The 144,179-nt window shown below is 48.8% G+C and overlaps 2 protein-coding genes across 2 annotated transcripts; one reads left to right on the top strand and one right to left on the bottom strand.

The window, feature by feature from the left end:
* The first annotated feature begins 33,858 nt into the window (after positions 1 to 33,858).
* LOC140724172 (NACHT, LRR and PYD domains-containing protein 3-like) lies at positions 33,859 to 94,926 on the top strand. The gene is made up of 10 exons (XM_073038658.1): positions 33,859 to 34,159; positions 34,528 to 34,884; positions 35,450 to 35,616; positions 37,179 to 37,350; positions 37,452 to 37,517; positions 40,028 to 41,762; positions 93,911 to 93,997; positions 94,153 to 94,323; positions 94,479 to 94,646; positions 94,804 to 94,926. Exons 1-10 carry the CDS (start codon positions 33,859 to 33,861, stop codon positions 94,892 to 94,894), a joined length of 3,315 nt encoding a protein of 1,104 aa, XP_072894759.1. The 3' UTR covers positions 94,895 to 94,926.
* Positions 66,790 to 89,666, bottom strand: LOC140724169 (uncharacterized). Its single transcript, XM_073038654.1, has 6 exons — positions 89,652 to 89,666; positions 87,698 to 87,835; positions 80,889 to 81,026; positions 74,076 to 74,213; positions 69,641 to 69,778; positions 66,790 to 66,981 (listed from the first exon to the last, which is right to left on the bottom strand). Exons 1-6 carry the CDS (start codon positions 89,664 to 89,666, stop codon positions 66,790 to 66,792), a joined length of 759 nt encoding a protein of 252 aa, XP_072894755.1.
* Positions 94,927 to 144,179: the final 49,253 nt, after the last annotated feature.

The raw sequence follows: 144,179 nt of genomic DNA, 5'->3' as shown, positions 1-144,179 counted from the left end.
CACAGATTGGTGAGTGGCTGGAATGCGTGTCTGGGTCATCACAAACTCTGTCCGTCCCCCGAGAAGATGCCGAAAGGAGATGTGAGAGGCGAGTTCTTTCACACAGACTGGTGAGTGGCTGGAATGCGTGACTGGGGCATCACAAACTCTGTCCGTCCCACGAGCAGATGCCGAAAGGAGATGTGAGAGGCGAGTTCTTTCAGACAGATTGGTGAGTGACTGGAATGCGTGTCTGGGTCATCACAAACTCTGCCCGTCCCACGAGCAGATGCCGAAAGGAGATGTGAGAGGCGAGTTCTTTCACACAGATTGGTGAGTGGCTGGAATGCGCGCCTGGGGCATCACAAACTCTGTCCGTCCCACGAGCAGATGCCGAAAGGAGATGTGAGAGGCGAGTTCTTTCAGACAGATTGGTGAGTGGCTGGAATGCGTGTCTGGGGCATCACAAACTCTGTCCGTCCCCCGAGAAGTTGCCGAAAGGAGATGTGAGAGGCGAGTTCTTTCAGACAGATTGGTGAGTGGCTGGAATGCGTGTCTGGGGCATCACAAACTCTGTCCGTCCCACGAGCAGATGCCGAAAGGAGATGTGAGAGGCGAGTTCTTTCACACAGATTGGTGAGTGGCTGGAATGCGTGTCTGGGGCATCACAAACTCTGTCCGTCCCCCGAGCAGATGCCGAAAGGAGATGTGAGAGGCGAGTTCTTTCACACAGATTGGTGAGTGGCTGGAATGCGTGTCTGGGGCATCACAAACTCTGTCCGTCCCCCGAGCAGATGCCGAAAGGAGATGTGAGAGGCGAGTTCTTTCAGACAGATTGGTGAGTGACTGGAATGCGTGTCTGGGTCATCACAAACTCTGCCCGTCCCACGAGCAGATGCCGAAAGGAGATGTGAGAGGCGAGTTCTTTCACACAGATTGGTGAGTGGCTGGAATGCGTGTCTGGGGCATCACAAACTCTGTCCGTCCCCCGAGAAGTTGCCGAAAGGAGATGTGAGAGGCGAGTTCTTTCACACAGATTGGTGAGTGGCTGGAATGCGTGTCTGGGGCATCACAAACTCTGTCCGTCCCACGAGCAGATGCCGAAAGGAGATGTGAGAGGCGAGTTCTTTCACACAGATTGGTGAGTGGCTGGAATGCGTGTCTGGGGCATCACAAACTCTGTCCGTCCCACGAGCAGATGCCGAAAGGAGATGTGAGAGGCGAGTTCTTTCAGACAGATTGGTGAGTGACTGGAATGCGTGTCTGGGTCATCACAAACTCTGCCCGTCCCACGAGCAGATGCCGAAAGGAGATGTGAGAGGCGAGTTCTTTCAGACAGATTGGTGAGTGGCTGGAATGCGTGTCTGGGGCATCACAAACTCTGTCCGTCCCCCGAGAAGTTGCCGAAAGGAGATGTGAGAGGCGAGTTCTTTCACACAGATTGGTGAGTGGCTGGAATGCGTGTCTGGGGCATCACAAACTCTGTCCGTCCCCCGAGCAGATGCCGAAAGGAGATGTGAGAGGCGAGTTCTTTCACATAGATTGGTGAGTGGCTGGAATGCGTGTCTGGGGCATCACAAACTCTGTCCGTCCCCCGAGAAGTTGCCGAAAGGAGATGTGAGAGGCGAGTTCTTTCACACAGATTGGTGAGTGGCTGGAATGCGTGTCTGGGGTATCACAAACTCTGTCCGTCCCCCGAGCAGATGCCGAAAGGAGATGTGAGTGGCGAGTTCTTTCACACAGATTGGTGAGTGGCTGGAATGCGTGTCTGGGGTATCACAAACTCTGTCCGTCCCCCGAGCAGATGCCGAAAGGAGATGTGAGAGGCGAGTTCTTTCACACAGATTGGTGAGTGGCTGGAATGCGTGTCTGGGGCATCACAAACTCTGTCCGTCCCACGAGCAGATGCCGAAAGGAGATGTGAGAGGCGAGTTCTTTCACACAGATTGGTGAGTGGCTGGAATGCGTGCCTGGGGCATCACAAACTCTGTCCGTCCCCCGAGCAGATGCCGAAAGGAGATGTGAGAGGCGAGTTCTTTCACACAGATTGGTGGGTGGCTGGAATGCGTGTCTGGGTCATCACAAACTCTGTCCGTTCCCCGAGCAGATGTGAGAGGCGAGTTCTTTCACACAGATTGGTGAGTGGCTGGAATGCGTGACTGGGACATCACAAACTCTGTCCGTCCCCCGAGCAGATGTGAGAGGCGAGTTCTTTCACACAGATTGGTGAGTGGCTGGAATGCGTGTCTGGGTCATCACAAACTCTGTCCGTCCCCCGAGCAGATGTGAGAGGCGAGTTCTTTCACACAGATTGGTGAGTGGCTGGAATGCGTGTCTGGGGCATCACAAACTCTGTCCGTCCCCCGAGCAGATGTGAGAGGCGAGTTCTTTCACACAGATTGGTGAGTGGCTGGAATGCGTGTCTGGGGCATCACAAACTCTGTCCGTCCCACGAGCAGATGCCGAAAGGAGATGTGAGAGGCGAGTTCTTTCACACAGATTGGGGAGTGGCTGGAATCCGTGCCTGGGGCATCACAAACTCTGTCCGTCCCACGAGCAGATGCCGAAAGGAGATGTGAGAGGCGAGTTCTTTCACACAGATTGGTGAGTGGCTGGAATGCGTGTCTGGGGCATCACAAACTCTGTCCGTCCCACGAGCAGATGCCGAAAGGAGATGTGAGAGGCGAGTTCTTTCACACAGATTGGGGAGTGGCTGGAATCCGTGCCTGGGGCATCACAAACTCTGTCCGTCCCACGAGCAGATGCCGAAAGGAGATGTGAGAGGCGAGTTCTTTCACACAGATTGGTGAGTGGCTGGAATGCGTGTCTGGGGCATCACAAACTCTGTCCGTCCCACGAGCAGATGCCGAAAGGAGATGTGAGAGGCGAGTTCTTTCACACAGATTGGTGAGTGGCTGGAATGCGTGTCTGGGGCATCACAAACTCTGTCCGTCCCACGAGCAGATGCCGAAAGGAGATGTGAGAGGCGAGTTCTTTCACACAGATTGGGGAGTGGCTGGAATCCGTGCCTGGGGCATCACAAACTCTGTCCGTCCCACGAGCAGATGCCGAAAGGAGATGTGAGAGGCGAGTTCTTTCACACAGATTGGTGAGTGGCTGGAATGCGTGTCTGGGGCATCACAAACTCTGTCCGTCCCACGAGCAGATGCCGAAAGGACATGTGAGAGGCGAGTTCTTTCACACAGATTGGTGAGTGGCTGGAATGCGTGTCTGGGGCATCACAAACTCTGTCCGTCCCCCGAGCAGATGCCGAAAGGAGATGTGAGAGGCGAGTTCTTTCACACAGATTGGTGAGTGTCTGGAATGCGTGTCTGGGGCATCAGAAACTCTGTCCGTCCCACGAGCAGATGCCGAAAGGAGATGTGAGAGGCGAGTTCTTTCACACAGATTGGTGAGTGGCTGGAATGCGTGTCTGGGGCATCACAAACTCTGTCCGTCCCACGAGCAGATGCCGAAAGGAGATGTGAGAGGCGAGTTCTTTCACACAGATTGGTGAGTGGCTGGAATGCGTGACTGGGGCATCACAAACTCTGTCCGTCCCCCGAGCAGATGTGAGAGGCGAGTTCTTTCACACAGATTGGTGAGTGGCTGGAATGCGTGTCTGGGGCATCACAAACTCTGTCCGTCCCCCGAGCAGATGTGAGAGGCGAGTTCTTTCACACAGATTGGTGAGTGGCTGGAATGCGTGTCTGGTGCATCACAAACTCTGTCCGTCCCCCGAGCAGATGTGAGAGGCGAGTTCTTTCACACAGATTGGTGAGTGGCTGGAATGCGTGTCTGGGTCATCACAAACTCTGTCCGTCCCACGAGCAGATGCCGAAAGGAGATGTGAGAGGCGAGTTCTTTCACACAGATTGGTGAGTGGCTGGAATGCGTGTCTGGGGCATCACAAACTCTGTCCGTCCCCCGAGCAGATGCCGAAAGGAGATGTGAGAGGCGAGTTCTTTCACACAGTTTGGTGAGTGGCTGGAATGCGTGTCTGGGGCATCACAAACTCTGTCCGTCCCCCGAGCAGATGCCGAAAGGTGATGTGAGAGGCGAGTACTTTCACACAGATTGGTGAGTGGCTGGAATGCGTGTCTGGGGCATCACAAACTCTGTCCGTCCCCCGAGCAGATGCGGAAAGGAGATGTGAGAGGCGAGTTCTTTCACACAGATTGGTGAGTGGCTGGAATGCGTGTCTGGGGCATCACAAACTCTGTCCGTCCCACGAGCAGATGCCGAAAGGAGATGTGAGAGGCGAGTTCTTTCACACAGATTGGTGAGTGGCTGGAATGCGTGTCTGGGGCATCACAAACTCTGTCCGTCCCCCGAGCAGATGCGGAAAGGAGATGTGAGAGGCGAGTTCTTTCACACAGATTGGTGAGTGGCTGGAATGCGTGTCTGGGTCATCACAAACTCTGTCCGTCCCACGAGCAGATGCCGAAAGGAGATGTGAGAGGCGAGTTCTTTCACACAGATTGGTGAGTGGCTGGAATGCGTGCCTGGGGCATCACAAACTCTGTCCGTCCCACGAGCAGATGTGAGAGGCGAGTTCTTTCACACAGATTGGTGAGTGGCTGGAATGCGTGTCTGGGGCATCACAAACTCTGTCCGTCCCACGAGCAGATGCCGAAAGGAGATGTGAGAGGCGAGTTCTTTCACACAGATTGGTGAGTGGCTGGAATGCGTGTCTGGGGCATCACAAACTCTGTCCGTCCCACGAGCAGATGCCGAAAGGAGATGTGAGAGGCGAGTTCTTTCACACAGATTGGTGAGTGGCTGGAATGCGTGTCTGGGGCATCACAAACTCTGTCCGTCCCCCGAGCAGATGCCGAAAGGAGATGTGAGAGGCGAGTTCTTTCACACAGATTGGTGAGTGGCTGGAATGCGTGACTGGGTCATCACAAACTCTGCCCGTCCCCCGAGCAGATGCCGAAAGGAGATGTGAGAGGCGAGTTCTTTCACACAGATTGGTGAGTGGCTGGAATGCGTGTCTGGGTCATCACACACTCTGTCAGTCCCACGAGCAGATGCCGAAAGGAGATGTGAGAGGCGAGTTCTTTCACACAGATTGGTGAGTGGCTGGAATGCGCGCCTGGGCAATCACTAACTCTGTCCGTCCCCCGAGCAGATGCCGAAAGGAGATGTGAGAGGCGAGTTCTTTCACACAGATTGGTGAGTGGCTGGAATGCGTGTCTGGGTCATCACAAACTCTGTCCGTCCCACGAGCAGATGCCGAAAGGAGATGTGAGAGGCGAGTTCTTTCACACAGATTGGTGAGTGGCTGGAATGCGTGACTGGGGCATCACAAACTCTGTCCGTCCCCCGAGCAGATGCCGAAAGGAGATGTGAGAGGCGAGTTCTTTCACACAGATTGGTGAGTGGCTGGAATGCGTGTCTGGGTCATCACAAACTCTGTCCGTCCCCCGAGAAGATGCCGAAAGGAGATGTGAGAGGCGAGTTCTTTCACACAGATTGGTGAGTGGCTGGAATGCGTGTCTGGTCATCACAAACTCTGTCCGTCCCCCGAGAAGATGCCGAAAGGAGATGTGAGAGGCGAGTTCTTTCACACAGATTGGTGAGTGGCTGGAATGCGTGTCTGGGTCATCACAAACTCTGTCCGTCCCCCGAGAAGATGCCGAAAGGAGATGTGAGAGGCGAGTTCTTTCACACAGACTGGTGAGTGGCTGGAATGCGTGACTGGGGCATCACAAACTCTGTCCGTCCCACGAGCAGATGCCGAAAGGAGATGTGAGAGGCGAGTTCTTTCAGACAGATTGGTGAGTGACTGGAATGCGTGTCTGGGTCATCACAAACTCTGCCCGTCCCACGAGCAGATGCCGAAAGGAGATGTGAGAGGCGAGTTCTTTCACACAGATTGGTGAGTGGCTGGAATGCGCGCCTGGGGCATCACAAACTCTGTCCGTCCCACGAGCAGATGCCGAAAGGAGATGTGAGAGGCGAGTTCTTTCAGACAGATTGGTGAGTGGCTGGAATGCGTGTCTGGGGCATCACAAACTCTGTCCGTCCCCCGAGAAGTTGCCGAAAGGAGATGTGAGAGGCGAGTTCTTTCAGACAGATTGGTGAGTGGCTGGAATGCGTGTCTGGGGCATCACAAACTCTGTCCGTCCCACGAGCAGATGCCGAAAGGAGATGTGAGAGGCGAGTTCTTTCACACAGATTGGTGAGTGGCTGGAATGCGTGTCTGGGGCATCACAAACTCTGTCCGTCCCCCGAGCAGATGCCGAAAGGAGATGTGAGAGGCGAGTTCTTTCACACAGATTGGTGAGTGGCTGGAATGCGTGTCTGGGGCATCACAAACTCTGTCCGTCCCCCGAGCAGATGCCGAAAGGAGATGTGAGAGGCGAGTTCTTTCAGACAGATTGGTGAGTGACTGGAATGCGTGTCTGGGTCATCACAAACTCTGCCCGTCCCACGAGCAGATGCCGAAAGGAGATGTGAGAGGCGAGTTCTTTCACACAGATTGGTGAGTGGCTGGAATGCGTGTCTGGGGCATCACAAACTCTGTCCGTCCCCCGAGAAGTTGCCGAAAGGAGATGTGAGAGGCGAGTTCTTTCACACAGATTGGTGAGTGGCTGGAATGCGTGTCTGGGGCATCACAAACTCTGTCCGTCCCACGAGCAGATGCCGAAAGGAGATGTGAGAGGCGAGTTCTTTCACACAGATTGGTGAGTGGCTGGAATGCGTGTCTGGGGCATCACAAACTCTGTCCGTCCCACGAGCAGATGCCGAAAGGAGATGTGAGAGGCGAGTTCTTTCAGACAGATTGGTGAGTGACTGGAATGCGTGTCTGGGTCATCACAAACTCTGCCCGTCCCACGAGCAGATGCCGAAAGGAGATGTGAGAGGCGAGTTCTTTCAGACAGATTGGTGAGTGGCTGGAATGCGTGTCTGGGGCATCACAAACTCTGTCCGTCCCCCGAGAAGTTGCCGAAAGGAGATGTGAGAGGCGAGTTCTTTCACACAGATTGGTGAGTGGCTGGAATGCGTGTCTGGGGCATCACAAACTCTGTCCGTCCCACGAGCAGATGCCGAAAGGAGATGTGAGAGGCGAGTTCTTTCACACAGATTGGTGAGTGGCTGGAATGCGTGTCTGGGGCATCACAAACTCTGTCCGTCCCCCGAGCAGATGCCGAAAGGAGATGTGAGAGGCGAGTTCTTTCACATAGATTGGTGAGTGGCTGGAATGCGTGTCTGGGGCATCACAAACTCTGTCCGTCCCCCGAGAAGTTGCCGAAAGGAGATGTGAGAGGCGAGTTCTTTCACACAGATTGGTGAGTGGCTGGAATGCGTGTCTGGGGTATCACAAACTCTGTCCGTCCCCCGAGCAGATGCCGAAAGGAGATGTGAGAGGCGAGTTCTTTCACACAGATTGGTGAGTGGCTGGAATGCGTGTCTGGGGTATCACAAACTCTGTCCGTCCCCCGAGCAGATGCCGAAAGGAGATGTGAGAGGCGAGTTCTTTCACACAGATTGGTGAGTGGCTGGAATGCGTGTCTGGGGCATCACAAACTCTGTCCGTCCCACGAGCAGATGCCGAAAGGAGATGTGAGAGGCGAGTTCTTTCACACAGATTGGTGAGTGGCTGGAATGCGTGCCTGGGGCATCACAAACTCTGTCCGTCCCCCGAGCAGATGCCGAAAGGAGATGTGAGAGGCGAGTTCTTTCACACAGATTGGTGGGTGGCTGGAATGCGTGTCTGGGTCATCACAAACTCTGTCCGTTCCCCGAGCAGATGTGAGAGGCGAGTTCTTTCACACAGATTGGTGAGTGGCTGGAATGCGTGACTGGGGCATCACAAACTCTGTCCGTCCCCCGAGCAGATGTGAGAGGCGAGTTCTTTCACACAGATTGGTGAGTGGCTGGAATGCGTGTCTGGGTCATCACAAACTCTGTCCGTCCCCCGAGCAGATGTGAGAGGCGAGTTCTTTCACACAGATTGGTGAGTGGCTGGAATGCGTGTCTGGGGCATCACAAACTCTGTCCGTCCCCCGAGCAGATGTGAGAGGCGAGTTCTTTCACACAGATTGGTGAGTGGCTGGAATGCGTGTCTGGGGCATCACAAACTCTGTCCGTCCCACGAGCAGATGCCGAAAGGAGATGTGAGAGGCGAGTTCTTTCACACAGATTGGGGAGTGGCTGGAATCCGTGCCTGGGGCATCACAAACTCTGTCCGTCCCACGAGCAGATGCCGAAAGGAGATGTGAGAGGCGAGTTCTTTCACACAGATTGGTGAGTGGCTGGAATGCGTGTCTGGGGCATCACAAACTCTGTCCGTCCCACGAGCAGATGCCGAAAGGAGATGTGAGAGGCGAGTTCTTTCACACAGATTGGGGAGTGGCTGGAATCCGTGCCTGGGGCATCACAAACTCTGTCCGTCCCACGAGCAGATGCCGAAAGGAGATGTGAGAGGCGAGTTCTTTCACACAGATTGGTGAGTGGCTGGAATGCGTGTCTGGGGCATCACAAACTCTGTCCGTCCCACGAGCAGATGCCGAAAGGAGATGTGAGAGGCGAGTTCTTTCACACAGATTGGTGAGTGGCTGGAATGCGTGTCTGGGGCATCACAAACTCTGTCCGTCCCACGAGCAGATGCCGAAAGGAGATGTGAGAGGCGAGTTCTTTCACACAGATTGGGGAGTGGCTGGAATCCGTGCCTGGGGCATCACAAACTCTGTCCGTCCCACGAGCAGATGCCGAAAGGAGATGTGAGAGGCGAGTTCTTTCACACAGATTGGTGAGTGGCTGGAATGCGTGTCTGGGGCATCACAAACTCTGTCCGTCCCACGAGCAGATGCCGAAAGGACATGTGAGAGGCGAGTTCTTTCACACAGATTGGTGAGTGGCTGGAATGCGTGTCTGGGGCATCACAAACTCTGTCCGTCCCCCGAGCAGATGCCGAAAGGAGATGTGAGAGGCGAGTTCTTTCACACAGATTGGTGAGTGTCTGGAATGCGTGTCTGGGGCATCAGAAACTCTGTCCGTCCCACGAGCAGATGCCGAAAGGAGATGTGAGAGGCGAGTTCTTTCACACAGATTGGTGAGTGGCTGGAATGCGTGTCTGGGGCATCACAAACTCTGTCTGTCCCCCGAGCAGATGCCGAAAGGAGATGTGAGAGGCGAGTTCTTTCACACAGATTGGTGAGTGGCTGGAATGCGTGACTGGGGCATCACAAACTCTGTCCGTCCCCCGAGCAGATGTGAGAGGCGAGTTCTTTCACACAGATTGGTGAGTGGCTGGAATGCGTGTCTGGGGCATCACAAACTCTGTCCGTCCCCCGAGCAGATGTGAGAGGCGAGTTCTTTCACACAGATTGGTGAGTGGCTGGAATGCGTGTCTGGTGCATCACAAACTCTGTCCGTCCCCCGAGCAGATGTGAGAGGCGAGTTCTTTCACACAGATTGGTGAGTGGCTGGAATGCGTGTCTGGGTCATCACAAACTCTGTCCGTCCCACGAGCAGATGCCGAAAGGAGATGTGAGAGGCGAGTTCTTTCACACAGATTGGTGAGTGGCTGGAATGCGTGTCTGGGGCATCACAAACTCTGTCCGTCCCCCGAGCAGATGCCGAAAGGAGATGTGAGAGGCGAGTTCTTTCACACAGTTTGGTGAGTGGCTGGAATGCGTGTCTGGGGCATCACAAACTCTGTCCGTCCCCCGAGCAGATGCCGAAAGGTGATGTGAGAGGCGAGTACTTTCACACAGATTGGTGAGTGGCTGGAATGCGTGTCTGGGGCATCACAAACTCTGTCCGTCCCCCGAGCAGATGCGGAAAGGAGATGTGAGAGGCGAGTTCTTTCACACAGATTGGTGAGTGGCTGGAATGCGTGTCTGGGGCATCACAAACTCTGTCCGTCCCACGAGCAGATGCCGAAAGGAGATGTGAGAGGCGAGTTCTTTCACACAGATTGGTGAGTGGCTGGAATGCGTGTCTGGGGCATCACAAACTCTGTCCGTCCCCCGAGCAGATGCGGAAAGGAGATGTGAGAGGCGAGTTCTTTCACACAGATTGGTGAGTGGCTGGAATGCGTGTCTGGGGCATCACAAACTCTGTCCGTCCCACGAGCAGATGCCGAAAGGAGATGTGAGAGGCGAGTTCTTTCACACAGATTGGTGAGTGGCTGGAATGCGTGTCTGGGGCATCACAAACTCCGTCCGTCCCACGAGCAGATGCCGAAAGGAGTTGTGAGAGGCGAGTTCTTTCACACAGATTGGTGAGTGGCTGGAATGCGTGACTGGGTCATCACAAACTCTGCCCGTCCCCCGAGCAGATGCCGAAAGGAGATGTGAGAGGCGAGTTCTTTCACACAGATTGGTGAGTGGATGGAATGCGTGTCTGGGGCATCACAAACTCTGTCCGTCCCCCGAGCAGATGCCGAAAGGAGATGTGAGAGGCGAGTTCTTTCACACAGATTGGTGAGTGGCTGGAATGCGTGTCTGGGGCATCACAAACTCTGTCCGTCCCCCGAGCAGATGCCGAAAGGAGATGTGAGAGGCGAGTTCTTTCACACAGATTGGTGAGTGGCTGGAATGCGTGACTGGGTCATCACAAACTCTGCCCGTCCCCCGAGCAGATGCCGAAAGGAGATGTGAGAGGCGAGTTCTTTCACACAGATTGGTGAGTGGCTGGAATGCGTGTCTGGGTCATCACACACTCTGTCAGTCCCACGAGCAGATGCCGAAAGGAGATGTGAGAGGCGAGTTCTTTCACACAGATTGGTGAGTGGCTGGAATGCGCGCCTGGGCAATCACTAACTCTGTCCGTCCCCCGAGCAGATGCCGAAAGGAGATGTGAGAGGCGAGTTCTTTCACACAGATTGGTGAGTGGCTGGAATGCGTGTCTGGGGCATCATAAACTCTGTCCGTCCCACGAGCAGATGCCGAAAGGAGATGTGAGAGGCGAGTTCTTTCACACAGATTGGTGAGTGGCTGGAATGCGTGGCTGGGGCATCACAAACTCTATCCGTCCCACGAGCAGATGCCGAAAGGAGATGTGAGAGGCGAGTTCTTTCACACAGATTGGTGAGTGGCTGGAATGCGTGTCTGGGGCATCACAAACTCTGCCCGTCCCACGAGCAGATGTGAGAGGCGAGTTGTTTCACACAGATTGGTGAGTGGCTGGAATGCGTGTCTGGGGCATCACAAACTCTGTCCGTCCCACGAGCAGATGCCGAAAGGAGATGTGAGAGGCGAGTTCTTTCACACAGATTGGTGAGTGGCTGGTATGCGTGTCTGGGGCATCACAAACTCTGTCCATCCCCCGAGCAGATGCCGAAAGGAGATGTGAGAGGCGAGTTCTTTCACACAGATTGGTGAGTGGCTGGAATGCGTGTCTGGGTCATCACAAACTCTGTCCGTCCCACGAGCAGATGCCGAAAGGAGATGTGAGAGGCGAGTTCTTTCACACAGATTGGGGAGTGGCTGGAATCCGTGCCTGGGGCATCACAAACTCTGTCCGTCCCCCGAGCAGATGCCGAAAGGAGATGTGAGAGGCGAGTTCTTTCACACAGATTGGTGAGTGGCTGGAATGCGTGTCTGGGGCATCACAAACTCTGTCCGTCCAACGAGCAGATGCCGAAAGGAGATGTGAGAGGCGAGTTCTTTCACACCGATTGGTGAGAGGCTGGAATGCGTGTCTGGGGCATCACAAACTCTGTCCGTCCCCCGAGCAGATGCCGAAAGGAGATGTGAGAGGCGAGTTCTATCACACAGATTGGTGAGCGGCTGGAATGCGTGACTGGGTCATCACAAACTCTGTCCGTCCCACGAGCAGATGCCGAAAGGAGATGTGAGAGGCGAGTTCTTTCACACAGATTGGTGAGTGGCTGGAAATGCGCGCCTGGGGCATCACAAACTCTGTCCGTCCCACGAGCAGATGCCGAAAGGAGATGTGAGAGGCGAGTTCTTTCACACAGATTGGTGAGTGGCTGGAATGCGTGTCTGGGGCATCACAAACTCTGTCCGTCCCACGAGCAGATGCCGAAAGGAGATGTGAGAGGCGAGTTCTTTCACACAGATTGGTGAGTGGCTGGAATGCGTGTCTGGGGCATCACAAACTCTGCCCGTCCCACGAGCAGATGCCGAAAGGAGATGTGAGAGGCGAGTTCTTTCACACAGATTGGTGAGTGGCTGGAATGCGTGTCTGGGGCATCACAAACTCTGCCGGTCCCACGAGCAGATGCCGAAAGGAGATATGAGAGGCGAGTTCTTTCACACAGATTGGTGAGTGGCTGGAATGCGTGTCTGGGGCATCACAAACTCTGTCCGTCCCCCGAGCAGATGCCGAAAGGAGATGTGAGAGGCGAGTTCTTTCACACAGATTGGTGAGTGGCTGGAATGCGTGTCGGGGCATCACAAACTCTGTCCGTCCCCCGAGCAGATGCCGAAAGGAGATGTGAGAGGCGAGTTCTTTCACACAGATTGGTGAGAGGCTGGAATGCGTGTCTGGGGCATCACAAACTCTGTCTGTCCCCCGAGCAGATGCCGAAAGGAGATGTGAGAGGCGAGTTCTTTCACACAGATTGGTGAGTGGCTGGAATGCGTGTCTGGGGCATCACAAACTCTGTCCGTCCCCCGAGCAGATGCCGAAAGGAGATGTGAGAGGCGAGTTCTTTCACACAGATTGGTGAGAGGCTGGAATGCGTGTCTGGGGCATCACAAACTCTGTCCGTCCCCCGAGCAGATGCCGAAAGGAGATGTGAGAGGCGAGTTCTTTCACACAGATTGGTGAGAGGCTGGAATGCGTGTCTGGGGCATCACAAACTCTGTCTGTCCCCCGAGCAGATGCCGAAAGGAGATGTGAGAGGCGAGTTCTTTCACACAGATTGGTGAGTGGCTGGAATGCGTGTCTGGGGCATCACAAACTCTGCCCGTCCCCCGAGCAGATGCCGAAAGGAGATGTGAGAGGCGAGTTCTTTCACACAGATTGGTGAGAGGCTGGAATGCGTGTCTGGGGCATCACAAACTCTGTCCGTCCCCCGAGCAGATGCCGAAAGGAGATGTGAGAGGCGAGTTCTTTCACACAGATTGGTGAGTGGCTGGAATGCGTGTCTGGGGCATCACAAACTCTGTCCGTCCCACGAGCAGATGCCGAAAGGAGATGTGAGAGGCGAGTTCTTTCACATAGATTGGTGAGTGGCTGGAATGCGTGACTGGGGCATCACAAACTCTGCCCGTCCCCCGAGCAGATGCCGAAAGGAGATGTGAGAGGCGAGTTCTTTCATACAGATTGGTGAGTGGCTGGAATGCGTGTCTGGGGCATCACAAACTCTGTCCGTCCCCCGAGCAGATGCCGATAGGAGATGTGAGAGGCGAGTTCTTTCACACAGATTGGTGAGTGGCTGGAATGCGTGTCTGGGGCATCGCAAACTCTGTCCGTCCCCCGAGCAGATGCCGAAAGGAGATGTGAGAGGCGAGTTCTTTCACACAGATTGGTGAGTGGCTGGAATGCGTGTCTGGGGCATCACAAACTCTTCCCGTCCCACGAGCAGATGCCGAAAGGAGATGTGAGAGGCGAGTTCTTTCACACCGATTGGGGAGTGGCTGGAATGCGTGACTGGGTCATCACAAACTCTGTCCGTCCCCCGAGCAGATGCCGAAAGGAGATGTGAGAGGCGAGTTCTTTCACACAGATTGGTGAGTGGCTGGAATGCGTATCTGGGTCATCACAAACTCTGTCCGTCCCACGAGCAGATGTGAGAGGCGAGTTCTTTCACACAGATTGGTGAGTGGCTGGAATGCGTGTCTGGGTCATCACAAACTCTGTCCGTCCCCCGAGCAGATGCCGAAAGGAGATGTGAGAGGCGAGTTCTTTCACACAGATTGGTGAGTGGCTGGAATGCGTGCCTGGGGCATCACAAACTCTGTCCGTCCCACGAGCAGATGCCGACAGGAGATGTGAGAGGCGAGTTCTTTCACACCTATTGGTGAGTGGCTGGAATGCGTGTCTGGGGCATCACAAACTCTGTCCGTCCCCCGAGCAGATGCCGAAAGGAGGTGTGAGAGGCGAGTTCTTTCACACAGATTGGTGAGTGGCTGGAATGCGTGACTGGGGCATCACAAACTCTGTCCGTCCCCCGAGCAGATGCCGAAAGGAGATGTGAGAGGCGAGTTCTTTCACATAGATTGGTGGGTGGCTGGAATGCGTGTCTGGGGCATCACAAACTCTGCCCGTCCCACGAGCAGATGCCGAAAGGAGATGTGAGAGGCGAGTTCTTTCACACAGATTGGTGAGTGGCTGGAATGCGTGTCTGGGGCATCACAAACTCTGTCCGTCCCCCGAGCAGATGCCGAAAGGAGATGTGAGAGGCGAGTTCTTTCACATAGATTGGTGGGTGGCTGGAATGCGTGTCTGGGGCATCACAAACTCTGCCCGTCCCACGAGCAGATGCCGAAAGGAGATGTGAGAGGCGAGTTCTTTCACACAGATTGGTGAGTGGCTGGAATGCGTGTCTGGGGCATCACAAACTCTGTCCGTCCCACGAGCAGATGCCGAAAGGAGATGTGAGAGGCGAGTTCTTTCACATAGATTGGTGAGTGGCTGGAATGCGTGACTGGGGCATCACAAACTCTGTCCGTCCCCCGAGCAGATGCCGAAAGGAGATGTGAGAGGCGAGTTCTTTCACACAGATTGGCGAGAGGCTGGAATGCGTGTCTGGGGCATCACAAACTCTGTCTGTCCCCCGAGCAGATGCCGAAAGGAGATGTGAGAGGCGAGTTCTTTCACACAGATTGGTGAGTGGCTGGAATGCGTGTCTGGGGCATCACAAACTCTGTCCGTCCCCCGAGCAGATGCCGAAAGGAGATGTGAGAGGCGAGTTCTTTCACACAGATTGGTGAGAGGCTGGAATGCGTGTCTGGGGCATCACAAACTCTGTCCGTCCCCCGAGCAGATGCCGAAAGGAGATGTGAGAGGCGAGTTCTTTCACACAGATTGGTGAGAGGCTGGAATGCGTGTCTGGGGCATCACAAACTCTGTCCGTCCCCCGAGCAGATGCCGAAAGGAGATGTGAGAGGCGAGTTCTTTCACACAGATTGGTGAGAGGCTGGAATGCGTGTCTGGGGCATCACAAACTCTGTCTGTCCCCCGAGCAGATGCCGAAAGGAGATGTGAGAGGCGAGTTCTTTCACACAGATTGGTGAGTGGCTGGAATGCGTGTCTGGGGCATCACAAACTCTGTCCGTCCCCCGAGCAGATGCCGAAAGGAGATGTGAGAGGCGAGTTCTTTCACACAGATTGGTGAGAGGCTGGAATGCGTGTCTGGGGCATCACAAACTCTGTCCGTCCCCCGAGCAGATGCCGAAAGGAGATGTGAGAGGCGAGTTCTTTCACACAGATTGGTGAGTGGCTGGAATGCGTGTCTGGGGCATCACAAACTCTGTCCGTCCCACGAGCAGATGCCGAAAGGAGATGTGAGAGGCGAGTTCTTTCACACAGATTGGTGAGTGGCTGGAATGCGTGTCTGGGGCGTCACAAACTCTGTCCGTCCCCCGAGCAGATGCCGAAAGGAGATGTGAGAGGCGAGTTCTTTCACACAGATTGGTGAGTGGCTGGAATGCGTGACTGGGGCATCACAAACTCTGTCCGTCCCACGAGCAGATGCCGAAAGGAGATGTGAGAGGCGAGTTCTTTCACACAGATTGGTGAGTGGCTGGAATGCGTGACTGGGGCATCACAAACTCTGTCCGTCCCACGAGCAGATGCCGAAAGGAGATGTGAGAGGCGAGTTCTTTCACACAGATTGGTGAGTGGCTGGAATGCGTGTCTGGGGCATCACAAACTCTGTCCGTCCCCCGAGCAGATGCCGAAAGGAGATGTGAGAGGCGAGTTCTTTCACACAGATTGGTGAGTGGCTGGAATGCGTGTCTGGGGCATCACAAACTCTGTCCGTCCCCCGAGCAGATGCCGAAAGGAGATGTGAGAGGCGAGTTCTTTCACACAGATTGGTGAGTGGCTGGAATGCGTGTCTGGGGCATCACAAACTCTGTCCGTCCCACGAGCAGATGCCGAAAGGAGATGTGAGAGGCGAGTTCTTTCACACAGATTGGTGAGTGGCTGGAATGCGTGTCTGGGGCATCACAAACTCTGTCCGTCCCCCGAGCAGATGCCGAAAGGAGATGTGAGAGGCGAGTTCTTTCACACAGATTGGTGAGTGGCTGGAATGCGTGTCTGGGGCATCACAAACTCTGTCCGTCCCCCGAGCAGATGCCGAAAGGAGATGTGAGAGGCGAGTTCTTTCACACAGATTGGTGAGTGGCTGGAATGCGTGTCTGGGGCATCACAAACTCTGTCCGTCCCACGAGCAGATGTGAGAGGCGAGTTCTTTCACACAGATTGGTGAGTGGCTGGAATGCGTGTCTGGGGCATCACAAACTCTGTCCGTCCCACGAGCAGATGCCGAAAGGAGATGTGAGAGGCGAGTTCTTTCACACAGATTGGTGAGTGGCTGGAATGCGTGTCTGGGGCATCACAAACTCTGTCCGTCCCCCGAGCAGATGCCGAAAGGAGATGTGAGAGGCGAGTTCTTTCACACAGATTGGTGAGTGGCTGGAATGCGTGTCTGGGGCATCACAAACTCTGTCCGTCCCCCGAGCAGATGCCGAAAGGAGATGTGAGAGGCGAGTTCTTTCACACAGATTGGTGAGTGGCTGGAATGCGTGTCTGGGGCATCACAAACTCTGTCCGTCCCCCGAGCAGATGCCGAAAGGAGATGTGAGAGGCGAGTTATTTCACACAGATTGGTGAGTGGCTGGAATGCGTGTCTGGGGCATCACAAACTCTGTCCGTCCCACGAGCAGATGCCGAAAGGAGATGTGAGAGGCGAGTTCTTTCACACAGATTGGTGAGTGACTGGAATGCGTGACTGGGGCATCACAAACTCTGTCCGTCCCACGAGCAGATGCCGAAAGGAGATGTGAGAGGCGAGTTCTTTCACACAGATTAGTGAGTGGCTGGAATGCGTGACTGGGGCATCACAAACTCTGTCCGTCCCCCGAGCAGATGCCGAAAGGAGATGTGAGAGGCGAGTTCTTTCACACAGATTAGTGAGTGGCTGGAATGCGTGACTGGGTCATCACAAACTCTGTCCGTCCCACGAGCAGATGCCGAAAGGAGATGTGAGAGGCGAGTTCTTTCACACAGATTAGTGAGTGGCTGGAATGCGTGACTGGGTCATCACAAACTCTGTCCGTCCCACGAGCAGATGCCGAAAGGAGATGTGAGAGGCGAGTTCTTTCACACAGATTAGTGAGTGGCTGGAATGTGTGTCTGGGGCATCACAAACTCTGTCCGTCCCACGAGCAGATCCCGAAAGGAGATGTGAGAGGCGAGTTCTTTCACACAGATTGGTGAGTGGCTGGAATGCGTGTCTGGGCATCACAAACTCTGTCCGTCCCACGAGCAGATCCCGAAAGGAGATGTGAGAAGCGAGTTCTTTCACACAGATTGGTGAGTGGCTGGAATGCGTGCCTGGGGCGGCGCTAGAGGTAGAAACATCAGAGACTTTTAAGAAACTCAGAGAAAGTCACACGAATGTGAGCAAAATGGTCTGTTTATGGGCTGTGCTGTTCTATGTCCTGTCCATGTTCTATGACATTGTTAATTCTGTCCATGGAACCATAGAACTTTACAGCACAGAAACAGGCCTTTTGGCCCTTCTTGGCTGTGCCGAAACAATTTTTCTGCCTCGTCCCACTGACCTGCACCTGGGCCATATCCCTCCAAACCCATCTCATCCATGTACCTGTCCAAGTTTTTCTTAAATGTCAAAAGTGAGTCCGCATTCACTACTTCATCTGGCGGCTCATTCCACACTCCCACCACTCTCTGCTTGAAGAAGAGAGTTCCCTTTAAAGTTTTTCCTCTTCACCCTTAACCCATGACCTCTGTTTTTCCCTCCCATGGCCTCAGTGGGAAAAGCCTGCTTGCATTCACTCTATCTATACCCATCATAATTTTATACGCCTCTATCAAATCACCCCTCATTCTTCTCCGCTCCAGGGAATCAGATCCTAACCTATTCTACCTTTCTCTCGAACTCACTTTTCTGAAGTCCCGGCAGCATCCTTGTAAAACTTCTCTGCGCTCTGTTAACCTTATTAATATGCTTCCTGTAATTTGGTGACCAAAACTGCTCACAATACTCCAAATTTGGTGCCACCAATGTCTTATACAACCTCACCATTACATTCCAAATCTTATACTCAATATTTTGATTTATAATGTACCAAAAGCGCTCTTTACAACCCTACAACCCTATCTAACCCATTGTTCCAATGTGATTTTCGATCAGTGTGTTGTTTTGCCATACCAAGCTCAAGAACTTCTTCCAGCATTTTATCCAACTTTGCCAATCCTTTCTTTATTTTCAGAAAGGATTGCCATATCATATCCCGGGACTGGGGGCTTTTCCCCAATATCAAGTTGAGGAGGAGCAGGAATCCTCTGTCGGTATTTCCTTCTCTCCGAGTCCTGTAAACAATGAACTTGTCGAGTGACAGGATGAGTGAAAGAGAATGGAGAAGACAATATCAGCCCTGGGGAAGAGGCGCTGGCTGTCCACCATATCTATTCCTCTTAATATCTTGTAGACCTCTATCATGTCTCCTCTCATCCTCCTTCTCTCCCAAGAGTAAAGCCTTAGCTCCCTTAATCTCTGATCACAATTCCTTCTCTCTAAACCAGGCATCAAACTGGTAAGTCTCCTCTGTACCCTTTCCAATGCTTCCGCATCCTTCCTATAGTGAGGCGACCAGAACTGGACACAGTACTCCAAGTAAAAACAGAAAATGCTGGCAGAACTCAGCAGGCCAGACAGAGTCTATGGGAGGAGGTAGTAACGATTTTTCGGGCCGAAACCTTTCATCAGGAGTGAAGTAACATGGGATGGGCGAGGGGGGATAAGAAGTGGGGCGATGGATCATGTAGAGAACTGGGAAGTGATAGGCTGGAGGGAAATGGGCTAGGGGGAAGGTAGAGAATTATAGGAAATAAAAGAGAAAGAAAGGTAGGGCTGGGGGGAGATTATAGTGAGGGGGGAAAAGAAAGAGTAAGAGAACCAGACTAAAATAATAGATAGGGATGGGGGTAAGGGGAGGCAGGGGTATCGACGGAGGGCTGTGAGTTGGATTTTCATGCAGGCAGGTAGGAGGCTACCCAGGCGGGAGATAAGGTGTTGCTCCATCGACCTGCGTGTGGCCTCATCTTGACGGTAGAGGAGGCCATGGACAGACATGTCGGAGTGGGAGTGGTCTTTGGAATTGAAGTGTGTGGCCACAGGAAGATTCCGCCACCGCTGGAGGACTGAGCGCCGGTTGCGGCGGGTCTCCACAATGTATAAATGGCCACATCGGGAGCACCGCATACAGTATATCACCCCAGTTGACTCGCAGATGAAGTGGTGCCTCACCTGAAAGGACTGTCTGGGGCCTAGGATGGTGGTGAGGGAAGAAGTGTGGGGGCAGGTGTAGCACTTCTTCCGTTTGCAGGGATGAGTGCCCGGAGGGAGGTCGGTGGGGTGGTATGGGTGGGGATGAATGGACAAGGGAGTCGCGTCGGGAGCGAAACGGAGAGTCTGGGGTTTGAGACGACAACATCCAAATAATCAAGCTTCCCTTTAAAACTGAGATGAGAGAAACCTCTTCAGCAAAACAGTGTTCAATCTGTGGAGTTTGCAGCAACAGATGGTGATTGAGTTTCTCACTGCGTATATTTACGGCAGAGGTTTATATATTATTGATCGCCAACTATTGATCATTTTTGTTAGCCAGAGCTACTAGAGAATTAACTGAATACAGCACGTTAAAAGCAGACTTTACAGTTTTAGATTCTTCATTTCAAAATGGCTGCAGTGTCAACCTTTGTCACAATGAAACTCACAGCATACGATGTCGAGTTTGTCATTTCCCTTTTATGTTATTTTGTGGTGGGCCACTTCCTCCGTTTCCAGGGTAACGGCCCACCAGAGCAGCAAGAAGAGTTGCACATTTTTTTAACGCTCAGTGTTCACTGCCTCTCAGGGTAGAGACAGTGGCCTCAGGAGCAAATGAAACAGAATGATAGTGGGAGGAAAGGATGCTGTGAGCATTGACGGTATGGAATGAACTGCGAACATAGAAGCATAGAAACATAGCGAACCTATAAAATAATACATTGGCCCTTCGGCCAACAGTGCTGTACCAAACATGAACTTACTTTCCAGAATTCCTAGGGTTATCCATCAGCCCTCTATTCTTCCACATTCCATGTACTTGTCCAAAATTCCCCTAAAACACCCCACTCTATCGGCCTCCACCACCGTCGCCGGCAGCCCATTCTACGCACTCAACACTGTCTGCGTACAAAAACCTTACCCAGACATCGCCTCGGTACCTAGTTCCAAGCCTCTTAAAACTGTGTCCTCTCGCGTCAGCCATTTCAGCCCTGAGAAAAAGCCGCTGACTATCCACACGATCAATGCCTCTCATCATATACATCTCTATCAGGTCACATCTCATCCTCCATCTGTCGAAGGAGAAAAGTACGAGTTCACTGCACCTATTCTCATAAGGCTTGCTCCCCAATCCTGAGAAATTCTTGTAAATCTCTTCTGCAAACGTTGTATAGTTTCCACAACCTTTCAGTACTGAGGGGACCAGAACTGAGTCTACTACTCCATGCTGGGTCTGACCAGGATCCTATATAGCTGTAACTTTACCTCTTGACTCCTGAACTCATCCCATGGTTGATGAAGGCCAATTCACCGTACGCCTTCTTAACCACAGAGTCAACCTGCGCAGCTGCATTCAGTGTCCTGTGGACTCGAACCTCAAAATCCTTCTGATCCTCCACACTGCCAAGAGTCTTGCCATTAACACGATATTCTACCATGATATTTTGATCTACCAAAATGAACCACCTCACAATTATCTGGGTTGAACTCCCTCTGCCACTTCTCAGCACAGTTTTGTATCCTATCAATGTCGCGCTGTAACCTCGACAGCCCTCCACACTATCCACAACACACCAACCTTTGTGTCATCAGAAAACTTACTTCTTTTGCAATTTAATTTTTATTGAACTTCATAATCAAACAACCATTTCCACAAGATATACATCAGATATTGTACATACATATCATATAATCATATTTGCCACAAATATCACCTCTCATGATTTTGCCTTCTTATATTATACTTTGTGCTGTCCCCTTACACTCCTTCTTCACCTTTCCTGCCTAACCCCTCCTTGCTTCTCCTCCCCCACCCTTTGATCTTTCCCTTTACTGTTTGTTTTTGCACCTGGCACCTACCAGCCTTCTCCTTTCCTCCCTCCCCACAGTCTTTATAGTGTCCCCGCCCCCTCCCTCTTAGTCCTGCCGAAGGGTCTCGGCCCGAAACGTTGACTGCTCGTTTCCACGGAAGCTGCCCGAACTGCTGAGTTCCTCCAGCGTGTTGTGTGTGTTTCTTTGACCCCAGCATCTGCAGAATATTTGGTGTAAAATCCCTCTCCCCATACTAACACGGGTTATACAGACCAAAGAACAAACTGCCGGAGGAACGCAGTGGTTCGGGCAGCGGCTGTGGAGGGAAATGGACCGTCAACATTTCGGACCGAGATCCTCCCTCTGGACTGAGAGTGGACAGGAAATATTCAGAGAAAAGCGGTGAGGGGTGGGGATGGGGCAAGAGCTGGGGAGAGAGAGGTGGATCCAGGTGAGGGCAAGGTGAAAATAGTGACAGGGGTGGGAGGGGAGTTGTGGGGGCAACACGGGGCTGCAGAAATAGAATTTAATTCTATGGAGGATGATAAGAAGTTAGGAGTGTTTGATTTAGAGATTCACCAGACTGATTCCTGGAGGACGATGAAGTCTCAGTGATCGTCTTCACATAAATCAGAGGCCGGCAGATGTATGGAGACCGAAGGGATCGAGGAAATGAGGATCGGGGAGAAACATGTGGGCTGAGATGGGAGAGCAGCCGCCATCTTGTTTTTGGTTTGAGGAACTGAACAGACTCCTCCTGCTGTTTCTCACTTGATGTTACTGGGTTCCTGTCCAGTGAGGTTCCGGAGGATTGTGAATAGAAATTACTGTTTATAAACATACAAGTGATTTCAATGAAACCCGCGCAATTCCTGTTCGGGTGGGCATTGTGTATCGGACCGGGATGGAATCGAACCCGCAAAGCTCCAGGAACAGGGAGGCGGAGCAATGGGGACGGGAAAGATACAGAGGGGAAAATTAAAAATGTAGTTGGTGTAAGTATGAAATAAGGTTTAAAATGCGGCAGGTAGATTGGGAAGTGTGTGAGGGGCGAGGAGCAGAGTCCCCGGTTCAGGAGGGAGTCCCTCCTCCCGTCACGTGATCCAGCGTCTGGCTCCCATTTCAAACACAGATCTGCAGCATCTGAGGTTCTCGCTTCTGAGGTCCCGCCCCCGCTCTCACAGTCTCCGGATGGGCGGGGCTTTTCTTTCCGTCTTCTGTTGAAGCGGGTCGTCGGCGGGGAGCAGGTGGACCGATCGCTGTCTGCGGGACAAACTGATCAAGTTCTCATCGGTGAACATTGGGGTCATTAGGGGTGAACGCGACCAACAATTTCCCATCGGTGAGTACTGAAGCCGATTCGAGGGAGGGGGGTTGTTGTGGGTACCTGATGTCGGGCAGAGAGTCCCGTTAACTTCCTCGAACTGGCGGCTTCGTCCCGATTCCTGGATCCAACCTGTCGTAGTCGGTCCGCGTTATGGGACCTTCACGCCGGACGGCCTGAGATGAGCCGCCGCTCAGCCCCTGGTGTTCTGATCCCAGGAGCGGGATGAGGTGGTGATGCCGAGATTAAACACACGCATTAAGATGTACCTGGGGAACTTTAACTCCATCACCCGGCCCGGTAGCGGATCCAGACTTCACCTGGATCGACGCCTGGGGTCGGTAATTGTTTTACATGCTTCCATCACACCGGAAGCGGCCATTCGGCCCGTTGTGTGCTTGCAGACAGCGAGGGTTAAACAGAGTGATCTCACCCTCGGGTCACTGCTCCACGTGTATGAGTAGATGCATCTTTCCCCCGTTCAGACAGAGGCTTATTTGAACACAACACGCGGCGGGGTAAAAGCGGCCATTTCAATTTTAGTTTCACCGTTACAAAATGGCTGCAGTGTTCGTCTTTGTCAAAACGACAGTTGTATCACATGAGGAGTTTGTTATTTCCTTTTTCGGTTATTTGCAGTGAGCCACTTCCTCTGTTTCCATGGTAACAGCCTGTCAGAGCTGCAGCGAGTGTTTCACTGGTTCTGTGGTCACGGCCTCTCAGCGCAGAGACAGCGGCCTCAGGGGCAAATGCACAGAGCGATAGTGGGGGGAAAGGATGCTGTGAGCATTGACTGTATGGGCTGAGGTACACCAGGATCAGAATGAACTGAGAACTGACACATTGGTTGGGGTGGGGTGGCATTGACAGTCACGGGTGGCAATCAGTTACTATCTGTGCATTAAACTGAAGAGGGAGGAAATACTACAGTTGCAGGAAATTTAAAGTAAGGAGGGGAAAAATACTGGAGACGTTCAGTAGATCTCGGACAGTCTCAGTTCTGGAACTGGGTCTTCCACCATTTCACCTTTCAGAGATGTAGTCTGATGTACTGAATCCCCAGCATTTTCTACTTTGTAATTTTACATTTTGTTCCTGCTACACTGCGGGAAACATGGCAGCCAGCTGTGCTGGGCAAGATCCCTCACAGCAGGAAGATTGTGATCAAATGTGCTCGGTTATAGCTGCTGGGGTCAGGCTGAAGTGTATCCGCATCCTCTTCACAGACCGGGGAACCAGTCTGTGCCCCGGCCCCGGCAGAGGGTCATTAGGTTCCAGTTCCACCTTAGTCTGTGAATCAGACATGTCAGGAACACCACGGCAAATCGCCGGCGCCAAAGCGTCAGTGTATGGGTGATACTATTGGGCTGGCGACTCTGAGGATATGGAACTGGCAGTATGCGGGCTTCAGTCCAGGTTGGTAATTCCACAGCCGGGATCGGAATTTTCTCAGTCTGGAGTGAAGCTGAAGTCTCGGGAGTTTGGGCATTAGTCATGGGGAAATCACCCACTACACTGGCCAATAGGACATCGTATCTGTCAAGTATTTTGGAGATTATATAAGAGTTCACTCGGGAGTTGGGTGAAGTTGGGCAGTGATGTTGTTTATCTGAACTTTGGTAAAGTCCGTAACAAAATCCCGCGTGGCAGCTGATCGGGGAGGTTCGGTCACGTGGGATTCACGGGGAGCTGGCGAGGAGGATTCACTCCGGGCTCGAGAACAAGAAGCAGAGGGAGATGATTGAAGATGGTTTTAGCGAATGGAGGCATGTGACGAGTGGGGTGTGTGTGTCAGTGTTGAGACCTCTGTAATTCACTATTCATGCCATTGATTTGTGTATGAATCAACATGGCTACAGAGAGTATTATGTACAGTTGTGTTCACCCTACTGTAGTAAATATATTTGCAAGCTGGAGAGGGTGCGGAAGAGATTGCTGAAAATGTTGCCTGGACTATTGGGCCGCCAAGTCATAGGATGCGTTTGGCCGAGCTGGACCTTTATTCCAGAGGAGAATGAGGGTGACATTGTAGGAGCTGATGGAATCAACAGGGAGTTTAGATAATGTGGATGGTCGTGGTATTCTCCCCAGGGATCAAGACCCAAAATTGTTTTATGTCACTCCAGTACACAAGTGTGAAGGAGAACGAAATAATTGTTACTCTGGATCCAAAGCAAGACAGAAAAAAAAAAACGATGGAGACCACAATAATAGACAAAACACGATACATAAAGTATGATCGTTTAAATCTATTGATTGTCTGTCCATAAAGTGAGGTTAAGCACAGGAGTGTCTGGACATATGAGACTGACATTGATTGTCTGTCCATAAAGTGAGGTTAAGCACAGGAGTGTCTGGACATATGAGACTGACATTGATTGTCTGTCCATAACGTGAGGTTAAGCACAGGAGTGTCTGGACATATGAGACTGACATTGATTGTCTGTCCATAAAGTGAGGTTAAGCACAGGAGTGTCTGGACATATGAGACTGGCATTGATTGTCTGTCCATATAGTGAGGTTAAGCACAGGAGTGTCTGGACATATGGAGACTGACATTGATTGTCTATCCATAAAGTGAGGTTAAGCACAGGAGTGTCTGGACATATGGAGACTGACATTGATTGTCTGTCCATAAAGTGAGGTTATGCACAGGAGTGTCTGGACATATGAGACTGACATTGATTGTCTGTCCATAAAGTGAGGTTAAGCACAGGAGTGTCTGGACATATGAGACTGACATTGATTGTCTGTCCATAAAGTGAGGTTAAGCACAGGAGTGTCTGGACATATGGAGACTGACATTGATTGTCTGTCCATAAAGTGAGGTTAAGCACAGGAGTGTCTGGACATAAGAGACTGACATTGATTGTCTGTCCATAAAGTGAGGTTAAGCACAGGAGTGTCTGGACATATGGAGACTGACATTGATTGTCTGTCCATAAAGTGAGGTTAAGCACAGGAGTGTCTGGACATAAGAGACTGACATTGATTGTCTGTCCATAAAGTGAGGTTAAGCACAGGAGTGTCTGGACATCTGAGCCTGACATTGATTGTCTGTCCATAAAGTGAGGTTAAGCACAGGAGTGTCTGGACATATGAGACTGACATTGATTGTCTGTCCATAAAGTGAGGTTATGCACAGGAGTGTCTGGACATATGGAGACTGACATTGATTGTCTGTCCATAAAGTGACGTTAAGCACAGGAGTGTCTGGACATATGGAGACTGACATTGATTGCCTGTCCATAAAGTGAGGTTAAGCACAGGAGTGTCTGGACATAAGAGACTGACATTGATTGTCTGTCCATAAAGTGAGGTTAAGCACAGGAGTGTCTGGACATCTGAGCCTGACATTGATTGTCTGTCCATAAAGTGAGGTTATGCACAGGAGTGTCTGGACATATGGAGACTGACATTGATTGTCTGTCCATAAAGTGACGTTAAGCACAGGAGTGTCTGGACATATGAGACTGACATTGATTCTCTGTCCATACAGTGAGGTTAAGCACAGGAGTGTCTGGACATCTGAGACTGACATTGATTCTTCTTCTGCATGTGACTTGCGCCTTACATGCCTGGCCGATCATGACTCTCCACATCCAATGTTCCCTCACAGCGTCGATGATACCTCGCACACTTAGATCTGTTAATTCTTTCACAGTGTCCATATATTTTCTTCTTTGCCTTCCTCTGTCACGTTTCCCAGCCCTACGGCCTTGCAATGTAAGACATTCTATTTCTCCCTTTCTAATGACGTGGCCCGGGAATTTAAGTTTCCTCTCATGTAATATTCTCATTAAAGATCTTTTTGTCTGGGCATGTTGGAGTACTGTCTCATTAGTTACCCCATCTCTAGATGATATTTTCAGAATTCTTCTGAGAAACCACATTTCTGCTGCTTCTACGTTTCTTTGGAGTTCTGGTGTTATCGTCCATGTTTCGGAAGCATACGCCAAGATTGACCAGATGTAGCATTTTAGTAGCCTAAGCCTTGTTGTCACAGAAATGTGTCTGTTGGGAAAAATAGATTTTATTTTTTGGAAGTTGTTTTTGGCAATGGCAATTCTTCTTTTTATTTCTACTTTACTTCCAGCATCTTGTGATATAAAGCTACCATGGTAATTACAGCTGGTCTTTTGTTCAATCTCTTTTGTTACCGATGGACAATTGGCACTTGGGAGAATTCTGCTCTTCTGATGTGACGATATATTTGGATTTTTTTTTACAATTGATGGTCAGACTAAAATCTGCACTTGTTTGTGCTACTTTGTCTCGGAGGATTTGTAGGCCTTCTGCAGCACTTGCTGTTCGGGTGGTATCATCTGTATATCTCATATTGTTGATGTTAACACCTCCAATTTCCATCCCATTTAGGTCTTCTATTTCTTTGAAAATCATTTCAGTATAGATATTAAATAATTTCAGTGAGGCAACGCATCTCTAACTCCTGTTTGAATTTTAGTGCAAATGCTTATTAAATCATCAATTTTTACCTCCACCATTTGATTCCAATATACATTTTGAAGAGATTATTGGTCCCTTCCGTCAATGTTTAGTTTAGTGAGAATTTGAAACAATTTTTCACGCTGATTTTGTCGAATGCTTTAGTGAACTCAATAAATCATAAAAATACATCATTTTGATATTCAATTGCCCTTTCTGAAAGTATTCGTAGTATGACAATTGTGTTCCTAGCTGCTCTATCCTAAATAGACCCTTATTGCAGTTTAGAAATGTCTGGCCTTAACTTGTTTTTGATTCGACTCAGAACAATTCTCAACAAAATCCTTATTATGTAATTCACAAGACTGATTCTTCTATAATTTTCACAGTCAATAGTTCCAGGAATTTTAGGCAGAGTTATAAACACTGATTTTAAGAGATCGTCAGTGAATACACCAGACTCATATCCGCCATTAAACACTTCAGAAAGAATGTCTATGCCCAGATCTTCTTGGGCTTGTATCAGTTCCATTGATATTTCATCAGGTCCAGTGGCTTTACCATGATTCATGCTTTTCATTGCTTTAGTTATTTCTTCTTTGGCAATCGGTGGGCCAGAATTAGGGTGTTTAATATCTGGGGGTTCCCCTCTACTACCTTCAGAAAAAGCTGCTCTCTATACTGAATCCAGCTCTCACATACTTTATTGATCTGTTATGCATCCTGCAGAGGAGGTTTCTTTAATCCCAGTAATTTCCTTTTTTTGTGCATATCTTTGCTGTTGTTAATATAGCCTTCTACTCGATTGCATTTTTGATTCAGCGATTCTTCCTTTGCAATATTGCACAATTGTCTGCTCTGTGACATTGATTCTATGTTCATAAGTTGACGTTGGGAACAGGAATGTCTGGACATAAGGAAAGTGACATTGATTGTCTGTCCATAAAGTGACGTTAGCCACAGGAGTGTCTGGACATATGGAGACTGACATTGATTGTCTGTCCATAAAGTGACGTTAGGCACAGGAATGTCTGGAACTGTCATGAAATATTAAATTGGTAGTGGGTGGGGTGTGGGGGGTGAGTTGGTGAGTAGAGGTGTTGATCAGGCTTACTACTTGGGGAAAATAACTGTTTTGAGCCTGATTGTCCTGGTGTGGGTGTTACAGATCCACAATTCCTTTAAGGTAGCACCAGAGTCATAAAGAGAGTTTTGGGCAGATTGACCTTCACAACGCAGGCAATTACGAAGAGGGGTTGGGATATTAATGCTAAAGTTGAAAAGGGCACCGTGATTCTACAATAGGCAGAATTGTCTGCAGTTCTGGTCAGCTACTTGGAGGAAAGTTACCGATAAGCGTGAAAGAGTGCAGGGAAAATTACACGGACATTGCTGGTATTTCAGGAATTAATTATAGTGATAGTTTGAACAGGTGAAACTTTATTACATGGAATACAAGGGAATGACGGGGTACCCTAGCAGGGTTCCAACTTTTCTAAGCCATTTTGCCCTACAATTAAAGGAAGGGTCTATGGACCCCAAGTTGGGAACTCCTGCTAGAGATACAGAAATCTATGATGCTATAAGCAGGGTGAATGCAGGGAGACATTTTCCCCTCAGGCTGGGTAAGATCATGGATTTGGGGCAAAAACTGACACATTGAAGGGGAATCTGAGGGGGAACTACTTCAGTCACTGGGTGGTGCGAATGCGGAACCAGCTCCCAGCAGAAGTGAGAGATGAAGGTTCGATTGTGGTTTTTGAGCGATGTTTGGTTGGGTATCTAGATGAGAGAGGTATAGAGGGCTGTGGTCTGTGTACAGGGGGATGGGACCACACCGAACACGGCACGGAGTGGATGGGCTAACAGTCCTGTGTCTGTGCTCTAAGGACTCTGCGAATCTCAATTGAAACTTCTGCACATCATCGACATTTGTTGCAGAAGGGTCGTATCCAACAATTTGTTTTTACGTTGGACCAGCATCTGCGCTGCTGAGAGTTCTGTAGAGCGGGAACCACAATGAGATTTACCGAATGCACCTCGACAGGGTAAAAACAACCACCGGAATTTTAGTGTCACCATTACAAAACGGCTGAATGTTCAGTTCATCTTCGTCACAATGAAACTGAGAACATGTGACACTGAGTTTGTTGTTTCCCTGTTCGGTTATCTTTGCGAGCCACTCCCTCCGTCGCCAGGGCAACAGCTCACCAGAGCTGCAGAGAGTGTTGAACATGTTTCTCGCTCTCTGGTTGCTGACTCCCAGAGGAGAGAGAGTGGCCTCAGAGACGAGGATGCTTTGAGCATTTACTGTCCGGGATGGAATGAAGAAGATTGCAGGGATAGTATTTATGCAATTCTGTTCTGGGTGTCAAACGTCTTGCCGTCGGTGAATCGTTTCTACGTCAAAAGAACAAAAAAAAATCTGCTGTACTGAGTGCTATATTTTCAATTTTATATTTGTAACATTTTGTTCCTGTTACACGACGAGGAAAGGGGCTGCTAATTGACCTGGGCTACACCGCACTCAACAATAAAATAATGAACAACTGTGCTCAATGTAACTGCGGAGACAAGTACCAGCGCCCTCTTTGTGAACCAATGCCCACGTTTCCCGGCTGATCTCCGTCCAGACAAAGGATCATCAGGCTCCAGTTCTGCCATGGGTTGGTGTGGGAGTGTACGTTTTTGAACTGGGATTAGCTGAGACACTGCCGCATATTACCGGCAGCAAACAGCCCTGAGAGAGTTGTACTTGAGATACAATCTTGGGATGGGGGCTCCAGGAATATGGAACTGGCAGTGTCTGGGCTTCGGTCTGCATCGGTGCTTTTACAGACGCGGCTTGATGTTCCTCCTTCCGCAATGACGCAGACGTCTCCGGGGGCTGGATATTGGTAGCATGAATCTCTCATTGTGAGATGTGGGAACACCCAGTGTGAGGTGTGGGAAAGATGTGAGAGTCTCTCGGTGTGAGATGTGGGAACACCCAGTGTGAGGTGTGGGAAAGATGTGAGAGTCTCCCGGTGTGAGATGTGGGAACTCCCAGTGTGAGGTGTGGGAAGGATGAGAGAGTCTCTCGGTGTGGGCTGTGACCCTCTGAGTTTGGACCTGGGATACCACACCTGATCTGATCCAGATAAAATGAGTCAGGGGATCAAGCTGTCCGGATTTATGAGATGCGGAGCGAGTATTTCTGTTCTGTGCTCAGGTGTTTGGTTGTGAAGTTCCTTTGGAAGCAAAGCAGAGAACGAGTCCCCGTTCCGTCCCTCACAGGGAGAGGCTGTGGTTAAATACGCTGTTTTGTGTTTGCACCGGCAAAAGGAGACCGGGGTTTCAAAATTCAATTCGTATTTGGAAACTCCCCCTGACTGTCACCTGTCCATCTGCCAGTGGGAATCAAAGAGAAACTCCTGGTGCTGAAAATGGAACAGAACATGGAACAGTACATCGCAGGAACAGGCCTTCCCGCCACAATGGTGTGCCAAACCAGCTGAAAAGTAAATCAACACCCCTGAAATAAACTAATGACTCCCTCCTACACAATGTCCATATCCTCTCAGTCTTCCTCACACCCATGTGTTTATGTAAACGTCACTTAAAAGCCCCCATTGTATTTGCTTCCACCTCCATAACAGACAGGGCAATCCGGGGATCCACATCACTTTGAGTAGAACAACTTACCCTCAGTCTGAATCAGAGTTTCCATTGACTCACTCAGGAGGAAGATTGGTGAGTCTCATTCACTCAAACGCTAGTTCTTTAGACATTACATTTCTGTACCAAGGGAGGTAGAAAATAGCTGGAGTCAGACTGAGCAAGCCTAGAAATACCATTTATGCCTCTATCAGACTCAGTCGCAATCATTGCAGATGTCAGCATCAGCTCTGCGAAGCCACGCACATTCCCTCACATTGCTTGTCCATTTCCAACATCACCTCTGACCTTTCCTTGCTTCGTCTGTGTTACGTCACAATTATCTCAAAATGCGTGGAGAATTTCCTCCCGTTAGAAGACGCCGCTGTTGTTTCCTGCTGCAGGGATTGCAGAACTGTGGAATCACCATGAACTACAGCAACATGTCATTGACTCCTCTGTCTATTGCAAGCTGCAATGATATACTTGCCCTCGAGTATATCGTCGTGCGAGCCTCTGCTGAGAGCAAACCCCCTTGAAGCCAAATGTCCCAACACCACATTTCACTCAGTCCGAACTAGCAAATGCCAACCAATAATTTACATTTACAAACCCTGTCGTCATCAAGTGCTTTTCTACTAATAAATTGTCAGAACCTGCGAATCTGTGATTAAGCAGAATTAGGTTTTACAATGAAGTTATGTTCCTGTTTGACCCTGTACCAAAGGCCTGAAAATTAGGACCATCTCAGTGTACACTGTGGTCAGCATTGTCTCGATGGGCTGAAGGGTCAATATCCGTGCTCTGTTGCTCTGTGCCTCTATAGGAAGCATGCTCCAGATATCACTGGACAGACATACAGACATGGTTTGGGAGTTGATGCGAACTGCGGCTCTGATACAGAGAATGGCTGTACTGTCACATTTGCAAAGTAATCCAACTCTCTCTGACTCACTGTCTGCTTGTTGTGTGTAATTCAGGGCATCACCAGAAGGCGGCGCTGTCCTGCACCGGGATCAAAGTGTAAACAAGACGACGACAATCAACAACCGTCGGTCAGAATCAGAATGGCTACAGGTATGTTCACCTGGATCCTTATAACTAAACTTCTGCCCTGTTGGTGCACAATAGTTCAGATGAAGAAGCTTACACAGGCGCTAACAGGGCAGAGAAAAAGTTTCATCAAGCAGTGTTATTGATCCCGCTGGTAAAGTGCCTTTGTGTAATCGATCGGTCCAACAGTTCCAGCGCAGGGACCTGACACCAGTAATGGTCGAATGACTCCACTCACCAGGCAAAGCTTCACCTGAGTGAAAGGAGCCGGAGACCCTGAATCAGCAGGTTGAGAGTGAAACACAAACAGGAATGTGACAGCGGTGTTGTTTGTTACGTAAAAGTCTACAGACAGACGGACATACTTTATTGATCCCGAGGGAAATTGGATTTCGTTACAGGCGCACCAACCACGGATAGCGTAGAAATATAGCAATATAAAACCATAAATAATTAAATAATAATAAGTTAATCATGCCAAGTGGAAATAAGTCCAGGACCCGCCTATTGGCTCAGGGTGTCTGACACTCCGAGGGAGGAGTTGTAAGGTTTGATGGCCACAGGCAGGAATGACTTCCTATGACGCTCAGTGTTGCATCTCGGTGGAATGAGTCTCTGGCTGAATGTATTCCTGTGCCTAACCAGTACATTATGGAGTGGAGGGGAGCATTTTCCATGATGGCATGCAACTTGGACAGCATCCTCTTTTCAGACACCATCATCAGAGTCTAGTTCCACCCCTACAACATTATCTAGGTTAAGGGTTTGTTGCACATCAGGGCCTGTTTAGAGGTGAAAGACATCTTCAACTTCCATTTACAAAATTCAGAGACAGGTGACAAGAGCATTTCCGGGATTTCAAAGATTGTGCGATAATACAACACTTCAGGTTTTGTCCGGGCAGCTCTCAACTGCCCCCTCGCTGCGCAAAGTAGATGAGGGGAGTTTTCCGAACTCAGTTTTCTGTAGCCGAGCCGAGAACATTGCCAGCCTTGGAAATGGCTGAGCATCAGGAGACACTTCATTTGTGGTCTGCATTGGTCTGTCACTGTCTGGTATGTAGGGTCAACTGCACAGGACCGAGAGAAGTTGCCGGAAGTTGTAAATATTCAGGGAGCGGTGTCTCAGAAAGGCAGCGTCCATTATTAAGGACGTCCAGCACCCAGGGCATGCCCTTTTCTCACTGTTACCATCAGGGAGGAGGTACAGGAGCCTGAATGCACACACTCAGCGATTCAGGAACAGATTCGTCCTCTCTGCCATCCCATTCCTAAATGGACATTGAATCTTTGGACACTACCTAACTTTGTTCAAAATACACAGTCTTTCTGTTTTTGCACTTTAAAAAAAAATCTATTCAATATACGTAATTGGTTTACTTGTTTACTTTTTTTTAAAATTTTATTCATTACTATTTTTTCCCTGCTAGATTACCTATTGCATTGAACTGCTGCTGTTAAGTTAACAAATTTCACGTCACATGCCGGTGATAATAAACCTGATTCTGATTCTGTTTTACGTGTGCAAGTTTACCCTTCAAGCTCCCGTGTTCCGGGGCAAACTGTCCCAGCCGAACCGGATACATACATAGATAGATAGATAGATACTTTATTCATCCCCATGGGGAAATTCAACATTTTTTCCAATGTCCCATACACTTGTTGTAGCAAAAACTCATTACATACAATACTTAACTCAGTAATAATATGATATGCATCTAAATCACTAACTCAAAAAGCATTAATAATAGCTTTAAAAAAAAAGTTCTTAAGTCCTGGCAGTTGAATTGTAAAGCCTAATGGCATTGGGGAGTATTGACCTCTTCATCCTGTCTGAGGAGCATTGCATCGATAGTAACCTGTCGCTGAAACTGCTTCTCTGTCTCTGGATGGTGCTATGTAGAGGATGTTCAGGGTTTTCCATAATTGACCGTAGCCTACTCAGCGCCCTTCGCTCAGCTACCGATGTTAAACTCTCCAGTACTTTGCCCACGACAGAGCCCGCCTTCCTTACCAGCTTATTAAGACGTGAGGCGTCCTTCTTCTTAATGCTTCCTCCCCAACACGCCATCCGGTAACGTACTTGTGAATCTCCCCGACACTCTTCCCAGCTGAGTCACATACATCCTGTAGATTGTTAGCAACTGCATCCTTAGCAAATGCAGAGCTCTCTCAGCGAGACTTTGTTTAGCTACTGGAACTGCACGCAAGACTCTCCCTTTGCCAATGACTTGTACAGTTGCTACGTGACAATTATTATCAAGGAGACGGGATGGGACCCAGGGGAACAGGCATCATGGGCTTCAAGGTTATGTTCAATCTGTAACCCAGGGGGCTGGACGTTGTCCATCTCAAGGCAGAGGTCAGTCTTTGACCCAGGGGACAAGACAGTGTGTGACAAAGCAACCGGAGAACGTTTGATCTGGAGGATCGGACCACGAGTAATCCAGTGGCTTGTCTGTGAGTGATACAGGTGACTGGACAGTTCGTGATCCAGGGAGATTTATGTTTGTGGGAGATAATCCCAGTGATAATTCCCGGTATCACCTGATGCCGTCCATTAATAACCGCTGGTTATTGGTGTATTCAGCTAATGCGTAGTCGGTGATCAGTATTACTGTGTCTACCCAGTTCTTTCTCTGGGAGTGGATGTGTCCACTCACTGGCTTATCGGGATGGTCACCTAGCAGGAAGTGTGGTTCACATTCACCAGCACAGTCCCACTCCAAATCCGGTCAGCCAGAGTCCCGGCTCCATTGCAGACACCCATTGTGAATCCTTGTTCGAGCATAAATCACTCTAAACCTGCAATTCATCATTAACTGCAGGTGGGAAATTAAATCGGTTACAGAAAGTACTCAAGAGGCTTTTACCAGGCAGCTCATCCAGGGAAGATGATCGGGACGCGGGAAGCGAGGTTCCAAAGCAGGGTCAGATTGAGAGCAATGACCCAATGTGCGCTCCGGCCGCAGAGGAGGAGAAGCAAATTCAGCCCAGAGACAGTGACGTCAGAGACACTGAGCAGGACCCTGGAACCGGCACAAGTGAGGCGACTGCCTGTCAGCCCAGAGACAGTGACGTCAGAGACACTGAGCAGGACCCTGGAACCGGCACAAGTGAGGCGACTGCCTGTCAGCTCGGAAACTCATTAAACACGGAATTGTCAAGTGCCCAACAGGGAGTGGGTGAGTGAAACATGAGGGTGATGTGTTCGCAGAATGAGGTGGGAAGTGGGTAAATGTGATTCCTTGTTGGAGGGTTGGTCAGAGAGGGGAAAGTGTGGGCGTGGTGCATGCGGTGTAGTGTGGCACCGGTTACCGCACTACAGGAAATGTCCTACCTGTTCTGAGGATTTCCAGGATGTGTATCGGAGGAAATGCAGCTATCCGGATAAGAGAGAATTTCCAAGATATGAGTTATGGGAAATGTATTCGCCAAGATAGAGAGAGTATCTCTGGAAAGCGACAGTCCCAACATTTATTGCCCATTTTAAACTGAAATTGGTGAGTGGATGGGACGGTGGGAGAGAGAGGTTTCTGGTGAATGGGTTCCTTCTGGGAACGTCTAGCACAGCGCATTGATGGGACGGTTTTTTAAGGCAAGTGTTGGAGATTAGGGCAAAATGCTTGTTTCCAGCTGAAAGCAGGTAAACACTGAGGTTCAAGACATGACTGGTTTGTTGTGTTGGGTGAAGCAGTGGAGACAAGCGATATTTGAGTTTGTGACTACATTCTCATTTTATATTCACAGAGACAGAGTTTACAATCTCCGACCTCCTGGCAGAGGGGGGCGAGTATCGACTGTACCAACTGACCAAGTTCTACAGGGACAGACTCAAACATGCAATTGAAGAAAAGGTTGAAAGACTCGGTTGGATGTTGACAAAGGAGGGACATTTCAGTAGAGAAGAAAATGAGGTGAGTGCATTTAGTGTATTGTCACTGAACTGCTGGTATCAGAGGGAATAGTGATCGATATTAATCTCCTGCACGTTCTATGAGTTCTACATGGCAATGGAGACTTTGCTCTCTGACTTGTCTTCAGTAGATCTGTTTCAGCTGTTCAGGTGGGGAGCACTGGGAACTGCAGGTTCAGAGTCACCTTCTCCTCTCACACCTGCTGTATTTATCCGTGTTCCGGACCTCAGTAAGACCTTTGACAAGGTTCCGCATGGAAGGTGAGTTAGGAAGGCTCAATCGTTAGGTATTAATATTGAAGTAGTAAAATGGAATCAACAGTGGCTGGATGGGAGATGCCAGAGATTAGTGGTGGATAACTGTTTGTCAGGTTGGAGGCCGGTGACTAGTGGTGTGCCTCAGAGATCTGTACTGGGTCCAATGTTGTTTGTCATATACATTAATGATCTGGATGATGGGGTGTTCCATTGGATTACTAAATATGCAGAGGATTCTAAGATATGTGGCGTTGTGGATAATAATGTAGTTTTCAAATCTTACAGAGAGAATTAGGACAGTTAGAAGAGTGGGCTGAAAGATGGCAGATGGAGTTTAATGCTGATAAGTGTGAGGTGCTTTATTTTTGTAGGACTAATCAAAATAGGACATACATGGTAAATGGTAGGGTGTTGAAGAGTGCAGTATAACACAGTGAACTAGTAATAATGGTGCATAGTTCCCTGAAGGTGGAATCTCGTGTGGATAGGGTGGTGAAGAAAGCTTTTGGTATGCTGGCCTTTATAAATCAGAGCATTGAGTACAGGAGTTGGGAAGTAACGATAAATTGTACAAGGCATTGGTAAGCCCAAAATTGGAGTATTGTGTACAGCTCTGGCCACCAAATTATAGGAAAGATGTCAACAAAATATAGAGAGTACAGAGGAGATTTACCAGAATGTTACCTGGGTCTCAGCAGCTAAGTACATAGAAAGGTTGAACTAGTTAAGACTTTATTCTTTAGAGCGTTGAAGTTTGAAGGGGGGTAACTTGATAGAGGCATTTAAAATTATGAGGGGATAGGTAGAATTGACGTGGATAGGCTTTTTTTCCCATATAGAGTAGGGGACATTCAAACAAGAGGACATGAGTTGAGAGTTGGGGGCAAAAGTTTAGGTGTAACACGAGGGGGAACTTCTTTACTCAGAGTAACTGTGTGGAATGAGCTTACAGTAGAAGTGGCAAAAGCAGGTTCAATATTGTCATTTTAAAAACTGGATATGTATATGGACAGGAAGGGAATGGAGGGTTATGGGCTGAGTGCAGGTAGGTGGGACTAGCTGAGAGTAAGCGCTCGGCACGGACGGTGTTACTGTGCTGTAATAGTCATATCGTTGTATGACATAAGTGCAAGGGCTGCATATCTGGACTGTTGAACAGGCATTCAGTCTAAAATTAATTTTGCATCTTATCAGGACCGTCGGTCAAATTCACCTCAGCTCATTAATCCAGGATGAATATTAAACTGTGAGATTCTCCATGTCTGTCCATCTACTCCACAATAAATTAATTGTTTCCTTTTATAGAAAGTCACTGAACTGACAGAGAAGGGAAACCGGACAGAGAGCTCCAGACTCTTCCTCAGTTTGGTGAATGGCAAAGGCTCCCGGGCCCGGAGGGCGATGTGGGAATCCTTTGTGATGTGGAGGACTGAGTTACCGAAGCTGGACAGGATACTGAGGGAAATACAGGAGCTCGGTATGTTAAAAACACGCACTGAACACAAAGGCACATTGAACTAAATAGTTGTAATTATGTTAGTTCTGTTTTCATGAACTCTTTTTTTTTGATTTAAACAGGTCCTGACCCAGAGGAATACATAAACATCGCACAAGGGTTGTCTGAGTTACCCACTGAACTGACAGGTGAGTGATGAAATGCTCAGTTCAAACCACATCTCAAATGTTAGACTGTGACTTGGCAGAATCTGGGAACGAAAATCCACCATCAATCATTCGCCGATCTCTGGTTTCAGGTTACAATTCAGATCATCTCTCGTTGCAGCCTGAACATTGTAAAGCGTATTTTTCCAGCTGTTCCAGCTGTTGATGTATTAATCCAGTCCTTGTGTCTCTGAACCCTCCACTCCGGGTCCTAATGCTCTGGGAATCCCCACACAACCCAGACAGGCTCCTGACACACTGTATGACCCAGTCCAGGTGACCTTTCTCTCTTCAGACCTTTCAGATTCCGAAGCACCTTCTTCGTAATAGCAGCTGCACTCAATTCTGATTCTCATACCTCTACTTACCTCACATGCCACCGAATCCAAGCAACATCCTGGTGAACCTGTTCTGCACCCTCTCCAATCATTCCCAGTGCTGGACAATCAGAAGTGAACACAATACTCTAGATGCACCTTAAAACCATCATACTTAAGCAGACAGTTAAGCCATTCAGCTCAGTGAATTTGCTCCGCAATTCCTCTCAACCCCATTATCTTGCCTTCTGTAAATGTTGACGTTCTTCCGAATCAGGAACATAGACCTACATTTTAGTATACCCATTGACTTGTCTTCCTCTGCCAACTATGACAATAATTTCACAGATTCACCACCTGCCAGCGAAAGCAATTTCTCACAATATGGTTCCCCGCCAGCCAGGGCAATTCACCACAGTTCCCAGGCATGTTAACCTTGTGTATGAGCCTCCCATTGGGAACCTTGTCAAAGATTCTACCAATATCCAAGCAGACAACATCCATCTGTAACTTCATCCATCACCTTTGTCACCTCCTGGAGGAACTCAATTAAGTTAGCCAGACACAGACCCCACCCAAAGCCTTGCTGATGAACCCTCAAACATTCTCCCTTTCATACTCCCATGCGGCAGAAAATATAAAAAGCTGAAGGTACGTACCAGCAGCCTCAAGGATAGCTTTAATTCTGCATTTATGACTATTGAATGGTCACCTACTATGTTATTACTGGCTCCTAATAATAAGAGAATTTTATATATAAAATTGTAACATTATGTATCTCATAAACAATAACCACTTATTTAGATAACCATAATACGTACAGAAAAGCAGAGAGAATACCTTTAGCGTATGAACGAATTTAAGGAACAACTGATAATAAATTATGTAATTCTATATCAAACACTGAGGAAAGCAGACATCTTTCAATGTTATATTGTATCGAAAAACATTTGATTGTCTCCCTTGGTTGGTTAACAGAAGTTCCAAGTTCCATAAGATACATCCAGTACCCTAAGTCCTTTTCTCTTCCCTGGTAGGGTGTGTGTGTGTGTGTGTGTGTGTGTGTGTGTGTGCGTGTGCGTGTGCGTGTGCGTGTGCGTGTGCGTGTGCGTGTGCGTGTGCGTGTGCGTGTGCGTGTGCGTGTGCGTGCGTTGCTGAATGATGGCACGGTCGTTGGTGACTGTTGGGATCTGCAGACGTGGGAACAGCAGGAAAACGGGCAGCTGGTATGCTGGCATTTGGCTCAGCCACTAAGCCCGGTGGAAGCGTTTCTTCCGACAGGAGAAGGGGTAAAGGCGGGTTACTGGTTCCTTACAACCTGTCGCTTTGGGCAGATGGGTCTGGTCGGCCGTGATTGGCAGCTCACCCAGCAACAGGAAAGCTCTGATGTCAAACATCCACGGCTCTGTAACTGTACCCCTCATGGGGAAGAGTTTTGGAGTAAACCCAGTGGATCTAGAGCCCCTGAGGCAGTCTTAAATAATGTTCAACGCAGACTGGCATCTCCTGAAACATCTCTGGTGCCAGGCTGTGTCAGTCTCTGCCGTTCCTTTGTGTTCATCAGATGCAGGGAGAGACGGAGCTTGCTACATCGGCAAAAGCTTCCTCTCCATATCGGAATGCCCCGGTTGGACTGCAAACTAGCCATTTTCTTTCTTGTCATTCCGATGGGTTATCGATCCGCAAGTTCACTGCGATTCTCCCCCAGGCGCTGCCCGGCTTGAGTATTTCCCGCATATTCTGCTCCTGTTTTGATGCAAGAGCAGTGAACACCCGTGACACCCCAGTGTGCAGCTTTGACAAAATGCACGTTGTCCTGCTCTCCATATTCCCACACCAGGTCAACATTAACATCATCTGTTAACGATGCAACAATGCTTTAAATATAGTGAAATGTTGTAACGGGAGTGCAGTCAGGATTGCAATACGATATCAGGGAATGTTCACCTTCATCAGTAATTAGTGTCAGAATATGAGGATTGGATATTTTTCTGGGACAATCATCACTGTTAGTTCCAGTGTCTGTGTACAGAATTTTACTTTCTGTCCTAATATCCATGGAAGCATTGAATTAATTCATGTAACCTCAAACACTGAATATTGAACTATAGTTATAAAGTTCTTTGTCAGTTGAGCTGGTTAACATTTTGAATATGTTCTCTGTTCCCATGGAAGATGTTCAACAGAAACACAAGGAGACTCTGCGGGCACAAACTGAGACACTGAGAGTGAAAACGATCCTGATGACGGAGAAGGTGAAGGTTTTCCAGCTGATTGATCGATACGCTGAGCTCACGGTTATTTCTACTCTTCGAGATTGGACACTGGTGGAACATGAGCTGCTGGCAAGAGGCAGAGACCACGAGGAGTGGAGAGAGAAACATCTCCGCAGGGAGCTGGAAAAAATCCGGACTGATCAGTTGTTGCAGAGCAGCTTTTCCCGGAGTAAATCCAAATCTGGGAGTTCGGCAGCAGTGGCCGGAGTCCCAGGGATCGGGAAAACCACAATGGTACAGAAGATTGTTTATGACTGGGCCACGGGAAAAATTTACCAACAGTTCCAGTTCGTCTTCAGTTTCAAGTTCCGAGATTTAAACACGATCAATTGTACAATAAACCTCTCGAACCTGGTGCTGTGTTTCTATCCTTACCTCGGGAATGTCCTGAAATCACTGTGGAAGAATCCAGAGGGAATGCTATTTATATTCGATGGCTTGGATGAATTCAACGACACAATTGATTTTGCTGACAGCCGGAGAAACACGGACCCTCAGGACTCATGCACAGATCCTGAATTCCGGTGTAAGGTGTCTGACATTGTGTACTGTTTAATCCAGGGCAAGCTGCTCCCAGGGTGTTCAGTGTTGGTGACCACCCGCCCCACTGTGTTACATTTATTGGAAAAAGCGAATATCGGTGTCTGGGCTGAAATCCTGGGATTTGTTGGTGAGGAACGGAAGGAATATTTCATCAGGCATTTTGAAGATCAGACGGTGGCAGCAGCTGTTTTCAAACACGTGCAGGAGAACGAGATCCTGTACACCATGAGCTACAACCCCTCCTACTGCTGGATCCTCGCTCTGGCACTGGGCCCCTTCTTCACACAAAGAGTCAGGGACGCGCAGCGAGTTCCCAAGACCATCACTCAACTGTACTCCTATTATATTTACAATATCCTGAAAAATCACGGCCGTGAGATTGAGAGACCCCGTGATGTGTTACTCAGGGTCGGTCAGATGGCCTACAGAGGAGTGTCCGAGAAGAAGATTGTATTTGCAGACGGAGATTTGATCAAGTTCAATCTGCAGCCTTCCCAGTTCCTGTCCGGGTTCCTGATGGAGCTTTTGGAGAGAGAGGATTCTGCCCAGAGCGTGGTGTACACATTCCCACACCTCACCATCCAAGAGTTTGTAGCTGCAGTCGCAAAATTCCTGACTGTACATCCCGAGGATATCCTGAAATTCCTCACTGAAGCCCACAAGACGGAAGATGGACGATTTGAGGTATTTCTCCGTTTTGTTGCTGGTCTCTCCAACCCAATGACAGCTCGGGGCCTGGAGGAGTTTCTGGGTCCATTTCCTCATCAAACAACCTGCCGGGTGATTGAATGGTTGAAGAACAAGGTTAAACGCCAGAGTAGAAACACGGGTGACATTGGTAGAAGGAGACTCCTGAACACATTGCACTACCTGTTTGAGTCTCAGAATCGTGGACTGGCTCAGGCCGCACTGGGATCTGTGGAAACACTTTCATTCAGTGGAATAACACTGACCCCGGTTGACTGCGCGGTCCTGTCTCATGCCATCGGATTCTGTAATACAATAAAACACCTCGACCTGGAGGAATGCAACATTCAGTGTGAAGGAATCCAGCGGCTGGGACCCGGGCTGCACAAGTGCCAGAAGTTGAGGTAACTTGATTTATCTCTCACTCAGAAATGTGAAACTGTTCCATTGTGCTGTTTCAAAGTAAACGGATTTGGGTAAAACTGCAGTAAATCAGATTGAGATGAATTGTGACAAATGCCACCCCCTTCATCCTGTGCAATCACTCTCCCCCATCCCCCTTCATCCTGTGCGATCACTCTTCCCAATCCCCCTTTTTCCTGTTGGATTTCTCTTAGCCATTACCCTTCCTCTTGTCAGATTTCTCTTCCACACCCCCGTTCCTGCTCTGGGATCTCTCTTCCCTATCCACTTCCTCCTGTGGGATCTCTCTTCTGAACCCCTTCCTCCTGTGGGAACTCTCTTCCCAACCCCTTCCTCCTGTGTGATCTCTCTTCCAGATCCCCCTTCCTCCTGTGGCATCTCTCTTCCCCATCCCCCTTCCTCCTATGGGATCTCACTTCCCGATCCCTTTCCTCCTGTGGTATCTCTCTTCTACATCCCCTTCCTCCTGTCGGATCACTTTCCCCATCCCCCTTCCTCCTGTGGGATCTCTTTTCCCCATCACCCTGCCTTTTGTGTGATCTCTCTTCCCGATCCCTTTCCTCCTGTCGGATCACTTTCCCCATCCCCCTTACTGTGGGATCTCTCTTCCCCATTCCCATCCTCTTGTGGGATCTCTCATCCCCATCACTCTTCTTCCTGAGGGATCCTCTGGGATCTCGATAACCCATCCCCTTCCTCCTGTGGAATCTCCCTTCCCCATCCCCCTTAATCGTGTGGGATCTCCTTTACCCATCCCCCTTCTTCCTGTGGAATCTCTCTTCCCCATCCCCCTTCCTCGGTGGGATCTCCTTTACCCATCCCCCTACCTCCTGTGGGATATCTCTACCCCATCCCCTTCCTCGTGTGGGATCTCTCTTCCCCATCCCCCTTCCTCCCAAGCGATCATTTTCCCCATCCCCCTTCCTCCTATAGGATCTCTCTTCCCCATCCCCGTTTCTCCTGTGGGATCTCTCTTCCCCATCGCCTTCCTCCTGTGGGATCACTCTTCCCCATCCCCCTTCCTCCTGTAGGATCTCTCTTCCCCAACCCTCTGCCTCCTGTTGGATCTCCCTTCAGCATCCTCCTTCCTCCAGTGGGATCTCTCCTTCCCATTCCCCTTTCTCCCGTAGGATCTCTCTTTTCCATCCCCCTTCGACCTGTGGGAACTCTGTTCCCCATCCCACTTCCTCCTGTGGGATCTCTCTTCCCCATCCCCTTCCTCGAGTAGGATCTCCTTTACCCATCCTCCTTCCTCCTATAGGATCTCTCTTCCCCATCCCTCTTCCTCCTGTTGGATCTCCCTTCACCATCCGTCTTCCTCCTGTGGGATCTCTCCTTCCCATTCCCCTTCTCCCGTAGGATCTCACTTTTCTATCCACCTTCGACCTGTGGGAACTCTGTTCCCCATCCCACCTCCTCCTGTGGGATCTGTCTTCCCCATCCCACTTCCTTCTGTGGGATTTCTCTTCCCCATCCCTCTTCTTCCTGTGGGATTTGTCTTCCCCATCCCACTTCCTTCTGTGGGATTTCTCTTCCCCATCCCTCTTCTTCCTGTGGGATTTGTCTTCCCCATCCCACTTCCTTCTGTGGGATATCTCTTCCCCATCCGCATTCCTCCTGTGGGATCTCTCCTTCCCATTCCCATTCCTCCCGTAGGATCACTCTTTCCTATCCCCCTTCCTCGAGTGGGATATGTCTTCCCCAAACCCCCAACTCCTATGGGACCTCTTCCCCATCCCACTTCCTTCTGTGGGATATGTCTTCCCAGTCCCCCTTCATCCTATGGAATCTCTTTTCCACATCCCCTTTCCTCCTGCAGGATCTCTCTTTCCTATCCCCCTTCCACCTGTGGGAACTCTCTTCCCAATCCCCCCATAACTGTAGTATCTCTTTTCCCCATTCCATTTCCTACTGCAGGATCACTTGTCAACATCCAGCTTCCTCCTGTGGGATCTCTCTTCCCCATTCACCTTCCTCCTGAGGGATCTCTTTTCGCGATCTCCTTCCTCCTGTGGGATATCACTTCCCCATTCCTTTCTTCCTGTGGGATCTCTCTTCCCCATCCGCTTCCCCATGTAGATTTCATTTCCCAATCTCCTTCCTCCCCTTCGATCTCACTTCCTGATTCAGCTTCCTACTGCGGGATCTCTCTACTATATCCACTTCCCCCTCTGGGATCTCTCTTCCCCATCCCCCTTCCTCCTGTGGGATCTCTCTTCCCCATCCCCCTTCCTCCTGTGGGATCTCACTTCTCCATCCCCCTTCCTCCTGTGGTATCTCTCTTCCCCTTTCACCTTCCTCCTGAGGGATCTCTCTTCCCCATCCCCCTTCCTCCTGTGGGATCTCTCTTCCCCAGCCCCCTTCCTCCTGTGGGACAATGGACAATAGACAATAGGTGCAGAAGTAGACCATTCAGCCCTTCGAGCCCGGTTCCTGCATTGTCCCCATATCCCTTGATTCCCCTATCCATAAGATACCTATCTAGGTCCTTCTTGAAAGCATCCAGAGAATTGGCCTCCACTACCTTCCGAGGCAGTACATTCCAGAACCCCACAACTCTCTGGGAGAAGTTTTTCCTTAACTCTGTCCTAAATGACGTATCCCTTATTTTCAAACCATGCCCTCTGGTACTGGACTCTCCCAGCATCTGGAACATATTTCCTGCCTCTATCTTGTCCAATCCCTTAATAATCTTATATGTTTCAATCAGATCCCCTCTCAATCTACTTAATTCCAGTGTGTACAAGCCCAGTCTCTCTAACTTCTCTGCGGCAGACAGTCCAGACATCCCAGGAATCAACCTCGTGAATCTACGCTGCACTTCCTCTACAGCCAGGATGTCCTTCCTTAACCCTGGAGACCAAATCTGTACACAATACTCCAGGTGTGGTCTCACCAGGGCTCTGTACAAACGCAAGAGGATTTCCTTCCTCTTGTACTCAATTCCCTTAGTAATAAAGGCCAACATTCCATTAGCCTTCTTCACTGCCTGCTGCACTTGCTCATTCACCTTCAGTGACTGATGAACAAGGACTCCTAGATCTCTTTGTATTCCTCCCTTACCTAACTCTACACCGTTCAGATAATCATCTGCCTTCCTGTTCTTACTCCCAAAGTGAATAACCTCACACTTATTCACATTAAACGTCATCTGCCAAGTATCTGCCCACTCACCCAGCCTATCCAAGTCACCCTGAATTCTCCTAACATCCTCATCACATGTCACACTGCCACCCAGCTTAGTATCATCAGCAAATTTGCTGATGTTATTCTCAAAGCCTTCATCTAAATCGTTGATGTAAATTGTAAACAGTTGTGGTCCCAATACCGAGCCCTGTGGCACCCCACTAGTCACCACCTGCCATTCCGGGAAACACCCATTCACCGCTACCCTTTGCTTTCTATCTGCCAACCAGTTTTCTATCCATGTCAATGTCTTCCCCCCGATGCCCTGAGTTTTGATTTTACCCACCAATCTCCTATGTGGGGCCTTATCAAATGCCTTCTGAAAATCGAGGTAGACTACATCCACTGGATCTCACCCGTCTAACTTCCTGGTTACATCCTCGAAAAACTCCAACAGATTAGTCAAGCATGATTTACCCTTGGTAAATCCATGCTGGCTCGGCCCAATCCTATCACTGCTATCTAGATATGCCACTATTTCATCCTTAATAATGGACTCTAGCGTCTTCCCCACCACCGATGTCAGGCTAACAGGTCGATAGTTCTCTGTTTTCTCCCTCCCTCCTTTCTTAAAAAATGGGATAACATTAGCCATTCTCCAATCCTCAGGAACTGATCCTGAATCTAATGAACATTAGAAAACGATTACCAATGCATCCGCAATTTCCAGGGCCACCTCCTTTAGTACCCCAGGATGCAGACCATCTGGACCTGGGGATTTGTCAGCCTTCAGTCCCATCAGTCTACTCATCACCGTTTCCTTCCTAATGTCAATCTGTTTCATTTCCTCTGTTACCCTATGTCCTTGGCCAATCCATACATCTGGGAGATTGCTTGTGTCTTCCCTAGTGAAGACAGATCTAAAGTACTCATTAAATTTTTCTGCCATTTTTCTGTTTCCCATAACTATTTCACCCAATTCATTCTTCAAGGGCCCAACACTGTTCTTAACTATCTTCTTTCTCTTCACATACGCAAAAAGCTTTTGCTATCTTCCTTTATATTCCTGGCTAGCTTGCGTTCGTACCTCATTTTTTCTCCCCGTATTGCCTTTTTAGTTAAGTTCTGTTGTTCCTTAAAAACTTCCCAATCATCTGTCCTCCCACTCACCTTAGCTCTGTCATACTTCCTTTTTTTTAATGCTATGCAATCTCTGACTTCATTTGTCAACCACTGTGGCCCCTTTCCCCCCTTTGAATCCTTCCTTCTCTGGGGATGAACTGATTTTGCACCTTGTGCATTATTCCCAAGAATACCTGCCATTGCTGTTCCACTGTCTTTTCTGCTAGGCTATCCGTCCAGTCAACTTTGGCCAGCTCCTCCCTCATGGCTCCATAGTTTCCCCTGTTCATCTGCAACACTGACACCTCCGAGCTGCCCTTATCCTTCTCAAACTGTAGATAAAAGCATACCATGTTATGGTCACTACCTCCTAATAGCTCCTTTACTTCAAGATCGCTTATCAAATCCTGTTCATTACACAAGACTAAATCCAGAATAGCCTTGTCCCTGGTCGGCTCTCATACAAGCTGTTCCAAGAATGCATCCCGTAGGCACTCTACAAACTCCCTATCCTGGGGTCCAGCACCAAACTGTTTCTCCCAGTTCACCTGCATGTTGAAATCCCCCATCCCCCTTCGTCCTGTGGGATATCTCTACTCCATCCCCTTCCTCGTGTGGAATCTCCTTTACCCATCCCTCTTCCTCCCAAACGATCATTTTTCCCCATCCCCCTTCCTCCTATAGGATCTCTCTTCACCATCCCCCTTCCTCCTGTGGGATCTCTCTTTTCCATCCCCCTTCGACCTGTGGGAACTCTGTTCCCCATCCCACTTCCTCCTGTGGGATCTCTCTTCCCCATCCCCCTTCCTCCTGTGGGATCTCTCTTCCCCATCCCCCTTCCTCCTATAGGATCTCTTCCGCATCCCCTTCCTCGTGTAGAATCTCCTTTACCCATCCCCCTTCCCCTATAGGATCTCTCTTCCCCATCCCCTTCCTCGTGTAGGATCTCCTTTACCCATCCCCCTTCCTCCTATAGGATCTCTCTTCCCCATCCCTCTTCCTCCTGTTGGATCTCCCTTCACCATCCGCCTTCCTCCTGTGGGATCTCTCCTTCCCATTCCCTTTCTCCTGTAGGATCACTCTTTCCTATCCCCCTTCCTCGAGTGGGATCTCTCTTCCCCATCCCCTTCCTCCTGTGGGATCTCTCTTCTCCATCCCCTTCCTCCTGTGGGATCTCTCTTCCCCATCCCCCTTCCTCCTATAGGATCTCGCCACCCCCATCCCCCTTCTGTGGGATCTCTCTTCCCCATGCCCTCCCTCCTGTGGGATCTCTCTTCCCCATCCCCCTTCCTCCTATAGGATCTCTCTTCCTCATCCCCCTTCCTCCTGTGGGATCTCTCTTCCCCATCCCCTTCCTCCTGTGGGATCTCTCTTCCCCATCCCCCTTCCTCCTGTAGGATCTCTCTTCCCCATCCCCCATCCTCCTGTGGGATCTCTCTTCCCCATCCCCCTTCCTCCTGTGGGATCTCTCTTCCCCATCCCCCTTCCTCCTGTGGGATCTCTCTTCCCCATCCCCCTTCCTCCTATAGGATCTCTCTTTTCCATCCCCCTTCGACCTGTGGGAACTCTGTTCCCCATCCCACTTCCTCCTGTGGGATCTCTCTTCCCCATCCCCCTTCCTCCTGTGGGATTTCTCTTCCCCACCCCCCTTCCTCCTGTTGGATCTCCCTTCCCCATCCCCCTTCCTCCTGTGGGATCTCTCTTCCACATCCCCTTCATCGTGTAGGATCTCTCTTCCCCATCCCCCTTCCTCCTATAGGATCTCTCTTCCCCATCCCTCTTCCTCCTGTTGGATCTCCCTTCACCATCCGCCTTCCTCCTGTGGGATCTCTCCTTCCCATTCCTTTTCTCCCATAGGATCTCTCTTTTCTATCCCTCTTCGACCTGTGGGAACTCTGTTCCCCATCCCACTTCCTCCTGTGGGATCTGTCTTCCCCATCCCACTTCCTTCTGTGGGATTAATCTTCCCCAGCCCACTTCTTCCTGTGGGATCTGTCTTCCCCATCCACCTTCCTCCTGTGTGATCTCTCCTTCCCATCCCCATTACTCCCGTAGGATCACTCTTTCCTATCCCCCTTCCTCGAGTGGGATCTCTCTTCCCCATCCCCTTCCTCCTGTGGGATCTCTCTTCCCCATTCCCTTCCTCCTGTGGGATCTCTCTTCCTCATCCCCCTATAGGATCTCTCTTCCCCATCCCCCTTCCTCCTGTGGGATCTCTCTTCCCCATCCCCCTTCCTCCTGTGGGATCTCTCTTCCCCATCCCCCTTTCTCCTGTAGGATCTCTCTTTTCCATCCCCCTTCGACCTGTGGGAACTCTGTTCCCCATCCCACTTCCTCCTGTGGGATCTCTCTTCCCCATCCCCCTTCCTCCTGTGGGATCTCTCTTCCCCATCCCCTTCCTCGTGTAGGATCTCCTTTACCCATCCCCCTTCCTCCTATAGGATCTCTCTTCCCCATCCCTCTTCCTCCTGTTGGATCTCCCTTCACCATCCGCCTTCCTCCTGTGGGATCTCTCCTTCCCATTCCTTTTCTCCCATAGGATCTCTCTTTTCTATCCCTCTTCGACCTGTGGGAACTCTGTTCCCCATCCCACTTCCTCCTGTGGGATCTCTCTTCCCCATCCCCTTCCTCCTGTGGGATCTCTCTTCCCCATCCCCCTTCCTCCTGTAGGATCTCTCTTCCCCATCCCCCATCCTCCTGTGGGATCTCTCTTCCCCATCCCCCTTCCTCCTGTGGGATCTCTCTTCCCCATCCCCCTTCCTCCTGTGGGAACTCTCTTCCCCATCCCCCTTCCTCCTATAGGATCTCTCTTTTCCATCCCCCTTCGACCTGTGGGAACTCTGTTCCCCATCCCACTTCCTCCTGTGGGATCTCTCTTCCCCATCCCCCTTCCTCCTGTGGGATTTCTCTTCCCCACCCCCCTTCCTCCTGTTGGATCTCCCTTCCCCATCCCCCTTCCTCCTGTGGGATCTCTCTTCCACATCCCCTTCATCGTGTAGGATCTCTCTTCCCCATCCCCCTTCCTACTATAGGATCTCTCTTCCCCATCCCTCTTCCTCCTGTTGGATCTCCCTTCACCATCCGCCTTCCTCCTGTGGGATCTCTCCTTCCCATTCCTTTTCTCCCATAGGATCTCTCTTTTCTATCCCTCTTCGACCTGTGGGAACTCTGTTCCCCATCCCACTTCCTCCTGTGGGATCTGTCTTCCCCATCCCACTTCCTTCTGTGGGATTAATCTTCCCCAGCCCACTTCTTCCTGTGGGATCTGTCTTCCCCATCCACCTTCCTCCTGTGTGATCTCTCCTTCCCATCCCCATTACTCCCGTAGGATCACTCTTTCCTATCCCCCTTCCTCGAGTGGGATCTCTCTTCCCCATCCCCTTCCTCCTGTGGGATCTCTCTTCCCCATTCCCTTCCTCCTGTGGGATCTCTCTTCCCCATCCCCCTATAGGATCTCTCTTCCCCATCCCCCTTCCTCCTGTGGGATCTCTCTTCCCCATCCCCCTTCCTCCTGTGGGATCTCTCTTCCCCATCCCCCTTTCTCCTGTAGGATCTCTCTTTTCCATCCCCCTTCGACCTGTGGGAACTCTGTTCCCCATCCCACTTCCTCCTGTGGGATCTCTCTTCCCCATCCCCCTTCCTCCTGTGGGATCTCTCTTCCCCATCCCCTTCCTTGTGTAGGATCTCCTATACCCATACCCCTTCCTCCTATAGGATCTCTCTTCCCCATCCCTCTTCCTCCTGTTGGATCTCCCTTCACCATCCGCCTTCCTCCTGTGGGATCTCTCCTTCCCATTCCTTTTCTCCCATAGGATCTCTCTTTTCTATCCCTCTTCGACCTGTGGGAACTCTGTTCCCCATCCCACTTCCTCCTGTGGGATCTGTCTTCCCCATCCCACTTCCTTCTGTGGGATTAATCTTTCCCAGCCCACTTCTTCCTGTGGGATCTGTCTTCCCCATCCCACTTCCTTCTGTGGGATTTCTCTTCCCCATCCACCTTCCTCCTGTGTGATCTCTCCTTCCCATCCCCATTACTCCCGTAGGATCACTCTTTCCTATCCCCCTTCCTCGAGTGGGATCTCTCTTCCCCATCCCCTTCCTCCTGTGGGATCTCTCTTCCCCATTCCCTTCCTCCTGTGGGATCTCTCTTCCCCATCCCCCTATAGGATCTCTCTTCCCCATCCCCCTTCCTCCTGTGGGATCTCTCTTCCCCATCCCCTTCCTCGTGTAGGATCTCCTTTACCCATCCCCCTTCCTCCTATAGGATCTCTCTTCCCCATCCCTCTTCCTCCTGTTGGATCTCCCTTCACCATCCGCCTTCCTCCTGTGGGATCTCTCCTTCCCATTCCTTTTCTCCCATAGGATCTCTCTTTTCTATCCCTCTTCGACCTGTGGGAACTCTGTTCCCCATCCCACTTCCTCCTGTGGGATCTCTCTTCCCCATCCCCTTCCTCCTGTGGGATCTCTCTTCCCCATCCCCCTTCCTCCTGTAGGATCTCTCTTCCCCATCCCCCATCCTCCTGTGGGATCTCTCTTCCCCATCCCCCTTCCTCCTGTGGGATCTCTCTTCCCCATCCCCCTTCCTCCTGTGGGATCTCTCTTCCCCATCCCCCTTCCTCCTATAGGATCTCTCTTTTCCATCCCCCTTCGACCTGTGGGAACTCTGTTCCCCATCCCACTTCCTCCTGTGGGATCTCTCTTCCCCATCCCCCTTCCTCCTGTGGGATTTCTCTTCCCCACCCCCCTTCCTCCTGTTGGATCTCCCTTCCCCATCCCCCTTCCTCCTGTGGGATCTCTCTTCCACATCCCCTTCATCGTGTAGGATCTCTCTTCCCCATCCCCCTTCCTCCTATAGGATCTCTCTTCCCCATCCCTCTTCCTCCTGTTGGATCTCCCTTCACCATCCGCCTTCCTCCTGTGGGATCTCTCCTTCCCATTCCTTTTCTCCCATAGGATCTCTCTTTTCTATCCCTCTTCGACCTGTGGGAACTCTGTTCCCCATCCCACTTCCTCCTGTGGGATCTGTCTTCCCCATCCCACTTCCTTCTGTGGGATTAATCTTCCCCAGCCCACTTCTTCCTGTGGGATCTGTCTTCCCCATCCACCTTCCTCCTGTGTGATCTCTCCTTCCCATCCCCATTACTCCCGTAGGATCACTCTTTCCTATCCCCCTTCCTCGAGTGGGATCTCTCTTCCCCATCCCCTTCCTCCTGTGGGATCTCTCTTCCCCATTCCCTTCCTCCTGTGGGATCTCTCTTCCCCATCCCCCTATAGGATCTCTCTTCCCCATCCCCCTTCCTCCTGTGGGATCTCTCTTCCCCATCCCCCTTCCTCCTGTGGGATCTCTCTTCCCCATCCCCCTTTCTCCTGTAGGATCTCTCTTTTCCATCCCCCTTCGACCTGTGGGAACTCTGTTCCCCATCCCACTTCCTCCTGTGGGATCTCTCTTCCCCATCCCCCTTCCTCCTGTGGGATCTCTCTTCCCCATCCCCTTCCTCGTGTAGGATCTCCTATACCCATACCCCTTCCTCCTATAGGATCTCTCTTCCCCATCCCTCTTCCTCCTGTTGGATCTCCCTTCACCATCCGCCTTCCTCCTGTGGGATCTCTCCTTCCCATTCCTTTTCTCCCATAGGATCTCTCTTTTCTATCCCTCTTCGACCTGTGGGAACTCCGTTCCCCATCCCACTTCCTCCTGTGGGATCTGTCTTCCCCATCCCACTTCCTTCTGTGGGATTAATCTTTCCCAGCCCACTTCTTCCTGTGGGATCTGTCTTCCCCATCCCACTTCCTCCTGTGGGATCTCTCTTCCCCATCCCCCTTCCTCCTGTGGGATCTCTCTTCCCCATCCCCCTTCCTCCTATAGGATCTCTTCCGCATCCCCTTCCTCGTGTAGAATCTCCTTTACCCATCCCCCTTCCCCTATAGGATCTCTCTTCCCCATCCCCTTCCTCGTGTAGGATCTCCTTTACCCATCCCCCTTCCTCCTATAGGATCTCTCTTCCCCATCCCTCTTCCTCCTGTTGGATCTCCCTTCACCATCCGCCTTCCTCCTGTGGGATCTCTCCTTCCCATTCCCTTTCTCCTGTAGGATCACTCTTTCCTATCCCCCTTCCTCGAGTGGGATCTCTCTTCCCCATCCCCTTCCTCCTGTGGGATCTCTCTTCTCCATCCCCTTCCTCCTGTGGGATCTCTCTTCCCCATCCCCCTTCCTCCTATAGGATCTCGCCACCCCATCCCCCTTCTGTGGGATCTCTCTTCCCCATGCCCTCCCTCCTGTGGGATCTCTCTTCCCCATCCCCCTTCCTCCTATAGGATCTCTCTTCCTCATCCCCCTTCCTCCTGTGGGATCTCTCTTCCCCATCCCCTTCCTCCTGTGGGATCTCTCTTCCCCATCCCCCTTCCTCCTGTAGGATCTCTCTTCCCCATCCCCCATCCTCCTGTGGGATCTCTCTTCCCCATCCCCCTTCCTCCTGTGGGATCTCTCTTCCCCATCCCCCTTCCTCCTGTGGGATCTCTCTTCCCCATCCCCCTTCCTCCTATAGGATCTCTCTTTTCCATCCCCCTTCGACCTGTGGGAACTCTGTTCCCCATCCCACTTCCTCCTGTGGGATCTCTCTTCCCCATCCCCCTTCCTCCTGTGGGATTTCTCTTCCCCACCCCCCTTCCTCCTGTTGGATCTCCCTTCCCCATCCCCCTTCCTCCTGTGGGATCTCTCTTCCACATCCCCTTCATCGTGTAGGATCTCTCTTCCCCATCCCCCTTCCTCCTATAGGATCTCTCTTCCCCATCCCTCTTCCTCCTGTTGGATCTCCCTTCACCATCCGCCTTCCTCCTGTGGGATCTCTCCTTCCCATTCCTTTTCTCCCATAGGATCTCTCTTTTCTATCCCTCTTCGACCTGTGGGAACTCTGTTCCCCATCCCACTTCCTCCTGTGGGATCTGTCTTCCCCATCCCACTTCCTTCTGTGGGATTAATCTTCCCCAGCCCACTTCTTCCTGTGGGATCTGTCTTCCCCATCCACCTTCCTCCTGTGTGATCTCTCCTTCCCATCCCCATTACTCCCGTAGGATCACTCTTTCCTATCCCCCTTCCTCGAGTGGGATCTCTCTTCCCCATCCCCTTCCTCCTGTGGGATCTCTCTTCCCCATTCCCTTCCTCCTGTGGGATCTCTCTTCCTCATCCCCCTATAGGATCTCTCTTCCCCATCCCCCTTCCTCCTGTGGGATCTCTCTTCCCCATCCCCCTTCCTCCTGTGGGATCTCTCTTCCCCATCCCCCTTTCTCCTGTAGGATCTCTCTTTTCCATCCCCCTTCGACCTGTGGGAACTCTGTTCCCCATCCCACTTCCTCCTGTGGGATCTCTCTTCCCCATCCCCCTTCCTCCTGTGGGATCTCTCTTCCCCATCCCCTTCCTCGTGTAGGATCTCCTTTACCCATCCCCCTTCCTCCTATAGGATCTCTCTTCCCCATCCCTCTTCCTCCTGTTGGATCTCCCTTCACCATCCGCCTTCCTCCTGTGGGATCTCTCCTTCCCATTCCTTTTCTCCCATAGGATCTCTCTTTTCTATCCCTCTTCGACCTGTGGGAACTCTGTTCCCCATCCCACTTCCTCCTGTGGGATCTCTCTTCCCCATCCCCTTCCTCCTGTGGGATCTCTCTTCCCCATCCCCCTTCCTCCTGTAGGATCTCTCTTCCCCATCCCCCATCCTCCTGTGGGATCTCTCTTCCCCATCCCCCTTCCTCCTGTGGGATCTCTCTTCCCCATCCCCCTTCCTCCTGTGGGAACTCTCTTCCCCATCCCCCTTCCTCCTATAGGATCTCTCTTTTCCATCCCCCTTCGACCTGTGGGAACTCTGTTCCCCATCCCACTTCCTCCTGTGGGATCTCTCTTCCCCATCCCCCTTCCTCCTGTGGGATTTCTCTTCCCCACCCCCCTTCCTCCTGTTGGATCTCCCTTCCCCATCCCCCTTCCTCCTGTGGGATCTCTCTTCCACATCCCCTTCATCGTGTAGGATCTCTCTTCCCCATCCCCCTTCCTACTATAGGATCTCTCTTCCCCATCCCTCTTCCTCCTGTTGGATCTCCCTTCACCATCCGCCTTCCTCCTGTGGGATCTCTCCTTCCCATTCCTTTTCTCCCATAGGATCTCTCTTTTCTATCCCTCTTCGACCTGTGGGAACTCCGTTCCCCATCCCACTTCCTCCTGTGGGATCTGTCTTCCCCAGCCCACTTCTTCCTGTGGGATCTGTCTTCCCCATCCACCTTCCTCCTGTGTGATCTCTCCTTCCCATCCCCATTACTCCCGTAGGATCACTCTTTCCTATCCCCCTTCCTCGAGTGGGATCTCTCTTCCCCATCCCCTTCCTCCTGTGGGATCTCTCTTCCCCATTCCCTTCCTCCTGTGGGATCTCTCTTCCCCATCCCCCTATAGGATCTCTCTTCCCCATCCCCCTTCCTCCTGTGGGATCTCTCTTCCCCATCCCCCTTCCTCCTGTGGGATCTCTCTTCCCCATCCCCCTTTCTCCTGTAGGATCTCTCTTTTCCATCCCCCTTCGACCTGTGGGAACTCTGTTCCCCATCCCACTTCCTCCTGTGGGATCTCTCTTCCCCATCCCCCTTCCTCCTGTGGGATCTCTCTTCCCCATCCCCTTCCTCGTGTAGGATCTCCTATACCCATACCCCTTCCTCCTATAGGATCTCTCTTCCCCATCCCTCTTCCTCCTGTTGGATCTCCCTTCACCATCCGCCTTCCTCCTGTGGGATCTCTCCTTCCCATTCCTTTTCTCCCATAGGATCTCTCTTTTCTATCCCTCTTCGACCTGTGGGAACTCCGTTCCCCATCCCACTTCCTCCTGTGGGATCTGTCTTCCCCATCCCACTTCCTTCTGTGGGATTAATCTTTCCCAGCCCACTTCTTCCTGTGGGATCTGTCTTCCCCATCCCACTTCCTCCTGTGGGATCTCTCTTCCCCATCCCCCTTCCTCCTGTGGGATCTCTCTTCCCCATCCCCCTTCCTCCTATAGGATCTCTTCCGCATCCCCTTCCTCGTGTAGAATCTCCTTTACCCATCCCCCTTCCCCTATAGGATCTCTCTTCCCCATCCCCTTCCTCGTGTAGGATCTCCTTTACCCATCCCCCTTCCTCCTATAGGATCTCTCTTCCCCATCCCTCTTCCTCCTGTTGGATCTCCCTTCACCATCCGCCTTCCTCCTGTGGGATCTCTCCTTCCCATTCCCTTTCTCCTGTAGGATCACTCTTTCCTATCCCCCTTCCTCGAGTGGGATCTCTCTTCCCCATCCCCTTCCTCCTGTGGGATCTCTCTTCTCCATCCCCTTCCTCCTGTGGGATCTCTCTTCCCCATCCCCCTTCCTCCTATAGGATCTCGCCACCCCCATCCCCCTTCTGTGGGATCTCTCTTCCCCATGCCCTCCCTCCTGTGGGATCTCTCTTCCCCATCCCCCTTCCTCCTATAGGATCTCTCTTCCTCATCCCCCTTCCTCCTGTGGGATCTCTCTTCCCCATCCCCTTCCTCCTGTGGGATCTCTCTTCCCCATCCCCCTTCCTCCTGTAGGATCTCTCTTCCCCATCCCCCATCCTCCTGTGGGATCTCTCTTCCCCATCCCCCTTCCTCCTGTGGGATCTCTCTTCCCCATCCCCCTTCCTCCTGTGGGATCTCTCTTCCCCATCCCCCTTCCTCCTATAGGATCTCTCTTTTCCATCCCCCTTCGACCTGTGGGAACTCTGTTCCCCATCCCACTTCCTCCTGTGGGATCTCTCTTCCCCATCCCCCTTCCTCCTGTGGGATTTCTCTTCCCCACCCCCCTTCCTCCTGTTGGATCTCCCTTCCCCATCCCCCTTCCTCCTGTGGGATCTCTCTTCCACATCCCCTTCATCGTGTAGGATCTCTCTTCCCCATCCCCCTTCCTCCTATAGGATCTCTCTTCCCCATCCCTCTTCCTCCTGTTGGATCTCCCTTCACCATCCGCCTTCCTCCTGTGGGATCTCTCCTTCCCATTCCTTTTCTCCCATAGGATCTCTCTTTTCTATCCCTCTTCGACCTGTGGGAACTCTGTTCCCCATCCCACTTCCTCCTGTGGGATCTGTCTTCCCCATCCCACTTCCTTCTGTGGGATTAATCTTCCCCAGCCCACTTCTTCCTGTGGGATCTGTCTTCCCCATCCACCTTCCTCCTGTGTGATCTCTCCTTCCCATCCCCATTACTCCCGTAGGATCACTCTTTCCTATCCCCCTTCCTCGAGTGGGATCTCTCTTCCCCATCCCCTTCCTCCTGTGGGATCTCTCTTCCCCATTCCCTTCCTCCTGTGGGATCTCTCTTCCTCATCCCCCTATAGGATCTCTCTTCCCCATCCCCCTTCCTCCTGTGGGATCTCTCTTCCCCATCCCCCTTCCTCCTGTGGGATCTCTCTTCCCCATCCCCCTTTCTCCTGTAGGATCTCTCTTTTCCATCCCCCTTCGACCTGTGGGAACTCTGTTCCCCATCCCACTTCCTCCTGTGGGATCTCTCTTCCCCATCCCCCTTCCTCCTGTGGGATCTCTCTTCCCCATCCCCTTCCTCGTGTAGGATCTCCTTTACCCATCCCCCTTCCTCCTATAGGATCTCTCTTCCCCATCCCTCTTCCTCCTGTTGGATCTCCCTTCACCATCCGCCTTCCTCCTGTGGGATCTCTCCTTCCCATTCCTTTTCTCCCATAGGATCTCTCTTTTCTATCCCTCTTCGACCTGTGGGAACTCTGTTCCCCATCCCACTTCCTCCTGTGGGATCTCTCTTCCCCATCCCCTTCCTCCTGTGGGATCTCTCTTCCCCATCCCCCTTCCTCCTGTAGGATCTCTCTTCCCCATCCCCCATCCTCCTGTGGGATCTCTCTTCCCCATCCCCCTTCCTCCTGTGGGATCTCTCTTCCCCATCCCCCTTCCTCCTGTGGGAACTCTCTTCCCCATCCCCCTTCCTCCTATAGGATCTCTCTTTTCCATCCCCCTTCGACCTGTGGGAACTCTGTTCCCCATCCCACTTCCTCCTGTGGGATCTCTCTTCCCCATCCCCCTTCCTCCTGTGGGATTTCTCTTCCCCACCCCCCTTCCTCCTGTTGGATCTCCCTTCCCCATCCCCCTTCCTCCTGTGGGATCTCTCTTCCACATCCCCTTCATCGTGTAGGATCTCTCTTCCCCATCCCCCTTCCTACTATAGGATCTCTCTTCCCCATCCCTCTTCCTCCTGTTGGATCTCCCTTCACCATCCGCCTTCCTCCTGTGGGATCTCTCCTTCCCATTCCTTTTCTCCCATAGGATCTCTCTTTTCTATCCCTCTTCGACCTGTGGGAACTCTGTTCCCCATCCCACTTCCTCCTGTGGGATCTGTCTTCCCCATCCCACTTCCTTCTGTGGGATTAATCTTCCCCAGCCCACTTCTTCCTGTGGGATCTGTCTTCCCCATCCACCTTCCTCCTGTGTGATCTCTCCTTCCCATCCCCATTACTCCCGTAGGATCACTCTTTCCTATCCCCCTTCCTCGAGTGGGATCTCTCTTCCCCATCCCCTTCCTCCTGTGGGATCTCTCTTCCCCATTCCCTTCCTCCTGTGGGATCTCTCTTCCCCATCCCCCTATAGGATCTCTCTTCCCCATCCCCCTTCCTCCTGTGGGATCTCTCTTCCCCATCCCCCTTCCTCCTGTGGGATCTCTCTTCCCCATCCCCCTTTCTCCTGTAGGATCTCTCTTTTCCATCCCCCTTCGACCTGTGGGAACTCTGTTCCCCATCCCACTTCCTCCTGTGGGATCTCTCTTCCCCATCCCCCTTCCTCCTGTGGGATCTCTCTTCCCCATCCCCTTCCTTGTGTAGGATCTCCTATACCCATACCCCTTCCTCCTATAGGATCTCTCTTCCCCATCCCTCTTCCTCCTGTTGGATCTCCCTTCACCATCCGCCTTCCTCCTGTGGGATCTCTCCTTCCCATTCCTTTTCTCCCATAGGATCTCTCTTTTCTATCCCTCTTCGACCTGTGGGAACTCTGTTCCCCATCCCACTTCCTCCTGTGGGATCTGTCTTCCCCATCCCACTTCCTTCTGTGGGATTAATCTTTCCCAGCCCACTTCTTCCTGTGGGATCTGTCTTCCCCATCCCACTTCCTTCTGTGGGATTTCTCTTCCCCATCCACCTTCCTCCTGTGTGATCTCTCCTTCCCATCCCCATTACTCCCGTAGGATCACTCTTTCCTATCCCCCTTCCTCGAGTGGGATCTCTCTTCCCCATCCCCTTCCTCCTGTGGGATCTCTCTTCCCCATTCCCTTCCTCCTGTGGGATCTCTCTTCCCCATCCCCCTATAGGATCTCTCTTCCCCATCCCCCTTCCTCCTGTGGGATCTCTCTTCCCCATCCCCTTCCTCGTGTAGGATCTCCTTTACCCATCCCCCTTCCTCCTATAGGATCTCTCTTCCCCATCCCTCTTCCTCCTGTTGGATCTCCCTTCACCATCCGCCTTCCTCCTGTGGGATCTCTCCTTCCCATTCCTTTTCTCCCATAGGATCTCTCTTTTCTATCCCTCTTCGACCTGTGGGAACTCTGTTCCCCATCCCACTTCCTCCTGTGGGATCTCTCTTCCCCATCCCCTTCCTCCTGTGGGATCTCTCTTCCCCATCCCCCTTCCTCCTGTAGGATCTCTCTTCCCCATCCCCCATCCTCCTGTGGGATCTCTCTTCCCCATCCCCCTTCCTCCTGTGGGATCTCTCTTCCCCATCCCCCTTCCTCCTGTGGGATCTCTCTTCCCCATCCCCCTTCCTCCTATAGGATCTCTCTTTTCCATCCCCCTTCGACCTGTGGGAACTCTGTTCCCCATCCCACTTCCTCCTGTGGGATCTCTCTTCCCCATCCCCCTTCCTCCTGTGGGATTTCTCTTCCCCACCCCCCTTCCTCCTGTTGGATCTCCCTTCCCCATCCCCCTTCCTCCTGTGGGATCTCTCTTCCACATCCCCTTCATCGTGTAGGATCTCTCTTCCCCATCCCCCTTCCTCCTATAGGATCTCTCTTCCCCATCCCTCTTCCACCTGTTGGATCTCCCTTCACCATCCGCCTTCCTCCTGTGGGATCTCTCCTTCCCATTCCTTTTCTCCCATAGGATCTCTCTTTTCTATCCCTCTTCGACCTGTGGGAACTCTGTTCCCCATCCCACTTCCTCCTGTGGGATCTCTCTTCCCCATCCCCTTCCTCCTGTGGGATCTCTCTTCCCCATCCCCCTTCCTCCTGTAGGATCTCTCTTCCCCATCCCCCATCCTCCTGTGGGATCTCTCTTCCCCATCCCCCTTCCTCCTGTGGGATCTCTCTTCCCCATCCCCCTTCCTCCTGTGGGAACTCTCTTCCCCATCCCCCTTCCTCCTATAGGATCTCTCTTTTCCATCCCCCTTCGACCTGTGGGAACTCTGTTCCCCATCCCACTTCCTCCTGTGGGATCTCTCTTCCCCATCCCCCTTCCTCCTGTGGGATTTCTCTTCCCCACCCCCCTTCCTCCTGTTGGATCTCCCTTCCCCATCCCCCTTCCTCCTGTGGGATCTCTCTTCCACATCCCCTTCATCGTGTAGGATCTCTCTTCCCCATCCCCCTTCCTCCTATAGGATCTCTCTTCCCCATCCCTCTTCCTCCTGTTGGATCTCCCTTCACCATCCGCCTTCCTCCTGTGGGATCTCTCCTTCCCATTCCTTTTCTCCCATAGGATCTCTCTTTTCTATCCCTCTTCGACCTGTGGGAACTCTGTTCCCCATCCCACTTCCTCCTGTGGGATCTGTCTTCCCCATCCCACTTCCTTCTGTGGGATTAATCTTCCCCAGCCCACTTCTTCCTGTGGGATCTGTCTTCCCCATCCACCTTCCTCCTGTGTGATCTCTCCTTCCCATCCCCATTACTCCCGTAGGATCACTCTTTCCTATCCCCCTTCCTCGAGTGGGATCTCTCTTCCCCATCCCCTTCCTCCTGTGGGATCTCTCTTCCCCATTCCCTTCCTCCTGTGGGATCTCTCTTCCCCATCCCCCTATAGGATCTCTCTTCCCCATCCCCCTTCCTCCTGTGGGATCTCTCTTCCCCATCCCCCTTCCTCCTGTGGGATCTCTCTTCCCCATCCCCCTTTCTCCTGTAGGATCTCTCTTTTCCATCCCCCTTCGACCTGTGGGAACTCTGTTCCCCATCCCACTTCCTCCTGTGGGATCTCTCTTCCCCATCCCCCTTCCTCCTGTGGGATCTCTCTTCCCCATCCCCTTCCTTGTGTAGGATCTCCTATACCCATACCCCTTCCTCCTATAGGATCTCTCTTCCCCATCCCTCTTCCTCCTGTTGGATCTCCCTTCACCATCCGCCTTCCTCCTGTGGGATCTCTCCTTCCCATTCCTTTTCTCCCATAGGATCTCTCTTTTCTATCCCTCTTCGACCTGTGGGAACTCTGTTCCCCATCCCACTTCCTCCTGTGGGATCTGTCTTCCCCATCCCACTTCCTTCTGTGGGATTAATCTTTCCCAGCCCACTTCTTCCTGTGGGATCTGTCTTCCCCATCCCACTTCCTTCTGTGGGATTTCTCTTCCCCATCCACCTTCCTCCTGTGTGATCTCTCCTTCCCATCCCCATTACTCCCGTAGGATCACTCTTTCCTATCCCCCTTCCTCGAGTGGGATCTCTCTTCCCCATCCCCTTCCTCCTGTGGGATCTCTCTTCCCCATTCCCTTCCTCCTGTGGGATCTCTCTTCCCCATCCCCCTATAGGATCTCTCTTCCCCATCCCCCTTCCTCCTGTGGGATCTCTCTTCCCCATCCCCTTCCTCGTGTAGGATCTCCTTTACCCATCCCCCTTCCTCCTATAGGATCTCTCTTCCCCATCCCTCTTCCTCCTGTTGGATCTCCCTTCACCATCCGCCTTCCTCCTGTGGGATCTCTCCTTCCCATTCCTTTTCTCCCATAGGATCTCTCTTTTCTATCCCTCTTCGACCTGTGGGAACTCTGTTCCCCATCCCACTTCCTCCTGTGGGATCTCTCTTCCCCATCCCCTTCCTCCTGTGGGATCTCTCTTCCCCATCCCCCTTCCTCCTGTAGGATCTCTCTTCCCCATCCCCCATCCTCCTGTGGGATCTCTCTTCCCCATCCCCCTTCCTCCTGTGGGATCTCTCTTCCCCATCCCCCTTCCTCCTGTGGGATCTCTCTTCCCCATCCCCCTTCCTCCTATAGGATCTCTCTTTTCCATCCCCCTTCGACCTGTGGGAACTCTGTTCCCCATCCCACTTCCTCCTGTGGGATCTCTCTTCCCCATCCCCCTTCCTCCTGTGGGATTTCTCTTCCCCACCCCCCTTCCTCCTGTTGGATCTCCCTTCCCCATCCCCCTTCCTCCTGTGGGATCTCTCTTCCACATCCCCTTCATCGTGTAGGATCTCTCTTCCCCATCCCCCTTCCTCCTATAGGATCTCTCTTCCCCATCCCTCTTCCTCCTGTTGGATCTCCCTTCACCATCCGCCTTCCTCCTGTGGGATCTCTCCTTCCCATTCCTTTTCTCCCATAGGATCTCTCTTTTCTATCCCTCTTCGACCTGTGGGAACTCTGTTCCCCATCCCACTTCCTCCTGTGGGATCTGTCTTCCCCATCCCACTTCCTTCTGTGGGATTAATCTTCCCCAGCCCACTTCTTCCTGTGGGATCTGTCTTCCCCATCCACCTTCCTCCTGTGTGATCTCTCCTTCCCATCCCCATTACTCCCGTAGGATCACTCTTTCCTATCCCCCTTCCTCGAGTGGGATCTCTCTTCCCCATCCCCTTCCTCCTGTGGGATCTCTCTTCCCCATTCCCTTCCTCCTGTGGGATCTCTCTTCCCCATCCCCCTATAGGATCTCTCTTCCCCATCCCCCTTCCTCCTGTGGGATCTCTCTTCCCCATCCCCCTTCCTCCTGTGGGATCTCTCTTCCCCATCCCCCTTTCTCCTGTAGGATCTCTCTTTTCCATCCCCCTTCGACCTGTGGGAACTCTGTTCCCCATCCCACTTCCTCCTGTGGGATCTCTCTTCCCCATCCCCCTTCCTCCTGTGGGATCTCTCTTCCCCATCCCCTTCCTCGTGTAGGATCTCCTATACCCATACCCCTTCCTCCTATAGGATCTCTCTTCCCCATCCCTCTTCCTCCTGTTGGATCTCCCTTCACCATCCGCCTTCCTCCTGTGGGATCTCTCCTTCCCATTCCTTTTCTCCCATAGGATCTCTCTTTTCTATCCCTCTTCGACCTGTGGGAACTCTGTTCCCCATCCCACTTCCTCCTGTGGGATCTGTCTTCCCCATCCCACTTCCTTCTGTGGGATTAATCTTTCCCAGCCCACTTCTTCCTGTGGGATCTGTCTTCCCCATCCCACTTCCTTCTGTGGGATTTCTCTTCCCCATCCACCTTCCTCCTGTGTGATCTCTCCTTCCCATCCCCATTACTCCCGTAGGATCACTCTTTCCTATCCCCCTTCCTCGAGTGGGATCTCTCTTCCCCATCCCCTTCCTCCTGTGGGATCTCTCTTCCCCATTCCCTTCCTCCTGTGGGATCTCTCTTCCCCATCCCCCTATAGGATCTCTCTTCCCCATCCCCCTTCCTCCTGTGGGATCTCTCTTCCCCATCCCCTTCCTCCTGTGGGATCTCTCTTCCCCATCACCCTTCCTCCTGTAGGATCTCTCTTCCCCATCCCCCTTCCTCCTGTGGGATCTCTCTTCCCCATTCCCTTCCTCCTGTGGGATCTGTCTTCCCCATCCCACTTCCTTCTGTGGGATTAATCTTTCCCAGCCCACTTCTTCCTGTGGGATCTGTCTTCCCCATCCCACTTCCTTCTGTGGGATTTCTCTTCCCCATCCACCTTCCTCCTGTGTGATCTCTCCTTCCCATCCCCATTACTCCCGTAGGATCACTCTTTCCTATCCCCCTTCCTCGAGTGGGATCTCTCTTCCCCATCCCCTTCCTCCTGTGGGATCTCTCTTCCCCATTCCCTTCCTCCTGTGGGATCTCTCTTCCCCATCCCCCTATAGGATCTCTCTTTCCCATCCCCCTTCCTCCTGTGGGATCTCTCTTCCCCATCCCCTTCCTCCTCTGGGATCTCTCTTCCCCATCACCCTTCCTCCTGTAGGATCTCTCTTCCCCATCCCCCTTCCTCCTGTGGGATCTCTCTTCCCCATTCCCTTCCTCCTGTGGGATCTCTCTTCCCCATCCCCCTTTCTCCTGTAGGATCTCTCTTTTCCATCCCCCTTCGACCTGTGGGAACTCTGTTCCCCATCCCACTTCCTCCTGTGGGATCTCTCTTCCCCATCCCCCTTCCTCCTGTGGGATCTCTCTTCCCCATCCCCTTCCTCGTGTAGGATCTCCTTTACCCATCCCCCTTCCTCCTATAGGATCTCTCTTCCCCATCCCTCTTCCTCCTGTTGGATCTCCCTTCACCATCCGCCTTCCTCCTGTGGGATCTCTCCTTCCCATTCCCTTTCTCCCGTAGGATCTCTCTTTTCTATCCCCCTTCGACCTGTGGGAACTCTGTTCCCCATCCCACTTCTTCCTGTGGGATCTGTCTTCCCCAGCCCACTTCTTCCTGTGGGATCTGTCTTCCCCATCCCACTTCCTTCTGTGGTATTTCTCTTCCCCATCCCCCTTCCACCTGTGGGAACTCTCTTCCTAATCCCCCCATAACTGTAGTATCTCATTTCCCCATTCCATTTCCTACTGCGGGATCACTTATCAACATCCAGCTTCCTCCTGTGGGATCTCTCTTCCCCATTCACTTTCCTCCTGAGGGATCGCTTTTCGCGATCTCCTTCCTCCTGTGGGATATCTCTTCCCCATTCATTTCTTCCTGTGGGATCTCTCTTCCCCATCTGCTTCCCCATGTAGATTTCTTTTCCCGATCTCCTTCCTCCCCTTCGATCTCCCTTCCTACTGCGGGATCTCTCTACTATATCCACTTCCTCCTCTTGGGATCTCTCTTCCCCATCCCTCTTCCTCCTGTGGGATATCGCTTTCCCATCCTCTTCCTCCTGTAGGATCTCTCTTCCCCATCCCCCTTCCTCCTGTAGGATCTCTCTTCCCCATCCCCCTTCCTCGTGTGGGATCTCTCTTTCCCATCCCCTTCCTCCTGTAGGATCTCTCTTCCCCATCCCCCTTCCTCCTGTGGGATCTCTCTTCCCCTTTTTCCTTCCGCCTGTGGGATCTCTCTTCCCCATCCCCCTTCCTCCTGTGGGATCTCTCTTTCCCATCCCCTTCCTCCTGTAGGATCTCTCTTCCCCATCCCCCTTCCTCCTGTGGGATCTCTCTTCCCCTTTCTCCTTCCGCCTGTGGGATCTCTCATGCCCATCTCTTTTGTCCTGTGGGATATCTTCCCCATCCGCCTGTGGGATCTCTCTTCCACATCCCCCATCCTCTTGTGGGATCTCTCTTCCCCATATCCCTTCCATCTGTGGGAATTCTCTTCCGAATCCCCTTCCTCTGTGGTATCTCTCTTTCCCATCCCCCTACCACCTGCTGGATCTCTCTTCCTGATTCTGCTTCCTCCTGTGGGATCTCTCTTCCCCAGCCCCCTTCCTCCTGTGGGACAATGGACAATAGACAATAGGTGCAGAAGTAGACCATTCGGCCCTTCGAGCCTGCACCGCCATTTTGAGATCATGGCTGATCATCTCCTATCAATACCCGGTTCCTGCATTGTCCCCATATCTCATGATTCCCCTATCCATAAGATACCTATCTAGCTCCTTCTTGAAAGCATCCAGAGAATTGGCCTCCACTACCTTCCGAGGCAGTGCATTCCAGAACCCCACAACTCTCTGGGAGAAGTTTTTCCTTAACTCTGTCCTAAATGACCTACCCCTTATTCTCAAACCATGCCCTCTGGTACTGGACTCTCCCAGCATCTGAAACATATTTCCTGCCTCTATCTTGTCCAATCCCTTAATAATCTTATATGTTTCAATCAGATCCCCTCTCAATCTCCTTAATTCCAGTGTGTACAAGCCCAGTCTCTCTAACCTCTCTGCGGCAGACAGTCCAGACATCCCAGGAATCAACCTCGTGAATCTATGCTGCACTTCCTCTACAACCAGGATGTCCATCCTTAACCCTGGAGACCAAATCTGTACACAATACTCCAGGTGTGGTCTTACCAGGGCTCTGTACAAATGCAAGAGGATTTCCTTCCTCTTGTACTCAATTCCCTTTGTAATGAAGGCCAACATTCCATTAGCCTTCTTCACTGCCTGCTGTACTTGCTCATTCAATTTCAGTGACTGATGAACAAGGACCCCTAGATCTCTTTGTATTTCTCCCTTACCTAACTCTACACCGTTCAGATAATAATCTGCCTTCCTGTTCTTACTCCCAAAGTGGATAACCTCACACTTATTCACATTAAACGTCATCTGCCAAGTATCTGCCCACTCACCCAGCCTATCCAAGTCACCCTGAATTCTGCTAACATCCTCATCACATGTCACACTGCCACCAAACTTAGTATCATCAGCAAATTTGCTGATGTTATTCTCATTGCCTTCATCTAAATCGTTGATGTAAATTGTAAACAGTTGTGGTCCCAATTCCGAGCCCTGTGGCACCCCACTAGTCACCACCTGCCATTCCGAGAAACACCCATTCACCGCTACCCTTTGCTTTCTATCTGCCAACCAGTTTTCTATCCATGTCAAAGTCTTCCCCCCGATGCCCTGAGCTTTGATTTTACCCACCAATCTCCTATGTGGTGATATTTTTTACTGAGTTAAGTATTGTATGTAATTAGTTTTGCTACAACAAGTGTATGGGACATTGGAAAAAAAGTTGAATTTCCCCATGGGGATTAATAAAGTATCTATCTATCTATCTATCTATCTATTAAATGCCTTCTGAAAATCGAGGTACACTACATCTACTGGATCTCACCCGTCTAACTTCCTGGTTACATCCTCAAAAAACTCCAACAGATTAGTCAAGCATGATTACCCTTGGTAAATCCATGGTGGCTCGGCCCAATCCTATCACTGCTATCTAGACATGCCACTATTTCATCCTTAATAATGGACTCTAGCATCTTCCCCACCACTGATGTCAGGCTGACAGGTCGATACTTCTCTGTTTTCTCCCTCCCTCTTTTCTTAAAAAATGGGATAACATTAGCCATTCTCCAATCCTCAGGAACTGATCCTGAATCTAAGGAACATTGGAAAATGATTACCAATGCATCCGCAATTTCCAAGGAAACCTCCTTTAGTACCCTAGGATGCAAACCATCTGGACCTGGGGATTTGTCAGCCTTCAGTCCCATCAGTCTTCTCATCACCGTTTCCTTCCTAATGTCAATCTGTTTCATTTCCTCTGTTACCCTATGTCCTTGGCCCATCCATACATCTGGGAGATTGCTTGTGCCTTCCTTAAAGAAAACAGATCTAAAGTACTCATTAAATTCTTCTGCCATTTCTCTGTTTCCCATAACTATTTCACCCAATTCATTCTTCAAGGGCCCAACATTGTTCTTAACTATCTTCTTTCTCTTCACATATGTAAAAAGCTTTTGCTATCTTCCTTTATATTCCTGGCTAGCTTGCGTTAGTACCTCATTTTTTCTCCCAGTATTGCCTTTTTAGTTAAGTTCTGTTGTTACTTAAAAACTTCCCAATCATCTGTCCTCCCACTCACCTTAGCTCTGTCATACTTCCTTTTTTTTAATGCTGTGCAATCTCTGACTTCCTTTGCCAACCACTGTGGCCCCTTTCCCCTCTTTGAATCCTTCATTCTCTGGGGATGAACTGATTTTGCACCTTGTGCATTATTCCCAAGAATACCTGCCATTGCTGTTCCACTGTCTTTTCTGCTAGGCATTCCGTCCAGTCAACTTTGGCCAGCTCCTCCCTCATGGCTCCATAGTTTCCCCTGTTCAACTGCAACACTGACACCTCCGAGCTGCCCTTATCCTTCTCAAACTGCAGATAAAAACATATCATGTTATGGTCACTACCTCCTAATGGCTCCTTTACTTCAAGATCGCTTATCAAACCCTGTTCATTACAATAGACTAAATCCAGAATAGCCTTGTCCCTGGTCGGCTCTCGTACAAGCTGTTCCAAGAAAGCATCCCGTAGGCCCTCTACAAACTCCCTATCCTGGGGTCCAGCACCAAACTGTTTCTCCCAGTTCACCTGCATGTTGAAATTCCCTATCACCCTTCCTCCTGTGGGATCTCTCTTTCCCATTCCCCTACCTCCAGTGGAGTCTCTTTTTCCCATTCCCCGTCCTCTTGTGTGATCTCTCTTCCCCATCTCCCTTCCTTCTGTGGGAATTCTCTTCCGAATCCCCTTCCTCCTGTGGTATCTCTCTTTCCCATCCCCCTACCACCTGTTGGATCTCTCTTCCTGATGCTGCTTCCTACTTTGGAATCACTCTTCCCCATCCACTTCCTCCTGCCGGAAATTTCCTCCCCATCCCCCGTCCTCCTGTGGGATCTCTCTTCCCCATCCCCCTTCCTCCTGTGGGACAATAGACAATAGGTGCAGAAGTAGACCATTCGGCCCTTCGAGCCTGCACCGCCATTTTGAGATCATGGCTGATCATCTACTATCAATACCCGGTTCCTGCCTTGTCCCCATAACCCATGATTCCCCTATCCATAAGATACCTATCTAGCTCCTTCTTGAAAGCATCCAGAGAATTGGCCTCCACTTCCTTCCGAGGCAGTACATTCCAGGCACCCACAACTCTCTGGGAGAAATTTTTCCTTAACACTGTCCTAAATGACCTACCCCTTATTCTCAAACCATGCCCTCTGGTACTGGACTCTCCCAGCATCTGGAACATATTTCCTGCCTCTATCTTATCCAATCCTTTAATAATCTTCTATGTTTCAATCAGATCCCTTCTCAATCTGCTTAATTCCAGCATGTACAAGCCCAGTCTCTCTAACCTCTCTGCGTAAGACAGTCCAGACATCCCAGGAATCAACCTCGTGAATCTACGCTGCACTTCCTCTACAGCCAGGATGTCATTCCTTAACCCTGGAGACCAAAACTGTACACAATACTCCAGGTGTGGTCTCACCAGGGATCTGTACAAATGCAAGAGGATTTCCTTGCTGTTGTACTCAATTCCCTTTGTAATAGAGGCCAACATTCCATTAGCCTTCTGCACTGTCTGCTGCACTTGCTCATTCACCTTCAGTGACTGATGAACAAGGACTCCTAGATCTCTTTGTATTTCTCCCTTACCTAACTCTACACCGTTCAGATAATAATCTGCCTTCCTGTTCTTACTCCCCAAGTGGATAACCTCACACTTATTCACATTAAACATCATCTGCCAAGTATCTGCCCACTCACCCAGCCTATCCAAGTCACCCTGAATTCTCCTAACATCCTCATCACATGTCACACTGCCACCCAGCTTAGTATCATCAGCAAATTTGCTGATGTTATTCTCAATGCCTTCATCTAAATTGCTGATGTAAATCGTAAACAGCTGTGGTCCCAATACCGAGCCACGTGGCACCCCACTAGTCACTACCTGCCATTCCGAGAAACACCCATTCACCGCTACCCTTTGCTTTCTATCTGCCAAAAAGTTTTCTATCCATGTCAATGTCTTCCCGCCGATGCCCTGAGGTTTGATTTTACCCACCAATCTCCTATGTGGGACCTTATCAAATGCCTTCTGAAAATCGAGGTACACTACATCCACTGGATCTCACCCGTCTAACTTCCTGGTTACATCCTCGAAAAACTCCAACAGATTAGTCAAGCATGATTTACCCTTGGTAAATCCATGGTGGCTCGGCCCAATCCCATCACTGCTATCTAGATATGCCACTATTTCATCCTTAATAATGGACTCTAGCATCTTCCCCACCACTGATGTCAGGCTGACAGGTCGATAGTTCTCTGTTTTCTCCCTCCCTCTTTTCTTAAAAAATGGGATAACATTAGCCATTCTCCAATCCTCAGGAACTGATCCTGAATCTAAGGAACATTGGAAAATGATTACCAATGCATCCGCAATTTCCAGGGCCACCTCCTTTAGTACCCTAGGATGCAGACCATCTGGACCTTTGGATTCGTCAGCCTTCAGTCCCATCAGTCTACTCATCACCGTTTCCTTCCTAATGTCAATCGGTTTCATTTCCTCTGTTACCCTATGTCCTTGGCCCATCCATACATCTGGGAGATTGCTTGTGTCTTCCCTAGTGAAGACAGATCTAAAGTACTCATTAAATTCTTCTGCCATTTCTCTGTTTCCCATAACAATTTCACCCAATTCATTCTTCAAGTGCCCAACATTGTTCTTAACTATCTTCTTTCTCTTCACATACCTAAAAAAGCTTTTGCTATCTTCCTTTATATTCCTGGCTAGCTTGCGTTCGTACCTCATTTTATTCTCCCCGTATTGCCTTTTAAGTTAAGTTCTGTTGTTCTTTAAAAACTTCCCAATCATCTGTCCTCCCACTTACCTTAGCTCTGTCATACTTCCTTTTTTTTAATGTTCTGCAATCTCTGACTTCCTTTGTCAACCACTGTGGCCCCTTTCCCCCCTTTGAATCCTTCCTTCTCTGGGGACAAACTGATTTTGCACCTTGCGCATTATTCCCAAGAATACCTGCCATTGCTGTTCCACTGTCTTTTCTGCTAGGATATCCGTCCAGTCAACTTTGGCCAGCTCCTCCCTCATGGCTCCATAGTTTCCCCTGTTCAACTGCAACACTGACACCTCCGAGCTGCCCTTATCCTTCTCAAACTGTAGATAAAAACATATCATGTTATGGACACTACCTCCTAATGGCTCCTTTACTTTAAGATCGCTTATCAAATCCTGTTCATTACACAGGACTAAATCCAGAACAGCCTTGTCCCTGGTCGGCTCTCATACAAGCTGTTCCAAGAATGCATCCCGTAGGCACTCTACAAACCCCCTATTCTGAGGTCCAGCACCAAACTGTTTCTCCCAGTTCACCTGCATGTTGAAATTCCCCATCCTCCTACCTCCTGTGGGATCTCTTTTCCACATCCATTTCCTCCTATGGGATCTCTCTTCCCCATCCCCCCTCCTTCTATGGGATCTCTCTTCCCCATCCCCCTTCCTCCTGTCAGATCTCTCTTTCTCATCCCCTTCATCCTGTGGGATCTCGCTTCCCCATCCCCCTCCTTTTGTGGGATCTCTCTTCCCCATCTCCCTTCCTCCTGTGGGATCTCTCTTCCCAATCCCCTTCCTCCTGTGGTATCTCTCTTTCCCATCCCCCTACCTCCTGTTGGATCTCTCTTCCTGATTCTGCTTCCTATTGTGGGATCTCTCTTCCGCATCCAATAACTCCTGCCGGAAATTTCTTCCCAATCCTCCTTCCCTCTGTGGGATCTCTCTTCCACATCCCCCTTCCTCCTGTGGGATCTCTCTTCCCCATCTCCCATCCTCCTGTGGGATCTCTCTTCCCCAGCCCCCTTCCTCCAGTGGGATCTCTCTTTCCCATTCTCCTTCCTCTTGTGGGATCTCTCTTCCCCATCTCCCTTCCTTCTGTGGGAATTCTCTTCCGGATCCCCTTCCTCCTGTGGTATCTCTCTTTCCCATCCCCCTACCACCTGTTGGATCTCTCTTCCTGATGCTGCTTCCGACTGTGGGATCACTCTTCCCCATCCACCTCCTATAACCATATAACAATCACAGCACGGAAACAGGCCATTCCGGCCCTCCTAGTCCGTGCTGAACTCTTAATCTCACCTAGTCCCACCTACCCGCACTCAGCCCATAACCCTCCACTCCTTTCCTGTCCATATACCTATCCAACTTTACCTTAAATGACACAACTGAACTGGCCTCTACTACTTCTACAGGAAGCTCATTCCACACAGCTATCACTCTCTGAGTAAAGAAAGACCCCCTCGTGTTTCCCTTAAACTTTTGCCCCCTAACTCTCAAATCATGTCCTCTCGTTTGAATCTCCCCTACTCTCAATGGAAACAGCCTATTCACGTCAACTCTATCTATCCCTCTCAACATTTTAAATACCTCGATCAAATCCCACCTCAACCTTCTACGCTCCAATGAATAGAGACCTAACTTGTTCAACCTTTCTCTGTAACTTAAGTGCTGAAACCCAGGTAACATCGTCTCTGCACTCTCTCTAATTTATTGATATCTTTCCTATAATTCGGTGACCAGAACTGTACACAATATTCCAAATTTGGCCTTACCAATGCCTTGTACAATTTTAACATTACATCCCAACTTCTGTACTCAATGCTCTGATTTATAAAGGCCAGCGTTCCAAAAGCCTTCTTCACCACCCTATCTACATGAGACTCCACCTTCAGGGAACTATGCACAGTTATTCCTAGATCTCTCTGTTCCACTGCATTCCTCAATGCGCTACCATTTACCCTGTATGTTCTATTTGGATTATTCCTGCCAAAATGCCTCCTGCTGGAAATTTCCTCCCCATCCCCCGTCCTACTGTGGGATCTCTATTCCACATCCCGCATCCTCCTGTGGGATCTCTGTTCCCCATCTCCCTACCTCCAGTGGGATCTCTCTTCCCCTTTCTCCTTCCGCCTGTGGGATCTCTCATGCCCATCTCTTTTGTCCTGTGGGATATCTTCCCCATCCGCCTGTGGGATCTCTCTTCCACATCCCCCATCCTCTTGTGGGATCTCTCTTCCCCATATCCCTTCCATCTGTGGGAATTCTCTTCCGAATCCCCTTCCTCTGTGGTATCTCTCTTTCCCATCCCCCTACCACCTGCTGGATCTCTCTTCCTGATTCTGCTTCCTCCTGTGGGATCTCTCTTCCCCAGCCCCCTTCCTCCTGTGGGACAATGGACAATAGACAATAGGTGCAGAAGTAGACCATTCGGCCCTTCGAGCCTGCACCGCCATTTTGAGATCATGGCTGATCATCTCCTATCAATACCCGGTTCCTGCATTGTCCCCATATCTCATGATTCCCCTATCCATAAGATACCTATCTAGCTCCTTCTTGAAAGCATCCAGAGAATTGGCCTCCACTACCTTCCGAGGCAGTGCATTCCAGAACCCCACAACTCTCTGGGAGAAGTTTTTCCTTAACTCTGTCCTAAATGACCTACCCCTTATTCTCAAACCATGCCCTCTGGTACTGGACTCTCCCAGCATCTGAAACATATTTCCTGCCTCTATCTTGTCCAATCCCTTAATAATCTTATATGTTTCAATCAGATCCCCTCTCAATCTCCTTAATTCCAGTGTGTACAAGCCCAGTCTCTCTAACCTCTCTGCGGCAGACAGTCCAGACATCCCAGGAATCAACCTCGTGAATCTATGCTGCACTTCCTCTACAACCAGGATGTCCATCCTTAACCCTGGAGACCAAATCTGTACACAATACTCCAGGTGTGGTCTTACCAGGGCTCTGTACAAATGCAAGAGGATTTCCTTCCTCTTGTTCTCAATTCCCTTTGTAATGAAGGCCAACATTCCATTAGCCTTCTTCACTGCCTGCTGTACTTGCTCATTCAATTTCAGTGACTGATGAACAAGGACACCTAGATCTCTTTGTATTTCTCCCTTACCTAACTCTACACCGTTCAGATAATAATCTGCCTTCCTGTTCTTACTCCCAAAGTGGATAACCTCACACTTATTCACATTAAACGTCATCTGCCAAGTATCTGCCCACTCACCCAGCCTATCCAAGTCACCCTGAATTCTGCTAACATCCTCATCACATGTCACACTGCCACCAAACTTAGTATCATCAGCAAATTTGCTGATGTTATTCTCATTGCCTTCATCTAAATCGTTGATGTAAATTGTAAACAGTTGTGGTCCCAATTCCGAGCCCTGTGGCACCCCACTAGTCACCACCTGCCATTCCGAGAAACACCCATTCACCGCTACCCTTTGCTTTCTATCTGCCAACCAGTTTTCTATCCAGGTCAAAGTCTTCCCCCCGATGCCCTGAGCTTTGATTTTACCCACCAATCTCCTATGTGGTGATATTTTTTACTGAGTTAAGTATTGTATGTAATTAGTTTTGCTACAACAAGTGTATGGGACATTGGAAAAAAAGTTGAATTTCCCCATGGGGATTAATAAAGTATCTATCTATCTATCTATCTATTAAATGCCTTCTGAAAATCGAGGTACACTACATCTACTGGATCTCACCCGTCTAACTTCCTGGTTACATCCTCAAAAAACTCCAACAGATTAGTCAAGCATGATTACCCTTGGTAAATCCATGGTGGCTCGGCCCAATCCTATCACTGCTATCTAGACATGCCACTATTTCATCCTTAATAATGGACTCTAGCATCTTCCCCACCACTGATGTCAGGCTGACAGGTCGATACTTCTCTGTTTTCTCCCTCCCTCTTTTCTTAAAAAATGGGATAACATTAGACATTCTCCAATCCTCAGGAACTGATCCTGAATCTAAGGAACATTGGAAAATGATTACCAATGCATCCGCAATTTCCAGGGAAACCTCCTTTAGTACCCTAGGATGCAAACCATCTGGACCTGGGGATTTGTCAGCCTTCAGTCCCATCAGTCTTCTCATCACCGTTTCCTTCCTAATGTCAATCTGTTTCATTTCCTCTGTTACCCTATGTCCTTGGCCAATCCATACATCTGGGAGATTGCCTGTGCCTTCCTTAGAGAAAACAGATCTAAAGTACTCATTAAATTCTTCTGCCATTTCTCTGTTTCCCATAACAATTTCACCCAATTCATTCTTCAAGGGCCCAACATTGTTCTTAACTATCTTCTTTCTCTTCACATATGTAAAAAGCTTTTGCTATCTTCCTTTATATTCCTGGCTAGCTTGCGTTAGTACCTCATTTTTTCTCCCCGTATTGCCTTTTTAGTTAAGTTCTGTTGTTACTTAAAAACTTCCCAATCATCTGTCCTCCCACTCACCTTAGCTCTGTCATACTTCCTATTTTTTAATGCTGTGCAATCTCTGACTTCCTTTGTCAACCACTGTGGCCCCTTTCCCCTCTTTGAATCCTTCCTTCTCTGGGGATGAACTGATTTTGCACCTTGTGCATTATTCCCAAGAATACCTGCCATTGCTGTTCCACTGTCTTTTCTGCTAGGCATTCCGTCCAGTCAACTTTGGCCAGCTCCACCCTCATGGCTCCATAGATTCCCCCGTTCAACTGCAACACTGACACCTCCGAGCTGCCCTTATCCTTCTCAAACTGCAGATAAAAACATATCATGTTATGGTCACTACCTCCTAATGGCTCCTTTACTTCAAGATCGCTTATCAAACCCTGTTCATTACAATAGACTAAATCCAGAATAGCCTTGTCCCTGGTCGGCTCTCGTACAAGCTGTTCCAAGAAAGCATCCCGTAGGCCCTCTACAAACTCCCTATCCTGGGGTCCAGCACCAAACTGTTTCTCCCAGTTCACCTGCATGTTGAAATTCCCTATCACCCTTCCTCCTGTGGGATCTCTCTTTCCCATTCCCCTACCTCCAGTGGAGTCTCTTTTTCCCATTCCCCGTCCTCTTGTGTGATCTCTCTTCCCCATCTCCCTTCCTTCTGTGGGAATTCTCTTCCGAATCCCCTTCCTCCTGTGGTATCTCTCTTTCCCATCCCCCTACCACCTGTTGGATCTCTCTTCCTGATGCTGCTTCCTACTGTGGGATCACTCTTCCCCATCCACTTCCTCCTGCCGGAAATTTCCTCCCCATCCCCCGTCCTCCTGTGGGATCTCTCTTCCCCATCCCCCTTCCTCCTGTGGGACAATAGACAATAGGTGCAGAAGTAGACCATTCGGCCCTTCGAGCCTGCACCGCCATTTTGATATCATGGCTGATCATCTACTATCAATACCCGGTTCCTGCCTTGCCCCATAACCCATGATTCCCCTATCCATAAGATACCTATCTAGCTCCTTCTTGAAAGCATCCAGAGAATTGGCCTCCACTTCCTTCCGAGGCAGTACATTCCAGGCACCCACAACTCTCTGGGAGAAATTTTTCCTTAACACTGTCCTAAATGACCTACCCCTTATTCTCAAACCATGCCCTCTGGTACTGGACTCTCCCAGCATCTGGAACATATTTCCTGCCTCTATCTTGTCCAATCCTTTAATAATCTTCTATGTTTCAATCAGATCCCTTCTCAATCTGCTTAATTCCAGCATGTACAAGCCAAGTCTCTCTAACCTCTCTGCGTAAGACAGTCCAGACATCCCAGGAATCAACCTCGTGAATCTAAGCTGCACTTCCTCTACAGCCAGGATGTCATTCCTTAACCCTGGAGACCAAAACTGTACACAATACTCCAGGTGTGGTCTCACCAGGGATCTGTACAAATGCAAGAGGATTTCCTTGCTCTTGTACTCAATTCCCTTTGTAATAAAGGCCAACATTCCAGTAGCCTTCTTCACTGCCTGCTATACTTGCTCATTCACCTTCAGTGACTGATGAACAAGGACTCCTAGATCTCTTTGTATATCTCCCTTACCTAACTCTACACCATTCAGATAATAATCTGCCTTCCTGTTCTTACTCCCCAAGTGTATAACCTCACACTTATTCACATTAAACATCATCTGACAAGTATCTGCCTACTCACCCAGCCTATCCAAGTCACCCTGAATTCTCCTAACATCCTCATCACATGTCACACTGCCACCCAGCTTAGTATCATCAGCAAATTTGCTGATGTTATTCTCAATGCCTTTATCTAAATCGTTAATGTAAATTGTAAACAGCTGTGGTCCCAATACCGAGCCACGTGGCACCCCACTAGTCACTACCTGCCATTCCGAGAAACACCCATTCACCGCTACCCTTTGCTTTCTATCTGCCAACCAGTTTTCTATCCATGTCAATGTCTTCCCCCCGATGCCGTGAGCTTTGATTTTACCCACCTATCTCCTATGTGGGACATTATCAAATGCCTTCTGAAAATCGAGGTACACTACATCCACTGGATCTCACCCGTCTAACTTCCTGGTTACATCCTCGAAAAACTCCAACAGATTAGTCAAGCATGATTTACCCTTGGTAAATCCATGCTGGCTCGGCCCAATCCTATCACTGCTATCTAGATATGCCACTATTTCATCCTTAATAATGGACACTAGCATCTTCCCCAACACTGATGTCAGGATGACAGGTCGTTAGTTCTCTGTTTTCTCCCTCCCTCCTTTCTTAAAAAATGGGATAACATTAGCCATTCTCCAATCCTCAGGAACTGATCCTGAATCTAAGGAACATTGGAAAATGATTACCAATGCATCCGCAATTTCCAGGGCCACCTCCTTTAGTACCCTAGGATGCAGACCATCTGGACCTGGGGATTTGTCAGCCTTCAGTCCCATCAGTCTACTCATCACCGTTTCCTTCCTAATGTCAATCTGTTTCATTTCCTCTGTTACCCTATGTCCTTGGCCCATCCATACATCTGGGAGATTGCTTGTGTCTTCCTTAGTGAAAACAGATCTAAAGTACTCATTAAATTTTTCTGCCATTTCTCTGTTTCCCATAACAATTTCACCCAATTCATTCTTCAAGGGCCCAACATTGTTCTTAACTATCTTCTTTCTCTTCACATACCTAAAAAAGCTCATGCTATCTTCCTTTATATTCCTGGCTAGCTTGCGTTCGTACCTCATTTTTTCTCCCCGTATTGCCTTTTTAGTTAAGTTCTGTTGTTCCTTAAAAACTTTCCAATCATCTGTCCTTCCTCCCACTCACCTCAGCTCTGTCATACTTCCTTTTTTTAATGCTATGCAATCTCTGACTTCCTTTGTCAACCACTGTGGCCCCTTTCCCCTCTTTGAATCCTTCCTTCTCTGGGGATGAACTGATTTTGTACATTGTGCATTATTCCCAAGAATACCTGCCATTGCTGTTCCACTGTCTTTTCTGCTAGGCTAGCCATGCAGTCAACTTTGGCCAGCTCCTCCCTCATGGCTCCGTAGTTTCCCCTGTTCAACTGCAACACTGACACCTCCGAGCTGCCCTTATCCTCCTCAAACTGCAGATCAAAACATATCATGTTATGGTCACTACCTCCTGATGGCTCCTTTACTTCAAGATCGCTTATCAAATCCTGTTCATTACACAAGACTAAATCCAGAATAGCCTTGTCCCTGGTCGGCTCTCGTACAAGCTGTTCCAAGAATGCATCCCGTAGGCACTCTACAAACTCCCTTTCCTGAGGTCCAGCACCAACCTGTTTCTCCCAGTTCACCTGCATGTTGAAATTCCCTATCACCCTTCCTCCTGTGGGATCTCTCTTTCCCATTCCCCTACCTCCAGTGGAGTCTCTTTTTCCCATTCCCCGTCCTCTTGTGTGATCTCTCTTCCCCATCTCCCTTCCTTCTGTGGGAATTCTCTTCCGGATCCCCTTCCTCCTGTGGTATCTCTCTTTCCCATCCCCCTACCACCTGTTGGATCTCTCTTCCTGATGCTGCTTCCGACTGTGGGATCACTCTTCCCCATCCACCTCCTATAACCATATAACAATCACAGCACGGAAACAGGCCATTCCGGCCCTCCTAGTCCGTGCTGAACTCTTAATCTCACCTAGTCCCACCTACCCGCACTCAGCCCATAACCCTCCACTCCTTTCCTGTCCATATACCTATCCAACTTTACCTTAAATGACACAACTGAACTGGCCTCTACTACTTCTACAGGAAGCTCATTCCACACAGCTATCACTCTCTGAGTAAAGAAATACCCCCTCGTGTTTCCCTTAAACTTTTGCCCCCTAACTCTCAAATCATGTCCTCTCGTTTGAATCTCCCCTACTCTCAATGGAAACAGCCTATTCACGTCAACTCTATCTATCCCTCTCAACATTTTAAATACCTCGATCAAATCCCACCTCAACCTTCTACGCTCCAATGAATAGAGACCTAACTTGTTCAACCTTTCTCTGTAACTTAAGTGCTGAAACCCAGGTAACATCGTCTCTGCACTCTCTCTAATTTATTGATATCTTTCCTATAATTCGGTGACCAGAACTGTACACAATATTCCAAATTTGGCCTTACCAATGCCTTGTACAATTTTAACATTACATCCCAACTTCTGTACTCAATGCTCTGATTTATAAAGGCCAGCGTTCCAAAAGCCTTCTTCACCACCCTATCTACATGAGACTCCACCTTCAGGGAACTATGCACAGTTATTCCTAGATCTCTCTGTTCCACTGCATTCCTCAATGCGCTACCATTTACCCTGCATGTTCTATTTGGATTATTCCTGCCAAAATGCCTCCTGCTGGAAATTTCCTCCCCATCCCCCGTCCTACTGTGGGATCTCTATTCCACATCCCGCATCCTCCTGTGGGATCTCTGTTCCCCATCTCCCTACCTCCAGTGGGATCTCTCTTCCCCTTTCTCCTTCCGCCTGTGGGATCTCTCATGCCCATCTCTTTTGTCCTGTGGGATATCTTCCCCATCCGCCTGTGGGATCTCTCTTCCACATCCCCCATCCTCTTGTGGGATCTCTCTTCCCCATATCCCTTCCATCTGTGGGAATTCTCTTCCGAATCCCCTTCCTCTGTGGTATCTCTCTTTCCCATCCCCCTACCACCTGCTGGATCTCTCTTCCTGATTCCGCTTCCTCCTGTGGGATCTCTCTTCCCCAGCCCCCTTCCTCCTGTGGGACAATGGACAATAGACAATAGGTGCAGAAGTAGACCATTCGGCCCTTCGAGCCTGCACCGCCATTTTGAGATCATGGCTGATCATCTCCTATCAATACCCGGTTCCTGCATTGTCCCCATATCTCATGATTCCCCTATCCATAAGATACCTATCTAGCTCCTTCTTGAAAGCATCCAGAGAATTGGCCTCCACTACCTTCCGAGGCAGTGCATTCCAGAACCCCACAACTCTCTGGGAGAAGTTTTTCCTTAACTCTGTCCTAAATGACCTACCCCTTATTCTCAAACCATGCCCTCTGGTACTGGACTCTCCCAGCATCTGAAACATATTTCCTGCCTCTATCTTGTCCAATCCCTTAATAATCTTATATGTTTCAATCAGATCCCCTCTCAATCTCCTTAATTCCAGTGTGTACAAGCCCAGTCTCTCTAACCTCTCTGCGGCAGACAGTCCAGACATCCCAGGAATCAACCTCGTGAATCTATGCTGCACTTCCTCTACAACCAGGATGTCCATCCTTAACCCTGGAGACCAAATCTGTACACAATACTCCAGGTGTGGTCTTACCAGGGCTCTGTACAAATGCAAGAGGATTTCCTTCCTCTTGTACTCAATTCCCTTTGTAATGAAGGCCAACATTCCATTAGCCTTCTTCACTGCCTGCTGTACTTGCTCATTCAATTTCAGTGACTGATGAACAAGGACCCCTAGATCTCTTTGTATTTCTCCCTTACCTAACTCTACACCGTTCAGATAATGATCTGCCTTCCTGTTCTTACTCCCAAAGTGGATAACCTCACACTTATTCACATTAAACGTCATCTGCCAAGTATCTGCCCACTCACCCAGCCTATCCAAGTCACCCTGAATTCTGCTAACATCCTCATCACATGTCACACTGCCACCAAACTTAGTATCATCAGCAAATTTGCTGATGTTATTCTCATTGCCTTCATCTAAATCGTTGATGTAAATCGTAAACAGTTGTGGTCCCAATTCCGAGCCCTGTGGCACCCCACTAGTCACCACCTGCCATTCCGAGAAACACCCATTCACCGCTACCCTTTGCTTTCTATCTGCCAACCAGTTTTCTATCCATGTCAAAGTCTTCCCCCCGATGCCCTGAGCTTTGATTTTACCCACCAATCTCCTATGTGGTGATATTTTTTACTGAGTTAAGTATTGTATGTAATTAGTTTTGCTACAACAAGTGTATGGGACATTGGAAAAAAAGTTGAATTTCCCCATGGGGATTAATAAAGTATCTATCTATCTATCTATCTATCTATTAAATGCCTTCTGAAAATCGAGGTACACTACATCTACTGGATCTCACCCGTCTAACTTCCTGGTTACATCCTCAAAAAACTCCAACAGATTAGTCAAGCATGATTACCCTTGGTAAATCCATGGTGGCTCGGCCCAATCCTATCACTGCTATCTAGACATGCCACTATTTCATCCTTAATAATGGACTCTAGCATCTTCCCCACCACTGATGTCAGGCTGACAGGTCGATACTTCTCTGTTTTCTCCCTCCCTCTTTTCTTAAAAAATGGGATAACATTAGCCATTCTCCAATCCTCAGGAACTGATCCTGAATCTAAGGAACATTGGAAAATGATTACCAATGCATCCGCAATTTCCAAGGAAACCTCCTTTAGTACCCTAGGATGCAAACCATCTGGACCTGGGGATTTGTCAGCCTTCAGTCCCATCAGTCTTCTCATCACCGTTTCCTTCCTAATGTCAATCTGTTTCATTTCCTCTGTTACCCTATGTCCTTGGCCCATCCATACATCTGGGAGATTGCTTGTGCCTTCCTTAAAGAAAACAGATCTAAAGTACTCATTAAATTCTTCTGCCATTTCTCTGTTTCCCATAACTATTTCACCCAATTCATTCTTCAAGGGCCCAACATTGTTCTTAACTATCTTCTTTCTCTTCACATATGTAAAAAGCTTTTGCTATCTTCCTTTATATTCCTGGCTAGCTTGCGTTAGTACCTCATTTTTTCTCCCAGTATTGCCTTTTTAGTTAAGTTCTGTTGTTACTTAAAAACTTCCCAATCATCTGTCCTCCCACTCACCTTAGCTCTGTCATAGTTCCTATTTTTTAATGCTGTGCAATCTCTGACTTCCTTTGTCAACCACTGTGGCCCCTTTCCCCTCTTTGAATCCTTCCTTCTCTGGGGATGAACTGATTTTGCACCTTGTGCATTATTCCCAAGAATACCTGCCATTGCTGTTCCACTGTCTTTTCTGCTAGGCATTCCGTCCAGTCAACTTTGGCCAGCTCCACCCTCATGGCTCCATAGATTCCGCCGTTCAACTGCAACACTGACACCTCCGAGCTGCCCTTATCCTTCTCAAACTGCAGATAAAAACATATCATGTTATGGTCACTACCTCCTAATGGCTCCTTTACTTCAAGATCGCTTATCAAACCCTGTTCATTACAATAGACTAAATCCAGAATAGCCTTGTCCCTGGTCGGCTCTCGTACAAGCTGTTCCAAGAAAGCATCCCGTAGGCCCTCTACAAACTCCCTATCCTGGGGTCCAGCACCAAACTGTTTCTCCCAGTTCACCTGCATGTTGAAATTCCCTATCACCCTTCCTCCTGTGGGATCTCTCTTTCCCATTCCCCTACCTCCAGTGGAGTCTCTTTTTCCCATTCCCCGTCCTCTTGTGTGATCTCTCTTCCCCATCTCCCTTCCTTCTGTGGGAATTCTCTTCCGAATCCCCTTCCTCCTGTGGTATCTCTCTTTCCCATCCCCCTACCACCTGTTGGATCTCTCTTCCTGATGCTGCTTCCTACTGTGGGATCACTCTTCCCCATCCACTTCCTCCTGCCGGAAATTTCCTCCCCATCCCCCGTCCTCCTGTGGGATCTCTCTTCCCCATCCCCCTTCCTCCTGTGGGACAATAGACAATAGGTGCAGAAGTAGACCATTCGGCCCTTCGAGCCTGCACCGCCATTTTGATATCATGGCTGATCATCTACTATCAATACCCGGTTCCTGCCTTGCCCCATAACCCATGATTCCCCTATCCATAAGATACCTATCTAGCTCCTTCTTGAAAGCATCCAGAGAATTGGCCTCCACTTCCTTCCGAGGCAGTACATTCCAGGCACCCACAACTCTCTGGGAGAAATTTTTCCTTAACACTGTCCTAAATGACCTACCCCTTATTCTCAAACCATGCCCTCTGGTACTGGACTCTCCCAGCATCTGGAACATATTTCCTGCCTCTATCTTGTCCAATCCTTTAATAATCTTCTATGTTTCAATCAGATCCCTTCTCAATCTGCTTAATTCCAGCATGTACAAGCCAAGTCTCTCTAACCTCTCTGCGTAAGACAGTCCAGACATCCCAGGAATCAACCTCGTGAATCTAAGCTGCACTTCCTCTACAGCCAGGATGTCATTCCTTAACCCTGGAGACCAAAACTGTACACAATACTCCAGGTGTGGTCTCACCAGGGATCTGTACAAATGCAAGAGGATTTCCTTGCTCTTGTACTCAATTCCCTTTGTAATAAAGGCCAACATTCCAGTAGCCTTCTTCACTGCCTGCTATACTTGCTCATTCACCTTCAGTGACTGATGAACAAGGACTCCTAGATCTCTTTGTATATCTCCCTTACCTAACTCTACACCATTCAGATAATAATCTGCCTTCCTGTTCTTACTCCCCAAGTGTATAACCTCACACTTATTCACATTAAACATCATCTGACAAGTATCTGCCTACTCACCCAGCCTATCCAAGTCACCCTGAATTCTCCTAACATCCTCATCACATGTCACACTGCCACCCAGCTTAGTATCATCAGCAAATTTGCTGATGTTATTCTCAATGCCTTTATCTAAATCGTTAATGTAAATTGTAAACAGCTGTGGTCCCAATACCGAGCCACGTGGCACCCCACTAGTCACTACCTGCCATTCCGAGAAACACCCATTCACCGCTACCCTTTGCTTTCTATCTGCCAACCAGTTTTCTATCCATGTCAATGTCTTCCCCCCGATGCCGTGAGCTTTGATTTTACCCACCTATCTCCTATGTGGGACATTATCAAATGCCTTCTGAAAATCGAGGTACACTACATCCACTGGATCTCACCCGTCTAACTTCCTGGTTACATCCTCGAAAAACTCCAACAGATTAGTCAAGCATGATTTACCCTTGGTAAATCCATGCTGGCTCGGCCCAATCCTATCACTGCTATCTAGATATGCCACTATTTCATCCTTAATAATGGACACTAGCATCTTCCCCAACACTGATGTCAGGATGACAGGTCGTTAGTTCTCTGTTTTCTCCCTCCCTCCTTTCTTAAAAAATGGGATAACATTAGCCATTCTCCAATCCTCAGGAACTGATCCTGAATCTAAGGAACATTGGAAAATGATTACCAATGCATCCGCAATTTCCAGGGCCACCTCCTTTAGTACCCTAGGATGCAGACCATCTGGACCTGGGGATTTGTCAGCCTTCAGTCCCATCAGTCTACTCATCACCGTTTCCTTCCTAATGTCAATCTGTTTCATTTCCTCTGTTACCCTATGTCCTTGGCCCATCCATACATCTGGGAGATTGCTTGTGTCTTCCTTAGTGAAAACAGATCTAAAGTACTCATTAAATTTTTCTGCCATTTCTCTGTTTCCCATAACAATTTCACCCAATTCATTCTTCAAGGGCCCAACATTGTTCTTAACTATCTTCTTTCTCTTCACATACCTAAAAAAGCTCATGCTATCTTCCTTTATATTCCTGGCTAGCTTGCGTTCGTACCTCATTTTTTCTCCCCGTATTGCCTTTTTAGTTAAGTTCTGTTGTTCCTTAAAAACTTTCCAATCATCTGTCCTTCCTCCCACTCACCTCAGCTCTGTCATACTTCCTTTTTTTAATGCTATGCAATCTCTGACTTCCTTTGTCAACCACTGTGGCCCCTTTCCCCTCTTTGAATCCTTCCTTCTCTGGGGATGAACTGATTTTGTACATTGTGCATTATTCCCAAGAATACCTGCCATTGCTGTTCCACTGTCTTTTCTGCTAGGCTAGCCATGCAGTCAACTTTGGCCAGCTCCTCCCTCATGGCTCCGTAGTTTCCCCTGTTCAACTGCAACACTGACACCTCCGAGCTGCCCTTATCCTCCTCAAACTGCAGATCAAAACATATCATGTTATGGTCACTACCTCCTGATGGCTCCTTTACTTCAAGATCGCTTATCAAATCCTGTTCATTACACAAGACTAAATCCAGAATAGCCTTGTCCCTGGTCGGCTCTCGTACAAGCTGTTCCAAGAATGCATCCCGTAGGCACTCTACAAACTCCCTTTCCTGAGGTCCAGCACCAACCTGTTTCTCCCAGTTCACCTGCATGTTGAAATTCCCTATCACCCTTCCTCCTGTGGGATCTCTCTTTCCCATTCCCCTACCTCCAGTGGAGTCTCTTTTTCCCATTCCCCGTCCTCTTGTGTGATCTCTCTTCCCCATCTCCCTTCCTTCTGTGGGAATTCTCTTCCGGATCCCCTTCCTCCTGTGGTATCTCTCTTTCCCATCCCCCTACCACCTGTTGGATCTCTCTTCCTGATGCTGCTTCCGACTGTGGGATCACTCTTCCCCATCCACCTCCTATAACCATATAACAATCACAGCACGGAAACAGGCCATTCCGGCCCTCCTAGTCCGTGCTGAACTCTTAATCTCACCTAGTCCCACCTACCCGCACTCAGCCCATAACCCTCCACTCCTTTCCTGTCCATATACCTATCCAACTTTACCTTAAATGACACAACTGAACTGGCCTCTACTACTTCTACAGGAAGCTCATTCCACACAGCTATCACTCTCTGAGTAAAGAAATACCCCCTCGTGTTTCTCTTAAACTTTTGCCCCCTAACTCTCAAATCATGTCCTCTCGTTTGAATCTCCCCTACTCTCAATGGAAACAGCCTATTCACGTCAACTCTATCTATCCCTCTCAACATTTTAAATACCTCGATCAAATCCCACCTCAACCTTCTACGCTCCAATGAATAGAGACCTAACTTGTTCAACCTTTCTCTGTAACTTAAGTGCTGAAACCCAGGTAACATCGTCTCTGCACTCTCTCTAATTTATTGATATCTTTCCTATAATTCGGTGACCAGAACTGTACACAATATTCCAAATTTGGCCTTACCAATGCCTTGTACAATTTTAACATTACATCCCAACTTCTGTACTCAATGCTCTGATTTATAAAGGCCAGCGTTCCAAAAGCCTTCTTCACCACCCTATCTACATGAGACTCCACCTTCAGGGAACTATGCACAGTTATTCCTAGATCTCTCTGTTCCACTGCATTCCTCAATGCGCTACCATTTACCCTGCATGTTCTATTTGGATTATTCCTGCCAAAATGCCTCCTGCTGGAAATTTCCTCCCCATCCCCCGTCCTACTGTGGGATCTCTATTCCACATCCCGCATCCTCCTGTGGGATCTCTGTTCCCCATCTCCCTACCTCCAGTGGGATCTCTCTTCCCCTTTCTCCTTCCGCCTGTGGGATCTCTCATGCCCATCTCTTTTGTCCTGTGGGATATCTTCCCCATCCGCCTGTGGGATCTCTCTTCCACATCCCCCATCCTCTTGTGGGATCTCTCTTCCCCATATCCCTTCCATCTGTGGGAATTCTCTTCCGAATCCCCTTCCTCTGTGGTATCTCTCTTTCCCATCCCCCTACCACCTGCTGGATCTCTCTTCCTGATTCCGCTTCCTCCTGTGGGATCTCTCTTCCCCAGCCCCCTTCCTCCTGTGGGACAATGGACAATAGACAATAGGTGCAGAAGTAGACCATTCGGCCCTTCGAGCCTGCACCGCCATTTTGAGATCATGGCTGATCATCTCCTATCAATACCCGGTTCCTGCATTGTCCCCATATCTCATGATTCCCCTATCCATAAGATACCTATCTAGCTCCTTCTTGAAAGCATCCAGAGAATTGGCCTCCACTACCTTCCGAGGCAGTGCATTCCAGAACCCCACAACTCTCTGGGAGAAGTTTTTCCTTAACTCTGTCCTAAATGACCTACCCCTTATTCTCAAACCATGCCCTCTGGTACTGGACTCTCCCAGCATCTGAAACATATTTCCTGCCTCTATCTTGTCCAATCCCTTAATAATCTTATATGTTTCAATCAGATCCCCTCTCAATCTCCTTAATTCCAGTGTGTACAAGCCCAGTCTCTCTAACCTCTCTGCGGCAGACAGTCCAGACATCCCAGGAATCAACCTCGTGAATCTATGCTGCACTTCCTCTACAACCAGGATGTCCATCCTTAACCCTGGAGACCAAATCTGTACACAATACTCCAGGTGTGGTCTTACCAGGGCTCTGTACAAATGCAAGAGGATTTCCTTCCTCTTGTACTCAATTCCCTTTGTAATGAAGGCCAACATTCCATTAGCCTTCTTCACTGCCTGCTGTACTTGCTCATTCAATTTCAGTGACTGATGAACAAGGACCCATAGATCTCTTTGTATTTCTCCCTTACCTAACTCTACACCGTTCAGATAATAATCTGCCTTCCTGTTCTTACTCCCAAAGTGGATAACCTCACACTTATTCACATTAAACGTCATCTGCCAAGTATCTGCCCACTCACCCAGCCTATCCAAGTCACCCTGAATTCTGCTAACATCCTCATCACATGTCACACTGCCACCAAACTTAGTATCATCAGCAAATTTGCTGATGTTATTCTCATTGCCTTCATCTAAATCGTTGATGTAAATCGTAAACAGTTGTGGTCCCAATTCCGAGCCCTGTGGCACCCCACTAGTCACCACCTGCCATTCCGAGAAACACCCATTCACCGCTACCCTTTGCTTTCTATCTGCCAACCAGTTTTCTATCCATGTCAAAGTCTTCCCCCCGATGCCCTGAGCTTTGATTTTACCCACCAATCTCCTATGTGGTGATATTTTTTACTGAGTTAAGTATTGTATGTAATTAGTTTTGCTACAACAAGTGTATGGGACATTGGAAAAAAAGTTGAATTTCCCCATGGGGATTAATAAAGTATCTATCTATCTATCTATCTATTAAATGCCTTCTGAAAATCGAGGTACACTACATCTACTGGATCTCACCCGTCTAACTTCCTGGTTACATCCTCAAAAAACTCCAACAGATTAGTCAAGCATGATTACCCTTGGTAAATCTATGGTGGCTCGGCCCAATCCTATCACTGCTATCTAGACATGCCACTATTTCATCCTTAATAATGGACTCTAGCATCTTCCCCACCACTGATGTCAGGCTGACAGGTCGATACTTCTCTGTTTTCTCCCTCCCTCTTTTCTTAAAAAATGGGATAACATTAGCCATTCTCCAATCCTCAGGAACTGATCCTGAATCTAAGGAACATTGGAAAATGATTACCAATGCATCCGCAATTTCCAAGGAAACCTCCTTTAGTACCCTAGGATGCAAACCATCTGGACCTGGGGATTTGTCAGCCTTCAGTCCCATCAGTCTTCTCATCACCGTTTCCTTCCTAATGTCAATCTGTTTCATTTCCTCTGTTACCCTATGTCCTTGGCCCATCCATACATCTGGGAGATTGCTTGTGCCTTCCTTAAAGAAAACAGATCTAAAGTACTCATTAAATTCTTCTGCCATTTCTCTGTTTCCCATAACTATTTCACCCAATTCATTCTTCAAGGGCCCAACATTGTTCTTAACTATCTTCTTTCTCTTCACATATGTAAAAAGCTTTTGCTATCTTCCTTTATATTCCTGGCTAGCTTGCGTTAGTACCTCATTTTTTCTCCCAGTATTGCCTTTTTAGTTAAGTTCTGTTGTTACTTAAAAACTTCCCAATCATCTGTCCTCCCACTCACCTTAGCTCTGTCATAGTTCCTATTTTTTAATGCTGTGCAATCTCTGACTTCCTTTGTCAACCACTGTGGCCCCTTTCCCCTCTTTGAATCCTTCCTTCTCTGGGGATGAACTGATTTTGCACCTTGTGCATTATTCCCAAGAATACCTGCCATTGCTGTTCCACTGTCTTTTCTGCTAGGCATTCCGTCCAGTCAACTTTGGCCAGCTCCACCCTCATGGCTCCATAGACTCCCCCGTTCAACTGCAACACTGACACCTCCGAGCTGCCCTTATCCTTCTCAAACTGCAGATAAAAACATATCATGTTATGGTCACTACCTCCTAATGGCTCCTTTACTTCAAGATCGCTTATCAAACCCTGTTCATTACAATAGACTAAATCCAGAATAGCCTTGTCCCTGGTCGGCTCTCGTACAAGCTGTTCCAAGAAAGCATCCCGTAGGCCCTCTACAAACTCCCTATCCTGGGGTCCAGCACCAAACTGTTTCTCCCAGTTCACCTGCATGTTGAAATTCCCTATCACCCTTCCTCCTGTGGGATCTCTCTTTCCCATTCCCCTACCTCCAGTGGAGTCTCTTTTTCCCATTCCCCGTCCTCTTGTGTGATCTCTCTTCCCCATCTCCCTTCCTTCTGTGGGAATTCTCTTCCGAATCCCCTTCCTCCTGTGGTATCTCTCTTTCCCATCCCCCTACCACCTGTTGGATCTCTCTACCTGATGCTGCTTCCTACTGTGGGATCACTCTTCCCCATCCACTTCCTCCTGCCGGAAATTTCCTCCCCATCCCCCGTCCTCCTGTGGGATCTCTCTTCCCCATCCCCCTTCCTCCTGTGGGACAATAGACAATAGGTGCAGAAGTAGACCATTCGGCCCTTCGAGCCTGCACCGCCATTTTGAGATCATGGCTGATCATCTACTATCAATACCCGGTTCCTGCCTTGTCCCCATAACCCATGATTCCCCTATCCATAAGATACCTATCTAGCTCCTTCTTGAAAGCATCCAGAGAATTGGCCTCCACTTCCTTCCGAGGCAGTACATTCCAGGCACCCACAACTCTCTGGGAGAAATTTTTCCTTAACACTGTCCTAAATGACCTACCCCTTATTCTCAAACCATGCCCTCTGGTACTGGACTCTCCCAGCATCTGGAACATATTTCCTGCCTCTATCTTGTCCAATCCTTTAATAATCTTCTATGTTTCAATCAGATCCCTTCTCAATCTGCTTAATTCCAGCATGTACAAGCCCAGTCTCTCTAACCTCTCTGCGTAAGACAGTCCAGACATCCCAGGAATCAACCTCGTGAATCTAAGCTGCACTTCCTCTACAGCCAGGATGTCATTCCTTAACCCTGGAGACCAAAACTGTACACAATACTCCAGGTGTGGTCTCACCAGGGATCTGTACAAATGCAAGAGGATTTCCTTGCTCTTGTACTCAATTCCCTTTGTAATAAAGGCCAACATTCCAGTAGCCTTCTTCACTGCCTGCTATACTTGCTCATTCACCTTCAGTGACTGATGAACAAGGACTCCTAGATCTCTTTGTATTTCTCCCTTACCTAACTCTACACCGTTCAGATAATAATCTGCCTTCCTGTTCTTACTCCCCAAGTGGATAACCACACACTTATTCACATTAAACATCATCTGCCAAGTATCTGCCCACTCACCCAGCCTATCCAAGTCACCCTGAATTCTCCTAACATCCTCATCACATGTCACACTGCCACCCAGCTTAGTATCATCAGCAAATTTGCTGATGTTATTCTCAATGCCTTCATCTAAATCGTTGATGTAAATTATAAACAGCTGTGGTCCCAATACCGAGCCCTGCGGCACCCCACTAGTCACCACCTGCAATTCCGAGAAACACCGATTCACCGTTACCCTTTGCTTTCGATCTGCCAATCAGTTTTCTATCCATGTCAATGTCTACCCCCCGATGCCCTGAGCTTTGATTTTACCCACCAATCACCTATGCGGGACCTTATCAAATGCCTTCTGAAAATCGAGGTACGCTACATCCACTGGATCTCACCCGTCTAACTTCCTGGTTACATCCTCGAAAAACTCCATCAGATTAGTTGGTAAATTTACCCTTGGTAAATCCATGCTGGCTCGGCCCAATCCTATCACTGCTATCTAGATATGCCACTATTTCATCCTTAATAATGGACTCTAGCATCTTCCCCACCACTGATGTCAGGCTGACAGGTCGATAGTTCTCTGTTTTCTCCCTCCCTCCTTAATTAAAAAATGGGATAACATTAGCCATTCTCCAATCCTCAGGAACTGATCCTGAATCTAAGGAACATTGGAAAATGATTACCAATGCATCCGCAATTTCCAGGGCCACCTCCTTTAGTACCCTAGGATGCAGACCATCTGGACCTGGGGATTTGTCAGCCTTCAGTCCCATCAGTCTACTCATCACCGTTTCCTTCCTAATGTCAATCTGTTTCATTTCCTCTGTTACCCTATGTCCTTGGCCCATCCATACATCTGGGAGATTGCTTGTGTCTTCCTTAGTGAAAACAGATCTAAAGTACTCATTAAATTTTTCTGCCATTTCTCTGTTTCCCATAACAATTTCACCCAATTCATTCTTCAAGGGCCCAACATTGTTCTTAACTATCTTCTTTCTCTTCACATACCTAAAAAAGCTCATGCTATCTTCCTTTATATTCCTGGCTAGCTTGCATTCGTACCTCATTTTTTCTCCCCGTATTGCCTTTTTAGTTAAGTTCTGTTGTTCCTTAAAAACTTTCCAATCATCCGTCCTTCCTCCCACTCACCTCAGCTCTGTCATACTTCCTTTTTTTAATGCTATGCAATCTCTAACTTCCTTTGTCAACCACTGTGGCCCCTTTCCCCTCTTTGAATCCTTCCTTCTCTGGGGATGAACTGATTTTGCACCTTGTGCGTTATTCCCAAGAATACCTGCCATTGCTGTTCCACTGTCTTTTCTGCTAGGCTATCCGTCCAGTCAACTTTGGCCAGCTCCTCCCTCATGGCTCCATAGATTCCCCTGTTCATCTGCAACACTGACACCTCCGAGCTGCCCTTATCCTTCTCAAACTGTAGATAAAAACATATCATGTTATGGACACTACCTCCTAATGGCTCCTTTGCTTCTAGATCACTTATCAAACCCTGTTCATTACACAAGACTAAATCCAGAATAGCCTTGTCCCTGGTCGGCTCTCGTACAAGCTGTTCCAAGAATTCATCCCGTAGGCACTCTACAAACCCCCTATCCTGAGGTCCAGCACCAAACTGTTTCTCCCAGTTCACCTGTATGTTGAAATTACCCATCCCCCTTCCTCCTGTGGGATCTCTTTTTCACCATCCATTTCCTCCTGTGGGATCTCAGCTTCCCATTCCCTTCCTCCTGTCGGATCTCTCTTCCCCATCCCCTTCCTCCTGAGGGATCTCTCTTCCCCATCCCCCCTCCTTCTATGGGATCTCTCTTCCTCATCCCCTTCCTCCTGTGAGATATCTCTTCCCCATCCCCCTCCTTTTGTGGGATCTCTCTTCCCCATCTCCCTTCCTCCTGTGGGATCTCTCTTCCGGATCCCCTTCCTCCTGTGGTATCTCTTTCCCATCCCCCTACCTCCTGTGGGATCTCTCTTCCCCATCCCCCTTCCTCCTGTGGTATCTCTTTTTCCCATCACCCTACCTCCTGTTGGATCTCTCTTCCTGATTCTGCTTCCTATTGTGGGATCTCTCTTCCCCATCCAATTCCTCCTGCCGGAAATTTCTTCCCCATCCCCTTCCTCCTGTGGGATCTCTCTTCCCCATCCCCCTTCCTCCAGAGAGATCACTGTTCCCCAACGTCCTTCCTTCTGTGGGATATCTCTTCCCCATCCGCCTTCCTCCTGTGGGTTCTCTCTTCCACATCCCCTTCCTCCTGTGGGATCTCCCTGCCCCATCCGACTTCCCCCTGTGGGGTCTCTCCGTCCCATTGCCCTTCCTCCCGTAGGATCTCTTTCCTAACCCCCGCCCTCCTGTAGGATGTTTCTTCCCCATTCTCCTTCCTCCTGTCGGATCTCTCTTCCCCATCCCCTTCCTCCTGTGGGATCTCTCTTCCCCATCCACCTCTTCTTGTGGGATCTCTCTACCCCATCGCCCTTCCTCATGTGGGATCTCTCTTCCCTATCCCCCTTTCCTCCGGAGGGATCTCATTTTCCCCATCCATTTCCACCTGTGGGATCTCTCTTCCCCATCTCCTTCTTCCTGTGGGATCTCTCTTCCCCATCCCCCTTCCTCCTGTGGCATCTCTCTTCCCCATCATCCTTCATCCTGTGGGATCTCTCTTCCCCATCATCCTTCATCCTGTGGGATCTCTCTTCCCTATCCCCCTTTCCTCCTGTGGGATCTCTCTTCCCCATCTCCTTCTTCCTGTGGGATCTCTCTTCCCCATCCCCCTTCCTCCTGTGGCATCTCTCTTCCCCATCATCCTTCATCCTGTGGGATCTCACTTCCCCATCATCCTTCATCCTGTGGGATCTCTCTTCCCTATCCCCCTTTCCTCCTGTGGGATCTCTCTTCCCTATCCCCCTTTCCTCCGGAGGGATCTCTTTTTCCCCATCCATTTCCACCTGTGGGATCTCTCTTCCACATCCCCCTTCCTACTGTGGGATCTCTCTTCCCCATCACCTTTCCACCTGTGGGATCTCTACCCCATCCCTCTTCCTCCTGTGGGATCTCACTTACCCATCCCCCTTCCTCCTGTGGGATCTCTCGTCCCCATCCCCCATCCTCCTGTGGGATCTCTCTTCCCCATCCCCCTACCTCCTGTTGGACCTCTCTTCCTGATTCTGCTTCCTACTGTGGGATCACTCTTCCCCATCCACTTCCTCCTGCTGGAAATTTCTTTCCCATCCCCCTTTCTCCGGAGGGATCTCTCATTGCCTTCCCCTTCTCCCGTGGGATCTCTCCTGCTGATTCCGTTTCCGACTGTGGGATCTTTCTTCCCAATCTCTTTCACCCTGTGGGATCTCTTCCCCATCCTCCTTCCTCCTGTGGGATCTCTTCCCCATCCTCCTGTTGGATCTCTCTTCCCCATCTCCTTCCTCCTATGGGACCTCTTCCCCATTCCCCTTCCTCCTGTGGGATCGCTCTTCCCCATCCACCTTCCTCCTGTGGGATCTCTCCTTCCCATTCCCTTTCCTCCCATAGGATCTCTCTTTCCTAACCCCTTCCACCTGTGGGAACTCTCTTCCCCATCCCCCCAACTCCTGCGGCATCTCCTTTCCTCATCCCTTCCTTCCTTTGGGATCACTTTTCCCCATCCCCCTTCCTCCTGTGGGATCTCTTTTTCCCCATCCATTTCCCCATCCATCTCTCTTCCCCTTTCCTCTTCCTCCTGTGGGATTTCTTCCCCATCCTCCTTCCTCCTGTGGGATCTCTCTTCCCCATCCCTGTCCTCCTGTTGGATCTCTCTTCCCCATCTCCTTCCTCCTATGGGACCTCTTCCCCATCCCCTTCTTCCTGTGGGATCTCCCTTCCCCATCCCACTTCTACCTGCCGGATCTCATTTCCTCATCCCCTCCCTCCTGTGTGATATCTCTTCCCCATCCCTTTCTTCCTGTGGGATATCTCCTCCCCATCCCCTTCCTCCTGTAGATCTCTTTTCCCAATCTCCTTTCTCCTGTGGGATCTCTTTTCCTGATTCAGCTTCCTACTGCGGGATCTCTCTTCCCCACCCACTTCCTCCTCTAGGATCTCTCTTCCCCTTTCCTCTTCCTCCTGTGGGATATCTCTTTCCCATCCTCTTCCTCCTGTGGGATCTCTCATCCCCATCCCCCTTCCTCCTGTGGGATCTCTCATCCTCATCCCTCTTTCTCCTGTGGGATCTCTCTTCCCCGTCCCCCGGTGGGATCTCTCCTTCCCCATCCCCCCATAACTGTGGTATCTCTTTTCCCCATCCCACTTCCTCCTGTGGGATCTCGTTTCCCCATCCCTTTCCTCTTGTGTCTTTCCATCCGTTCCCTCAGGTGGGGTCTCTTCCTCCATTTCCCATCGACATTTCCCGATTCACAAAGCTTCCTCACTGTGGGGCTATATCACCCCCATCCCTGCCCCTTCTGACACTCTGTGGTCAGTAACACTTTTCTAGCCAACGGAGAACGAGACAGGATATGTGGAGTTCACAGGGTCACAGCAACAGACTAAATGACTGAAATTGGGTGAATACCCTGGAGCTGGGCAGTGAGGGACATTGACAGTGATGGGAATTCCGATCAGTGATTTACGGAAGGGTTTAATGTTTCCTGAAATATCCGCTTGAGAGAATTACCCTCAGACCCACGGTTTGTATCACTTTGTTCATCAATTTGTCTGTTTGTGTTTAGACTCGGGGAGAATGACCTGGGAGATTCAGGAGTGAAACTGGTGTCTGCGGCTCTGAGGAACCCGGAGTGTAAAATACAGAAACTGTGGTAAGTACCAGACTGTGGGAGATTGTGTTTACAGTCACTGGGTGTCTGATACTGAACATCAATTTGATCAGTAATTATGTTACTGATAAACACTGGGGATTTGTACCGTCTCCTGACTCTCTGTGTCCTTCACCCTCACTCTCTCTCATCTCCAGGCTGAACAATGTCGGTCTCACAGATTCTGGGGCCGAGGATCTCGCCTCCGCTCTCAGTACAAACCCATCACTGACGGTGCTGATCCTGAGTGTTAATAAACTGGGAGATTCAGGAGTGAAACTGGTGTTTACGGCTCTGGGGAACCCGGAGTGTAAAATAAAGAAACTGGAGTAAGTACCGGACTGTGGGAAATTGTGTTTACAGTCACTGGGTGTCTGACACTGAACATTAATGTGATCAGTAATTGTGTTACTGATAAACACTGGGGATCTGTACCGTCTCCTGTCTCTCTGTGTCCTTCACCCTCACTCTCTCTCATCTCCAGGTTGTGCGATGTCGGTCTCACAGATTCTGGGGCCGAGGATCTCGTCTCCGCTCTCAGTACAAAACCATCACTGACGGAGCTGGACCTGGGAAGAAACTCTCTGACAGACGGATCTGTCCCCGGTCTCCGCCGCCTCATACTGACCCTCCCGAGTCTGAAGGAGATCTGGTGAGTGTTTCTGTTAATGTTCAATGTGATAAAATGTCAGCGGATCCGCGGGTTTTCTGGTGATATTTGTCTGTGAGTGTTGTTGAAACATTAACCCCTGTTACTGACACTGTTGTGTAATCTGTTTATTTCATCTTCATTCTCTCATCTGTTTCAGGCTGTGGTACAATCAGTTCACTGAGACCGGGGAGAAGGAACTGAGATCTCTGCAGGAAGTCAGACCCGGACTGAGTGTGGGGATCATGTGAACATCTGAATGTGTGAACATCCCCACCCGCCGGATGGAGCCGATTCCCTGCCCTCCCCTTTAACTCCCCCCTCCCCTTTAACTCCCCCCTCCCCTTTAACTGCCCCTCCCTTTTAACTCCCCCCTCCACTTTAACTCTCCCTCCCCTTTAACTGCCCCTCCCTTTTAACTCCCCCCTCCCCTTTAACTCTCCCTCCCCTTTAACTGCCCCTCCCTTTTAACTCCCCCCTCCCCTTTAACTCTCCCTCCCCTTTAACTCTCCCTCCCCTTTAACTCCCCCTCCTCTTTAACTCCTCCCTCCCCTATAACTCCCCATTCCTCTTTAACTCCCCCCACCCCTTTAACTCCCCCTCCCCTTTAACCCCCCCTCCCCTTTAACTCCCCCTCCTCTTTAACTCCTCCCTCCCCTATAACTCCCCATTCCTCTTTAACTCCCCCCACCCCTTTAACTCCCCCTCCCCTTTAACCCCCCCTCCCCTTTAACTCCCCCTCCCCTTTAACTCCCGCCCTTACCTTTAACGGCCGCGCGCCGGGGCTGATTCCCAACGGTTTTAACGGAACTGGCTCCGGTCTCGAGCTCGGTGATGTCGGAAGCGCTCCCGCGGTGACGCATTTCCGCCCGTTGTCCGGCGGCGCCACTTCCGCCGGATGTGCGTGTACGAGACTCTCCCGCGTGACCCCCCCGGGGAATTACCCGGACAGGAGGAGCCCGGGGAGGGGGCCGGGGCTCAGTCTGGGACACCGGTGTCCCGGGAGAGAATCCTTTTGCTCCCGTTGCCGAGGACGGTGCATTCGGCAGTCTGGCCGATACAATGGTGTTAAATTGTATCGGCAATGGCCTCGGATCCGCAGCGATCCCGGACACGGCCCTGAAGTGTGATTGGATGCAGAGTGACGGTGAGGAACGGGACTGATTAATCTACCGGTCACCCGTTGTTACCGGTCAGTTAATTGTGAGTGAGTCGGGAACAGTGTGGCGACCCACTTTCTGCGCAGGCGCATGGACTCACAAATAGACAGCGCGGTGAGCACCTCTGACGTCATTTCCGCTCGGAGAGGGCGGGCGCTCGGGATTAAATGCGCAGGCGCACCGGCTCACAAATACCCCAGGATTAAATACCAGCGCCGCGAAGTTTGAATAAACTAGTCTGGAACAGACTTACCGACTGCGTGTCGTTGTCTCTAACTCTGTACATAGTACATCGCTACAACAGTGTATTTATTCCCGCAAGTCAGCAGCTCACATACTGTTTAATTATCATTTATCATGATGAAATCAATAAACCGCTGTAACTTCCTGCCTTGGTGTCGGACTTGAGTTTTGTTTGAGGTTTCCGCTGCCCCCCGCACCCTGTGCACTGTAACAGTGGGTCGGAGCTCCTCACACTGACACAGTCGCGTCTCAGCTCCAGGCTGAGGGAGGTCGGACTGGCAGAGTCTGGGTGCCCAGGATCTCGTCTCAAATTAACCCCCTTCCTGGCTAACCGTCCCCCTCCTGTACCCCGCAGACAGTTAATATCGTCCCGAATATCAGACGTGAGTCACTGAGGTCCGGAGTACGAGACGGATGGAGGATGGAATACCGGCGTGAAACACAGAGTGAAGCCCCCTCCACACCGTCCCATCACACACTCCCGGGATCAGACACAGAGTGAATCTCCCTCCACACCGTCCCATCACACACTCCCGGGGTGAGCACACAGTGAATCTCCCTCCACACCGACCCATCACACACTCCCGGGGTCAGACACAGAGTGAATCTCCCTCCACACCGACCCATCACACACTCCCGGGCTCAGACACAGAGTGAATCTCCCTCCACACCGTCCCATCACCCAATCCCGGGGTCAGACATAGAGTGAATCTCCCTCCACACCGTCCCATCACACACTCCCGGGGTCAGACACAGAGTGAATCTCCCTCCTCACCGACCCATCACACACTCCCGGTGTCAGACACAGAAGGGATCTCCCTCCACACCGTCCCATCACACACTCCAGGGGTCAGACACAGAGTGAATCTCCCTCCACACCGTCCCATCACACACTCCCGGGGTCAGACATAGAGTGAATCTCCCTCCACACCGTCCCATCACACACTCCCGGGGTCAGACACAGAGTGAATCTCCCTCCTCACCGACCCATCACACACTCCCGAGGTCAGACACAGAGTGAATCTCCCTCCACACCGTCCCATCACCCAATCCCGGGGTCAGACACAGAGTGAATCTCCCTCCTCACCGACCCATCACACACACCCGGGCTCAGACACAGAGTGAATCTCCCTCCGCACCGTCCCATCACACACTCCCGGAGCCAGACACAGAGTGAATCTTCCTCCGCACCGTCCCATCACACACTCCCGGGATCAGACACAGAGTGAATCTCCCTCCGCACCGTCCCATCACACACTCCCGGCGTCAGACACAGAGCGAATCTCCCTCCACACCGTCCCATCACACACTCCCGGGGTCAGACACAGAGTGAATCTCCCTCCACACCGTCCCATTACACACTCCCGGTGTCAGACACAGAATGAATCTCCCTCCACACCGTCCCATCACACACTCCAGGGGTCAGACACAGAGTGAATCTCCCTCCACACCGTCCCATCACACACTCCCGGGGTCACACATAGAGTGAATCTCCCCCCACACCGCCCCATCAAACACTCCTGGGGTCAGATACAGAGTGAATCTCCCTCCACACCGTCCCATCACACACTCCCGGGGCCAGACACAGAGTGAATCTCCCTCCACACCGTCCCATCACACACTCCCGGGGTCAGACACAGAGTGAATCCCCGTCCACACCGTCCCATCACACACTCCCGGGGTCAGACACAGAATGAATCTCCCTCCGCACCGTCCCATTACACACTCCCGGTGTCAGACACAGAATGAATCTCCCTACACACCGTCCCATCACACACTCCAGGGGTCAGACACAGAGTGAATCTCCCTCCACACCGCCCCATCAAACACTCCTGGGGTCAGATACAGAGTGAATCTCCCTCCACACCGTCCCATCACACACTCCCGGGGCCAGACACAGAGTGAATCTCCCTCCACACCATCCCATCACACACTCCCGGGGTCAGACAGAGAGTGAATCTCCCTCCACACCGTCCCATCACACACTCCCGGGGCCAGACACAGAGTGAATCTCCCTCCACACCATCCCATCACACACTCCCGGGGTCAGACAGAGAGTGAATCTCCCTCCACACCGTCCCATCACACACTCCCGGGATCAGACACAGAGTGAATCTCCCTCCACACCGTCCCATCACACACTCCCGGGGTCAGACACAGAGTGAAGCTCCCTCCACACCGTCCCATCACACACTCCCGGGGTCAGACACAGAGTGAATCCACCCAAAACACCGTCCCATCACACACTCCCGGGGTCAGACACAGAATGAATCTCCCTCCGCATTGTCCCATCACACACTCCCGGGGTCAGACACAGAGTGCAGCTCCCTCCACACTGTCCCATCACACTTACACCTGGGGTCAGACACAGAGTGAATCTCCCTCCACACGGTCCGATTACACAGTGAGGTATTATGAAATAGCGACCATTCAGTATAGGCTCAGAACTGAGAGATTGACATGCGGTTGAAGGGGGGAGTCTAAGTCCGGAATTCAACTCTCCCCCATTTTCTCCACAAATCCCTGTCAACACAGAGAGGGAGGCGTTTGGGGAGAGAGGGGGTGTGACAGAGACGAGGGTGCTGCATGGCTGTGGTAGGTCACGGGGAGGGAGGCGATGACGGAGAAGGGGATTGTGGTAGATGTTGAAGGGGTCGAAGGAGACGGAGAGGCGTGCAGGTGAGGGATGTGTCGACTGATGTGAGGAGAACAGCAGCGGAGGTTGGAGTATCCGAGGACGTGTCGCTCCGCTGTAGTCTGAATTACACCCCTCCCCCCGCTTCAAAAGGCGACAATCACACCAGTGCCGGAGAAGAGTAGGGAGAGCTGCCTCGACAACAATCGCCCAGTGACACTCACACCTACTGGGATTAACTGCTTTGACAATAGACAGTAGGTGCAGGAGTAGGCCATTCGGCCCTTCTAGCCAGTACCACCATTCACTGTGATCATGGCTGATCATACACAATCAGTACCCCGTTCCTGCCCTCCCCCCATATCCCTTGACCCCGCTATCTATCTAGCTCTATCTAACTCTCTCTTGCATGCATCCAGAGACTTGGCATCCACTGCCTTCTGGGGCAGAGCATTCCACATATCCACCACTCTCTGGGTGAAAAAGATTTTCCGCATCTCCGTTCTAAATGGCCTACCCCTTATTCTTAAACTGTGGCCTCTGGTTCTGGACTCACCCAACATCGGGAACATGCTTCCTGCCTCCAGCGTGTTCAATCCCTTAATAATCTAATATGTCTCAATCAGATCCCCTCTCATCCTTCTAAATTCCAGTGTATACAAGCCCAGTCGCTCCAATCTTTCGACTTATGACAGTCCCGCCATCCCGGGAATTAACCTCGTGAACCTACGCTGCACTCCCTCAATAGCAAGAATGTCCTTCCTTTAATCGGGAGACCAAAACTGCACACAATACTCCAGGTGGGGTCTCACCAGGGCCTTGTACAGCTGCAGAAGGACCTCTTTACTCCTATACGCAGTTCCTCTTGTTATAAAGGCCAGCATGCCATTAGCTTTCTTCAGTGCATGCTTGCTTTCATTGACTGATGTACAAGAACACCTAGATCTCGCTGTACTTCCCCTTTTCCTAACTTGACTCCATTTACATAGTAATCTGCCTTCCTGTTCTTGCCACCAAAGAGGATAACCTCACATTTACCCACATTAAACTGCATCCGCCATACGTTTGCCCACTCACCCAACCTGTCCAAGTCACCCTGCATTCTCATAACATCTTCCATACATTTCACACTGCCACCCAGGTTTGTGTCATGACTTGGAGCAAGGTTCCTCTCTCTCTGGGAGTCGACCAACAATCTGGCAAGGGCTGACCGGAGCTGTCGGAGTCTTATCCTCTGGTGGCTAATGGAAACCAGGTACTGGTGATTGAGAGGAATTGGGAACGATTGGGAATCAAGTGCGGGGATCTGGTTGAGAGGCTGGTCATACCCAGAGTCGACCCCTTCTCCAGCGAGGACGTGGGCCCGCTGTGATTTGGGGAAACTCGACGAAAGGTCTACCGCGGATACTATCTCACTCGCTCTCCCCTGGTCCCTGGGCATTATAACACCGACGCCAGGCTGCTGATGACCGAGACCAGCTCGGCGTTCAGCATCATCCTCCCCTCCGTTCTGATCCACAGGCTCCGGATCCTGGGCCAGCGAACCTCCCTCTGGAACTGGATGATGGAGATCCTCATCACCGAGACTCCCTCAGCACCGGGACAGGCTCCCGGCTCACTGCCGCCATCGGGGAAGGGAGAGGAGCCTGAAAACTCGACGATTCAGCAACACCTTCTTCCCTTCCGCCATCAGGTGTTTGGATGCGTCAGAGCACCACCGACATTTCTGCCGTATTTATTATATATATATATATATATATATTTGTAATTTACATTAACCTTACATCCTTTAAAATAGGAAAGGGGGATATAAAGAGAAGAGATAGAGGTAGGGAGAGAGAGAGGAGAGATGGAGAGGGAGGGGAGAGCTATTAGGGAAGAGAGAGACAACAGTTCATTTCACTCGGAGAGAGAGGGGAGAGAGAAGGAGGGATGGAGAGGGAGGGAGGGAGAGAGAAGGAAGGGAGAGATATTAGGGAAGAGAGAGAGAGACTGAGGAGTTGTTCAATTCACTCGGAGGTAGGGGGTGAGAGAGACTGAGGAGTTGTTCATTTCACTCGGAGGGAGGGGGCTCGCTTGCTTCGGTGGGTGTCGGGTGTTTGTCCCTGAGGTCGTGATTTCCCCCGCACAGAGGGTCTGAATCCCCAGCGATGAGCAGAACAGTGGGAGGGTCAGAAGATCAAACCAGGAACCAACCGCGGGTGGGGTGTCGATGGGACACAATTCCCCAGGACAACAAGGCTCAGCATGAGTGATACATACCCCACTGTATTTCACTCCTTCTCTAATCCCCTTCTTCCACTCCTTTGCCCCTCACTTCTCTTTATATCCGCCCTCCGTCCATTAACTTTACATCCTTTTTGTTTTACCGGTTGCTCAAAAGAACAAATCTCAGGTCGTGTAAATCACCGATGGTAAATCGGACCGTGAATCCGGCAGAAGAGATGCGACACAGGGGGACGGGACGTTGGACACGCCGGCCTCCGTCAGACGGGACACTGAGTACGTCCCAGTTGTACAAGACGTGGGTGAGGCCGCACTCGGAGTCCGGTGTTCGGTTCTGGTCGCCCTGTTGGGGGAAAGATGCCCCCGAGCTGGAGGGAGTGCGGGGGAAGTTTTGCGAGGAACTTGCCAGGACTCGGGGGACTGGGATACGGAGAGAGCTCGGGAATGTTGAGGATCTGTTCTGTGACATTTCAGAGACGTATGAAAGCACGAGGGGGGCACAGATCAGGTGAATGCGTGCGCTTTATTTCCCCCAGGACTGGAGTATCGAGAGCAACAGCGCACGTGATTGAGCTGAAAGCAGCTGAAGAGGGGAGCGGGAGAGCGAGAGGGGTTGGATAAAAGGGAGAGCGGGGTCGAGAGGGAGTAGAGAATGGGAAGAGAGAGAATGATCGGAAGGGGGAAGAGTTTGGAGAAAGGGAGGCAAGGTAGCGAGAGGAAGGGAAGTGAGGATGTAACAGCGGAGGTCGGAGGGGTGGAGGATGAGAAAGAGAGAGAGTTCAGAGGGACGAGGGTAAAGAGAAAGCAGGATGGCGAGTGAGAGCGATGGAGGGAGGGAGGTTAGGGACGAGGGGCAGAGAGGATGGGTTAGTGAGAGTCGGAGAGTGAGATGGGGAGAAAGAGGGTGTTGTCATGTGATTGGAGTCGGACCCACGGGCTGTTGACTGAGATCCCGGATGTTTTCAGGAATATCCGGGCACAGAGGTGCAGGCTTCTCACAGATGGCGAACCGGACTGCAGCGGGAGAGATGAGTGTACCATGTACATCCTTTGCATTCGAACTCTCCAGCGTTCTTCCCGTACACGACCTGAGAGGCCACCTTTCCGTCAAGGAGGGGAAAACCACCTCAAATGACAAGTCCAGCAGACAGCCCTGTGTCAGTCCCCAAAGTCACTGACACTGTAACGTTCTCGCTCGGGTGTGAAGTAACGCCGAGGTAAACGTCGAGATAAACCAGAATCAATGCAAACGAGACCGCAGTAAGATTAACCATTTACTGTTCACTCTTCACATTAACGCATGGTGAAAACTGTTGAAAAACAATACAAGATTGGTACAGTGTTTGTTCCCTTCTAAATATCACATTTACATTGTGAATACTTGCAAAGGTAAAACTACAATAACTACATTACATTAAAGTGCAGCATACAGTCAGAATCTAGCTGCTCCATTGGCTGCTTTAGATACACTTCAATACAAACTATCCCGACTCTTTAACTGACGAAAGGGTAAACCTTACCGACCGTCGTTACTTTTAACAGAATCGGCGTTAACATTTTAACTCAAAATACCGATTATCTAATGACTTACAGCGTTGCTTTCACTGTGTCTTTGGTGCATAGAGAGACCCTAGTCAGCGTTATGGTCGCACATGTGAGTGACCCCCACCCTTGCGTGAATCTCAAACCGGTAATTCCCCACAAGACGCGGCGAACCCGGATGTGACGTCATCGCAGCCGCGATGTATTACAGACAAATCAATTGATTTAAACAATCCTAACTTTAACTAAAAAATGCTAACAAATTACTACGCGAAAATATTATAAACTAAATAACTGCCATAAAGGCAGCACACTCCCCGCCTGGCCTTCGTAAGGTCACAATGAACATAATACAAAACTTCAGTCTCTAAATCAGTCATTAGGTGGAAGTAGAATGACTTCTGTAACAGGCCTTTGGTAAATTTTCCCATCGCCTTGGTCGGTAGTTTTCAACTCGACTTCCCTGACATGTCCATCCCTACTAGGGAATGTGGCAGTGATTCTGGCCATTGGCCAGCAGTTGCCGGCGATTTGCTTGTCCTTGAGCAGGACTAAATCTCCAACTTGAAGGTCCCTTCTCCATTGCTTTGTGTACAGGTCCTTATCGGAGAAGTCCCCTGGTGGAGGGGCAGCTCCTGCCTTCTGCGTAAGGAGCATTGATGGCGACAGTATGAAGGGGTTTTCCGGGTCAGAAGACACGGGTAGGAGTGGTCGTGCATTCATAATGGCTGTGACCTCTGCCATTGGTGTGCCCAGTACCTCGTGGGTCGATCGGATGCTTTGCTGCATCTCAGGTCTCCTTTTCGTGGTTTTTTGCAAGGGCGTGAACCGCTTGACTGCCTGCTCTTTGTTGTTTGGCAAGCACTGGCGTGGTTCTCTGAAAGGTAGTGGGGCGACCCCACTATTTGCTTTGTCTCTGAAGACCTTGGTGTCCTCCGTTTTTAAGATGATGGCGTCTTGAGTCGATGGAGCAAGTTTATTATCGTGCTCCTTATGAACAAAGACAGACTGACCCAGCGTCTCGTCAGTTACTTTGCGCTTGTTAAAGCCTTGTGGTGCTTCCTGGACGCACATGGAACTTGTGCGGTGTTGAAGAATCATATGGCGGCTACTCTCTAGCACATTGGTCTTGAGTGTGTTAACCGTTGATTTGTGTTCGTTGCCAGGGCACACCTCTCCTATCACCACCCAGCCCAGATCCAGGCGTTGGGCAAAGGGGGCGTCGTGTGGTCCATTGACCTGCTGCCTAACCTTGTGTACCCGGAAAACATCCCTCCCTAATAGCAGGAGTATTTCTGCTACTGGATCCAGCTCTGGGATGTGTTTGGCGATGTGGTGGAGATGTGGTTGGTGTAGCACCGCACTTGGCGTCGGGATCTCAGTGCGGTTATTCAAGATTTTCTCGCACTCTACGAGTGGGGGGAGACAGATGAGGACTTTACCATCCAGGGACTCGTTCTGGAAGCCTTCGGCCCTCCTTCCGTAAGTTTTCATATTGCCTGAGCAAGTTCTAAGGTAGTATGGGAACTGCTCACTCTCAATGTTGAACAAGTTAAAGAACTTTGGACTGACTAGCGAGCGGTTGCTCTGATCGTCCAGAATTACGTAGGCTTTGATGGCCTTGTCTTTGGCTCCCTTAGGGTACACCTTAGTGAGACAGATCTTTGAACAAGAACGGCTTGCCTGAGCTTGACCGCAAACTTCCGTACAGCTCGAGCTGACAACAGTTGTCCTGGAGTGAGCTTCTCCCTCCCCGCCGTCCTGTTGTGGGGGTGAAGGAGCGTTGTCGGTTTGCGGTGACGGGCCAGGATGCATGGCCCAGTCGTGATTAGTGCTATCACATTCCAGGCACTTCACGGCGATCGTACACTCTCTCGCACAGTGAGAGGTCGAGGAACAGCATCTAAAGCATATTCCTTTCTCCTCGAGGAGGGCCTTCTTCTCTTCGAGGGGTTTTTCCCTAAACGTTCTGCATCTTTTGAGGGGGTGGGGTTTGTTATGCAATGGACAATTCTTGCTAGAGTCGTTGTTAGTTGTAAGGACTTCAGTCTTAAGCGCTGAGACTGGTTTAGTGATGTTGGAATTATTCAAAGTGGATTTATCTGGCTTGGTGTAAATTGTACTGCTTCCTGGACCAATGAGGCTAGGATCGTTTCGCTTCTTCGCCTCCTTGCACACGAACCTGGTGAAATACTCGAAGGGAGGGAATTGACCTTCGTGTTCTTCCTTGTAATCTGAGGCAACGGACAACCACCTGTCCTGCAGCCCAAATGGAAGTTTGTCCACGAGTTGTCTAATCCCGGTTGGAGTGTCTAGGTATACTAGACCAGCTGAGTGGCCATCTTCTTTGGCGCCTTGAATCTCCATGAGTAAATCTCCAAATTCTCTTAGCTTGGTGTGGTCCTTGGCTGACACCTTAGGAAAATTTCCCAAACGTTGGCATAGCGCCGCCTCAATAATTTCGGGGGCTCCGTAGCCCTCCTGAAGTCTCTCCCATGCTTTCTTCAATGCTAGCTCGGGTTTGTTGATGTACACTGAACGCATGCGTCTCACCTGTTCGCATGATTCTTTTCCCAGCCATTTTGCCATAAGATCCAACTCCTGGGTTGCTCTGAGCTGGACTCCGTCGATAGCGTTGGTGAAAGTGGAGTACCATGCACGGTAATTTTCGGGTTTATCGTCAAACCGGTATAGTCCTGAAGTGACGAGATCCCGTCGTGCGAAATACCGTGCTGCGGATTCATCTGCAGGTGGCGTGCGGGCTGAGGGAACATGTCCACAGGTACATGACTGAGGGCGTACATCTGTTATGGGATTTGCTGGTCTGGACTCAGTCTTTGCCTCTCTTCTCCCCAAATCCGGTAAGTTCGGTGTCGAGAAGTACTTGTCGTGAGCCCTTGCATTCCTGGGTTCATCGCGGAGTTGCGAGGGTAAATTATCTTCCTCGGATGGACGTGATGCCGTCGGGCCTCTCCAAGACTCCTCGTGAAGTGGGACGTTATCGAATAAGTAAGGAGAGGAAGAAAGAGTCTTCCATTCCATTTGAGATTGGACATAGTCCCTTGTACGTTCCAATCCGATCTTTTCTGAGGTAGATTTTCCGTCCTTCGGATCATGCATTTCTTCGGCGTCTTCTATTAACTCTGCTTCCACCTCGGCAGCTGCTGCTTCTCGTTCTAGCTTCAGCGCTTCTAACCGTGCCTCTACCCTTTTCCTTTCCAATTCGTTTTCGGCTTCTCTGGCAGCCGCTTCCTTCTGGTTTTCGGCTTCTCTGGCAGCCGCTTCGGCTTCTCTGGCAGCCTTTTCCTTCTGGTTTTCGGCTTCTCTGGCAGCCTTTTCCTTCTGGTTTTCGGCTTCTCTGGCAGCCGCTTTCATCTTTACTTCTAATTCTTCTTTGGCAAAGCGCGCTCGCACCTTGGCGGCTTCTGCTTTCGCTCTTGCTTGGGTGGCCTTACTTGATGCCCTACTGCCCCTATCGCAGGATGACGATGACTTTGACAACGACTTGATGCTGGATCGGGTGACATGGCTGCACTTTAAACACCTGATAATGCCGCTTTTTCACTGTAACGTTCTCGCTCGGGTGTGAAGTAACGCCGAGGTAAACGTCGAGATAAACCAGAATCAATGCAAACGAGACCGCAGTAAGATTAACCATTTACTGTTCACTCTTCACATTAACGCATGGTGAAAACTGTTGAAAAACAATACAAGATTGGTACAGTGTTTGTTCCCTTCTAAATATCACATTTACATTGTGAATACTTGCAAAGGTAAAACTACAATAACTACATTACATTAAAGTGCAGCATACAGTCAGAATCTAGCTGCTCCATTGGCTGCTTTAGATACACTTCAATACAAACTATCCCGACTCTTTAACTGACGAAAGGGTAAACCTTACCGACCGTCGTTACTTTTAACAGAATCGGCGTTAACATTTTAACTCAAAATACCGATTATCTAATGACTTACAGCATTGCTTTCACTGTGTCTTTGGTGCATAGAGAGACCCTAGTCAGCGTTATGGTCGCACATGTGAGTGACCCCCACCCTTGCGTGAATCTCAAACCGGTAATTCCCCACAAGACGCGGCGAACCCGGATGTGACGTCATCGCAGCCGCGATGTATTACAGACAAATCAATTGATTTAAACAATCCTAACTTTAACTAAAAAATGCTAACAAATTACTACGCGAAAATATTATAAACTAAATAACTGCCATAAAGGCAGCACAGACACCCTCCCTCACCACTGACCTGAAGCAGAACCCAACATCTCCCACTTCCCCAACACAGCTCTGTGTCAGTCCCCAAAGTCACTGACACCCTCCCTCACCACTGACCTGTAGCAGACCCCAACATCTCCCACTTCCCCAACACAGCCCTGTGTCAGTCCCCAAAGTCACTGACACCCTCCCTCACCACTGACCTGTAGCAGACCCCAACATCTCCCACTTCCCCAACACCGCCCTGTGTCAGTCCCCAAAGTCACTGACGCCCTCCCTCACCACTGACCTGTAGCAGACCCCAACATCTCCCACTTCCCCAACACCGCCCTGTGTCAGTCCCCAAAGTCACTGACACCCTCCCTCACCACTGACCTGTAGCAGACCCCAACATCTCCCACTTCCCCAACACAGCCCTGTGTCAGTCCCCAAAGTCACTGACACCCTCCCTCACCACTGACCTGTAGCAGACCCCAACATCTCCCTTCCCCAACACAGCCCTGTGTCAGTCCCTAAAGTCTCAGACACCCTCCCTCACCACTGACCTGTAGCAGAACCCAACATCTCCCACTTCCCGAACACAGCCCCGTGTCAGTCCCAAAAGTCACTGACACCCTCCCTCACCACTGACCTGTAGCAGACCCCAACATCTCCCACTTCCCCAACACAGCCCTGTGTCAGTCCCCAAAGTCACTGACACCCTCCCTCACCACTGACCTGTAGCAGACCCCAACATCTCCCACTTCCCCAACACCGCCCTGTGTCAGTCCCCAAAGTCACTGACGCCCTCCCTCACCACTGACCTGTAGCAGACCCCAACATCTCCCACTTCCCCAACACCGCCCTGTGTCAGTCCCCAAAGTCACTGACACCCTCCGTCACCACTGACCTGTAGCAGACCCCAACATCTCCCACTTCCCCAACACCGCCCTGTGTCAGTCCCCAAAGTCACTGACTCCCTCCCTCACCGCTGACCTGTAGCAGGCACCAAAATCTCATTGCTATTTTACTATAGCCAATGCTTTAGGTTTCATTATGGCTTTTATTAAGTCTAGAATTTGCTGACAATGTTGTATGGGATCTTTTACCTTTTTTTAAAACCTCTCTGCTTCCACACTGCCCCGAACAAATGGCATACTCCGTGAGCATATGCTGAATCAGTATAGATGTCTACTTTCTCATCTTCCATCATTTCACACGCAGCTGTCAGGGCTTTGATTTCTGCTAGTTGGGCAGAACACAGTTGGGGGCAGGACCCCATCCTAATAATCTTATAGCTCGACTGATCCTGCTGCACTACGAGAACCCTACGTGATTTCCATCATAATCCCTATAACAAGAGCCATCTACGAACAGAACCTTTTTATCTGCATCCTCTAGTGGTTCTGACCGTAAATCTGCTCTCAATTTGACAAATGCCATCGTCTTCCCTACACAATCATGGGGTTCTCCTTCATAGCCCAAAGGGACAAAATCGGCTATATTATTACTGGTAGTGCATCTCTGTATAGTTATGTCTGGAAATGTCAATAGCATCTGATACGCTGCTATCCTGGCTGGCGTCAGCACAAATTTCCCTCTTTCCAGCAATTCTGCTACTTTGTGGTGTGTGTACAGAGTCACAGGATAGCCCAGGGTTACAGATGATGCCTTTTCATATGCATAGTACAGCGCCGCCAATCCCTGATAACAGGATGGATACCCCTGAGCCACCTCATCTAGTCTTGTACTGTGGTATGCTATCGGTTGCTTTGCTTTTCCTGTGCCTGTCTCTTGTGTTAGAACCGCTGTGGCATAACCCTCCTGTCGGTTGGATATATACAAATGAAAAACCTTCTCGTAGTCAGGCAAAGCTAATGCTGGTGCTGACTGCAATTCCTGCTTAATAGTATTGAAAGCTATCTCCGCCTCTCCATTCCACTGTAAGCCGTTCTTCAAATTTGTATGTCCTGCTTCTTTCATTATCTTTCTTAAAGGTGCCACAATCTCAGCATATTCTCCTATCCAATCTGAGCTGTACCCTGCCATTCCCAAAAAACGTCATCATCTGCCCTACAGTCTGGGGTTTGGGGGCCTTAGTTATTGCCTCAATCTGATCTGGTGCTATCGCCTTCACTCCCTTGGATATTACCCTGCCTAAGTATTCCACTTGCTGCGTGCAGAATTGCAGTTACCTTTTGGATACGTTATGTCCTCCGTGCGCCAGCTTCTCTAACAGAGTTATAGTGTCCTGCCACACTGTTCCTTACTGTGGGAGCAAATCAACAGGTCATCCACATACTGTAACAATGTACTTTCCAATGGTATGCCCTCTAGGTCTGCCTTCAACACCTGATTAAAAACGTGTGGTGAATGTTTAAACCCTTGCGGCATTCTGGTATAGGTATACTGAGCACCTCTGTAAGTAAATGCAAACAGATACTGACACTGGTCGGCCAGAGGAATGCTGAAGAAAGCCGAACACAAATCAATCACTGAAAAGTAACTTGCTTCTGGTGGAACATTAGTCAAAAGCGTGTGTGGGTTGGGGACTACCGCTGGCCAGTCCTCTACCACATCGTTTACCGCTCGCAAATCATGCACCAATCTCCAGTTAGATTTATCTGCTTTTAAGACTGGCAGCAACGGGGTATTGCATGGACTGTTTGTTCTTTTAAGCACTCCTATTTCAAGCAACCCCTGCACTGTCGATGCTATTCCCTCTTCTGCTTCTGGTCTTAGAGGGTATTGTGGTCTCCTGGGTGGAATTGCTCCCCTTTTCAGCCTTATTTCCACCGGACTAGCTGTTTTTATTTTCCCTACGTCCGTGTCATGCTGTGACCACAGAATAGACGGCAACTCATCCAACCTTTTATCTTTCTGCTGGCCTCTTTCCTTTCCCAGCAATGGCATGTGTGGTTGGGGAGTTATTTCGACCTCTCTCATTGTCCCTACCATATCTACACTTACCATTATTTTAATGCAATTGTTGTCTTCTGATATCCACACCTCTGGCGTGATTTTCCTCCACACTGTTAAGGTTTCAGCGCTCTTAACTAAAGGTCCTAAGTCTTTAGACTGATATCCCTTATTTACCAACAACGTTACGTGGGGCACAGCCTCCGGTATCCTGTACCATTTTTTCTAAAAAAGGTGTTCCACTTAACTTGTAAAGCTGCCCCTTGCTTTCCAATTATCACAGCCTCCTCTTCCAGGTGCTGTTGGGTACATGCCTCCAGGTGCCATCTCTCCTCTAACTCCCTGTTCTGAGTCTCGTCAAAAATCACTGTACAATGTAGCTCAGATTTGGGCATTACAGCCCTGGGTAATATAGCCTGCACGCCCTTTTTCCATTTTTCCCAGGTTTCCTGAATCTGATCTGCGATGTCTCCTATCCAAAAGACATTAGCCTTCTTGTCTTCTTGCACTATCAATTGAGCCCCTGCTCTTTCCACACTCAGCCCATTTCTGGTGCATTCTAATTTTAATTCCAATTTCAATAAGGCATCTCTGCCTAACAAATTAATCGGAGTTCCTTTAGATACTAGCACCGGCAAAACAATTTCTTTATTTCCCATTCTCAACCGCACTGGAGCCGTGCACTGTGTCAACTGTGTTTTCCCCGAGAACCCTACCGTCTTAATAAACTTTCCTGACATGGGAAGGTGAAGGGCATACTGTGGCTGTACACAAGTGTACGTGGCTCCAGTATCTATCATCATTAGTGTCAGTTGCCCTTCTAACATAACCTGAATAATGGGTTCCTCGTCTGCCTCCCTTGTTATCATTGGGTAATGTCCCTTCCCACTCGAGTTCTCCGTGCACCCCTAATACCTCGCATAGGGGTTCACAGGTCCGCTTGGCCCTGTGGGGGCTGGTCCTTGGCTAAACTTTAGTTCCCTTATCGGTTCCTGCTGGTGTGTGACAGGCCATAGTATAAACGGACAATCTCTTCTCATGTGACCTGGCTGATTACATTCCCAGCACAATCTCTCTACCTCTCTTTCCCACTGTCTTCTCACTGGTCTCCTTTGCCCATAGCTCCTCTGTCCCCCTCCTTGGGACTTCCAGTCCTGTCTGGGCTGTTTGAATTTAGTCTGTTCCTGATAGGGCATTTGTGGGAATGCTCCCTCAAAGACAATTATTGGCATGGGGTTTTCCAGCCCTTGACTAACAGTATGATCGGTCCCTCCATATAGCAGTGCTTCATCCAGTTCGATGGCTGTACTCGGACCGGTGATTGCTGGCAGCATCTTTTTTGCTTTTCTCTTTTTCCTTCTTTTTGAGTTCTTTGAGCTGCATTTGTATTAACTTTCTTTGCACCTCTTCCTGCTGCTCAGCCAACCTTCGTTTGTCTTTCCGGTATTTCTCAACCGCATGGACTACGTGGTCTCTGAATTCTTGTGGGGTCATTGACGTCAGCCCAACCACTTCCTCCAGTTTGGATTTTACTTGTGGAGGCATTGCATCCAAAATGCTATGTCAGAACAGTGAGGTCATAAATAAGCTGTTCTCCACCTCTTGCTCAGTCTCCAGTCTCCAGCTTTTCAACTGGTTTCCTACGGAGGCTGCTGGGTTTTCAGTGTCTCCCAGTGGATCCACTTGTAAGGCTTTGGGGTCCACTTTGGGTTGATAAAGCTTCCTGAGGGCCTGCCATACCCTCTGCCTCACTCTCAAACCCATCTCCAACAGTTCTTGGGTCGTTCGAGTTTACTAATCCAGCCATTTTCATGAGTTCATTAAATTTGGAGGTTCCCATCAACCTTATCAACAGTGCCTTCAAATCTCCCATAGTCAATAATCGTCCCGCCGTTTCTTCTTCAAAGGCTCTAATCTATTTCCCTGTTCCTTCATGTAAATTGGGCAGAGTGTTTTTCAGCCCTTCTAGGTCCTGGGATCCCCAAGGGATATACTGCACTTGTCTTGATCCTTTTTCCTAATAACGGCATGATTCTCCCCCTCCTTCTTCCCACCTGCCCTGGCTCTCCTTCTCACCTGATTCCCCATCTGTCTCAGGGTATGTCTTTACTGCCTCCCGCACACATGTCTCCGGGGTCCTCTTCTTCCCTCGGTCTCTCTGTGGAGTCCTTCCTTTCTGTCTTGATTCAATACTTGGTTGGCCCCTGGAGTATTTTTCGCATCTCCTCTGGCAATCCGCTCTCAGTAACTTGTCTGGCTCTCTCTCTACTTCCGCAAGTCGCTCCCCTACCGCCTCCTTCTGCTCTTCTAGGCTTCTGCCTCCTAACTCTTCCCCACAGATTCTCGCATCCTCTCTCTCTCCACTTAACTCTTGCTCCTCCAGTGAGTCACCTTCTCTTTCGTCCTGTCCGTGTCTGTACACCTGTGGCAGGGACTCCTCATGATCCTTACTCGTGCTTGATTCCTTTCTCTCTTGTGTTTCTCCAAGACTCTCATCTCCTATCTTTTTTCCACTTCCTCTTGAATGCCTCATCTCTTCCTGCCCTGGTGAGCCACTTTCTTTTCTAGTCTGTTTATTTCTATAGTATAACCGATACTCCTCATACTCCTTTTCCTCTCAAGTATTTCATCCGTTCAATCCCTTCTTCCATTTCTCTCTGTACCTGTTCTATCTTTATCCTTTCTGCCTGTATCTCCTTCCATATCGCCGCTTTTTCCTTCTCGTATTTATTTTTTCCTCCTCATTGTACCAAACCTGTACTTCTCCCTGCATGTTTACTGTTCCCGTCAGCAGGGGGCACTGCTTAGGGGTTCCTTCCCCATTATAGGGAGGGGGCTTTTCTGTTTCTTTCACATCCGGGTACGGAGCTGAAGCCAGCTTCTCACCGTACCCTCCTCTCTCTCTAACAGGCTGTTTCTCCAGCACCTTAGTGTCTTCCTCGCTTGTAATCAATATTCTACCTGTCCTCCTCAGCCTTTCCCCCTCCGTTCTGAAGAGTCTTAGCACTTCCATTTCTCGTTCTCTTTTTTGCCCTCTTTTCTTAGATTTATCTTTTGGTTTGTAATTTTTAATTAGTGCCTCCATTTCTTCGCACAAGCTTACATCAAACGTTCCTTCTCTTGGCCGTTTTGTGACCAGGTTTTTGGTTCTCTTTTCCCATTTTTCTGAAGTTTTTGTGATCTGATATTTATTTACCGGGATCTTTTTTTTTGCTCGGAATCTCTACTGCCGTTCCTTTACCTGTCATGTTGTTCTCTCTTTTTAAGGTATTTCAGAGATTCACAGTGCGTTTAATGGATAATATTATTTACTCTAATTCTATGCCTGGTCTATCGTCTATCTACCAGCGCTTTAAACTATATATTGAACTGTCCTTGTTTCCTATTCTGTTCTGCCCGTACAGACCTCTATTCAGAGTGGTACCCACAGAACTTTCTCTTTGCACCTCGTCTGTTCAGACCCTTATCTCTTAAGGCGGCATCCACGAGGATTTTCTCTATTTTCCTTTCCCTGCCCGTTCAGACCTTCGTTTCATACGAAGCGGTATCCACAGGGATTTTCTCTATGCACCTCGTCTATTCAGACCCTTATCTCTTAAGGCGGTATCCACGAGGATTTTCTGTAGTTTCCCTTTCCCTGCCCGTTCAGCCCTTCGTTTCATACGAAGCGGTATCCACAGGGACTTACCAACACCACGTGGAATTTTTCTTCACTTAACTTCTCATTAGCTTATTTGTACTTACCCTCACTGCAGTGTTCTTGATCAATCCTCTGAGCCTCCTGTTAACCCCCAATTCTGCCAGATTCTTTGGACCGGAGAGACCCTTCGGCAGCGGTTCCACACTTCTGAAACTCCGAGACCTCCCCAAAACCAACAGAATTCTTAGTCCAAATTGTCGCAAAAAGCGCTTACCTTTTGTTTGGGTGCACCCTTAATTCTTTTAGCCTTGTGGGGGTCCCTAGAGGACTGGGAAGCGTCCCCAATCTGCCGTTTCCTTTCCGCGGGTCTCTTTCCGGTCCTGCCGCGGTCGCCAATTTTGTCGTGGTTTCTCGTGCCCCATAAACGACCAGGAGACGCAGAAGATTCTTCAAGAAATGTTAAACTTTAATTTGCAAAACAAAGCTGATACAGTCAGTGAGCTGGTCGCCGATTGCCCACCGATCCTTGTACATAGCATTTTTTATAGCAATCTCCTGGTTTAGTTGTATTAGCATATCCAATCGGTCTACAGTTGCGTATCACAAGTACATCCGCCACTATTGTTTCTACCCATTGACTTAATACTGTTCTAATCTACATATCTTAGCTACCTCTCATTAACACACCATTGTCTTCTACATTCTTAAGATTTCATTCTCCTACTAAATTGGATACATGCATAGCAAGTTCAAAGCTGACAAAATAGTTTTGATTACACAGCAAACAATGCAACTTTTATACTCCAATATGACCGGCAGACAGGGTGAGGAAACATCCCCACTCCCCCCGCACCGAATCACAAGGCTGCTGATCTCGGGAATGTGGCGAAGAGACTTCCGGCGAGAGTGACACCTACTGTCCGAACCTGCGTCAAGCGACGGTGTGCCGGGAGAGACACCTAGTGGCTGGTCCCGGGAGTGCGTTATTGCTGCACCACAGGGGGAGCTTCACCCTGCGTTCGGTAGGACGAGCGGAGGAGCTCTGATCCCGAATATGAGTGACGTAACGGTGTGGAGGGAGATTCACTCTGTGTCTGACCCCGGGAGTGTGTGATTGGACGGTGTGGAGGGAGATTCACTCTGTGTCTGACCCCGGAAGTGTGTGATGGGACGGTGTGGAGGGAGATTCACTCTGTGTCTGACCCCGGGAGTGTGTGATGGGACGGTGTGGAGGGAGATTCACTCCGTGTCTGACCCCGGGAGTGTGTGATGGGACGGTGTGGAGGGAGATTCACTCTGTGTCTGACCCCGGGAGTGTGTGATGGGACGGTGTGGAGGGAGATTCACTCTGTGTCTGACCCCGGGAGTGTGTGATGGGACGGTGTGGATGGAGATTCACTCTGTGTCCGACCCTGGGAGTGTCTGATGGGACGGTGTGGAGGGAGATTCACTCAGTGTGTGTGTGTGTGTGTGTGTGTGTGTGTGTGTGTGTGTGTGTGTGTGTGTGTGTGTGTGTGTGTGTGTGTGTGTGTGTGTGTGTGTGTGTGTGTGTGTGTGTGAGATGAGCCGGAGTAGAGAGAAAAAATGAAGGGAAATTGAAGTTGAGTGGGATTTAGAGGGTTTATCTTTTTGAATCATTCAGGAGGAGACTCTTGGCTGAGAGAAGGTACAAAACTGTTCATGATTTGTTTTCAGTTTAAATATTGTTTCCTTCTTTATAATCGCACAGTCAGAGCAGTAGCAATGACTATCAGGAGAGTTGAATACTCCTCCTGCGAGATGTGGGAGGTATGGAGACCTCCAGAGTCCCCGACAACTTCACCTGTAAGAAGGTCATCCAGCTGCACCGTCTATCACTCTGCGTTACAGAGTTGGAACTGGAACTGGATGAACTCGGGATCATTCGGGAAGCTGATGGGGTGATAGGGAGGACATATAGAGAGGTGCTTACACCCAAAGTGTAGGGTACAGGAAAATGGGTGACAGACAGGACGGTGAAAGGACTTAAACAGCCAGAGACTGTGCAGCGACCCCTCGTGGCCAACCCGCTCAATAACAGGTAGACCACTTTGGATACCTCTGGATGGTAGGAGGGAGGGGCAAATGACCAAGCAGGGGAAAGTCTTACCGGTCAGGTCTCTGGAACTGACTGTGGTTCTGTGGCTCAGCAGGGAGTAAAGGGTGAAAGTTGGCGAGCTGTATCGATAGTGTTCTCTTTGTTAGGGGAAAGGAAAAGAGACACTGTGGACGAGAACGAAATTCCTCGATGGTATGCTGTCATTATCGTCACCGGTGTATAAGTAGGAAAAGGGAGCCGGTTCTCCAAACTGATGTATGTGCAGGTGTGGACAAAATTAGCAAGAACATTTGAGTTTAATACGTGGCTAAGGAGTTAGGGTTGAAACTCACGTAATTTGTATAAGAAAACAGATAGCAAGTATATGTAGGATATCAGTAAGTACACACACACACGCGCGCACACACACACACACACACACACACACACACACACACACACACACACACACACATTTATGCAGCTTGAAGCACCCCGGGCATTTTGAATGCCATTGTAATCGACAATTATTCACAAAGCAGATTGTCTTCTGCCGAGCGAACACTGGGGGGCAGCACAGACCCCTGCCTGGAGGCCACGCCACACCACCCCCACCTCGCTCAGCTCCTTCATTTCCTCTCCCATGAGCAACTCTCACAGTTTACACCTGAACTGGGATCGAACTAATATCCCAGCGGTAAGGTTTGCCATGAGAAGGGGAGAGTGGTGGTATAAACTACAGTTGCAGGGACATGTAAATAAGAACACCATTAGAGTTAGTTGAGTGGTTGTTCGGACAGATGTTGTGAGGACTTGTGAAAAACTCGAGCCTGTCGGGACTCATGTTCTGAGCTGCGTACGTTTCAATGCGGGAAGTATTGTTTGAAGGGCCGATGCGCTCAGGTCAGGGGTCAACGCCTCTAAGCCTGACACGGCAGATATCAGTGAGACTTGACTGCAGGCGGGACAGTACCGTTTGCATAAGCTGTGAACGGGGCACACAGACCTCACTGTGACACGGAGATGTTCTTCAATGGGACACTGAAAGTGTTTCGATGTCACAGCCACAACCACATCTGACATGAACACGCCCCTCATCGTGACACTGAGACACTGACAGGATCTGCACAACAGTAGTGATGCACCATCAATAACTCACTCTGAGATGGAAGAAGCGAGATATCGGCTTTTATTGACTGGAAGAATGAACAACACTACATTCTGGAGAATGAGGCCGGGCTCAGGCCTCAATCGCCTTTATACAGGGGTCTGTGGGAGGAGCCACAGGAGCAGTCCAGACAGGTATATGTAGTTCACCAAATTCACCCCCCCCCTTTGTTTTAAAAGAGTCCCCAGGTGGCGAAGTTTCTTACAAGTATATTTACAGGTTAAGTCTATCAGGTGGTCGAATCTGTCGCTGCGATCTACGTAGCTCCGGCTGCGATTGCACAGGTGCCGGTGGTGGTGATTGCACAGGTGCCGGTGGTGGTGATTGCACAGGTGCCGGAGGTGATGATTGCACAGGTGCCGGTGGTGGTGATTGCACAGGTGCCGGTGGTGGTGATTGCACAGGTGCCGGAGGTGGTGATTGCACAGGTGCCGGTGGTGGTGTTTGCACAGGAGACGGAGGTTGTGCTGGTTCTGGCCTAACTGGAGGTGTCAGGGATCCCTCACGTGTGTGGGAGGCGCCCGGAATATACGCGTACGAGATGCCCGGTACATGAGCGTCGTGACGAGTCTGTGTGGGGCACGGTGTGCGCGGTGTCACCTCGGGTACCGGGTTCATAGTTACCGTGGAGTGTTCGGGGTAGTGGTCTGCTGCTCCTGCGGGCGCCAGGTCGCGGACGGAGACCGTGTCCTCCCACCCATCAGGCAAGACCACGTAGGCATACTGGGGGTTAGCATGCAGGAGGTGAACCTTCTCTACCAGCGGGGAGTATTTATTACTCCTCACATGTTTCCGGAGCAGCACTGGCCCCGGGGACGTCAGCCAAGCCGGTAGGGTGGTCCCAGTGACAGACTTCCTGGGAAAAGAGAATAGGCGTTCGTAAGGGGTGGCATTGGTGGATGTACATAACAGAGAGCGGATAGAGTGGAGTGCCTTGGGGAGGACCTCCTGCCAGCGAGAGACCGACAACCCTTTTGACTTAAGGGCTAAATGTGTGGCCTTCCACACTGTGGCATTCTCCCTCTCCACCTGTCCATTCCCCCAGGGATTGTAACTCGTGGTTCGACTAGTAGCAATGCCCCTAGCTAGCAGGTACCGGCGCAGCTCATCACTCATAAAGGAGGACCCTCTATCACTGTGGATATAGCAGGGATATCCAAACAGAGTGAAGAGCTGGCGCAGGGCTTTTATGACGGACGTGGTAGTAGTGTCGGGGCAGGGAATGGCAAAGGGGAATCGCGAGTACTCGTGAATAATATTGAGAAAATAGACACTGAGTTCAGTGGAGGGAAGGGGGCCCTTAAAGTCAACACTCAGTCGCTCAAAAGGGCGGGTGGCCTTGACAAGTTGCGCCATGTCAGGACGGTAGAAGTGGGGTTTGCACTCAGCGCAGATTTGGCAGTCCCTGGTCATCGTCCTGATGTCCTCCAGGGAGTACGGCAGGTTCCGGGCTTTAACGAAATGGTAAAATCGGGTGACCCCCGGATGGCAAAGATGTGCATGAAGGGCATACAGCTGGTCGAGCTGTGCGCTAGCACACGTTCCCCGGGATAGGGCATCAGGGGGCTCATTGAGTCTGCCAGGCCGGTACAGGATATCATAGTTGTAGGTGGAGAGTTCCATTCTCCACCGCAAAATTTTATCATTTTTGATTTTGCTCCGCTGTTGGTTGCTGAACATGAACGCAACTGAGCGCTGGTCGGTCAGAAAGGTGAATCTTTTGCCGGCGATATAGTGCCTCCAGTGCCTAATAGCTTCCACTATGGCCTGGGCTTCTTTCTCCACCGCGGAGTGCCGAATTTCAGGCCTTGAAGGGTATGAGAAAAGAATGCTACTGGCCTGCCTGCCTGATTCAGGGTAGCGGCAAGCGCGAAATCGGAGGCGTCACTCTCTACTTGGAAGTGAATGGTCTCGTCCACCGCATGCATCGTTGCTTTGATAATGTCCCCTTTAATACAGCTGAAGGCCGCGCAGGCCTCGGCAGAGAGGGGAAAAGTGGTAGACTTGACAAGGGGGCGGGCCTTGTCTGCGTAATGGGGGACCCATTGGGCGTAATAGGAAAAAAAACACAGGCACCGTCTGAGGGCTTTGAGAGTGGTGGGAAGGGGGAGTTCTAACAGGGGGCGCATACGGTCGGGGTCAGGGCTAATGACCCCGTTTTCCACGAGATACCCAAGGATAGCGAGTCGGGTGGTTCTGAACACACACTTGTCCCTGTTATAAGTAAGGTTCAAAGCTTCGGCCACTTGGAAAAATAGTTGGAGGTTGACGTCGTGATCCGACCAGTCGCGACCACAGATGGTGATGTTATCTAGATAGGGAAATGTGGCCTTCAGGTTGTACTGGTCCACTATCCGGTCCATCTCCCTCTGGAAGACTGAGACACCATTGGTGACACCAAATGGGACGCGCAGGAAGTGATAGAGCCTGCCGCCCGCCTCGAAGGCGGTGTAGGGGCGGTCATCTGGGTGGATGGGGAGCTGGTGATAAGCGGATTTCAGATCTATCGTCAAGTACACCTTGTACTGAGCTATCTGGTTGACCATATCCGCGATGCGGGGTAGGGGGTACGCGTCAAGCTGCGTGAACCTATTGATGGTCTGACTATAGTCCATGTAACGTTCTCGCTCGGGTGTAACGAAACCCGGGTTAAACGTCGAGGTAAACCGTAGTCAATGAAAACAAGGTCGCAGTAAGATTAACCATTTACTGTTCACTCTTCACATTAACGTCTGGTGAAAACTGTTGATAAAACAATACAAGATTGGTACAATATTTGTTTCCTTCTAGATATCACATTTACATCGTGAATACTTGCAAAGGTAAAACTACAACAACTACATTACATTAAAGTGCAGCATACAGTCAGAATCTACCGACTCCATTGACTGCTTTAAATACACTTCAACACAAACTATCCCGACTCTTTACCTAACGAAAACATAAACCTTATCGACCGTCGTTACTTTTAACAGAATCAGCGTTAACATTTTAATTCAACATATCGATTATCTCATGACTTACAGCGTTGCTTTCACTGTGTTTCTGGTGCGTAGAAAGAAATCTCTGCTTGCGCTGAACTGACGCATGTCTGGCCCCCACCCTTGCGTTTATCCCAAACCGGTATTTTCCCACAAGACGCGGCGAAACCGGATGTGATGTCATCGCATGCCGCGATATATTACAGACAAATGAATTTATTTAAACAATCCTAACTTTAACTAAGAAATGCTAACAAACAAATTACTAAGCGAAAATATTATAAACTAAATAACTGCCCTAAAGGCAGCACACACCTTCTACAGATTTGCTATGTATAGCCACTGGAAAATAATCTCAGGGCTGTGTCTGCCGTTAGATGTGTACTCTGATTAAAAATTTTCCTTTAACCTTTGAACATTGATCTATCGTTTTGATTGCTTCTCCCGACCTTGGGTATGAACTTTTCCTGCACTGCGAGTATTACTTCTTTAAATCGGCCCGAATGTCAAGCAGATCCTTCTAGTTCACCTTCTAAAGCCTTAGCCGCAACTTCACAGAATGTACCTTCCCGATACTGAATTCACTTGTTTTGGTTTTTACTGATATACTCCCCAAAAAAATCTTCGAGACTAACAATGATATGATCACTTGTTCCTAAAGGCACAACAACTTCCGTACTCAAAACTCAGCGTTATGCTTGCAGAATATCAAATTTAGACAGGATTCTCCTCTTGCTGGTGCATGAATACACTGGGTCAAGAAACACTTGTTTAACGTTTCAATAAATTCACTCTCCTCTGGTCCATTAGTCACTGGGTTCTTCCAGTCAGTAATTTGGAAGTTAATGGTACCCATAACTACAACACACCATCACAGTTTTTTTTTAATCGTCTGATGGAGAAATACGTAACAAGGAATTGTCCTCATTGTGTAGACTAGGCTGGTCATGGAGGTATGAATTAAAATAAATAAATTTTTTGAAAAAGCTACGATAAAGATGTGGATGATTCCTCACGGAAGGATGTGACGTCTGGTAGTTAAGCAAAGTCAGTGCAGGAGAATGTTTAATTGAGGATTGTGGAGATTGTTGGCAGTAATTTAAAGTAAAGCGGGAATGATTAGAAGCAGCAATTATGCGTTGCATGAGGTGGTGTCGGGCTTGAAGAGAAAATATTCACATTAGGGAGAAGCCCAATAATTTACAAGGAGAGTGGGCGAAAGGAGAGTGGATAACAATGCTTTTCAGTCAGTTTTAGAGAGCTTATTATAGAAAAGAGTGAGAGATAAGAAGCATTTTAGCTTGTAGTGGAAGGATGGGAAAATTTGCACTGATTTAAAGACATTATGAATATAATTCTTAAATCAATATTAGAAAAGAAACACAACACTAGAGATCAGAAGAAGTTTCCAAAGCAGATGGAAAAGCTGCACAGCCAACTTGCCCATTCAGAGAGAAATAATACGGGTCTTTGAAATAGAAGAGGACGTAGTGACGCATCTCTGTACGGCAGCCTCGCTCCAAACATCTCTTGCCAGCATAAAAACCGAAGAACCCTGTACCTCTCTTGGCGATTTCCCCATGTGAGACCAGAAAGAGATCGCAATGTAAGGAAACGAAGCAGGAACTGAAACGGGAATATAATATGCACTACTTCCTTTGTGTTTAAGCATCTGAGAGATATTGCTCAGGAAAATGAGACATTAATGCCTGCGGATGATCATACTGAGTTGTTAAAAGACCATGGTCACCGGAGAGCAGTACACGGTCTAGGTAACGCAGATGAAAGGACATTGATTTGAATGTGTTTCTATAGGAACATATCATTAGGTCATAATACATAGCAGCCTTTTCTCAGTCCCGGAATTACATTCTTCACACCCGAATTTGCGGCAAATACAAGAATAAGGCAGCAAGTGAAGAATTAAACAATCCTTTAAGTTATTTCTGGGTACGAGCAGAGTATCTCGCCAGACGTGCCAACCAAATGTAACCAGAGGAGCGGCAAGCACTCAATTAAATTTACGTCAGATCAATGAATGGTGTCCCAAGGGCCACAATGAATAAACATTATATCGAGACAATTTAAAGCCAATAGTCAGACATATGTGGTGTCTGGCAGCACCGATGAATCTAGAATGTCCTTGATATTGTTTCATCCTTCTGTCCTAACACACAGTGAGGAATTGAGGCTCAGTACAAAGTTTTCGAGTGTGCACAAGAAAGTGCAAGTGTGAAATTCTGAGGGAAGTAACGCTCTAAAGGAATATACCTTCACTCCATCAGTAAGAGATTTCTGGATTGGATTTTGTTGGGGAAATGTTCCTAGTACTGTGTCCAATCCTATTCATTCAGCGGTGGTAATTGGGTTTATTAAGCCTACTAGTATGCAACAAAACGTTGATTTACTCTGAATCCTATACTTGGTCATAGATTGCAGGTGAGAGAACGTGGACGCCGTTAGAGATTTAATGGCGCGCTGAGGTATTTTAAATGGTTTAAATATTAATCTGCGGACGATACATAACTTCCAGCGTCCATTTGCTTTTGACATGGAAAAGATTTCATTTTCTGTGATAGTTTAAAGTGTGAATGCATTGAGAACGTAAAATATTGCATAGGGACTGGACATTTGTCAGATCACTTGAAATCTAAAGAGAGACAATTCGTGCGTAAGTGAACGGAAGGCACTCCTGTTTGTTAGGTTTGTTTTGAGAGAATGCTTGAATTAATCCTCCGTTCGTCACCACAATATGTCTATCTCAAATTGTATGTTTCCTTGAGTGAAATGCATTTCCAGGCCCTAATGTGAATTTCAGATGGTGGGTTTCTTTCCGAAACTCTTAGTGTATCTGGGCGACCATCACCCTCATTTACCTTCCTTGTGCTCTTTAGCATATTTGATAAGGTATTTCACCCTGGCAATTAACCCTCCATATGCCAGTGACCTGCAACGGTTTGACGATAGAAAAGTTCAAGTCTGTATTTTTGGTTTTGCTTTACCTGCGTATTTAGAATATGATCTTTTATTTGTCTGCTTTTGTATTGATTTCAGACGGAGACGCAGATTCCTCCGCGGCCAGGTGGAATCACGGTTAAAGGGATCGAAATATGAGTGTGACTATTCCGGCCACGACAAACTCATTGTTGAAAGATAAGTTGGCAGATGGATAAATTCATGTATACTTGAAATTGGAATTTGGAATTCGCATTTTGGGAGATTGGTTGATCTGGGGAGCACTAACAGATGCTGCTGAAGACTATCAAATGTTGAGTGTTATGGGTTCCATTGAAAATATTTCTTTTGTTGTCATTGTAGCATCAGCTGTGTAATATGCCAACGGGAGGTCAGATTGTATTGCGTGCAGTTCCATTCAGAAATTCAGAATTTTGCATACATCGTCAGCAGTAATTCAATAAAATATCCAAGTTTTGCAGGATGGTCAAATTACAGTCGGAATTTCAGAACACTTTCATTGCGGAGTGGAGACATAGTTGTAAAGTCTATTAAAGTGTATACCTTACTTGTGGAACACCACTGGCCACCGTCTTCCTGGCATAATTCCTTCCTTCTAGTATCTAATCTGCCTTCTGTTGATAAGCCCATTCTCAGTGTACACAATCAGGTTTCGCTCGACCCAATGCCGTCTCACTCTCTGAATGTGCCTATCATGCATATCCCGGTCAAACACCTTACACGATTAATACACCCCGCATCGACTGGTTTGTCTTCATCAGTATATTTGTTCACATTTTCGAATAATTCATTTAGACTCATGTGGGAGGACCAGCTCCTACAAAACCATGCTGACTGTTCTCATCCAGAATACATTTCTCCAGATATGCATAAATCCCATTTCTAAGAATCCTCCCCGGGAGCTTGCCCACCCTGACGAAAGGCTCAATGTCCTGTAAATCGCAGGAGTATCCCTACTGCATTTCTTGAAAAAAGAATTAACAGTCACCATCCTCCAATTCCCCGGTAATACTCCTGTGGCCAGTGAAGACACAAATATCATGTTTAAAACCGCAGAGGTATCATCGCCCGCTTGCTCTAGTTACCTGGGGTATATATCTTCTATATATAAATATAGAATGGTTTATTTTAATGGTTTACAAGTTTGCAAGGCATAGATCGTAACGTAGGGATGTCCCACTGTATCCGTCTTTTTATGCCGGATCCACATTTATCAAGGTCGCGCTCACCGGCTGACACCGAAGCAAAGTATCATTAAGGACCTTCACTGCCTCCTTGCACTCCAGCCAGATGTTTCCTGATATGTCCCTCCCACCCTCTCGTCACCCTCTTGTTCTTCATGTACCTTAATGAGACTCTCAGAGGCATTCTCATGTTCCTTTCCAATTCTTCTAAGTTCAGTTCATTTCCATCCCGCCCAACTTGTGACTTTCCGCAGCCCTGTCTGATCTTTTCTTCCTGAATCTTAAGTATATTTCTCTCTTCTTCTTGACGAGGTTTTCCATATCTCTTGGCAACCAGGGTTATTTGACCCTACCTTCCGTTCCTGGCTGCAGTGAGACAAGTCGACACTGAACGCCAATCAACTGTTCCATTAGCAAAACATTTATTGCCCATTTCAAGGAGCACACCATTTCCCAAATTCGGCTCCAAGTGCCTACCTAATAGCACCAATTAAACACATTCTCTACTGTCAGCTCCTAGCACACTGAATGCTTATGGTAAATGTCGAACAGTTGACCCGCGAGGAGATCTGTGTCATTTTCTGGTACCAGGTCCTGAATAGACGATGCTCTATTCCCCTGCCAGCTTATTGAGAAATACTATCATACTTACTTTTTATTATTACTTTTTATTATTTTTATTATCATAAAGGTTCTCGGGAAACTTTTATCCCGAGAAAGTGCCAATGAATATTAGGGAAGTTTAATTTGATTGTGACAACAACTGTGTTAATATGCCACCTGTCCAAAATCAACCTCCTGATCAGATTCTTCCTGACTCTACTTTCTTTTTTTTGATTTGGAGATAGTGTGCGGGGTCCCAAGCGAGTGATTGCTTCCTTTCTGCTTCTGAGTTCTAATCACTGTCTATAAATAGACAATTTATAGACTGTTTATTCCATTTCCGCAGCTGTGTTACTGTCCGTGTGTTTCAATGGCACTCACTTTACTCTCTTTAACCCGACACTGTCAATTTTCAATCATCTGAACACGGGTTTGTCCGGAAGCCATTCCTGTCTTTGTCTTTGTCAAGTCTCTGCGATAGTTTGGAGAAAGTCAAAGAATGTAACAATCACGAAAGTCAATTGAACATTTGCCCAGGTTCCTACCTCAGCTGTGTGAAGTATACAACCTTCCGTAGATTTTGCAATTTCAGGATGACCAGGCAAATGATTGTTTGGATTCATGACCTACTCATTTGTAGAACTGTTTTATTAGAAGCCTCCGCTGAGTTTGTAAAACTGTTTTGTCAGAAAGCTCCGCAATTGGACGTGGATGTTATCCGCACAGACGGTCATTTAACGTAACCACATACTTCATTCCATTCTTCAGCTCTTTTCTGAACTTCCTCTGTGTCAGAGTATAGATGCAGGTATTGGTGCACATACTCAGAATTTGCAGCATGAACCCGAATTGTTGTAGTATATATACCGGGGAACTGAAATATCTGTCCTGATAATCATAGTTTTGTGTTTGCCATTTCAGGGAATGAGCTACATAGGGGATCCAAAATAAAATAAAATTAGCTGATATAGCAAACAACAAAATCATCGATTTTCTGCGGTTTTCTATCTCGGTATCCTGCTGATTTTCACTGCCGTTCCGAAGTCCTCTGCGGACTCTATTTGCTGCAATGATATGCCTCACTGTTAAGCCATTGAACACTAGAATTAAGCCGATTGGTAGCAAAGGTGTTAAAATGCTATCCAGCAATTCGTATCCTCTCCACAAGGGTGAAGTATTGTATTCATATGTGAGGGCGCAATGCCACGGGATGTTGTCAATAATGACGTAAGGTTCAACGGCAAAGTAAAAAGGGGCACATCTCCCGACGCTCACTATAACCACGGTCACCATAACCACTGTTGCTGCTCTCTCAGTACAGTAACGTTCCCGCAGCTTTCGACAACATATCGCGATGAAACGATCGAAGGTAAAACTGACCGTAAACCAAACTGAACAGTCTCTCGTCGCAACCCTAAATACAAGTGCTAGAGCACATACTGGAGTGATGAGCAGGGATCTGGACTGAAAGTAGATTCTTCTGGTCTCATCCTGTAAAACGGCAACGATAACCACCATCAGATCCGCTGTTGCCATTCCAATCAGGTAACGGGTGATGCATTTGGAGAGTCCGCATTTTCCACGAGATAGGATCACAATCGCCGTTAAATTAACTACAAGAAATTTGGAGGAAAATAAAAACAACACAGAATTATCGGTAGTTACAACTGTCTGAATTTCCACCATTCTTCCAATGATATGCAGGGTATAGTTTTTTTTTGGAAGTCAAACAACAGAAATGTAATGCATGCCGGCTTCAGACGGTTCACTCCAGATGGAGGACAATAATGGGAAAATTCCAGAAGTTAACCAGCTTCTGAGATACGCAAACCACTCCATCTGACACCAACAATTATTCCACGGTCAAAGTCACTTAGACCACATTTATTTATCATTCTGACGTTTGTTATGAACTGAAGCATTTTGCCATCTCTTCATTCTTTTGGTGCCATTCAGTTGGTGCCAGTTGATTGGCTGATTAGATATTCATATGAATGAGCAGGTGAACAGGTTTAAAATTTCAATAGCTTGAGCATTATATTTGACATCAGAGAATGTAAACAATACAACCTGAAATTCTTGTTTCTTGCAGATGTCCATGAAAAGGGAAGAGGGCCCAAAGAATAAGTGACAGTAAAAACTTCAGTTCATTGAAAGTGGTGTTACAGATAGATCGGGTCATGAAGAAAGCTTTTGGAACACTGGTGTTCATAAAGCCGTGGGTTGGCGACCATCCGACAGGTTATAGCCGGCCATCTGATTTCCACATCGCACGCCCCACGAACAACGCCATTTCAATGACTAAAGATGAAACAGCTGAAGGGTATATTTGTAGTGAAATTAATTGGGTGCAAATCATGAGTTCTAATTTAGCGATTATGGAGGATCCATAATCGTGTCGATATTCGGCTGGAGGGGCATTTGAAAAATGAACTGACGATCTAGAACAGCGACGAATGTCGTTTCAGAGAGCCGAGCAAGATCAGACTATGAAACTATGGACATATCGGCAACAACTTATTTAACGAAAGAGAAAAAAATCATGATATCAGAAAGATATGGAAACTGAAACTGAGGGTAGCATTTGTGCTGAGTAAAAGTCAAAAACAAGACGATGGCACCATGCACCATGCATGATAGAGCTTCAGTATCTTACCAGGGACACCGATCGCTACAATTGCAGGATAGAAAATGCCCGCGATGTAGTAGATCGCCGCATATTCCATATTCCGTCAGAAGCAGTGTTCAGTTGCATGGAAATTTCCAACTATATGGAAAGTTCCAACCGGTTATCAGACTTACAGAGTTATCTGCAATTCAGTGTAACTCCTCTGAGGCAATTAGTATGGTTATGACATCAGTCACATCAGGGACAACCAGCTACACCAACCGTGCCATAAATTCGTCTACACAAGGGATGTTACAGATTGTTAACTTTTAAACAAATGATAATATGAACGTTTCCAACATATAGTTTGCAAGGCACTCGGTTTCAGCTGCTGAAATGGGACATCAGCAGTTCGGTATGAAGCACAGAGCATCTACTCGTGAATAACTTGATCACTTTACTCCACTACCGTGACTTGTGTTGCAGTCTATTTAACTTCAAAGACATTAGCCAGAGCTGTCACAATTCTACAAACATTTCTCAATTATATTCGTTTTCAACAAAAGTAGACAGTAAAATACGTGATCGATCAGCAAGTTCCCAGGCAGCTCTATTATTTGCGAGGAAAACTGGATTGAACACCATAGCGTGCAACGCATTCTATTGACACTGACACTGAGTGCTGAAAATCCAAAGTGCCGATTATGTCCCCATGAAATACTGGCGTCACTACATTCTTTTGTTTCTTCAGTTCTGGTTTTGTTTCGTATGTTGTCTTCCAGTTTTCAGTCAGACACATCAAACCAAAAAATCTTGAATCCAACACAGATTTAGGGTAAGAGGCCAGAGTGTAGATAGTTGATTCCTTGACTATGACGAGCCTGCTGCAGGGATTCGTGCTAGGTCCGCTGCTATTTATCATGCAGTTGGTAGGATATTACCTACACACTAAGATTGTATACAGAATTGTTTTGCAGTGGCATACAATCTACAGTCAGATATGCAATCATATCAATGTGTATTGATCAAACTGATCGGCTGAAAAATTGCAGATGGCGTTTAATACAGACAAGTGCGAGGTATTGCACTTTGGAAGGAAAAACCAAGACAGAACATGCAAGGTAAATGGTAGGGCTCTGAGGAGTGCAGTAGAACAGCGGGATCTAGGAATACAGATACAAAATTCCATAAAAGTGGAGTCACAGATAGAGAGGGTAGTAAAGAGAGCTTTTGGAACGTTTGCCTTATAAATCAAAGTATTGAGTATAAGAGTTGGAATGTTATGGTGAGTTAGTATAAAGCATTGGTGAGGGCGAATTTGGAGTATTGTGAGCGGTTTTGGTCACCGAATTACAGGAAGGATATCATAAAGTTTGAAAGAGTGCAGAGAAGGTTTACAAGAATGTTGCCGGGACTTGAGAAACCCAGTTACAGAGGAAGGTCGAATAGGTTAGGACTTTATTCCATGAAGCGTAGAAGAATGAGGGGATATTTGATACAGGGATAGGAAATTATGATGGGTATGCGTACAGTGAATGCAAGCAGGCTTTTTCCACTGAGGCTGGGGGAGAAAAAAAAACAGAGGACCTGGGTTAAGGGTGAAGGAGGAAAAGTTTAAAGGGAACATTAGGGAGGGCTTCTTCACACAGAGAGTGTTGTGTGAATGGAATGAGCTGCCAGATTAAGTGGTAAATGCGGGTTCACTTTTAACAGTGGAGAAAACTTCGACAGGTACATGGATGAGAGGAGTATGGAGGGATATGGGTCAGGTGAAGGTCAGTGGGACTAGGCAGAAAAATGTTTCGGCACTGCCAAGAAGGTCCAAAAGGCCTGTTTCTGTGCTGTAATGTTCTATGGTTCTATGGTTCTATGATGGCCTGATGAAAGATGCCTTCCAAGAGCCTGTTGGCCCAGGCCTTCAACCTGCAGTATCGCTTGCTAGACGGAAGTACCTGAAACAAATTATAGTTGTTGAGGCTGGACTCGGTTTTGATCCTCCGGGCCCAGTTCACTCATCTACTGATGTAACTATACTGCGGAAAGGAAGTTTCTCATCCTCAGATGCGCTGGGCTGCCAACAACACTCTCTGCGATTGAGGGTAGAAACATACAAAACCTATAGAGCACTCTATGTATAACTTCGACCGACAAATCTGTGCTGAACATGTTCTTATCTTAAAATTACCTTGGCTTACCCACAGCCCCTCTATTTTTCTAAGCTCCACGTACCGATCCAAAAGTCTCTTAAAAGACCGTATCGTTTCCGCCTCCACCACCATCGCCGGGAACCCATTCCACGCTCTCACCACTCTCTGAGTAAAACAAAACTGACCCCTGACATCTCCTCTGTATCTACTTGCAAGCACCTTAAGGCTATGCCCTCGCGTGCTAGCCATTTCAGCCCTGGGGATAAAGCCTATGACTGTCCACACGATCATGCCTCTTATTATCTTGTACACCTCTATCAGAACACCTCTCATCCTACGTCGCTCCAATGAGAGAAGGCCGAGTTCACTCAACCTATTCTCATAAGACAAGCTTGTTAATCTGTAATGCACTCTTTCTATGGTCGCCACGTCCTTCTTGTAGTGAGGCGACCGGAACTGTGCGTAGTACTCCAAGTAGGGTCAGCCCAGGGTGCTATATAGATGCAGCCTTACCTTCCGGTTCTGAATCTCAGTCCCACGATCGATGAAGGCCAATACACCGTACACCTCCTTAACCACAGAGTCAACCTGCGAAGCAGCTTTGAGCGTCCTAGGGACTCGGACCACAAGACTCCTCTGATCCTGCACACTGCCCGCAGTTTTACCATTAATACTATATTCTGCCTTCACATTTGACCTACCAAACATAAACCACCTCTCACTTATATGGCTCGAACTCCATCTTCCACTTCTCAGCTTAGTTTTGCATCCTGTCAATGTCCCGCTGTAACCTGTGACAACTATCCACACTATCCACAACACCCCTAACCTTTGTGTCATCAGCATGTTTACTAATCCACCCCTCCACTTCCTCATCCACTTCATCTATAAAAATCATAAAGAGTAGGGAACCAAGAACAGATCACTGAGACACACCACTGTTCACCGGCCTCCATGCAGCATATGACCGTTCTACAACCACACTTTGCCTTCTGTGTGCAAGCCAAATCTGAACCCACAAGGTAATGCGCCCTTCGATCTCCAGCATCCTTACTTTGATAAAATCCATCTACACTGCATCTACAGATCTACGTTCAACAATGCGTTTAACGACATCCTCAGAAAAATCAGTCAGGGTCGTAAGGCGCGGCCTGCCTTTGTAAAAGCCATGCTGATTATTCGTAATCAGATTATGCCTCTCCGAATGTTCATAAATCCTGCCTCTCAGGACCTTCACCATCAACTTACTAACCTCTGGGCTATCCCTACTCCCTTTCTTTAAAAAGGGAACAGCATCCGCATCACTCGAATCCTCCGGAACCTTTCCCGTCCTCATTGATGATGCAAAGATTATTGCCAGAGTGTCAGCAATCTCTTCGCGCGCTTTCTACAGTAGCCTGGGGGTACATCCCGTACGCTCCTGGCGACTTATCCAACTTGATGCTTTCCAAATGCTCCAGAACATCCTCTTTCTTAATATATGCACGTTTAAGCTTTTCAGTCCACTGCAAGTCATCGCTAAAATCGGCAAGATCCTTTTCCGTAGTGAATACTGAATCAAAGTATTAATTAACTACGTCTGCTATCTCCTCCGGTTCCATACACACTTTCCCACTGTCACTGTTGATTGGTCCTAATCTCTTACGTCTTCTCCTCCTGCTCTTCACATAATTGTAGAATTCCTTGAGGTTTTGCTTCATCCTGTCAAACTGGGCATTTTCATGGCCCCTTCCAAATTTCATTCATAGACTCCTTCCTGCTAGCCTTATAATCCTCCAGATTTCTATCATTTTCTAGTTTTTTTTTTGAAAATTTATTCTTGACTACTTCTGTTCCTGACTAGATTTTCAACATCCTTTGTACACCACGGTTTCTGTACCCTTCCATCCTTTCCATGTCTCATTGGGAAATACCTACACAGAACACCACAAAATATCCCCTGAACATTTCCCACATTTCTTCCGTACGATTCCCGAAGAACATCTGTTTCCAGTTTATGTTTCAAAGATCCTGCCTGATAGCCTCATATTTTCCCCTTACTGCAATTAAACGTTACCCTACCATGTCTGTTCCTATCATTCTCCATTGCCATGGTTAATGAGATGGAATTGTGATCACTAACTCAAAGATGCTGTCCCACGGAGAGACCTGACAACTGACCAGGGATCATTTCCCAATACAAGATCAAGTACACCTTCTCCTCTTGCAGACCTATCTAAATATTGTCCCTGGAACCCTTTTGAATACACTTAGCAAACTCAACCCAATGTAGGGGCCAATGACATGGACATGCAAGAAGGAGGAAGTCCTGCAAAGAGAGTTTAGGAGTTAGGTGCAAAGTTGAAGGACAGGACCGGCAGGGTTGCAAGCACATGCTAGTGAGGCTAGAACTTTGCTCATTTCAATATTTGTTTCTAAGGAGCCAAGGTTTTAAATTTCCACGTGTTCCGTATACAGCTGCACAACGTTTGAAATATCGTTCTCGGTGTTTCTGTGAGTATACCCGTCCGTCAAATACACTGAAAGGTGAACCATCGGACGAGATGCAAAGAGGGGGTGTTTAACCAAATGTTAACCAGTAAAGGCGTACAATTATTCAAAATATCTTCTAAGGAAATATAAATGTCCTCGCATAGGAGAGAAATGTCTCAGGGCTCGAATAAAGAGAGTTCTGCAGTTGGGGAGAGATGTGAACCACGGTCTTCGGGATTTGCTCCAACACTCCCCTCAGTGTACGGACCAGGCCAGCGGTGTTTCTGCCGCTTCCGGTCTATCACTGACCACACAGATGAGTTTGTTGCTTCTGCAGAGTCATCACTCACCAGATCCTCACGAGTCATGCACCAAAGGACAGGGTGAGTGCAGACAATTACTCTGGAAAGATGGGGAGCTGCTTCAGTTAAGTGCATGGAACGATCGGGTGGGCGTGACAGTTTTATGAATTGCATTTAATATATGCTTCAGCAGGGTAAAGATGGTAGAGCCACAAACACGAGCAATCCAAATGAAGGGTGTTCATCCCACACCAGCATCTCGGCTGCTATGCAAAAAGGGTTAACGGCATCTCTCATTTTACAGAATAGAAATAATGTAAATTCCACGCAGGATTTCGACGTCACAAGAGAGTTTCTCTCTCATATTAATAGCCGTCCGACTCACCGAGTTCTCTCAGTGTCAACGTGAGCAGCCGCCCCGGCACTGACAGCGACTGGAGGACCCACCAAGCGGGACAGAGAGGACATACTTTGGGGAAAGAAGCTTTGCTGGCTCCGGAATGGATCAGAGTCTGCGAACAGCAGTGTGGAATGTAACAGGAATTCGGCAGAATCCCCTCTGGGCTGCTGAATTTCTCTTTGCAAATGATGTGTGGATAACCTTGCATTTTCGAATCCTGTATGCAATAAAAGTAATTCGGATGATTTACTACCCCGTCCTCGCTATGGTTGCTCTTCCTGGTGAATCTCTCTCCAAAGCTTAATTACGCACCTATATTTAACTGCATTCCTTTCATTCTAATGTGTACAACGAATTTGAAATTATTGCGACTGTCACACACCAGATATGAAAGCTTCAGCACTCTAAAATCTGCAACCGATGCTGTTCACTGTGGCTTTTAGAAATGTTCCAGTGTAATAGTCAATGATCTGATCGGCAAACTGTGTTCAATCTTTGCTCGAATTAGTTTAGGGTCAAGGCTTTGATATTTTACATCTGTAGACGTTGCTTCATTTTTGTTTCCACCATACTCGCCTCGGGAATATCTGGTGCTGAATCAAGGTGCTTCTCGCGTTGTGTTTCCATTGAATTTAATCTGATCTTAATATCGGCAATATTCCCGGAGACAACTGCTCTGTTGTCTATTTGCGATGGTCACTGTAATCTGAGATCCAAATCCGCACTAATCCTGCAGGCAACTGTTCGGACTGTGTCATCTACACGCCGGGGTCACTCCCCAACAGCGACAGTCCACAAGCGTACTGAAGCTTCGTACGGGCCAACCATGTCATAAACAGATCATTCCCCCGTTCTACTTCTCCCAGGGCCAGCTGTCTATTCTTAAACTCTCGGGAGGTCCAGAGAACCCCCGGTCCTTTCCTCGCGGTTCTCTGTTGGCATTGGTCCCACTGCAGCTCCATCCCCACAATATCTAAACTTATCAACTGCTCCGCCCCTTCGAAATTCCACATTGTCCTTTCCTGTCTCCAGCAAAGTAAATATTTCATTTCCCTTGATTCCCTTTTAGATTGTCACTCTGACCCCATCGTGGAATTGTGTAATAATGAAAGCAAAGAGAAACGGCCCATTGTGTGTCTTCTCCTCAAAAAGTTAAGCTATTTTGAATCCTCCCGTCTCTCTTATTCTCTGGTCATTTCAAAAAAATAGTAATCCTCATATCAACAACATGAGCTTCGGCGTTATTGCTCGAAGTTTGGAATTATTCCTTGAAATCCGTTTAAATGTTCTTCATCAAAAGGAAAGCATTCACAATTTCCAGTATCCCTCCATTAAAATGTTGCGATGACTCATGCTTCTCCTCACCATGTTGGCTGTATCACAGTTATATCTACGACTGGAATTCAACTTTTGTAGAATGCCAATGTTTTTACTGATATTTGGCGGGCGCATTTGACTCAGTGATTTACGGTAGTCGTCGCCTAAAACTGATTGCATTCTCCGATTGCATTACAAAAATGTCCTGAACTGATAGTTTTGTTATCATCGGAGTTTGTATTGAGCTGTGAACTCAATCCTTGCTCAAAACTGATAACAGACTTGCAAACTGTAAGATTGCGAATAGGCCACGATATTCTTACTGTGCTACTTTGGAAGGGGATCACAGCTGCGGCTAAATAATATTTCGTCAGGAATGGAATAAAATGCATAAGAATGAGGGGAATGCCGTTCATACGGGAAGGTGTTTCTGAAGGGGATAAAGTACCTTGCAGGAATTATTCCGAGTGAGTACGATCTGAGCAGGTAACCCTCGGTCTGTGATCACATCATTTGATGCAGGAAGGTCGGCTCTTCCACTCAGCTTTCCTGAAAGTCTACCAGTTTCTCCAAGCTTTATTTCGGCTGCTTTGTATCAGTTGACGGGTCGTGTGAAACTTGGTTCGATACCGCAGCTCTGACACACGCGCTCAATGAGCGAATTCAACGGAGCTACTGCTGACAGGATGATCAGTGACAGGACCCTTTTGGTTACTGCATCCGGCTAGCATAGGATCTATCATAGGATAGATAGGATGCTCGAGACCTTTGCACAGTACTGTACTACAGTAATTTTATGCATTGCTCTGTGAGGCGACTGCAAACAAAACAATTAATTCAGTGACATAAGAGAGTGATGATGAACCTGATATGCTGTTGACTGACAGTGAGAAGAGCGCAGGGAGAGGGGAATCACGGTTGGGAAAAGAAGATAGAGGGACGGAGCGGGAAGCACTATAGAGACATTCTGTAATGATCAATAAACAATTGTTTGGAATAGAATGACCTTGCCGGTGACTCAGGACTGGGTGTGTCTGCACCCACGCCAACCCGTCCCGGCAGTCCTCCTCTGCCACTCTTCCACATCTCCACACTCCCCTTTACCAACAGCGTTTGCTCCCGCCAGATTCGCAAACTCCCTCTCCGCTGTACGTTGATAAAGGTGGCCCTGTTCAAAAGTCTCAGGCAACCCAGCTATATTATATATGCGTAAGAGTTTTGCACGGTAATTTATCATGATCAAGGGCAGGAGCCTGTCTTTGATCAGAACAGAGTCAGTGTTGCGGTCATTTATTTCATGGCAATTACGTTTCACCGGAGTTAGTATTTAATGCCCCTACTACCTCTATTCCCTCAACATGTACGAAATTGTCCAATCATCAGTGATCGTTATCTTTGATATTTAATGCTATTTCCTGGGTGATATTTGACCGCAAATATTCTGCTCGACTTTTCACAGATTTCACATAGTAATTGCTTTTCACTAAAATTAAAAACATGACTAAGCATAGAAACGCACGAGATATATTATATGTCCATTTAATGGAGAAAGCTTCCTGATGAGTACTGACTGATTTTTTTATGCTTCTCACAGTGAACCTGGTGACGATTTTAATCTTGTCCAGAGGAAAGTGTGGTCTCTCTAGAGTGGTCACTGGCTACCTGGTTGCCATGACAGCAGCGGATCTTCTGGTCGTTGTCCTGGATCTCATATTAAGCAAGATTCCGAATAGTTACGCGCCATTCGATGTTTACTTCTGGTCTCTGTCTGCACCCGTGTGTAATATACATGCCGTCCTTCTTCACATCGCCACCGATTGTTCCTATTATTCACCGTCACTTTCACATTTGATCGATTTGTGGCCATATGTTGCCAAAAGCTGAAAACAGAATATTTTACCGGGAAAACAGCGGCTCTGATTCTGGGGACAGTGACGGTGATCAGCTGTTTAAGGAACATTTACTGGTATTTTCGACTCGCAGGTTATTATACACTGATGATTGCTTCATTTATTTGCCAGCCTTCCGGGTCTTTGTCCCCATATATCTTGAGGCTAATAGACTTATTTAATTACATCCTCACCCTCGTAATCCCATTCCTGCTTGTTCTCCTGACGAATGGATTAACCGCCAGACATGTTTTAGTCACCAGCAGAAGGCGCAGGAGACTCCGGTGTGTTGACAAGGGACAGAGTGCCAGGGACCCCTGAAATGGAGACCCGCAGGAAACCCCTCGTTTTACTGCTGATCATCTCTGGCAATTTCCTCCTGCTCTGGGCACCGTTCCCTGTATATACTGCGTCACCCAGACCATGTTCAGGGAGCAAATAAGGGCCGTAATAAAATATCCACTGGTTCTTTTTGTTGCGAGAATAAGGCGTTAACGAGGTCTAATTTCGAGTACCGTGTACAGATTCGGCCATTTACCTACAGGATTAATGTAAACAAGATCGATGGAGTACAGAAAATAATCAAGGGCGTTGACAGGTCTGGAGGACCTCAGTTATACGGATAGATTGAAATTTATTGCTTAGAACGTAGAAGATTAAAGGGACATGAAGGGAGGTTTACACAATTAGGAGAAGTATAGATAGGGTAAATGCAACCAGTTCTCTTTTTTCTCCACTGATTTTTGTGGAATACAACTAGAAGTCATGGGTTAAGTGTGAAAGGTCAAGTGGGTGGTGAGAGTGTGGAACGAGATGCCGGCGCAAGTGGCGAACGCGATTTCGATTTCAACCCTTCGGAGAAGTTTGGACAGGAATGTGGATGGGGGGCTGCATGGATTAGTTCGGTCGGTCTGGATTAATTCTTCCCGCATCGCAGGCAACAGTCCGGCGTACTCTTTGTTCGACTCGATACTCAGCGGATCTACTATCGCCACATGATTCGTCACTCTGTTTCGCCGATATTCCTTGCAATCAAGATCGGGAAAACTTTGGAAAAGGAACAAAAAATACGGCAAATGAAACCCCAGGTTCGTCGAGACCTGCTCCGCTGATGTAAGATTATTGATGATTCGCGAGTACTCACTTCCCAGTCTATTTGGCTGTGATTTTCCTCTTTTTTTAGTCTACCTGTTCTGCACTGCATCTGTAGATGATTCACTTTACTCAGCATTGTTATTATTTATCCTGACCTACTTCATTGCTCTGTATAATTGTTTGAGTTTTATGACCAGTACACAGGAGAAGATTTTCACAGAATCTCGGTCTATTTGACAATATTTACCCGATTCCATTTCCATCCGCCCGCGGTGTAACGAGGAACAGATCTAAGGAAGACTTCCCACCGTGCGGGAGTCACAGTCCCTGGACTGATCAGGCCGCCCACACTCAGTTCCCGTGCCCGAACCGCTGACGGAAGACAGGGTCATATCACGGGTTCGCAAACGTACGAGAAGTTGTCACACCACTTCCGGCATCAGCAATTCTCACTGACTTGGAACTTGATGATACCAGTTCCATGTCCTAAATGTTCATCCAGACACTTCGGCTGTGTTGTCAGACTCTGTAATTTCGTCGTGTTTCGGATCTGTAGCAAAATCTTCCGGTGAGGGAAAAAAATCCGATGTTCTCTGTGTTCCGTATCCTTTATAATCGTCTTTGCTGCCTGACCTGAGACGCCAGTCTTGCCTGCAAGAGATTAAAACTGCCTATTTTCTGCCGATAATTCTGATGCCCTGAGCCTCAGGGTGTGTCGCTGCAGCTGACACCGGAATTTCTATCCAGACTTTCTTCTGTCTGGGTTTATTTCTGCTTTATAAGTATTAATCTCACATGTACCGAAATGCAGTGAAAATTTGTCTTAGGTTTCGTTCCTTGAAAGTCCAATGATTTCACAATGTATGAAGTAAAGCAGTTTAAAGCAATATCACATCTTTGTTGGTGTATACTCTGTCTCAGGTAATTAACAGCAGCATGCATTTTAATTTACATGGAAATGCTGGGCTGGTGATTCATCGTTCAGTGGCTCCGGGAATCTGTTGTATCTCGGAAGCCGTTCTGTTCTTACTTCGGTATGGACAAAGAAACCCGGATGAAGCACAACGGACAGTCTTTGCTGTTGCTATTTACAGATCTCAATTGAGGACATACCCTCTGGTCCTAGACTCACCCACTATTGGAACCAACATTTGCATATCCCTTTTATCTCGGGCTTTTGATATTCAATAACTTTGGATGAAATCTACTCTCATTCTTCTAAACTCAAGCTAGTACAGGCTCGAAGCCATCAAACCCGCCTTGTAAGTTAACCCTTTAATTCCAGGAATTATTCTCGTGAATTTGCTCTGAATTCTTTTGAATATTAGCTCAATTTTTCACAAGGGGCACAAAACCTATCACAATTCTCATAAGTACCGTCTCACCAACAAAACCTCAGCATCAAATTGTTGCTCTTTTATTATTTTACTCTCTAAATGAATGTTTGTATGTTGTTTATATTTATCTTCCTGACCTCCTAATCAACCTGCAGGTTAACCTCCAGGAAAACCTGAGGAAAATACTCCAAAGACGATGGTTTAAAAAAAAAGATTTTTTCAGTTTCGAAAAGAGTCTGCGCTTTTATCAATTTTATCAAAATGCATGTACACACAGTGCTCAGTATATGTGTGTGTGTGTGTGTGTGTGTGTGTGTGTGTGTGTGTGTGTGTGTGTGTGTGTGGGTGTGTGTGTGTCTGTGTCTGTGTGTGTGTGTGTGTTTGTGCGTAAATATACACTTTGATCAATTTTATATATATATATATATATATATATATATATATATATACCTACTTTTGCCCATTATCCGAATGCGTCTAAAGCCTCCTGAAAGCTCCCTGCTTTCTCAAAACTATCTACTCCTCAAACGATTTATTTCATTGTCTGCAAACTTGGTAACAAAAAAAATCAATTCCAGCATCCAAATCGTTGGCCTATACAGGAAAAGCAGGAATCGCAATACAGACCCCTGCGGAACACCATTATTCACTGGCAGCCTACCAGGTAGGCCACTTTTACTCCGATTCTTTTCTCAATGTCTGTCAGCCAACCTTCCATCCACTGTAATATCTCCTGCAATACCATCAGGTCTGATCTTGTTCAGCAACCTGATGTGCGGCGCTTTTTCAAAGGCCTCTGCAAATGTAGGTAAACAACATCTCGTTTGTGTATCCTGACTGTTACTTCCTCAAATAGTCAGGAATGTTTTCCATTTCAGGAAAACGTACCGGCATGTGCGTATTCTATCATGTACCCCCCGACACTCTCTAATTTCTGGCTAATGCGCATCATTTTTTTTTTAGGTTATTGGATGGTTTACCTTCATTTCCTGTTCCCCTCCTTATTGGTTTAATTGTCTTGTGTTAGTTTTTGTTTTAGAACAAAAAAAAAACTTTCCACTCCTCTAGTCTTGTTGAGCGGTTGTATCGCATGTCCTTTGTTATTATGCTGCCTCTGCCTCTCCAGTCACACGTGATTGCTGTATTACCCCTGTGGATTATTTCCTCTTGCAGATGAATGTGTCCTAGGCCTTCTGATTGCGGTCTAAAACTCCAGACATTGCTGCTCTGCCACCATACCTGCTACTGTCCCCTTACAATCAAACTTCCCCAGATCCCAACGGATGCCTCTGGAATTCCCTTTATTCCATTATAATGTGGACACATCTAATTTTAGCTTCTCGCTCTCAAACCGCAGGATGAATTCTATCCTGTCATATTATGATCGCTGCTTCCGAAGGGTTCCTTCACTGTGCCGATCAAACCTCAAAACCAGCTGTATCCTTCATTTTGAGTTACCACGGGAAGCCGTCCCTCCAACGGACAGACAGCGAGTCCGCCAAGGCAAGGTTACAGTTCAAATTTATACGCCGAATCTAATCACACGAGATCAGCAGGCCTGAAGCCTCTGTTCCCACAATTTACACAAAATTGTCATTTACACAATAAGTTCCTCATTAATCGGAGCATAATGCAAACGTTAATAACGTTGCCTCTCCGACAGCGGCCGACTGTTCCTCTTTAATGACATTGATCCATTATTAGTGCAAGTAAAATAGTCTCATTCTGCTTCTTATCATATAATGCCCATGATTCCGATAACCCTTTGTCATTTTTCCTTCGACAATCTTCTCCTTTTTGTTTGCTAGATACACCCCACTCCTCCTACTTGCCCGTAATCGGGACTTTCTAATCTGAGGAGAGCGGCCACATGTTTAAACACGCGTTTTCATCACATTAGGAGTCAAAAGATGCTAGTTTCAATTTAGTAAACATTGCCACGTGTCCGGGGCAGAACCATGGCCTTAAGGCGCAGGTACATCGGATAACCCGTACAACATTTAAAATTAACACCAATATCAGACCCCAGTGTGTCATGTGATGGCATAAGTGACTCCGAACACAAAATTTAGGGTCATACGATTTTGTAAAACCATTGTGCTTGCAGCTAATATATCAGCGGATAATTATTTTCTCTTCAATTACGTAATCTCCGGAGTTAAGGCCGTTTCATTTTTTAGTGGGATGAATCCACCCGCGTCAGTCCTTGAGCTGTTCTCCCTGCCGCAGGCGTAGGAAAAGTAAGCATCCGGAACGTTTCTGTAAGCGTAATCCCCCTCTTCCTTCGCGGATGGGCGCGGTGGTTTGAGTCATGGGAGCGAAGTACCGCCGGTACCGCAAATCCGGGGTAGCAACATCCAGTCCAGTTCAGACGTTACCAGGGTTAACGACGGGTATCCAGTATGTGCCATTTACTAATCGTCAGCACCTGTCAGAGTTGCAAAGGTTACGGTGCAATAAGTCAGTCTTCTCTCTGCAGCTACTCCTTCCCATTCACTGACCCGGCCTTTGTTTTCGGCACCAGCACTTTCCAGCTGTTTGAGTAGCGGCAGGCAAACGAGGCACATTGTGAGTTGTTAAATAATCGATTGGCATAGACCATCCCACGAATCAACGTCCATTAATTAATATCGAGCTGATTGATATCCATATAACCTTGTTCTCCAGTTGATTATCTTGTCTATCCTGTATCCATTCCTTCCCTTTTTCTGGCCAGTAATAGGTGTTAAAGCTGCTGGCCATTTTAAAGAAACATTCTCGCTCCGTCCCGTTGAAGGGAATTGGCCACAAGGGCGCAACCCCTGCTTCATGCGGAGGAATCTCCCGACAAACTCAACAACTGACTACATTAGTTGCATATTCATAAGCTAAGCCCAATTAAGTACTGTAGGATTTCCCCGGCATAGTGAACTCCAATATTCAAAACAACCGAAGTAATGTCCTCATAATTCAGTCTTCCGACTTCCGTACTTCAGCAGAAGGTAACTTGTAGTTGGTGTCGTGTATCCAGTTAGACGTCCACAGCAGTCCTTGTCACCAGGATCACCTGATAGGCCGTTCTTAACACAGACTTTGTTCGGCGTCGTTTCATGTAGATGGTCTCTAGGTTGAAAAGGCTGAGTAATTTCTTCCTGCCCCGCCAGAGGTAGGGCAGCACCTGCCTGTCCTTGATTTGCTCTTATTGCTTAGCCTAGTGTTTTAACAATTTCTATGGTTTCCTCATCGATCCAGAACAATGACGTTTGTGCAATAGTCAAAGCAGACGCCACCCCGCTGGTACCGGCCTGAACATTAATCCCCGGAAGCCAAGTTTATCGTCTTCGGAAGCCACCATACTTTTGCTGTACAACTCTCTGACAGTCCTAAGTGTTTTATAGTATTGCGATTATAGTTTGTTTATTGTGTTTTTATACGTAGTGTGCATCGGAATCCAGTGATAATCGTTTCACTCTTCTTTATGCTCGCCAGCTGATGAGTGACAATAAATAATCCCAAACCTTGAGAATTGATATCGGGTTGGAGTTACAGAGAGATACAGACTGATCAGAGAGGAGAAATAATGCCGAAAACGCACAAACGAAACAATAGTTGTCGGCATTCTAGTACCGTAACGCATCGGTGTTTCTCTGAATAGGTTATTCAATGAAAGTTATTGAAAGCAATTCAAATCGACGCTCTTATGCGATCTTCAACTGTCGTCTCAGGGTCATTATTCCCTGACCGGTGATATTCAACAACTTCACAATTAGCAGAAAAAAATGTGCGTTCCAACGACTTTTCGAGTTGGTGGTCCTGTGAAGACAATGACGGGGTAGGGGTGGGCTGGAGTGGGGGCTGGTGAGGGACGGGTGGTATCAGAGACGAAAGCTCACAACATTGTCATGAAACCTAGTACGAGAACAAAGGAACATTCAGACATAGCATAGCGTTTACAGTTCTCAGCTCACTGCAGTCCAAATACATCTGTCAGGGTAATGAACAGAGCTGACAAAGATACAGCTATCAACAATGATCGTTGTTTACAGGGCAGCATCTGGCCAACGTTAGTCATCCTTGAGCAGACTCGGTACGATTTTCCACGGGGTCGTTGCTCCAAGTGTCTTTTGCGGGTGGACGGGATGTAGGGTTTGCGGAGAAAGGCTCCAGACAACAGGACAATGAAGTTCCACTGACGATGGAAGGATGGCTAGAAACTATTCGGCTGATATATTTAGTTCCCGGAGAACGGGAACCTCCTTTTGGGAAAGAGAAAGAAAGATTTGATTCCGCTGATGGCATGTTACCTTCATCTTCATTCACGATTCACGGTAGATTCCAACGGGAGTCTTCAAGTGCGAAGGAGCCACAACTGCCCTCAGGCAAAACAACGCAGGTCGCTGAATAAACGACCCCGGGTAGGACACGTGGTGATGAGATCGGGGCAAGGAAGAACCTGGCCAGCGTTGACTCCTTTCTAGCTGTTCTATTCTTTGTCCGTTTTTTGGGGGCGGGGACGTCCTGGAAACTTTGTAAGTACACGCAGGCGTTTTAGGTTGTGTAGATTTATTTGTGTATTCGATGATACAATAAGTACAGAATCTGCCTGTCCCTAACTGACCGTTATAACTGAGGGTTAATCCTTCACACAGTATAAAGTGGTGTCAACGTCGGCAAAACATCGGGCACAGAATGGCCTATCCGATGCTGCATATAATGTCCTCCGTTCAATTAAATCTTCACAACATCCACAACTTTAAAAGCACGGTGCACCAGCTAATGTGCCAGTGTGATAAAATGACAGCTGAACGATGTTTGCCATGACGATTCAGTTTGCATTGAAGATTCTGAAATGCGACAAGGAATTTAGCCGTAGGTATGCAGAACATTATCCACGGGGCAACTCTGATTTTGGAATTATTGTGTAGAGTTTAGGTTTCACTACCGTGACCCCTGATACCTGGAACTTCCATCATACTGCCAGTGTCACGGTGAAAATTGATGCAAAACATTTATTCAGTCCGTCCGCCATTTCATTATCCGCCATTACTACCTCTCGAGCATGGTTTTCCAGCCCGATATCCACTTTCGCCTCTCTCTTTAAGTTTGTCTATGTGATGATACTGCTGGAACCTTCTTTAACATTATTGGCTAGCATAATTTTGGATTCCTTCTTTAGATTCTTAATGACTTTTTAGTTGCCTTCTGTTGTAATTTAAAAACTTCCCAGTCATTGAATTCCCATTAATTCTTGCTCTATTACCTGCCTTCTCTATGGCTATTATGTTCAATTTGCCTTCTCTTGATCGCCACGTTTGTATCATCTTTCCTTTAGAACACATCTCCTCTTTAGGATCGCAAACACGAGGAAATCTGCAGATGCGGGAAATTCAAGCAACACACACACAAAATGCTGGTGGAACGCAGCAGGAAGAAGCACAGTCGACGTTTCGGGCCGAGACCGTGTCCTGACGAGGGGTCTCGGCCCGAAACTTCGACTGTGCTTCTTCCTATGGATGCTGTCTGGCCTGCTGCGTTCCACCAGCATTTTGTGTGTATTGCCCCTCTTTCAGCTGCATATATCTCGTTCCTTCCAAATTCTTTACGGAAATTGCAGCCGTTGCTGCTCTTCTGTCATACCTGCCAATGTTCTTTTTCAATCAATTCTGGCCAACTCCTTTCTCATGCCTCTGTAATTCTCTTTACTCCACAGTAATTCCGATGCATCCCGTTCCAGCTCCCTTTTCTGATGTTTCAGTGTGAATTCCTTCATGAAGCTATCATTTTCTCCAAAGTGCTCTTTTACCAAACACTCTAATCAATTCTGGCTAATTACACAACACCTAATCTAGAATATCTGTTCCCTTCCCCCAGCGGTCTCAACCACGAGCTGCTCGAAAAAGCCACCTCGCAGGCATTCTGAAAATTCCCACCATTCCCACACCAACCTGATCTTCCCAGTCTCCCTGCATATTGAATTCTTCCATGACTCGTGTTGCCCTGTCCTTTTAGCATACATTTCCTATTTCCCGTTTAAATTTGTAGACAATATCCTTACTCTTGTTTGTAGGGTCTGCAATGTCCTGAGTTCCGAACTACAGATCCGCTGGGGTGTCCACACCACTCTCTGCTGAGTCCGGTGCACTTCCAGAAAATATAACACCGCCGGTCCAGTATTCACACATTTTGATTTTGCCCGCCTTTGGAATCTTGCCCTGTCATCAGCCTTACTTTGCTAGAAGTTTCATTGCACGTTGCTCTGTTGTCAAGCAACTACCACATTTTCAGCACTATCACGCCTGTTCCCAGCCCCCTGCCAAATAAATTTAAACCCACCTTAAAAATTCTAGCCATCCTTCCCGCAAGGATATTTGACCTATTGGATTCCCGTGTAATCCTTCCCTTTTGTACAGATAGTACCCTCACAAGAATCCCCTCCACAATCTCAAAT

Source organism: Hemitrygon akajei, unplaced genomic scaffold (genome assembly GCF_048418815.1).
Source record: "Hemitrygon akajei unplaced genomic scaffold, sHemAka1.3 Scf000169, whole genome shotgun sequence".
Classification (NCBI taxonomy): domain Eukaryota; kingdom Metazoa; phylum Chordata; class Chondrichthyes; order Myliobatiformes; family Dasyatidae; genus Hemitrygon; species Hemitrygon akajei.
The sequence above is the reverse complement of the archived record's forward strand: the minus strand, read 5'-3'. Positions and strand labels throughout refer to the sequence as shown.

Coding starts and splice junctions, on each gene's coding strand:
- LOC140724169 (XM_073038654.1), bottom strand. Junction 74,214..80,888: donor CAGTGGAACAGCAATGGCAG/GTATTCTTGGGA, acceptor TTTTATCTGCAG/TTTGAGAAGGATAAGGGCAG. Junction 66,982..69,640: donor CAGTGGAACAGCAATGGCAG/GTATTCTTGGGA, acceptor TTTTATCTGCAG/TTTGAGAAGGATAAGGGCAG.
- LOC140724172 (XM_073038658.1), top strand. CDS start 33,859: ATGCAGAGCTCTCTCAGCGAGACTTTGTTTAGCTACTGGAACTGCACG. Junction 34,885..35,449: donor AAGTGCCCAACAGGGAGTGG/GTGAGTGAAACA, acceptor TTATATTCACAG/AGACAGAGTTTACAATCTCC. Junction 41,763..93,910: donor CACAAGTGCCAGAAGTTGAG/GTAACTTGATTT, acceptor GTTTGTGTTTAG/ACTCGGGGAGAATGACCTGG.